The 144,179-nt window shown below is 36.8% G+C and overlaps 2 protein-coding genes and 1 long non-coding RNA gene across 3 annotated transcripts in view; all 3 read right to left on the bottom strand.

Annotated features, from left to right (window-relative positions):
* Positions 1-1,776, bottom strand: part of LOC129533923 (uncharacterized) — a 118,614-nt gene extending 116,838 nt beyond the window's left edge. Inside the window, exon 1 of the mRNA XM_063706665.1 lies at positions 1,627-1,776. Coding sequence (XP_063562735.1) covers positions 1,627-1,734 — 108 coding nt within the window. The 5' untranslated portion in view covers positions 1,735-1,776. The remainder of the gene's footprint in view (positions 1-1,626) is intronic.
* An 82,927-nt stretch (positions 1,777-84,703) lies between these two features.
* Positions 84,704-143,869, bottom strand: LOC134758567 (uncharacterized). The gene is made up of 3 exons (XR_010133907.1): positions 143,819-143,869; positions 117,302-117,538; positions 84,704-84,810 (listed from the first exon to the last, which is right to left on the bottom strand). It is a non-coding gene; the product is annotated as an uncharacterized lncRNA (long non-coding RNA).
* LOC129533550 (ras-related protein Rab-5C-like) lies at positions 137,274-139,357 on the bottom strand. The gene has a single exon (XM_063706666.1). It carries the CDS (start codon positions 137,953-137,955, stop codon positions 137,641-137,643), a length of 315 nt encoding a protein of 104 aa, XP_063562736.1. The 5' UTR covers positions 137,956-139,357; the 3' UTR covers positions 137,274-137,640.
* Positions 143,870-144,179: the final 310 nt, after the last annotated feature.

The following is a 144,179-nucleotide window of genomic DNA, read 5'->3' as shown; positions in this document are numbered from 1 at the left end:
GGCTGCTATACAGGTGTCCTTAGTAATAAAGAAAAAGAAATACATGATACAAAACCAAAGTAGTCTTTTAAAAGAATGTTTTCCATATTTTCCAAGCTTCAGCAGCTTTCACAGAAAGATTTCAGGGGCTACACACCCTGTAGAATGCATCAAATCAAAAGGATTGACCATTAAGTTTAGCAGCATGATTCATTTTATCAACTTCCCTCAGCCTTCTAATATTCCTTTTCAAAAATTGTGCAAACTGTGTGAGACTGTGTGGATGTTACTGTATTAAATTACACCATTATACCTTAGAAGGAAGGTTTTCTGTTATTCAAGCAAGGAATCATCTTTGCTCAACCGTGATGGATTCACAACTAGCTGATCTAGAATTCTAAGATTAAACATAAGTCAGTCAAAACCTTTAGTGATGAAAAAAATTACGAAGAGTTTTACTGATGTAATATCCTGAGCCCAGAATAATATGAAATTTTGGAAAGAAAAGAAAGACCTTGTAGCTATTTATGTAGTTTCTTGCAATAAAATAATTGCAGTAATATAAAGTTAAGCACATAGAAGCCACTGAAATTTAAAACAAAGATGATTTTCTAATTTGTGGCTAAAATTTTAAAATTTAGCTCTTGTTCCATGAATTAAATTAATTTTAATTATCCTCCTGGATAAAGTAGGTCTATAAAGAAGCTGTCAAACTATTGTCAATAGTTTAGGCACATGCAGTAGATCAGAAGATAATCAGCTTAGGACTTCTTATAAAATATTTTAATTTTTATTGTCTTTATGCTCACATGTACTGCTACACTCTCTTCCAAAGCTTTTCCCTTGTATAAAATTGAGAAATTTATTTAGCTGTAATGTTTTTCTTTCCAAAGTAACATAACTCATATATCCAAAGATTGTCTTTTACTGTGATTTCTTCCAATAATGTCGAGTAAAAATTCAACATCGACAAAAAGAATGGTTAAGTCAAAGAATCCTAGAAAAATCAGATATTTTACTACTGCAGACAAAACAATTGCCAAAATAATGATTCATAAACAAGAAATAATATAAAACAAATTGCTTTTTCAAATAGATATTGAAGTCAGGAAACAATTCATGCTTAGAACTGAAATATTAGTAACAACACTGTGACCTCTCACCTTAAGTGATAAAATATACAGGTCAGAATTGACAATATATACTCATGGCTGATCATGGGTGCTAGTTATTGATCAAAGGAGGAAAAAAAAGTACTTTCTAGGAAAAACATTGCTCTGAATTACAAACATCCATTCTCTTGAGACTCAGCAACTCTCTGGGTTTCTCCCTCTGGAACTAGAAGCAAGAAGTGAGTTCAGCCAGTATTTAATATCAAGTGAATGTGTTTAATCAATAGTCTTCTGCTTTGTTCCTCAATGTGGAAAGCAGTGTCTATTCATTCAGCAAAGGTTAATGCCAAGGGTCAAGTGATTTCACACTCTCAGTAGGATCCACAACATTTCAGTAGTTCAGATGCCTTAGACAATGATGACTCAGTTGGACTGATTTATTGCCACTCTAAGGCCCTGCTTAATACTAAAGTGCTCTCTTATGATAATACCTCAGAAAATAGCACTGATAAAAGAGGAGGCAATAATTACCTACATTTTGAGGTAATGTCTTCATTTCTAACATCCTATAAAGATGTAAGGTCCATTTAAAATGATCTGCTTCTTGTATTAGCAAGCCATTTAAACGAGATCTTATCAGCATCTTCTCCTTTATGAAATACACTATGGAAGAAATTTAGTAGCCCTATGAAACAGATGTAAATTATAAGTAATACATAATTTAACATATGTTTTAGATAATACTTTTTAAATATTTCCTTATTGCAGTATTTTTAATATCAGACAAGAAAAAGAAAATAATATTTGAAGATGGGAGGGAAAATATGACTTACTATCGTCATCTCAAACAAGGAAGACACAGTTTACAATTTCATTTCTCCCTCTTTGACCAATTCTAGCACAAGACAGGCAGGCTAAAAAGACATGCCTATATATTCTTTCTAAATGTGGTTCACTTAAAGCAGCATTAGTTGAGGTCATTGTTTTAAACCAGAACATATTTGACTATGTCAGGGGTCCAATCTTTAACATGTTCGCATCCATGATTATTATTCAGCAATGTATCATTCCAGATGTGTTTTATATAATGAAAGAAGTTCAAATGTCACCAGGAAAACAGTGTGAGAAGAATTAATTGGAAAGCTTATCATAGGAAAGTCATTTAGAATCCAGCTTTCACTAATATATCTGTGGATGATGAATATACCAATCAATTAGTCAAATAAAATAAATTCTGTACATTTATCTAAAGACATCCTATCATTACAACTAGAAGGATATTTAAAACAGTTTATTACATTCCATTTTAGATAATATGTAAAACACTCTAATATGAATTTTCTGCCTTTCACTCCCTTTTTTCACAGTAGGTACAGTATTCAGGAATCTTAATTCAAAGTATTTAAAACTGACTAGAATTTTTACTTCACACTATTTTAAACAAACTATTTTAAGCGATCATCAAGGTATATGTAAAATGTTATAGGGGAGTTAACAAGAAACTTTTTTATGTTTATAAAACTTAAAAACTTATTTTTAATTTTCAATGATGAGTTTGCCTTAATAAATAGAATGGGTAACAATCAGTAATTTTGATGTGAACATCAATTTCATTGCTCAGTGATCACCTATATGATGTCCAAAGGCTTACATTTACCTTTTAACTATACTTATCTTCAAAAGATAATGACTTTTCTGCAACTCTTTCCCAATGAGAATGATTTTATAGGCTACATATTTTATGACCTATAATTTAAAAGAAGGAAAAATAATAACGAAGCTTTTGAAAAAAGGAGCAATTAAACAAACCAAATACATTGGCTTATTCTTAACAAAAATGGTATTCGTGACCTAACTAAAGACAAAATTCTATGAGTTTAGAAGACTGAAAGTTTCAAGAATCTTCCGAAAGTGTTTTTCACAATAACTTTCTCATACAGTCTTTGTCAGTCTACAGATATTTACTGGGAAGTGCAGTTTAATTAATTCATATGTGGATAAAACAAGTAGCCTAAAATGAAAGTATGTGCATGTCTAATTTTGCACTTCAAAAACTATTAAATAAATTACAACTAATGTGATTTTGAATAACCCATAAAATATTTGCATACCTTGAGTTTTGCAACTGCGTTTAACATGCATATAATGGCCAGAACAAATGTGTTACATTGTTATTTTGTCTGTAATTATAAGGCATAAAATACAGGCAAATATTCAAACATCACTATGACTGAGAAATAATATATTTGAGTTTATTTCTTCCTTCAACAGTAATTATGTCTGCAAATCATGCCAAAGTATAAATAGACAATGTGCGTGGTCATTTTTTCGACTCTTCTCCTATGTGTTCATATGTATAGAGAAATAAAAAGAAGATATATATAAATTTCTGTTAATGTAGCTCTTATCTTAGAAATTTAAACACTATTCAGAACTTAAAAAAAAATTAATGTCTTCTTTCAGCCTTGCATGCTCATCAGCTGTAATTCAAAATCCTTTAATGCTGATTTCAGTGCCTTATATGGGAATTATCTTGAGTACTGTACTTCTTTCAATAGAAATATCATGTAGGTCAGGATGGCAAGCTTAATGGACTGATTTTTTTTTTATAATTGTTGTGGAACATGTCTAACTCCCTTCAGTATATCTATTTCAAAATATCTAAATAGAAAAAAGGGAAAAGAACCATCTTTTTCTTCATATTTTTCATGAAATCTTTATTCGAGGACCCAAACCATCATTGTAATGACATTGCCACATATTCTGATGAAATGAATTTTCTGTGACAAGGGTGACTAAAGAGTCACAAGATGATAAAAAAAGTTTAAGACTTTTTATTCAATACAAAGACAACACAGGTTCACTTAAAATTTTTTTTTTAATCAGATAAGCAAAAAAGAAAACTAAAAGACATTTCATCTTACTATTTATCCATGCATCCAGTCTTTTATACATGTGTGTAGTCAGCGACAGACATATACATCCTACATATATGTATATGTAGATATATACTAGTATCTAATGTGTTCATAGTGAGGTAAGAGTGGTACATATTATTTTATAACTTAGTTTTTACATAACAATATGCTAGGAATATCTTTACATATTCTTATTTATTATTCTGTATTACATTAATGATTATATCAAATTTCATTTTATTTATCCACCATGGTAATTTAGCCATTTTTCCTCCTAAACACCATTTTTTCTTTTATTACTTTTATAAATTAGCCTTTGGTAAACATGTTTCAACACAATTTATATAGTATATCAAAGAACTCAAAAGTGAAATTTGACAGAATTCACTGTGAAGTAAATTTTATTTATATCCCAACATAATGTTGGTTCATGACTTTTATTTGCTTTGTTTTAAATCAATAATTATCCAAATTATCTAGATATAGCTTAAAAGACTACTGAATTGACCTAACTAAAAGAAAAATAAGATTTATTATGTTTATCTTTAACCTGGTATTACAAATTAGATATTCCATTTACATAGTTGAGTAAATAAAAATGTTTGGGGGGTTTAGGAAGAAGCCTAGGCTTTTTAAAAAATAATTTCAACTTTTATTTTAGATTCAGGGGGTACATGTACAGCTTTCTTACACAGGTCAAATTAATGCAGGAACAGAAAACCAAATACCGTATGTCCTCACGTACAAGCAGGAGCTAACCATTGGGTACACATGGATAAAGATGGCATAGGATTTTTACAGGTAGGATTTTTTTTGGTTCATTAAAAATAAAATGTTGTCACAGCATAGTTTGTCAGGGGCTCTCAGGCCTTTATCTCATAGGCTACGTTTTTTATATATAATCTAAGAATCACAACACAGTGGAATATCCCACCAAAACTGCTTTTAATGCAGCTAAAATGTTTTGACATATACATTTTAAATGATCTTCTTTATCTTATTTTACAGGTATTGCATTCAAAGTAAAACATACCTCATTTTGATGACTATATATTAGCGTGGAAAGAAACCCCAAGACACTAAAGAAAAAATACTAAAACTAATCAGAAAACTTGGAGGAAATATAGACACCAGAAAATATATGTTTAAAAAGATTTTCTGCTTTACTTAAATTTGGGAATGTGGAAAATGATTTATATAATGCAATATAACTATAAAATTGTCAGAAAAAAATTCACGAGAAAGATGCAAAGACCTATTTGAAGAACACTATGATAGTATATATTATATATTTATGTATTTATTTACTGTTAATTGACAAGTAATTGTATATATAAATGGGGTATAAGTTTTAATACATGCATGCATGTGAAATAATTAAATCATGCTGATTAATATATCTATCACCTCACCTATACTTTAGGTTTTTGTGGTAAAAACATTTAAAATCTATTCGCCATTTTGAAATATGCAACACAGTATTATCGGATATGATCACCACTGTGATCACTAAACTTACTCTTCCTAACTAAAATCTTGTGCCCTTGACCAACATCTCCCATTTCCCCATTGAAAACATAAAATTGATAATGATTGTATAAATTAGGATAAGCAAGTGTGATGGTTAATATTGAGTGTCAACTTGATTGGATTGAAGGATGCAAAGTATTGTTCCTGAGTGTGTCTGTAAGAATGTTGCCAAAGGAGATTAACATTTGAGTCAGTGGACTGGGAGAGGCTGACCCACCCTCAGTCTGTGGGGGTACCATCTAATCAGCTGCCAGTGCAGCCTAGAATAAAGCAGGCAGGAGAAGACTGAAAAGCAGACTGGCTGAATCTTCCAGCTTTCATCTTTCTCCCATGCTGATGCTTCCTTGGACTCCAAGTTCTTCAGCTTTTGTACTCTTGGACTTACACCAGTGGTTTGCCAGGGGATCTCAGACCTTCAGCCACAGACTGAAGGCTGCACTGTCGGCTTCCCTACTTTTGAGGTATTGGAACTCGGACTAGATTCCTTGCTCATCAGCTTGCAGACAGCCTATTGTGGGACTTCATCTTGTGATTGTGTGAGTTGATACTCCTTAATAAACTCCCCTTTATATATACATCTATCCTAGAAATTTCATCTCTCTAGAGAAAGTTGACTAATAAAGCAAGATTTTATGTGGGTATATAGAAATAAACAATACCCACATATTAGTGGCTTAATAGAACAAAAATTTATTTCTAGCTTACATTACCTGGTCAACAGTGGATAAGATAAGAATTTCTATCATTGTAGAGACCCAAGAATCAGGCTGATGAAAATGATCTGAACACAGGTTTCCAGGATCAGCAGGGCAGAGAGAACAGAATGACAAATCACACAGTTCTTTTTACAACGCCCTTGCCAAAGCTGTACTCTACATGCCTAATTTTAAGGGGGCATGAAATAACTGGAAATATTGAGTGACTTGCACTAATTCTACTACAAAAAAAAAGCAAGCTTAATAGATGACAAAATACATTTTATCATAATTATCATATCATTATTGGATAAACAATGCCAATAAAAAAGCAATGCATAACAAAAATAGGAAAATCATAAAAATCTCTCAGTATATTTGTATTATTGAGTTATTGGCATATAATAGGCCCTTCTTAAATGGTGAAAAATTAATGAATGAGTGAAAGAATGAGTTTGTTAGCAGGTAAATAATTACAAATCTTTCTCACTGAGAAAAAGACAACGGCATCATGAAAGTAATTCTACTATTGTATGAAAAATTGGCAGGGCAGGAAAATTAATGGAAGATACAAAATTATATATTTACTCACAACAAATTACTTGTTGGCATTATGCGGATTAAGCTTGGGGGAAAAAGTACTTGCCTAACTCTGTCCTTTTAAGATTATCATGCATTCAATTAAACAAGTTTTCCCTTAGTGCCACTAAACGTGTTATACCATTCTTGATTCTGCAGGGAATTTTTTTTTAAGTATAATGCATATTTAGATATGGCCAGCACTAAGGACCTTTCAGTCAGGATAGTAGAAAAGCTTGAAAACATCCGATTGTAATATGGAGCAAAATGAGATAAATGCAATTACACAGATCTGAATTGTCCCCAAAACATAAATATCTTCTGCCACAGGCATTCTATTTCAGCAGTTGTTCACAATAAAACTTTCATGTTGTGTTAGTTGAAATGAACTGCTGTGAGAAAACATCTTAGACTGGGTTATTTATGAAACAACAGAAATTTATTGCTTATAATTCTGGAGGCTAGGAAGTCCAAGATCAAGATGCCAGAAGATTCGGTGAGGGGTAAAGGCTTATTCTCTACTTCAAAGATGACACTTTCTTATTGTGTTCTTATGTGGCAGAAAAGGGTAAAGGCAACTTCCTTCAACCTCTTTTCAAAGTTTCCAAAGCTCCCACCTCTTAATACTATCATATTAAGATTCCAACATGCAAATTTGGAGAGAACACCGGCATTCAGACCATAGCACATATTTTAGTGAAAACACTGCAGGCCAAGTGTGTTGGTTCATGCCTGTAATCCTAGTAATTTGGCCGAGGTGGGATAATTGCTTGAGCCCAGGAGTTCAAGACTAGCCTGGGCAACATAGGGAGACTCTGTTTCCATAGAAAATTTGAAAATTAGCCAGGTAAGATGGCACATGCACATGGTGCCAGCTACTTGCGGGACTGAGGTGGAAGGATTGCTTGAGCCTGGGAGGTCGAGGGTGCAGTGACCTGTAATCATGCCACTGCACTCCGATCTGGGCAACAGAGTGAGATCCTGTCTCAAAAGAAAGAAAAGGAAAAGAAAATAGTGCAGCTGGAATATTTTTTCTGATTATAGAAGGAAAAGTAATCCCAAGTGGTACCCTTTAAAATGCAGCCTTACCATTCCCTATGTAAACCTGAGGAAAATTTTAATTGTTTATAAGAAAAAAATCAGAGATGTTGGCATAGCTTTATGATTATGTTAGTTGGTCTTTCTAAGAGCCTTCAAAGTATATATATATTATATTATATATATAAAAGGTATATATATAATATATATGTGTGTGTGCATTTGTGTGTGTACACACATAATTAACTTCTTGGACATTTGACAATTTATATAGGGACTAATTTCACTAATTTAAATGTGACTGACACAGGAAAATACGATAATTCCTCCATGTGGCAAATGGACGTTATCAGTTGTTCAGTTATCCTATTCTCGAAGCAATTTCACATTCAGGTTTCTAGTTTTCCTATCTGCATAACTAAAAAAGAAAAACCATTTAATGTTCTCATTTGCGCATGTAAACTGTAATGACTTATTCTAAAGAACACATTTGTTAATCACCTCATAACTATAAACAACCAGTTCACAAAACAGTGTGAATCATCCTTAAGCATTTTAAGAAAAAAACATTAGGGTAAGGGCTGCTTCCAACACCCAGCTCTTTGAATGTTCCTTAAACCACTTTAAGGAAGGACTATGTGCCCTTCCAAATATCCTGGCAGGGCAGCTGAAATCTCATTCTGTATATTTCACAGGGCTCCTTTCAACTCTAACATTCCATGGTACTATACCGAATACTGCAGGGATAAAGCTATTCTCTGCCTTAGGCAATTGCAAGCAAGGATTATATAAAAAAGAAAGATAGAATGCTGAAAATACAATATAATATTTAATATTAGGAGAAGGAGACTAGCTGAACTTTAAGTGATATAGAGATCTATATGAAGACTTATTTCTGAGGTCATGCTAAAAACTATCAGCTTAAATTCATATACAGGTTTGAACCGGGTTCAAAATTCAGTAATGAAGCTCTTATTGATTCTGTGGAACATGACTTAAAATCTCAGCAAATACTGAACAAACTATGAGGAGCTCTTAAACTCTGAACATATGTACCTAGACATCTCAATTTAACAACCAGACATACATTAAACAGCATTAATAGCCAGGCACTTAATGGATCAATTCCCACTGTTTGTGTAATGTGGAAATAAAAAAGGCTTATTAAATGACAAGCTTTCCCTGGTTTGTGCTAATTAATTATACACTGCATCTGACTGCTAATTTAGTGGGCAAATGCAGCCCCAAACCATGGTTTCAGCTTGAACTTTGCCTCACCATCACCCAGTTCAGCACAGAGTGCCACTGCAGCCCGCCTCTGAACGACACCAGTATTAAATTAGAGCACAAGGCCATCAATTTAATAAGCGCTGTAGCAGGTAATTTGAATAAGGACATATTAGTATTCTACCAGTGCACAACTAAAAGCAGCTGACCTTTCAGACCAAAGAAGATCCTTGAACACATCCAGCTGAATCTGAGAACACAGTAATAATCTGACAGTGTTAAGAGTGCCAAGAGAGACGTTTACAATCCTGGAGCCATTACTATACATCGGGCTCTCTATAGTATTATACGAACAGTTTATATACCTCTGCCTCTCATTTCGCTCTTGCTCCCTGCCATGAAAGAAAATAGGAATAAAGCTTTTTGAAAAGTATGTTTTCGATGACAGGTTTTGAAACTCTTTTTGTTACTCTGATTTATGGTACAAAGAACACAAAACTAATCAATGCACATGTAAATTAGATGATAAAATCCACATAAGAAATCACCAACTTCCTAAAATAAGGCAAATTTAACATTAAAAAAAAAAACCTCGCATGTATCAGAGCAAAAACCCCTGTGAAACAATTAAGAAACACAGCACATTATTGTGGATAAGAGTTTGGACGCAGGACTGAGAACAAAACTGGGTTTGAATTCAGGCTCTGTCATGTGCTCACCGTGGAATCTGCAAGAACCAAATTCACTGAGTTCAGTTCAACAGACATTTATCAGTTCTATCATGTATTATCAGTGTGGTAAGCCCTAAGGTGATAAAGATGAAAAAGATTTGATCCCTGTTTTCAAGGCAATCAAAATCTCACAGTGGTGACAGAAACACACACTATTAATCACAATACAGAGTGAAAAGTGCTTTCAAGTACAGAGAATAGTGATCAATTCTGCCTGGTGGTTTCCAGGAAAGGTTCTCAGACATGGCAATAGCTGTACTGGATGTTGTGAACAGTTCACCAGCAGAGAAGATGGAATGCTATCTGATCGGAAGCATTAATCAAATGCAAAACCTATTGCATTGAAAGAGGAAGATACACTGGGTAAGTTAATAAATACATCAGATGTATTTCCTTGAAGGGTCTGCAAAGTTATAATTATGTGTTCTGCATGCCTGAAAATGTTTTCTATTTTAATAAAAGTAGAATTTATTAGTGGATATAAGAGAAAGATGTCTTGATCAGTAAAATTAGGAGCCTAAATTAGGAAGAACAGGCTAGAGTGTGTTTTCCCAGTCTTAGAAGAATGAGGTGGGCTAAAAGCCCACCTGGGTTTTACCAAATGGAAGGAAATGTGCAACTAAGTCTAGACTGTGCAATCACCATGCTTGCACACTCCCCAGGCTCTCCCTTGAACCCACTTACGTTTTTAATTTGTAAGTTTTGACACATTACTTACCTTTACTTATAAAATATTTGTTCCACATTCCGTAGCCAGCACTAATATTTACACAGTATGCACTGGTGCTGCCTTACTGGTTGTTTACAGCTACAACCTTTCCAATTAGTTGTTGCCCATGCCTTACAGGTTATTCAATATTTTGAGTATCCCCTACACTAGTCATAGTCCCAACAGAAAACAGAGGACATACACAGATGAAGGAGTTGGGGAGAGGAACTATTTAGAAAACGCAGGTAGGAGTAAAAGAAACGGGCAACATATAGTGTAGTGCTTGGGGCTAGTAATTGTGTGTCTGCAACCATGCTTCACAATGAAGAGGCAAAAAGAGAAGCCATAGGAGAGGAACGGAGCCAATGCTTTGGCAATCTGCCAGGACAAAGCCTGGTGAATAAATACCCTGATCTCACTGTACTGTTACCTGTTCATCCTTTGCCTGTGTCTCTCATTGGCCATGCCCAATCAGAAGCTAAAGAAGAGGAACCCATTGATGTGGAACTAAAGGTTATTTGTGCCTACAGTGCACAGAGCATGGAGACAAGAAATGGAGAGTAGCTCTGAAAGAACAAAGGAAAAATATCCAGCACATTACTTCTGCTTATACTGACTGAGTTATGCCAGCATGTTGCAGTTCACAATGGGGAACTTCTTCCCAAGTCCGAATCAGTTTCTTAGGTGTCTAGGGTCCCATACAGTTAATGTTCTAGAAATCCCATTTCTAATCTGACTTCTCCTGGAAATAGTACATTCTCAACAGCTTTCTGAAAACCTGAGGTACCTATTAAAACCTTCTATCCCTCTAGGGTACCCTCTCTGTAAATGACAGCTAAAACTAAAAGTGTCCTTTTAAATCAATATCTGTTGATAAATTTATCTGTGCTCTTTTCAATTAACTTTTGAAAACTGCCTTCTTTGTGATGCAAAGCTGAACCAAAAGAAATGTCAGTAATGAGAGCCTTTTTCAAACCTACAGAATCATGTAGCAGCTTTCTACTGTAACAAATAAAAGTAAAATGAGCAGCAATGGGAAGTTTGGACTAGGGAAGTGGACTTGGGAGATGATTTGGAGGAAATAACAGATTCACAGATAGGACATCATGACAGTTGAGTTTAGAGGATGTGATAGGGTGATGAGTAACTGGTTTGAGTGACTGACTTGTTGCATGAAAACTCAGTTAACCAAAACCAAGATTAAGGGGAGATGTGTAGCCTTCGTACATTTTATGAAGCTTTCAAGAGAAATTCTGGCTCTTACCAAGATTATTCTTTACTTATCCACTAAAAGTCAACAATCAGAAAACAATTAAGTTTTCAGTGATTTTTTTAGTAGTGTATTTTAGCAGAATTGCAAGAGCTAAGCAAAGGACACTTGGGTATCTCTCAAGGAAATGGTATCTTTTGAGTAATGTAAGAACTAAAGACTCTTCAAGATTATTTTCCATATGAGGTATCAGAGTACAAATATCAGGAATCTTAACTGCTATTATCATCCTTAGTTATAAGTTACAAGGTGAGGAAGAAAAGTAAACTCAACTAAGTATTAATTTTCAGTAAGATGAAGAGAAATTAAGGACAAAACAAAAACATTGCTGCAGTAGCATAGATAACAAATATATTCAATGTTATATTTATTTATTTTTAAGCATATCTTGTAACACTTAATATATCATTAAAGTACTTAATTATAGGCAGGAGAAACCAATTGGTTACCTAGAGCAGAGAATAAAATTATTGAAATGATATCAGAGTATAGGGCTGTATTAGTTCGTTTTCACACTGCTATAAAGAACTACCCAAAACTGGGTAATTTATAAAGGAAAGAGGTTAAATTGACTACAGTTCAGCATGGCTGGGAAGCCTCAGGAAACTTACAATCACGGCAGAACATGAAGGGGAAGAAAGGCACCTTCCTCACAAGGCAGCAGGGAGAAGAATGAATGCAGGAGGAACTACCAAACACTTATAAAACCATCAGCTCTCATGAGAATTCACTATCACAAGAATGGGATGGGAGAAACCTGCCCCCATGATTCAATTACCTCCACCTGGTCTCTCTCTAGACACGTGGGGATTATGGGGATTATGAGGATTACAATTCAAGATGAGATTTTGGGTGGGGACACAGCCAAACCATATCAATGGCATAGAACAGAGAGCTCTGCAAGAGCCTCCAGATTGTAACAACAGCAACCACTCCTGAGGGAATGGGGAGTAAAAACAGGTGAGTCTGAGTGTTGCAGCTTGTCATGAGAAGCAGCCCCTAAGGCAGAAGACACCAGAACCATTCCATCATTCCTGCTCTTCTTTGTTCTCTGTGACAGCATTGGTCTCTGTTAGCAGAGAGCTCCAACGTGGGCTATAAAACAAAAAAAGTAGAGACTTGAAAGGGAATGTCATTTATATCCTAACAATAAAAACAAGTGAGATTACCTACAAGATCATAGATCTTTAATGGCCATAAGTGTGCTGAAGATGAAAAGAAGCCAAATGAGTTAAAGTCTAGAAAGCAATGACTCCTCTTTAGTGGCTTGAGTCTTTGGTGGAGAAGTGGGAATAGGAGAAAGTCACTTTAGACATAGGTAAGAAGAAAATAGCTAAAATTTTAACTAAGTTTTAAGCACCAACTTGGGGATGGCATGAGACTTTAGAATCCCCAGTGGGACTTAAAAAAAGGTGAGTCTGCACATCTGTTACCTCTTCCACAGGCCTTTATCAAGTGTTAGGGAAGAATATAAAGGAAGAGCAGAAGAAGTGAGAAAGACCCACCTCACTCTGAAGCACAGGTGTGCTGGGCCTGCAGAAGGTTGGGGGAGGGCAGGGAAAAGAACTAGAGAAATGCTCTAGGCCCTCTGGGCCCTACATTCATTAACATTGGAATTGAAGCTGAGATATTATAGATCGTAGTGACAGTAAAAGGATAATAATGAGATATGAACAATTTTATGCAAATAAATGTGATAACTTACATAAAATGAATAAATTCTTTGAAAGAAAACTTACATAACGACACAAGAAATAGAAAATCTGAATAGCATTATATCTATTTTAAAAAATGAATTCATCATTCTAAAGTGTTCTATAAGATTTCCATTTCAAACCATCGTAGAATAACAAGGACTATTCCCCACCCCATCCCCAGAAGAGTAGGTGGAATAATTCTCACAGATTGCACAAGGCTGTGAATTGTTCATGTTCCAACCAGTCAAAGTGGAAAGACCTCATAATTCATGGTGTATTGAGTAGCTGCTCAGAATCCTCCTAGAAATAGAACTAAATCAGCCCTAGACTGAAAGGTACTCTGGATCCTCACTAACTATACATAAAAGCAACCCTCAGAAAGAATAAACTGATCCCAAAGAACATGGCTGCATTCCAGAAATTAAAAAAAAAAAAGCTATTTAAAGGAATGTAACAAAATTCCACACCCTGCAACATAAAATTCATAATGTCTAGCATTCACAACTGCATTCCAGAAATTTTTGAAAAACACTATTTAAAGGAATGTAACTAAATTTCACACCCTACAACATTGAATTCATAATGTCTGGCATTCAGTCAAAAATTATCAGTTATATATAAAGAAGATGGAAAATATAACCCAGAACCAAGAGAAGCAGATCAATAGAAACAGATCACAAAATACCAGAGATAATAGAATTGGCAAACAAAGACCTTAAAATAGCTGTTGTAAATATCCTCAACCTGTTAAAAAAATGTAGAGAAAAATCTGAGCATGATGAGGAGGGACACAAAAGATACTATCTAACCAAAAAGAAAACAAAACAAACAAAAAACAAATGGAACTCCTGGAGATTAAAACTATAATGTCTGAAATTTTAAAAAATATACAAGATGGGGCTAATAACAGATTGTACACTTCAGAATAAAAAAAATTAGTGAACTTGAAAACATAGCAATAGAAACTATCTCATATACAGCACACTATAAAAGCAAACTAAATATGGCCTGGAAAGGGCTTCATACTTCTATACTTGAGTCCTTGTGGATGAACTGTAACCTAACTTAATAGGTGGACAATATTGAAAACCTAACTTAAGAGTATGCACCTATAACAATAGCTGAGTCTTGGCCAATTCCAGCAGCCATACTTCAACCACCATTACAGTGCTGAATGCTTGAACTGTGTTCAAATAGGGCAAAGGCCAAGCTGTAAACAATCCAATTGTTTCTGTACCTCACTTCCGATTTATGTAGGTCATTTCCCTTTTGTTGTCTATAAATCATCTTCCACCACGTGGCTGTGGGGGAATCTCTCTGAATCTGTTGTGATTCTGGGGGCTGTCTGATTTGTAAATCATTCATTGCTCAATTAAACTTTAAATTTAATTCAGCTGGAGTTTTTCTTTAACATATGGTGTCAGAAGTGGGACCCAAACTAGAGCTTCTAATGAGCCCCAGGAGCACTGAGTGAACAATCAAGGCACCTGCCAGAACCACTTGTGTCCTTTGATTTCTCAGAGTAACTGGGGATTGTGGATAAGTTCTTTCTCGGATTTCAGAGCTCCACGGATTTGTGTTGTGAGCTCTCTGAGTTTCTTCAAGCAAATTTCTGATCCAAACTGGGTTTGGAAGTCATGACAGAAACTGGACTAGATCCAGGATCAGGTTTGATCTGGTAATTAACTGGCCTGGATCCAGTTAGAGGCCTCATATCTGACTGGGTCAGAAAGAAACTGGTAGTAAATGGTAATATTGCAGGGGTTGTAAAATTTGGCTTTTAAAAATTCACAGGGATTTTCTGTGTTCTGCTCCTTTGTTTCGTTTTTCTTGCATGCTTAGGTAGGAAAAATCATTGGCTAAGTTCAAGGGAACCTAAGAGCAAAGCCAATATTTCAGGTAAAAATGGGATCCTTAATTTCTGGAAAACTGAGTTCCTTTGGCTTATACATTAGGCCCAGGAAGTAGTAAAGTCTTAAAGAAATGAAAAAATCTTACTAAAGATAAATTACAGTGGAACATTCTGAATGAACAATGCATGGAAGTGCATTTAGACTCATCCAGGGATGCCTATTAATAAGCAGAAACTTCTAAAAAAAGGTTTCAATATTTTTACTTAAAGACTTTATGAAATGCAAATAAAAACCTTAAGTGACTAATTGATTAAAAAAATTAAATCTGCTATTTTTAGCTTAGTTACTATCCCAATCCAAAGGACGTAGACTGCAGCACCAATTGGCTGACTTTGGATAAATAATGGGGTACATTTTGCCTCAGTAAAGGATAGGATTGGGTTAGAGGCCCTTTCCTCAGTAAAGTCCCTTTTGGTTAGAAATGGATTAAAGATGATGAGGCCCAACGGGGGCAAGTTTAAGCCTTGCTGGTTTGATATCAGGTGCCAGGCAGAGTGGCTAATGTCTATGTTTTGTCACACATATTTTGCTCTGGCCAGAATGGAAAATGTTAATTTGGTTACCCCATGCAAACCCTTATTCAGCATCTTGCAAAATTGAGAGGATTTTGCCTGCGGTTCCATGATTTTCCTTACTGATGTAGCTTGGGCCCTGGAGCTATGGTGTGGTGCGCAGGATCACTAGTGCCACTCAGGGAAAGGGAACCCAGAAATCTGACATGCCAGCAAAAGGATAAAACATTCTTACAAGTCAGATTTCTGGCCTCTCTCTCTCTCTGTGCCCACTGTTCAAGATGGCCCAGCAAACTGGTCAGTAACAAACTTTGCTGCAGGTCTCTGAAACAACAACAAAAACTGCATAAAGTTTCCTTCTCATCTTGTTTCATGTCCTTGGGAGCTTGATCTTGTAACTATGTGGCAGTACTTTCTCTTGGTCTCTATCATCACAATGGCAGCCCTGGTTCAGGGTTCAATTCCTGGCTTAGGGAATGAGTCCTTCCTGGTTTGACATCTGTGTGACCTTTACCATTTGTTGATTCTCTTCCCCTCCACGAAGCATCTTACATTTTCCTTTCTCTGAGCACAGAAACATGGGCTGTTTGGCCTGGCTTAAGTCAGATAATAAAAGATTTAAAAGAACTTTTCTTTCTTTAAAGAGCACTGTGGTTAAAAGTCAGCTTAATTAAAAGTGGGTATTCAAGCTCTAAAAGATTGGGACTCCTTGGGAAAAACAGAGGAGGTGCCACAAACCCTGTTTTGGGAAAAACCTTTGTTTCCTTCATGAAACCCCAGGAATTGAAAGTGAATACATCCCCTCTCAAAATCTAAGGTTCTGTTCCATTTTCCATTGTATTATCTGATGTTTTTTACTTTGGGGTATCAGAGATTACTTCACATTATAAGAGAGCTTTAGTGTGTAATAACTAGGGAGAAAATATACTTTTAGGGATGGGTTAATTGCAAAATGGGTTCATTGGCTTTGGGTTGCCATGCAATAAAATGCACAGTAAAAGCATGGCACTATCTTCTCTTGTAGCACTTCTCTTTTTTTGGAGATCTAAGAGCTGATATAAAAATGGGATCCTTTCTTTTTTTTTTTTTTTTCCGAGATGGGGTCTCGCTCTGTCACCCAGCACCCAGGCTGGAATGCAGTGGCGCAATCTTGGCTCACTGCAATCTCCACCTCCTGGGCTCAAGCAATTCTTGTGCCTCAGCCTCCCAAGTAGCTGGGATTACAGGTGTGTACCACCACACCCAGCTAATTTTTGTATTTTTAGTAGAGACAGGGTTTTGCCATGTTAACCAGGAAAAATGAGACGCTCAATTTTGGGGATCTGTTTCTGTCTTCCAACTGTACTTGCTTATTAGGCCCTAGAAACTGTATGTTTTCCTAGCCCTGTTCCTTGAAGGCATCCATGCTGAGGCCAGTAATCCAATTAAGAAACTAGCAAATAAAAAAATATTACAACTACTGGATCTTCTTCTGTCTGTGTATTTATCTATGTGTTGTGTATCTGATGTTTATATAAAAGAGCTCTAATTAATGGGCTTAAAGAAAAATAAGCACTAATCAAATATTTTGAAAGAAAAATAAAAACTGTAACACCTTTTAGTCCATGTAATTTTAGTAATCTTTGGGAATTAAAAAGTTTTAAAGAGTATTGGTAAAATAAAGACACTTGGTCTAAATTAGGAAGGTCAGGTATAAGGCTTACTAAATACTTTAAGGTCATAAACTGCTTTGACTTTTGAAAATTGTTCAATTTACCTACCTTGGAGATATTAGACTCTCAATAAGGCCTGGGGACACGTGGAATTAGTCATCCCCCTAGCTATGCAAAGGTTATAGAGAAAAAAGATTTTATATAAGAAAGGATCTTCTATGGTAAATTCTTGTCCTAAAGTAAAATAACTATTGTTTAAAAAGAAGGGTGTTTAGGAGAAGTCAGAAAGACCAAGCATGTCATAGATGGTCTGTGTAAGTCATGAAAGGATTTGTGAAAGGAAATTTATGCACCAAAAGTAGAAGTTGCTCAGAGTTACTATTATAACATGTAATTGAGACTACTGAAAAAAACAGTTTTATATGCAAGGTGTGTAAGGAGAATGGAATGTGTTTTTGGTAAGAGATTATAAGAAGGCATAGGAATGTAAATTTTTGCCTTGTTTAGAGGGTTAAAGGATTGTTTTAAATTAGGTAAGATAAAGCTAAAGGCTTGAATAAGTTGTGGAAGGGTTGTAAAAATTAATCTTGTAAAAGAAATTATGTGTGTGAACATTTTGACTAAATTTGAAGGGGCATTATTTGGTTTTCCCACAAGCTGAACATCAAAATGAAAGCATAACAAGGTTTGGTTAAAGCACTGACCTGCTTTTAACAAAAATTGTAAAGGGTTATAAAAGGTTTATGAGAATCTCACCATATGGTCAAACTGATTAAAATTGAATAAATTTGTCTATATGGTTTTATTATAAATTTGGGTTGACATTAATAGTATTTTAATGCAAGGGTGAAATTTGGTTTTCTCTTTTGAACAAGATTTTCATGTAATATTAAAAGATAATGAAAGATTTTTTTTTTTTGCCTTTTGAATAAACTACCCCAAAAAGGAAGGGAAAGATAAGAGACAGTTTGTTTGGAAAGCTGACTTTCCTCTATCAATGAGTAAATGTTTCTGCCTTTTTAAAAAAATTTTGAGTCTTTATTTTGGCTAAATGAATGACTTATGGTAACCTGGAATTCTATTTCATAATATGAAGTTAAATATCAATATGTTAAACCTTTAACATATTCGATAGGCTTACCAAAATCAAATTTCAGCTTCAAAACTGTCTTTTCTGACCTCTTAACTTTGAGATGATACAGAGGGCCGCTGAAGCATCCAAAAAAGAAGTAAACAGGATTATTTGACATGTTAGGTTACATGGGAAGCATTGTCAAAATAAAATATGTTTAATCTTCTTCAGGTTTTATTTTAGTGAATGATAATATATATTCCAAAATTGTATGGGATTTCTAAAATTTTAATATGTCTGAGTATATGCTATCAATCATAATTATGGTTACTATGTTAGGTTATTGTAGACCACAGAAATAACTGATTTCCTTTTCAGTTATTTCTTTAACTATGGCTATTTAAAGTCATTTCCACAGTTAATTGCTTAATGCTGATGCAGTTTCTGAAAACTTCACATGCATGCAAAATCCTAGAATATAGTTTATTTTAGGAGATTCATGAAAGGATGGAAAGGACCCTGAAAAGCACTCTTGAATACAGGTTTCTAATAACTTTAAAATCATATTATGGAAAAGAATTCCCCATGGACTCCCCAATTCCCCAAAAATTGGACTGGATAGGAATTCCTGAAACTTTAATGAAAAGACTGACTGATTTATAAAACTTCTAACCCAAGTAGAACAAAAATTAACTGAATACCAAAGAAATACTTTGCTAGATTTTCATGCTAAATCAGCCTATACATAATAGTTTAGATATACAATTTGAATGAACTCCATGGTCTACATCAAATTACCTATGATAACCCATCAGTTATCAGTGCTATCACCTAATTTGGAGAAACAACTGTTATTTAAGAGGATATAAGTCTAATGTTAATTAAGCATGGACTCATGGAGAACCAGGACAGCCACCTTGTCCTTTCTGAGTTCTTAAAACTTTTGTTATTAAAAGTTCTGCATTCCGTGACTCATCATGGAAAATATAAAATTATCCAAATTAAATATATTGGTATGGTGATTTATAAATTGCTAAAATAGTTTATAACCAATGTTTGGCTTATCAAATCCATATCCCTGGGAAGATAATCAAAGCTTCAGGTACATATGGCTACCTGATGGGCCATTTAAACTTTTATAAAGGGATTTCATTCAATTGTCATTTTCAATGCATGTTATCTGGTTGTAAAAAACTCTCCCATGCAAGACGGCTGATGTTATAACAGTAGATTATTATGCCACATTATATTTTCACCAGGTAAAGAAAGCTTTTTATAATTCATGGAGGACAATCAACCCCTTCACAATCTAGAACCCAAAGATTGGATCTTCTGAGAACATCAGAGAAAGACTACCCTTGCCATTCACACTGCAACAAAACTTTGAAACCTTGAACTTTGAGTTCATTATCTCACAACTGAAAAGAGTCCCTCCACACTCTTGGAACTGTACGTCCATTGAAACCCCTAAGGTAAAGTTAACCAGGAAAGTTTCTCCCCAGGGAAGGTGGCATCCTTGATATGAACAGCATTCCCAAGATCAAGACTTCTCTACTATGATGAGACTTTTATCTTTGAATATTTTTTCCTTGTTTATGCCTCTTTGAAAAATAGAAATGAAAATGTTGTGTACACTTATGGGTATATTTTATTTGTGAAGGATTTTGCAGCCAGCCTTATACATGGATAACCTTATACTTTGATATATAAAAATGAAGGCCCAATGTAAGTGAGAAACTTTAATGGTGCATATGTTGCCTCATAACCAGTCAGAAACAGAACATTGGTTCACTCCTCTTAACCCACATCACGGGTTAAAGGGAACATTGCCAGGAGGCGTTCATTCTTCTAGAAGAGCATCATTTGTTAGGTTCTTTTTCTATGGTTTGGAGTAAAAGAGGTAATAATTAGATATGTATCCCTCATGAAAAGCTTTATAGCAGATTCTACTGTAAAGACTATAGTTACACAACAGACTTTAAATTCCTTTGTAAAAGTTATGCTAAATAGTAGAATTGGCTAAACAGAGAATTTTCTATGCATCTGCTGGCACCTGTGGCCTATGGAGAAATACATCAAATGTAGATTATAGAGATTTAGTTGTAGAGGATTAATGAAGAGACTGCTTAATTAAGTGAGTAGACTTTTTATCTAGCTCATTTTTTATCTAATTTTAGGTGGTTTGGTTTATGGCGACCCTGGGTAAGGGGCATACTCCAAACTCTTGGTATTATCCTCCCAATAGTCATAATAGTAGTCTCCCTGGTGCACCATGAGGACACCATAACCTACGAATGACATTCTGAGACTGGATACCCAAAATTATGGTAACTGAGAGTGGCACTAAGGTCTTAAGTTTTGGTCATACTCTCACCTAAGTGAGAACCTGACCAAAAAGGGGGAATATTTTTTAAACAAAAGTATGAGATGCTATTGTTTTGGACTGAGCTCATGCACTAGGCCCCAACAAACCAAACCAAACAAAAATGGAGTCACTCATGCTAAATGTGACATAATTAAACTAAGACTTTAAGGAAACACATAGGTCCTAGAACAGACCAGGATTTGTTTTTCTCCTGTAAATAGGATGTTCCAGAATAACAAGTTACCCTCTACTCAGTCCTTGTTCCTACCTTTGGAAAACTCACTGTTCTACTGTTTCCCAGCAGGTTTCAAAACCAAATAAGTACATTTATGATGGCAAAAGTGACATCAATGACTAACATTTTGTTCAATCTCTCAAAATTGAAAAAAATGACCAAAAGGGGCAAATTGTTAAAGCAAACTATATATGGCCTGAGGACTTCGTACATCTGTATTTGAGTCCCTGTGGACAAACTGCAACCTAATTTAATAGGTAGAAAAGATTGAAAACCTAACTTAGGAGTATGTGCCTGTAACAATAGCTGAGTCTTGGTGAATCCCAGCGGCCACACTTCAACCACTCATAGACTGCCAAGTGTTAAACTGTGATCAAATAAGGCAAACACTGAGCTGTAACCAATCAAGTTGTTTCTGTACCTAACTTCTGATTTCTGTACATCATTTCCCTTTGTTGTCCACCACGTAGCTGGGCTGGAATTTCTCTGAATCTGCTGACTCTGGGGGCTGCCAAATTCATGAATTGTTCATTTCTCAATTAAACTCCTTTAAATTTAATTCAGCTGAAGTTTTCCTTTTACCAACACAAAGGAAAAAGAGCAAAGAAATAAACAGAGACCAGTGACTTATGCAACAATATCAAATGGCCAGATATACTTGTAACTGAAGTCTTACAAGGAAAAGGGAGAAAAGAGAGAAATATATTTAAAGAAAGAATGGCTACTCCTTTTCCAAATTTGAGGAAAATTATTAGATAACAGGTCCAAAAATGTAAATCAACCCTAAAATAATAAGCATAAAGAAATACATAATTAGGCATGTCATAATTGAATCGGTAAAAACCATTGATAAAGAGATGATCTTAAAAGCACTCAGAAAAGGGAAATATTATATTCAGAGCAACAAAAATAATCAAGATATACTTCTCAGTAGTAACTATTGAAGCCATAAGAAAGTATTATAACAGGCTCAGCGTGGTGGCTCATGCCTGCAATCCCAGTGCTTTGGAAAGCCGAGGTAGGAGGATCACTGGAGGCCAGGAATTCAAGACTGACCTGGGCAACATAGAGAGACCCCATATCTATAAAAAAAAAAAATTAGCTGGTTGTGATGTGTGCACCTGCAGTTCTAGCTACTCAGGAGGCTGAGGTGGGAGGATTACTTGAGACCGGGAGTTCAAGGCTGTAGTGAACTATGATCACACCACTATACTCCAGCCTGGATGACATAGTGAGACCCTGCCTCTAAAAAAAATTAAATAAATAATAATAAAATAAAAATCTTTTAAAGAAAAGAATGTAACATCTTTAAAACAGTGAAAGAAAACTGTAAAGCTAGAATTCTATACATGGTAACACTATCTTTCAAAAATGAGGGTAAAATAAAGATTTTTTTGAACAAACAAGTTGAGACAATTCATTGCCATTAGACTTGCTCTACAAGCATTCTTAAAGGAAGTTCTTCAGGCACAAGAAAAATGATAACATGAAAATTTCAAAACACTAAAAAATGAAGAGCACTATAATAGGAAATACATGGGCAAACATAAAAGCCATTTTTCTCATTTAATCTTGTTTATTTCTTGTCTTTAAAAATTAATTTATTCCTTATAGAAGAAAAGAATAACAACATATGGTAAGGTTTGTAAATTATGTTACAATAAAATATATGACCAAGATTACGTAAAGGACAGAAGAAATGAAAGCATACATCTATAAAGTTCTTGTACTGTATATGAAAAGGTATAATATTATTCAAAGATATACTGTCATACATTAAAGATTTATGTTATAAACTATAGAGCAGCCATTAAAATAAGGCAAAACAGAGTTGTATAGCTTATAATTCAATAGCTACATAAAAATAATAAATAATTAATCCAAAAGAAGTTAGAAAACAATAGAATGAAGGAAAAATAAAATAAATAATAAACAAATGGCCTTTAGATCCTTCACAAAAAAAACTCAAAATGGATCATAAACTTAAATATGAATCATAAAACTACTGGAGGACAACAGGTGAAAATCAAGATGAACTTGGCTATAGTGATGACTTTTTAGATACAACACTGAAGGCATGATTTATGAAAGGAATAAGCTAGAATTCATTAAAAGTAAAGACTTCCACTCTGCAAAAGACACTGTCAAGAGAATGAGTTGACAATCCACATACTAGGAGGAAATATTTTTAAAAGACATTTCTGACAAAGCACTGTTATGCAAAATATTCAAAGAACTCTTAAAATGCAACCATAAGAAAATTAGTAACCTGGCCAGGCTCAGTGGCTCACGCTTGTAATCGCAGCACTGTGGGAGGCCGAGGCAGGTGGATCACCTAAGGGCAGGAGTTCAAGACCAGTCTGGCCAACATGGTGAAACCCTGTCTCTACTAAAAATACAAAAATGACCCGGGCATGGTGGTGCACATCTGTAGTCCCAGCTACTCGGGAGGCTGAGGCAGGAGAATCTCTTGAACCCAGGAGGCAGAGATTGCAGTGAGCAAAGCCACGCCACTGCACTCCAGCCTGGGCAACAGAGCTAGACTCCATCTCAAGAAAAAAACACACACACACACACACACACAAAGAAAATTAGTAACATGACTAAAAACTGGACAAAAGACCTGAACAGACACCTCACCAAAGAAGATACACAGATGACAGATAAACACGTGAAAAGATACATCACATCATATGTTATCAGAGAAATTTAATTAAAAGAATAATAGCCAGGTGCAGTGCCTCACTCCTGCAATCCCAGCACTTTGGGAGGTTGAGGTGGGAGGACCTCTTGAGCCCAGGAGTTCAAGACCATTCTAGGCAACATGGCAAAACCCTGTCTCTACAAAAAATACAAAAATTAGCTGGGCACAGTGGCACGTGTTTATAGTCCTAGCTACTCAGGAGGCTGAGGTAGGAGGATCATCTAAGCCTGGGAGGCAGAGGTTGCAGTAAGCCTAGATAGCACCACTGCACTCCAACATGGGTGACAGAGTGAGAACCTATGTCAAAAAAAAAGGAAAAAAGGATAGCACAACATACCCATTCGAATGGTCAAAATTCAGAATACTGAGAACACCAAATGCTGACAAGGATGTGGAGCAACTAGAACTCATTCACAGAGGATTTTTAGGACAGTGAAAGTATTCTATATAGTACTGTAATGGTGGATACATGTCAATGAATATAGAATGTACATGTCAAAACCTATAGAATATAGAGCATCAGGAATGAGCCCTGGTGTAAACTACAGCTTTGGGTGATAATGATGTGTCAACAGAAGTTCATCAGTTGTAATAGATGTACCATTTCAGTACGGGGTGTTGATGGTTGGGGAGGATGAGGTGGGGAATGGGTGGGGAGATATGTGAGAACTCTCTGTACTTTCTCCTCAATTGTGTGGTGAATCTAAAACTGCTCTAAAAATAAAGTTTATTTAACAAAATAGAAAGATAGTAAACTTAAACCTGATCATATAGGTAATTCTATTAAGTGCAAATTGTCTAAAATTCTAAATTAAAAGTCAGAGTTGTCAGATTAAAAAGCAAGACCCAACTGTATACTCTATACAGGGTACCCACTTTAAATATAATGGCAAAGATAGGATAAAGGAATGAAAACAAATCATAAGAAAACTAGAGTGGCTACATTCATGTTAGACAAAGTAGTCTCCAGAACAAGAGATGTTGTCAGGTATAAAGAAGCATATTTTGTAATGACAAAAGTTCTAGCACTTTGTAATTCCAGCACTTTGGAAGGTTGAGGCAGGTGGATCACTTGAGCCCAGGAGTTGAAGACAAGCCTGGACAACATGACAAAGTCTGTCATTACAAAACAAAAACAAAAACAAAAACAAAAACAAAATTATCCGGGTATGATAGCACACACCTGCAGTCCAAGCTTCTCAGGAGGCTGAGGTGGGATGATCATCTGAGCCTGGGGATGTTAAGGCTATAGTGAGCTATGATCACACCACTACACTCCAGCCTGGGCTACAGAATGAGACCTTATCTCAAAAAAAAAAAAAAAAAAGTTGGGGGGGACATGAAGTCAGGAAACTAAATGCATATGGAACTAATAATACAGCTTCAAAATATATGAAGGAAAAATGTATAGAATTGAAAAGAGAAATAAAAAACTCTCAATTATAGTTGGAAATTTCAATACTTCTCTCTCAGCAATCAATAAAACAAATAGAACAATCAACAAGGATATAACCTACTTGACCTAATTTACACTTAAACATTCCACCTCAAGACAGAAGAAAACATTATTTCCTAGTGCACATATAGCACCCAACAAGATTGACTATATTCCTGGCTGTAGAACAATTCTCAGACATTTAAAAAGATTGAATCATACAAAGTATGTATGTTCTCTGAGTGTGTATGTGGAATGATAAACACCCAAAAATGCCCACGCTCTAATCCCTGGAGCCTGTGCATTAGGTTACATGGGAAATAGGAATTAATGTTGCAGACAAAATCAAGGTTGCTAATCATTTTACCTTAAAATATAGAGATCATCCTGGATTTTCCAGGTAGACCCAATGTGATCCACAAGGTCCTTAAAAGTGGAAGGACTTAAAAGGTCTTCAGGGGCCAAGGGTAGGTAGTTACCAGGTGTATAAAATTCTCAAAAATGAACAAATTAAATACATAAGATGTGTGCAATTTAATGTATATAAAGTATATCTCAATTTTAGAAACACACAGAACATTTGCAAGGGCTAAACTCTACAGTTAAAACAAATGTTCACCACTGCTACTTCCACTGAGTACAAGATGCCACAAGTTAGGCCATACAGTTATCAGTGGGCTGTAGAGGCTGTCACTGGATCCACATGTAGCCTTCTTCTATAAACTAGATACAATAACACAGAAGTAATCATCATCTCCTGAGTGGATTCTACAAGGTCCATCCTTCCTCCTTTCACCAGACTTTTGCCAAGGACTCTGGTGGGGGAATTTGATTGGCAGCACCTAGGTCATGTGTCCATAGAAGGGATGCTCAGGACAGGAATATCTGACATTTTCAGGAAGCAAGCTCTACTTCTTACCAGGCATTTTTCACACGTAAGTCAAAGCTTCAGACATTGAGAGGTCAAGAAGTCTAACAAATATCCCCAAACTTACTTGTAACTTAGTCATGGTGAAAACACTGACCACTTAAAATTTTAAATTGAGTTTCCAAATAAGAGCTTTTTTAGAAATACAATGGTACATGTAAACACTGTTACTGAGAATTTTTGTATATCAGACTTACCCATTACCCTGACTCCTGCCTGTGGTGCACTTTGAGCTATTCAGGAGCTGAGGATATGGTTAAACCACTTTTTCTTTGTTTACTTTTCTTTGTTTACTTTCATTTTACCCCACTCAAATCTACCTCAGGCTACCAAACCACCTCAGTCAGAGGGAGCAAATTGCTCAGTCTGTCTTTTCATCCTCATTGTTTACAGGTTTTACCTTATTTCTAGCCTCTCGAATATACTGTCCTGCCCAGTCCCTATAACCAATCCTCACCTGAGACGGTGTAAAATTTTACCACACCCACTCTCTGGTGCACAACAGTGGATCACACTCTCTGCTAGACATTGTTTTGACTTCATATCCCATATCCAACAGCTGTGCTAAAGACTTTAAAGGAAACTAAGGACACTCTACCTTGAACATGGTTCTGGTAAGTCCATCCATTTTATATCCTTAGGCTAATTTTTCTAGGAACTGGAGTTTTGCTTTGGGTTTGGGACTATACGCAAAAACTCTTCTGCTTTTAACTACAACCATGAAACACCCATAGCTGCCGATACTACGTTGAGGACACCATGTAGCTTTTTATAAAGGCAGTTGGGCCTTTCAAATATAAAGCCATTTCCACCTTTTGTTTCCCTTTATGCCTCTTCTACAAGGAGGCCTCAGCCAAACCTAGTTAGGTTCACAGTCATGATGATTATATGAACTAATCTTGCAATGGCTTTCCCTTAAACTTTTCATTCTTTGAGCATGTTATGGTTCAAATGTGTCTCCCAAAAGGCATGTGTTCGAAACTTAATCCCCAAGGCACAGGTGTTAGAAGGCGGAGCATAATGTGAGGTGTTTAGGTAATGAAGGCTCCAATTACATGAAGGGAATCATGCTGATTATAAAAGGGCTTGAGGCTCTGAGTTCAACCTCTTGTTCGCTCTTGCTCTCTCTTGCCCTTCCACCTTCTGCCATGGGATGATGCAGCAAGAAGGCTCTTGCCACAGATGTGGACTTCTTAACCTTGGATTTCCCAGGCTCCAGAACTGTAAGAAATAAGTCTTTATAAATTACCTAGTCTCTGGTATTCTTTATAGAAGACAAAGTGGACTAACACAGACCACTTCATGATTTTCATTGTTTCATCACAGCAATGATTTTCCACCAGAGTTGTACTGGGACCACCTTCCCCAAAGGATGTTTGAAAATGGGTGGAGGTATTTATTGATAACACATTGATGGAAGGTGTTCCTATCACTTAGAGAGTAGAACCAGAGATACTAACTGTCCTGCAGTGCTCAGCAAAGAGTTACACAATAAAGAATTGTCTTACCACAGATGCCAAGAATCACAATTTTTAGTCAGAAAAATCCCAAGTCAAGTCTAGCTTCCATCAGATTGAGTCTTGGGAAGGATACTAAATCTCTCTCTGAGTCTTAGTTGTTTTTATAAAACTCTCCTTAAGAATAAAATAATAGTATTTATCTCAGATTTTGGAAGGAAAATTGAACAATTATATATCCACAATATGGTAAACAGTAAGCATTGGTATATTAATTGTAATATTAGGAACATCAGTAGAAGAGAGAGTATTAATTTTAGAGAGTAGATATGAAAAGTATCAAAAGAATATTGCACCTAATATTCAGTTTGGAAATACAGAGGGATTCTGGATGACAAGCATCATATGTATGCTATTCCCATTTGAGAAAAATACAATATAGAGTTTTTTCTTAATCCAGAGTAAACAATAATGTAATCTGAATATTTTCCTTTAGGCTTCAAAAATATTCTTTTTTATATTACTTGTTATAATTACAAAAGAGGGTTACTTTTGTCTTTCACAAAACATCCAATATTCATTATAGCATCTCTGGAAAAAAAGAGCTGTAGCTTCTATCGTACTCACCACCTTGTCTATCCAGATTAAGAAAGCAATCAAAATGGTTCAAAACTAGATGAACATCAATCACTGTCATATGCACATACAGAGCTAAGAAAATGCTATACATACTTATTTTTTTAAGTTGACAGTGAATGGGGAATAGCAATAATGAGAGAGGCTGTGCGTGTGGAAAATAGGAAATCTCTATTGTTTCCTGTCAATTTCTCTGTGAACCTAAAACTGTTCTAAATAATAAAATATTTTTAAATAAATCTGTTATGTAAAAATATAAAGCTCAATAAAGTTGCTATATCTAAAAATTGAATGCTGCCTTGATGGCATGGGAAACAACTGGAATAAAAAGTGTCTTTTACTAATATAGATACTAATTAATGGTGGAGCATGCTCTTTTCATGTCCTTAAAAGAAAGAAGCACATTACTTGATCTTTCTTTAAAACTTGCATACACTACATTAAAAAGAAACTTGAACCGGGCATGACTTACTTATTATGAATGGCACACTGAGCCTGATTTAGAGTAATAAGCATACTGTCATAGGCATAACTCATTGCCAGAAATATATAAAATTTCCTTTCCTGCAATTATTAAAATATATTCTCCAAGCAAATATGGTTTCAAGCATCAAGAATCTTCCCAAATTTCACCATCAAATATTTCACAATTAAAACATTAAATACATTTACTAAAAGAGGTCAAGTAATAGTATAATCCATCCTAATTTTTTTTTTTTTTTGAGACAGAGTCTTGCTCTGCCACCCAGGCTGGAGTGCAGTGGTGTGGCCTCAGTTCACTGCAACCTCTGCCTCCCATGTTCAAGCGATTCTCCTGCCTCAGCCTCCCCAGTAGCTAGGATGACAGGCATGCACCACCTTACCCAGCTAATTTTTGCATTTTTAGTGGAGACAAGATCACCATGTTGGCCATGCTGATCTTGAATTCCTGACCTCAAGTGATCCTCCCGCCTCGGCCTCCTAAAGTGCTGGGATTATAAGCATGAGCCACCTGGCCTAGTCCATTCTAATTTATTTTTTATTTTATATTTTATTTTATTTTATTTTATTATTTTATTTATTTTATTTTATTTATTTTATTTTGAGACAGAGTTTCACTCTTGTTGCCCAGGCTGGAGTGCAGTGGCACGATCTCTGCTCACTGCAACCTCTGCCTCCCAGGCTCAAGCCATTCTCCTGCCTCAGTGTCCCAAGTAGCTGAGACAACAGGCACCCACCCCCATGTCTGCTTGAACTCCTGGGCTCAAGCAATCAGGTGCCTTGTCCTCCCAAAACACTGTGTTTATAGGCATGAGACACTTGCACCCGACCCCCTTTCTATTTTTAGAAGGCAGTGTGAAACAGGCTCACCGTACACCAGTATCAGTCCCAGGGGAGGACTCTGCACACCTTGCCAATGCCATGCACTACTATCAGTCCACTTGCGTGAGACTGGTGAGATAGAGCTCACACAACAAATTAAGCAAAGCAACTTTATTACCCACAGGTAGGCTGCAAGGGACAATAGAAGTCTAGGATTCATGGCAAGCTGGTCCTTTAAGGCTCAGGAAAGCTGTCCAGGGCTGATGGAGTCTCATCTGCACATACCACATGTGACACTGCAGCTGAAGTGCCCCCTAAAGGCACTTCATTCTGGGTTTTATACTGGGGATCAACTTAACACACTGGGTAAAAAGTGTTGCTGGACATTCCACTCTAGGAAGGACAAGAACAGAGCCCCGCCTGCTCAGTTCCTCTTTATCTCTGGATGTTACATTCCTTGCACATTCTACAGTTATTCTTGAGAATTAAAAGCAAGAAAGGTGGGGAAGAACAGGGTCACCAAGGCCAACTGGGGTCTTGTCCTGCAGGCATATAATTTCAGAAAGTACTACTATTAATATACGCACCCAGGTTAAAATGTAGTACTGCATAATGCTATACCTGCCAATCCTAAATGAACAGACACAGAGGCAGCAGGGACAGAGGGCATAGTATAATTTAAGGCAAAAAATACATATATATCAAACTTCAACATGTGAAATATCTATCTGCATTTATAGAATAAAAAATAGATTAATATTTTTCATGTCAAACATGATGTCTATTTAAAACGAAATAAACTTAGCATCCAGAATATTTAAACATTATTATGATATGAAACACATTTAAATTATCTGCTTTTTTTCTTATTTTCAGTAAGATTTTCATTATGAAAGACAAGGGTTTCATGATACACACTGATATTCATAAATCAGTAATTTACTAGCATCTTGTCCCTTTACTATGTACTTTCCATCTGACACAAATTTTTCAACACCATTGGCTTGTTCTTAATAAGTTTGTAAAATAATATTATTAATAGGGAATAAGTTGATTTTTCATTATATAGTATAAAACACGTATATAAAATATGCACATCCTTGTATATTTTTATCATGTGCTTTATAGAAATATGCAGCTTTAAAATTTCTTTTACAGGAATTTCATTCCCTTTGAGATATTCTTATTCTGGCAATTTGACACTAATCCTGTACCTTAGAAAGTACAACATAGGCCTGACAAGATTTAATATGATCTAAAGGAATCAAAGCTAAACTCCAAACTCCAAAAACTAGTGGTAAAATAGAAAGGTAATAACATATCATGAACTAGAATTGTAAGATAGCTGATGGACCCCATGCAAAAACACAAGCAATAGAATTTTTTCCTACAGAACATCTGAATAGCAGGCTCAAAAAAAGAAGTTTTGTTTCTTCTCTACTTCTTTTTGTATTCAATCTATTAAATTAAATTACTATTTTTTAATAATTATTATACATTTCCCTGCACACACTGCTATGGTTGCTACAGAGGCTTTTCAAGAGAGAAACTGATTATAACAACATATACAACAACATGAAAAAACTGATGCTCAGAAATGATGCCAATCTAGTAGATAAACCTGAGAACTGAGCACACTGAGTGACTACAAAATCAACCACACTGCTATGCATTTATTTTAGTACTGCTAAAAGATATATAGACTAGTGTGAAAAATTATTGCTAGTTTCATTATTATCTCTGTTATTTGTATGGAAATATAACAATGCATTATAGTTGAATTTAACACATAGTATTTGGAAGAAAAGAGGAAAAGAAATCAAAGGGCAAGGAAGGAAAGGGGAGGAAAGAAGGCAAGAAGAGAAGAAAGGCTGGAAGAAACTGAGCATTCTGCAGACATAACTTCCATCCATTCTTATAGGATAAGGATTCTATAATTGAGAGATATTATTGTCCATATTTTATATATAAGAAAACTAGTTAGGACATATTATCTTTCCCAAAGTAAATATATTACAAAACTGGCATTTAAATCTAGTTTAAATGGAATCCAAAGTCCATACTCTTTTCTCATCCCCTGGATACCTCCTCCAGCCACCTACTTTTTGACTTAGGAATAATGTCAATGCATGCGAAAAACCAAGTTCTATCCAGTGGGGAAGATTGAGCTCCCTCTGATAAATTCTGCATTAGGCAGTCAGTTGACTATTGGATGAGTGTCTAACCATTCCACAATGATTTTTTCTCTCTCTGACCACAGCAAGTGACAGAGAGATTTCTCACCTTCTAGTTAGTATCCATTAGCAAGCAACACTTTGGAAGTCTAGTCCTCAGGAAACCACAATGCAACAAATGTGTTCAAGATAATGCACAGCCAAGCTTAGAATGCTTCACCTCCTGCCATTTTCTCCCTCTGGGTTCATCACCCATTGTTATCTATTATTTATATTGCATCATAAAGTGTAACTTTATTGATGAGGTAAATCCTGTGTCAGAAACGTCACAGACTTAGTTCACTTCCTGTGCCTTCAGCAATTCTTTAATTCATTCGCTTTTTAAAAAATTAATATGTTTTTTGAGTGCCTAATTGAGTGGAAAACCCATCAACATTTAATGAAATTGTTGAACCATTTTCATATACATAAGAAGTATATAAACCTAATTAATATTTGGCTAGAGTAATAAACTTTAACTTCTAAAGAACTTTGCCCATTTTAGAAGTAGTCTCCACATTGAAAGATGAGCCAAAGTGTCACCAAGGTGTCACAGACCTCAATAGCAGAAGCAAAAGTCAATTATCGTTCAACATTTTGAGTTCAGTTCAGGTGAAACAACACACATTACTAAAAAATAATGTCATTCCCTAATCCTAATATTGACCCCATAAATCAGGGTGGAACTGTCTCCCTAGAAGGCATCCTAAAATGTAGAGGGAATGTGCTATACACAACTAGTGACTGGGGCATAAGTGAGGGTTGGGAGTGAGGAAAAATGAAAATTATTTGGCAATGTGCAGGACAGTCCTTTACAAGAAAGAATTGCCCACCCAATGTCAATAGCACCCAGTGAAAAATACCACATCGGCCTATTTAAAAAAACAAATAGAACATCATTAGCCCAATCTACATTATATTTGGCTTTCATGATGCCTTAAAATAAATTTAAATAGAGTATGTGCATTTCAGGATGACAGATACTTGTCACTCCATTTTCTTAAACCTATCTTTGTGGCTCAATTAAGTTATTTGTCAGTCCCCTAAAAGCATTTAAAGATGAAAACTCCTAAATCCTGATTATTATACCAGTATGTAAATGGATGACTCCATCCAGATTGGGCAAATGATACATTCTTTAAAACTCTCTTAGTTCTGTACATGTAGACCAATCACAGGTCCCAAAATCTTGAGCAGTTCATTTTTCCTCATTAGAACTCAGGAAAGAGAATATAAAATCAACAAAATTATTGAATTATATGCAGATTTAAGAAAGTTTTAAAAATTGAGTTTTTCCAAAGCCTCCAAAAAGTATTCTACAACTGTTCTACAGCCCCTGAAAGCTCCCTTATAGAGAGAGCTAAAATGTATTAATTTTCTTCTTTGTCAAGTCAGACTTTATATCTACAAATAAAAAAGTATTTTTTATGTGAACTTCAAATACGAGAATTGTTTTGTTAGTGTCAAGTTTTATTGCAAGTTCTCAATTATGTGCTGTAATTTATTGATCTGGATTATAAAATGATTTCTCAAATCTGTGATAATTGCTAAATTCTTTGGTTTAACCTTATTTTATTTTTTTAATTTTAAATTTCAATTGTAAAAGAGGTTCTTTGAGGCAAATGAAATGATAAAATACTAACATTTAAGATGTTTGCATTATAAAATCCCTTGACAAAGCTAAACCATATCCTTTTTCTGTGACCTTTATAATCACAGTTCCTTACCAATGGTAATCTCTGACTTTTGACAGAATGCAGATCAACTCTGTTCATTTTTTTTAACTTAGAAAGGCATTATATACTATATACTCTTTGGGGTCTGGATTCTTTTGGTCAAGATTATGATAATAAGATTTATCCAAATTGCCAGGAAATTAACTTTTAATACATACTAGAGCTGTCCCGTGACCACCTGCATCATAATTATCTGGGAATGCTTCACTTTTGAAAAGGCAGGGACCCAGGTCCCAGCCTAGGCCTAGAGAATCTAAAACTCTGGGAGGAGGAAGGAGATTAAGTCCAAATCTCTACCTTGTATAAGCTCCTCTACTAATAATTTTGCCTATCAAAGCTTTAGATTCTACACTAAAAACTTAATGTTTCTATTCACTTTCTTAATTCTAAGATAATTTTTACCAAAGACTTTTTTTTAGAGAGGCTGTTCTTTTTATGGCGTCATAACAATTATAGAGATACTTCAGACCCAAAACTGATTAGTTGTACTTTTAATAGTTTTAACAACCTGCAAAATCCCTTAATAATTTTTTTCCAAATTCAGTATCTTAGCACATGTATTTCTTAAGAGAATCATTCCATAGTCTTAAAAATTTTAGTATCACAAAAAATTAGATTTATTAATTCCACAACATATATATACTTCAAAACTTCATGTATATGATAAATACCTACAATTTTATGTGTCAAATTAAAAAAACAAAAACAAAATTTTACAATATCTGTTTGTGGTGTGTTTTTAATTTTTTCTAAAATGTCTTCTGCCTTTCATTATGCAGTCATTAAGTGCTTGAAATTGAATAGAACCAAGTTAATTGTGATGGTTGTCTTAAACCTACATGTAATATAATGACAGTTTTACTATTTAAGGACCACGCTTTCTAGTAAAATTAGGATGAAAAAACAGTAGAGAAACATACAATGAACCTAACAGTGATGAAACTTATCTGGGGCTCATTGCTATACGATGTATTGTCTTTCTCCTAAAAAGAAGAATGGCAAGAGAAATTGTATTTCAAATACCCCTTGATAATTCAAAAGATGTAAGAACTTGCTGAAATGTCATGGTCATTTGCTTGTGGCTAACATTAGAAGTGTTAAATCACAATTAGATTTAACACATATAATCAGGCTGGAGGAGTCTCTAGTAGTCTCCAGTAAAGACTCTCTCTCAGCAAGATCTTGTACAAATATCTCTCTGATGACACCATCGTCATATTAAGTATGAGTGAATTTCAGAAGCTTATTGCTGCCTCTTCAAACAAACTAGTACTTGCTGAATGGTATGAGCTTTTTAAAGATGTCCTTAATCTGTTTCTTTTTCAAGACATGTCAATTTGTTTCTGAGGGAGACTCTTCAATATGACAGAACCCACATATGGTTCTTTTTATTCCCAGATACTTCATTTATTTATTTGTCTATTTATCTATTTACTTATTTTTATTTCAATAGCTTTAGGGGTACAAATGACTTTTGGTTGAATGGATGTATTATACAGTGGTGAAGTCTGAGCTTTTAGTGTACCCATCACCACCTGAATAGTGTACCTTGTACCCAATAGGTAATTTTTCATCCTTCATCCTCCTCCCTCTCTCTCCCTGTCTGAGTTTTCAATGTCTATTATACTGTACTTCCCTGTGTACTCATAGCTTAGCTCCCACTTATAAGTGAGAACAGCAGTATTTGTTTTTTTGTTCCTAAGTTGTTTCACTTCGGATAATGGCCTCCAGTTCCATTCCAGTTGCTGTGAAAGACATTCTTTCATTATTTTTTATGACTGAGTAGTATATCATAATATTTATATACCACATTTTATTTATCCACTCATCAGTTGATGGGCATCTAGGTTGATTCCATATATTTGCAATTATGAATTGTGCTGTGATAAATGTATGAGTGCAGCTATATTTTTGATATAATTACTTCTTTTTCTTTGGTTAGATACCCAGTAGTATGATTGCTGAAGACCCCAAAAGCAATTGCAACAAAAACAAAAATAAATAAATGGGACTTAATTAAACTAAAAAAACTTCTGCACAAAAGAAATAATCAATAGAGTACATCAACAACCCTATAGAATGGGAGAAAATATTCACAAACTCTATATACAATAAAGGACTAATACTCAGAGTCTACAAGGAATTCAAACAAATCAGCAATAAAAAAATGAATAACCCCATTAAAAAGTGGGCAAAAGACATGAAGAGATATTTTTCAAAAGAAACTATACAAATGGCCATCAAAGATATGAAAAAAATGCTTAATATCACTAATCATCAGGAAAATGCATATTAAGGTCACAATGAGATACTACCTTACCCCAGCGAAATGGCCATTTTTTTTTACTTTTATTTTAACTTCAGGGAAACATGTGCAGGTTTGTTATATAGGTGAACTTGTGTCTGGGGAGTTGTTGTGCAGACTATCTCATCACCCAGGTATTAAGCCTAGTACCCATTTCTGATCCTCTTCCTCCTCCCAACCTCCACCATTTGATAGGCCCCAGCGTGTGTTGTTCCCCTCTATGCGTCCAGGTGTTCTCATCATTTAGCTCCCACTTATAAGTGAAAATATGCAGTATTTGCTTTTCTGTTCCTGTGTTAGTTTGCTGAGGATAACGGCCTACAGCTCCATCCACTTTCCTGCAAAGGACATGTTCTCACTCTTTTTTATGGTGACATAGTATTTCATGGTGTATATGTACCATGCTTTCTTTATTCAGTTTATCACTGATGGGCATTTAGGTCAATTCCATGTCTTTGCTATTGTGAATAGTGCTGCAAAGAACATACACATGCAAGTGTCTTCATAATAGAAGGATTTATATCCCTTGAGGTATATGCCCAGTAAGGGATTGCTGGGTGGTCAAATGGTATTTCTGTTTTTAGGTCTCTGAGGAATCACCACACTGTCTTCCACAATGGTTGAACTAATTTACACTTCCACCAACAGTGGATAAGCATTCCTTTCTCTCTGCAACTTCACCTGCATCTATTATTTTTTGACTTTTTAATAATAGCCATTCTAACTGGCATGAGATGTTATCTCACTGTGGTTTTTATTTACATTTTTCTAATGATCAGTGATACTAAGCTTTTTTTTAAATGATTGGCCACATGTATGTCTTCTTTTCAATAGTGTTCATATCCTTTGCCCATTTTTAATGAAGTTGGAAAACAGCCATTATTAAAATGTCAAAAAACAATAGATGGCACAGATGTGGTGAAAAGGGAACACTTACACACTGTTGGTAGAAATGTAAATTAGTACAACCTCTATGGAACACAGTATGATTCTTTAAGACTGTAAAGCTCAGTGCTAGTATTATGCAAAATGGATCCTAGTTTACACTCTTAGGTCAATGATACTTCTTTTTTTTTTTTTTTGAGATGGAGCCTCACTCTACTGCACAGGCTGGAGTGCAGTGGCGCGATCTCAGCTCACTGCAAACTCCACCACCCGAGTTGAAGTGATTCTGCTGCCTCAGCCTCCTGAGTAGCTGGAATTACAGGCATGTGCCACCACACCCGGATGATTGTTGTATTTTTGGTAGAGACAGGGTTTCACCATGTTGGCCAGGCTTGTCTCAGACTCCTGGCCTCAAGTGATCTGCCTGCCTCAGCCTCCCAAAGTGCTGGGATTACAGGCATGAGCCACCACATCCAGCCAGGCCAGTGATTCTTGACTGGATAAGCTCATGAGTTTTAGTTTTAAATACTGAAATAGGGTTGCTAAAGTTCAAAGAAAATTTAAAAATATTTTAGAAATGCCAGATTATTCAGACAGAACAAAAAAAATATTTTTTGCATGGAAAGCCACTTAAAATAGCTTAAGATAATAAGTTTAAGTAAGCAAATACAGTGTTTACATTTGTGAATCTCAAAAAAACGTTGTGCAGTTTTGGCATCACACTGGGCAGAAACAATTTTCAAGGGATTCCCTAACTCATTTTCTTGCTTTCATGAAGCAGGATGATTTTCCTAGTTTTCAAGGTATTCAGAAAGAAAGAACCCACATAATAATTTTTTAAAGAGTTATTTCTTTCCCTCTAATGTTTATATCTAAGACATACCATTCATGAACCCGGGAGGTGGAGGTTGCCGTGAGCCAAGATTGCACCACTGCACTCCAGGCTGGGCGACAGAGCAAGACTCTGTCTTAAAAAAATTAATTCATTTTTTAAAAAATAAAGACATACCATTCATTAGTCCATTTTTTAAGCCTTTAATTCTATAACTTAGAGTTATTGTTATATAGACAAAATTCTTCTCTCCCATTATGTCTTCATCTTGGACCACAGAGAAGATAATGCCATTCTCTTGGAGGAGGAATCTTCTGTACTTCTCTCCAGCTCTTACTCTAGTTATCAATGGAAAAGTAGCTATGAGGGCTAGACTCCCTGTGAGGCATGTCCCACGAATTGGGGGTGAGGTTACTTTGTTTCAAAAGCAGGTTAACAAGTCTCATCATTTTGTCCTTGTTTTACTCAGGAATTTTATTCAGTCTTCATGACAAGCAGGCCACAAAGGAAATGACTCTTCAGGATCAAACAATTCTTTGTCCCTGTTCTTGCAGTGTCTTTATCTGTCACTAAAAGGATAAGTCACTTTACGCCTTTTTTTTTTGTCTTTTTTTTTCCTTTTTGTGGAGAAGGGGGTCTCACTATATTGCCCAGGCAGGTGTCAAACTCCTGGGCTCAAGCTATCCTCCCACCTCTTGCCTCCCTGAGAGCTGGGATTACAGGTGTGAGCCACCATGCCCGGCCGGTAAGTCACTTTAATCTTTTGCAGAAGGGCTCATTATCTTCAAGAGAGGGGGAAGCCTCAAAAATGTGGACCTCAAGTCTTAGTCATCTCAATTATAAATATGGAGATAACAATTCCTTATATGATGAACTGTAGAAAATAAATGAAACCATATAAAGTGTGGTGCAAACAATGAAGCACTATACAAATGCATGTTCCTTGGGAATAATTTCTATCATCTAGAAAATAATGGAGTTAGATTAAATTATTTTTAAGGAACCATTACTTTCTAACATTATCTCTAGTCCAGACCTATCTACTGAGACTCAGACCCTTAATCCAATTGCCTAATTATATTTTTACCTAATGAATACACATTAGGTAACCATATAAATACTTAAACAAGCCACCTGGCTATTTCACAGGTCCAAATTCAACATGTCCAAAAATAAACTCACATCTTTCTTCCTGGTTTTCAGTCAGTGTTCCCTATTTTCACAAAATGTCATGTCATCTACCTGATGACCCAAGTCAGAAACCAGAAAATTATTCTTGACTCTTTTCTCACACTCAAATCCAATTAATCACCAACTGTTGTGAATTCTTCCTCCTAAACATCTTTCAAATTGGTCCTCAGGTCTCCATGTACACTGCCAGCACCCTAGTTCAAGTCACCATTGTCTCTCACCTGGACTATCGCCATCACTTCTGAAAGAGACTCCACAAGTCCTTAATTTTCCCCTCTCTCTAAACTTCATCTCACTGGAGACAGAGTGAGGTGAAGTTTAGAATACAAATCTGGCCATGCCATTCTTCTTAAAACACACACAGTATCCTGTTGTTGTTAAGATAAAGTCCAAGTCCTTAACATATCTAAAAATGTCCCGGCCTGATCCAATACCTGTTTCTTTCTGCAGCCTCTCCTTATACCTTGCCAATGCATGATTGCCATTCTCCAATCATTCTGCCTTTCTAATCCCTTGAGAGTCCTATGTCCCTCTCCCTCACTTATGTGCCTTCACAGCTCATAGTCATTCTTTAGTTGTTCACTTCAGTGTTACTCTCTCATAGAAGACTTCCCTAATTCCCTCTCACCGCATTTTCAAGTGAAATTTCTTATTATATGCTCACTTAATATGATGTAGTTCTCCTGTGTGGCATATGTCAGATGTAGTGAGTTATGGGGTTTAATGATAAACTGATTATTAATAATAATTAATATGAATATATATTATTATTAGGTTTACTGATAAACTCAGACTTTGTAGGGAGAAAATGTGTTTATCTCAAAATGGCTGTATCTCAGCCATCCTGTGCTTGCCTGGCACACTTATAGATAGAAAGAATTAAAGGATGGAGTGAGGGATGGAGGGATAGAGGAAGAGAAATCTCATACATCACATTGAATATAAATTAAACATATATAATCCAAACATAGTACCATCATGTTTCTCATGGTGTTTGCTTTTTTTAGAAATAAGTGTGTACAATACAAATAAAGATCTATGACTTCTGTTTCTACCAAATTTTAAAGTCCCCTTATATGTAAACTCAAGGGTTTCCTGATTTTTATTGTTGCCTAGTAATAATAGATCTTTAATAACAATAATTGTGTGTCAGTAAAATAAAGCCCTTCAAGAATAAATTTTAAAGCCATAATGGTATTTTTAAGGCCATGTACAGTTTTGATGGATTAGGAATAGCATACTAAAAATTAAGAAGGTCTTATCAATAAGTTGTTTGTATTAGTTAGGGTAATACTAGCTGCAGTAACAAACCCAAAAATATATGATGCCTCAAACACAATAGAAATTTATTTCGTTTGTCTAAAGTCCAACTTTTTTTCTGAACACCAAAAGACCCTCATCTAAGTAGCAATTCAGAGAGTAAGGGTCTTTTTTTCTGTGACTCCATATTTCCAATATGTGCCTTCCAAGGCCACTGGGCCCAGCTGTGCCAAGCTGGTGAAAGAAGAAAAAGGTTCAAAGGTTGCCTCAGAGTTCTATAAGCCAAACCTGGAAATGGAGCCTGTCACTTCTGCTCACATTGCAATGGATAAATCTCCAGTACATGGCTGCAACTGAGTGCAAGGGAGGCTGGAAAGTACAGGTTAACTCTATGACTAAGGAGAGGAATTGGTTTGAACAGCTGGCCAGTCTCCACCATACCACTGCTTCTCCACTAAGATTTCTCACTGGTCTACTCTCAATACACTCACCTCAATTTATTTTTCCTCAAAGTTTATTCTTCAAAGTTGACAATTATGACCAATAACAGAATATTTAAAGTATAATAATATAATTATGTACAGCATACAATCTCAACCTTATAATACTTGTATAATAATTTTCTCTTGAATAATAATTTCATGCAAATGAACTCATATCCTTCCCATTGTTAACTTTCTACTTATAATTCTCCCTTTCTAAAAAATAGGAAAAGGAAATAATCTTCATAGGTATATTTATAAAGAAGTATAAAAACAAAGTTAGTAAGAGAATGACTTTAGCTTAGAAACTATTCATTTTATAACAATTGTATAAAGAAACTTGAATGACACAACTTAATTTATGCACATGCTAAATATGAATAATAAAATTAGCACTTAGTGAATGTCAGCTACACTTATCTGTATAGTAATATTCATTTGCATGAATTGAGAATTCTCCATTATTGATACAAGAAAAAAGTGAAACAAAAAGAAGCTACAGAGACTCATAAGTCTTTCAGAGTAACTATAATGGAGGAAACACAGATATTCAACAAAGGCTCGATGTATCCATCTCACTCTTAAGCCAAATTTGATTGCACCATAACATTGAAACTTGCTTCAGTGAAACTGCCAAACAAATGTTTTTGACACTTCTCAATCTCCTTGGATTTTTTCACATGCCCTACCCAAATTCCAAAAACCTTTTAAGAACCTGAAGTATCTGGAGGCACTCTGGGATGTGATGTCTTATGATAGTACATGAAAGCAATAGTGAAATGTCTACCCATCTAAAACTTAGGTCATGATCTAAAAAATAAACAATTAAAATATTAAATATGTAAATAAATTCAAAGCTTTAAATCTACACAGTCACACAGAGCAGAAGGGTTTATCTAAGTGCAACGGTGAATCAAGGTAATGTCTGTGATATGACTGCAAAGTTTAGATACACAAAAACACCAATTAACAGAGGCATACAATGCCAACTGAGTCAATTTGAAACATAAACAATTACTCAGTATCCTAAGAAAGAATGAGAAAACAGATTGTTTATAGGTGGTCAACTTTGGAGCACAGATAACACCAGAAGTTAGTTTTTGAGCAAGTACAACATGGAGAGAGGGTGCCCTGAACCATTCATTGACTTATGCATTCTGTTTTCTTGTTTATCACACAATTACTTGTGATAATTCTATCCCCATCAAATTGTCTTCTGATTATAATTTAGTTTCCCACATAGCTCTGCCTAAAATGAGATAATGTGTTAGTCATGCTAACATGAATAGGTCAGTCCATTTAACAGTCACATTTCTCATTGTTCATAGATGATTTGTTTCTATGCGCTTGATTACCATAACTCTGCTCCTGAGAAATGGATCTACTCTCAGTTTCCAAGAAAAGCAAATTTCTGATCCTAAAAAATCAAGTCAAAAGACCCTAGACTGTGATTATTGCAACATAGTACATTCCATTTTGAAATCCCCTGGACAGCCTGCCAGGCATATAATCAATATCACTTCATTCCAGTTACAATAATGTGGTGGTACTTGCCAGCCAACAAACAAGTACATGAAAATTAGGGCACTCCCAAACACAACAAATTAAAAATATATAATTGCTGATGTATACCTCTACTTTGAAAAGGTGGCTCCAAATAAAACTTCTAATATGATATCTTTTTTATGTTGCCCTTAACTCCTTTTTAAAAATTTTGTATTTCCATAGGTTTTGGGGGAACAGGAGGTATTTGGTTACATAAGTAAGTTCTTTTGTGGTGATTTGTGAGATTTTGGTGCACCCATCACCCAAGCAGTATACACGGAACCCAATTTGCAGTTTTTATCCCTCACCCCCTCCCACCCTTTCCCCTGATCCCCAAAATCCATTGTATCATTCTTATGCCTTTGCATCCTCATAGCTTAACTCCCACTTAGGAGTGAGAACATATGATTTTTGGTTTTTCATTCCTGAGTTACTTCACTTAGAATAATAGTCTCCAGTTCCAACCAAGTTGCTGCGAATGCCATTAATTTATTCCTTTTTATGGCTGAATAGTATACCATCATATATATGTACCAAAATTTCTTTATCCACTCATTAACTGATGAGCATTTGGCTGGTTCCATATTTTTGCAATTGCAAATTGTGCTGCTATAAACATGTGTGTGCAAGTATCCTTTTTGTATATTCACTTCTTTTCCTGTAGGTAGATACCCAGTAGTGGGATCACTGGAACAAATGGTATTTCTACTTTTAGTTCTTTAAGGAATCTCCAAACTGTTTTTCACGAAGGTTGTACTAGTTTACATTCCCACCAGCGTGTAGAAGTGTTCCCTTTTCACCCCATCCACACCAACATCTATTTTTTTTTATATTTTGATTATGGTCATTCTTGCAGGACTAAGGTGGTATCACATGGTGGTTTTGATTTGCATTTTCCTTGTAATGAGTGATGTTGAGCATTTTTTCATATGTTTGTTGGCCATTTGTTTATCTTCGTTTGAGAATTGTCTATTCATGTTATTAGTGCACTTTTAGATGCAATCATTTGTTTGTTCGTTTTCTGGTTAATTTGTTTGAGTTCCTTGTAGATTCTGGATATTAGTCCTATGTCAGATGTATAGATTGTGAAGATTTTCTCCCACTCTGTGGATTGTCTGTTTACTCTGCTAACTGTTCCTTTTTACTGTGCAGAAGCTCTTTAATTAAGTCCCACTTATTTATCTTTGTTTTTGTTATTTGCTTTTGGGTTCTTGGTCATGAAGTCTTTGCCTAAGTCAATGTCTAGAAGGGTTTTTTCAATGTTATCTTCTAGAATTTTTATAGTTTCAGGTCTTAAATTTAAGGCCTTCATCCATCTTGAGTTGATTTTTGTATAAGGTGAGAGATGAGGATCCAGTTCATTCTCGTACAAGTGGCTTGCCAATTATCCTAGCACCATTTGTTGAATAGGGTTTCCTTTCCCCACTTTATGCTTTTGTTTGCTTTGTCGAAGATCAGTTGGCTGTAAGCACTTGGGTTTTATTTCTGGGTTCTCCATTCTGGTCCATTGGTCTAGGTGCCTATTTTTTATGCCAGTGGCATGCTGTTTTGGTGACTATGGCCTTATAGTATAGTTTGAAATCAGGTAACGTGATGCCTCCAGATTTGTTCTTTTTGCTTAGTCTTGCTTTGGCTATGCAGGCTCTTTTTGGGGTCCATATGAATTTTAGGATTGTTTTTTTCTAGTTCTGTGAAGAATGATGGTGGTATTTTGATGGGATGGGAATTTCACTGAATTTGTAGATTGCTTTTGGCAGTGTGATTATTTTCACACTATTGATTCTACCCATCCATGAGCATGGGATGTGTTTCCATTTTTTGTGTCATCTATGATTTCTTTCAGCAGTGTTTTGTAGTTTTCCTTGTAGAGGTCTTTTACCCCCTTGGTCAGGTATATTCCTAAGTATTTTTTTTGCAGCTATTGTAAAAGGGGTTGAGTAGTTGATTTTATTCTCAGCTTGGTCACTGTTGGTGTAAAGAAGAGCTACCAATTTTCATACGTTAATCTTGTATCCAGAAACTTTGCTGAATTCTTTTATTAGTTCTAGGAACTCTCTGGAATAATCTTTAGAGTTTTTGAGGTAAACTATCATATCATCAGCAAAAGTGACAATTTGACTTCCTCTTTACTGATTTGGATGCCCTTTATTTATTTCTCATCTGATTGCTCTGGCTAGGACTTCCAGTACTATATTGAAGAGGAATGGCAAGAGTGGACATCCTTGTCTTGTTCCAGTTCTCACAGGGAATGCTTTCAACTTTTCCCCATTCAGTATTATGTTGGTTATGGGTTTGTCATAGATGGCTTTTATTACCTTGAGGTATGTCCTTTGTATGCTGATTTTGCTGAGGGTTTTAATCGTAAAGTAATGCTGGATTTTGTCAAATGCTTTTTCTGCATCTATTGAGATGATTATGTGAATTTTTTAAAATTCTGTTTATGTGGTGCATCACATTTCTTGACTTGCATATGTTAAACCATCCCTGCATCCCTGGTATGAAACTTGCTTGATCATGGTGTATTATCTTTTTGATATGCTATTAGATTTGTTTAGCTAGTATTTTGTTAAGGATATTTGCATCTATGTTCATCAGAGATATTGGTCTGTAGTTTTCTTTTTTTGTTATGTCCTTTCCTGGTTTTGGTATTAGGGTGATACTGGTTTCATAGAATGATTTAGTGAGAATTCCTTCTTTCTCTATCTTGTAGAATAATGTCAGTAGGATTGGTACCAATTCTTCTTTGAATGTCTGATTGAATTCAGCTGTGAATCCATCTGGTCCTAGAGGGTTTTTTCTTGGTAACTTTTTTATTACCATTTCAATCTTGCAGGTTGTTATTGGTCTATTCAGGGTTTCTAATTCTTCCTGATTTAAGCTAGGAGGGTTGTATATTTCCAGAAATTTATCCATCTCCTCTAGGTTTTCTGGTTTATGTGCATAAAGGTATTCATAGTAGCCTGGAATAATCTTTTGTATTTCTGCAGTGTAGGTTGTAGTATCTCCCATTTCATTTCTAACTGAGCTCATTCGAATCTTCTCTTTTCTTTTCTTGGTTAATCTTGCTAATGGTTTATCAATTTCATTTATCTTTTCAAAGAACCAGCTTTTTTCAATTTCTCTTTTGTGTTTTTTTGTTTCAACTTCATTTAGTTCTACTCTAATTTTGGTTATTTCTTTTCTTCTACTGGGTTTGGGTTTGGTTTGTTCTTGTTTCTCTAGTTCCTTGAGGTGAGACCTTAGATTGTCTATTTGTGCTCTTTCAGACTTTTCGATGTAGGCATTTATGACAATAAACTTTCCTCTTAGCACTGCCTTTGCAGTATCCCAGAGGTTTTTATAGATTGTGTCCCTATTGTCATTCAGTTCAAAGAATTTTTTAATTTCCATCTTGATTTCATTGTTGACCCAATGATTATTCAGGAGCAGGTTATTTAATTTCCATGTATTTGCATGGTTTTGAAGGTTCCTTTTGGAGTTGATTTCCAATTTTATTCTACTGTGGTCTGAGAGAATACTTGATATGATTTCAAATTTCTTAAATTTATTGAGATTTGTTTTGTGGCATATCATATGGTCTATCTTATAGAAAGTTCCATGCACTGATGAATAGAATGTATATTCTGTGGTTGTTGGGTAGAATGTTCTTTAAATATTGGCTAAGTCCATTTGTCCTAGGGTATAGTTTAAATCTATTGTTTCTTTGCTGACTTTCTGTCTTAATCACCTGTCTACTGCTATCAGTGGAGTATTGAAGTCCTCCACTATGTTGTGTTGCTGTCTATCTCATTTCTTAGATCTAGTAGTAATTGTTTTATAAATTTGGAAGTTCTAGTGTTAGGTGCGTATATATTTAGAATCATGATATTTTCCTGTTGGACAAGGCCTTTTATCATTATACAATGTCCCTTTTGTCTTTTTTAACTGCTGTTGCTCTAAAGTTTATTTTGTCTGATATAAGAATGACTGATCCTGCTCGCTTTTGGTGTCCATTAGCATGGAACATCTTTTTTCACCCCTTTACCTTCAGTTCATGTGAGTCCTTATGTGTTAGATGAGTCTCTTAAAGGCAGCAGATATTTGACTGATGAATTCTTATCCATTCTTCAATTCTGCATGCTTTACATGGAGCATTTAGGCCACTTACATTCAACATTGTATTGAGATGTGTACTATTCAGTTCATTGTGCTATTTGTTACCTGAATACCTTGTTTTTTTAAATTTATTGTATTTTTGTTTTATAGGTTGATATGGTTTGCTGTGTCACCACCCAAATCTTACCTTGAATTGTAATAATCTCCACATGCCAAGGGCAGGGCCAGGTGGAGATAATTGAATCATGGGGATGGTTTCCCCCATACTGTTCTCATCGTAGTGAATAACTCTCATGAGTTCTGATGTTTTTATAAAGAGCAGTTCCCTGGCACAAGATTTCTCTTGCCTGCTGCCATGTAAGACGTGACTTTGCTCCTCTTTGGCTTCCACCATGATTGTGAGGCCTCCCCAGCCATGTGGAACTGTGAGTCAATTAAACATCTTTCCTTTATAAATTACCTAGTCTTGGGTATGTCTTTATTAGCAGCATGAGAATAGACTAATACAGTAAATTGGTACCAGGAGTGGGGTGCAGATATAAAGATACCCAAAAATGTGGAAGCGACTTTGGAATTGGATAACAGACAGAGACTGGAAGTTTGGAGGGCTCAGAAGAAGACAGGAAAATGTGGAGAAGTTTGGAAATTCCTAGAGACTTAGAGGGCTCCAAAGAAGACAGAAATATATGGGAAAGTTTGGAGCTTCTTAGAGACTTGTTGAATGGCTTTGACCAAAATGCTGATGGTGATATGGACAATAAGGTCCAGCCTGAGGTGGTCTCAGATGGAGATGAGAAACTTGTTGGGAACTGGAGTAAAGGTCACTCTTGCTATGCAAAGAGACTGGCATTTTGCCCCTGCCCTAGAGATTTGTGGAACTTTGAACTTGAGAGAGATGATTTAGGGTATCTGGTAGAAGAACTTTCTAAGCAGCAAAGTGTTCAAGAGGAAGCAGAGCACAAAAGTTTGGAAAATTTGTGCCTGACAATGCGATAGAAAAGAAAAACCCATTTTTCTGGAGAGAAATTCAATCTGGCTGCAGAAATTTACATAAGTAATGAGTAGTTGAATGTTAATCCCCAAAACAACAGGGAAGATGTCTCCAGGGCATGTTACAGACCTTCACAGAAGCCCCTCCTATCACAGAGATGGAGGCTTAGTGGGGAAGAATGGTTTTGTGGGCCAGGCACAGGGCTCTCCTGCTCTATGCAGCCTTGGGACGTGGTGCCCTGTGTCCCACTTGCTTTAGCTCCAGCTGTGACTAAAAGGGGCCAACATACAGCTCAGGTCATTGCTTCAGAGGGTGAAAGCCCCAAGTCTTGGCAGCTTCCACATGTGTTGGTCCTGTGGGTGCACAGAAGTCAAGAATTAATGTTTGGGAACCTCAGCCTAGATTTCAGAGGATGTATGGAAACGCCTGGATGTCCAGGCAGAAATTGGCTGCATGGGCGGAGCTGTTATGAAGAACCTCTGCTAGGGCAGTGCAGAAAGGAAATGTGGGGTCAGAGATCCCACACAGAGTCTCCATGGGGGCACTGCCTCTTGGAGCTGTGAGAGGAGGGCCACCATCCTCCAGATCCCAGAATGGTAGATCCAGCAACAGCTTGCACTGTGTGCCTGGAAAAGCTGCAGATGCTCAACACTAGTCCATGAAAGCAGCCAGAAGAGGCTATATCCTGCAAAGTCACAGGGTTGGAGCTTCCCAAGGCCATTGGAGCCCACCTCTTGCATCAGTGTGACCTGGATGTGAGATATGGAGTCAAAGGAGATCATTTTGGAGCTTTAAGATTTGACTGCCCCATTGGACTTTGGAATTGCATGGGGCCTGTAGCTCTTTCATTTTGGCCAATTTCTCCCATTTAGAATAGGTTTATTTACCCAGTGCTTGTACCCTCGTTTTATGTAGGAAGTAAATGACTTGCTTTTGATTTTACAGGCTCAGAGGCAGAAGTGACTTGCCTTGTCTCAGATGAGACTTTAGACTGTGGACTTTGGAGTAAATGCTGAAATAAGACTTTGGGGGACTGTTGGGAAGGCGTGATTGGTTTTGAAATATGAGGACATGAGATTTGGGAGCGGTCAGGGATGGAATGATATGGTCTGGCTGTGTCCCCACCCAACTCTCACCTTGAATTGTAATAATGCCCACACATCAAGGGCAGGGCCAGGTGGAGATAACTGAATCATGGGGACGGTTTTCCCCATACTGTTCTCATGGTAGTGAATGAGTCTCATGAGATCTGATGGTTTTATAAAGGGAAGTTCCAATGCACAAACTCTCTCTTGCCTGCAGCCATGTAACATGTGACTTTGCTCCTCCTTGCCTTCCACCATGATTGTGAGCCCTCCCCAGCCATGTGGAACTGAGTTAATTAAACCTCTTTCCTTTATAAATTACCCAGTCTTGAGTATGTCTGTAATAGCAGCATGAGAACAGATGAATACGTAGGTCCTGTGAGATATATGCTTTAAAGTGGTTCTGTTTTGACATGTTTCCAGAATTTGTTCCAAGATTTAGAGCTCCTTTTAGCAGTTCTTGTAGTGCTGGCTTGGTAATGGCAAATTCTCTCAGCAATTTCTTTGTCTGAAAAAAGACTGTATCTTTCCTTCATTTATGAAGCTTAGTTTCATTGGATACAAAATTCTTGGCTAATTGTTTTGTTTAAGGAGGGTGAAGATAGGGCCCCAATCCCTTTTAGCTTGTAGGGTATCTGCTGTTAATCTGAAAGGTTTTCCTTTATAGGTTACCTGGTGCTTTTGCCCCACATTTCTCAAAGTGTGTCCTTTATTTCCTGAAATTGTGATTTTTTTTTTATTTATGCTATCTATTTCACTGAAGATTTCTCTTCTCATGTTTTACATCTTTTTTTATTTCCTTAAGTTTGACTTCACCTTTCTCTGGTGCCTCCTTGATTAGCATAATAATTGACCTTCTGAATTCTTTTTCTGGCAATTCAGGGATTTCTTCTTGTTTTGGATCCATTGATGGTGAGCTAGTGTGATTTTGGTGGGCTACTAAAGAACCTTGTTTTGTCATATTATCAGAATTGTTTTTCTGGTTCCTTCTTATCTGGGTAGGTTATCTCAGAGGGAGGATCTGGCACTCAAGGCTACTGTTCAGATTCTTTTGTCCCACGGGGTGCTCCCTTGATGTAGTACTCTCCCCCTTTTTCTAGGGATGGGGCTTCCTGAGAGCCAAACTGTAGTGATTGTTATTTCTCTTGTGGATGTAGCCACCCAGCAGGGCTACCAGGCTATGGGCTGGCAATGGGGGGTGTCTGTACAGAGTACTTGATGTAAACCATCTTCAGGTCTCCCAGCCATGGATACCAGTACCTGCTCTGTTGGAGGTGGCAGGGGAGTGAAATGGAATCTTTGAAAGTCCTTAGTTGTATTATTATTGTTTATCGCACTATTTTTGTGCTGGTTGGCCTCCTGCCAGGAGGTGATCTTTTCAAGAGAGTATCAGCTGTGGTAGTATAGGGAGGATCAGGCAGTTGGAGGGACCCTGGAACTCCCAAGAGAATATAACCTTTTCTTCAGCTACCAGGGTGGGTAGGGAAGGGCCATCAGGTGGTGGCAAGCTTAGACGTGTCTGAGCTCAGACTCTCCTTGGGCAGGGTTTGCTGCTGCTTCTGTAGGGGATGGGGGTGTCATTTCAGGTCAATGGAGTTATGTTTCCAGGAGGATTTTGGCTGCCTCTGCTATGTCATACAGGCTATTAGGAAAGTGGGGGAAAGCCGGCAGTTACAGGCCTCACCCAGCTCCCATACAACCCAAAAGGCCAATCTCACTCCCACTGTGCCCCACTCCCAAACAGCACCAAGTTTGTTTCCAGGCAGTGGATGAGCAGGGGCGAGAACTTGCCCCAGACTACCAGCCCCATGGCTGAGAAAGCAGCAGGACTCTCACACTTCCCCTGCCTGTCGAGTCTGCAAACCAGATCACACCCTCTCCCAAGTTCTGGCTAGGAAACTTCATATTCAGCTGGAATTGTTACAGTTCAACTGCAGGGTTCCTTCTCCCTGTGGTCTTTTCCAAGTTTTCTGGCAGTCCTTCCCAAGGACCCCTGTGAGACAAGGCAGAAATGGCTTTCCTGGGGAAAAAGAGAGCCCACAGAACTTTTCCCACTGTTTTCTCTATCCATGTATTTTGCCTGACTCTCTAAATTGACTCAGTTCCAGGTAAGGTCAGAATCTTCTCCAGCAATTTGGACCTTCAGGTTCCCCAGTGAGGGTGTGTGTTCCGAGGCAGATGATCCCCCTTTGCCACTTTCACAGTTTGGGCACTCACTTTTTGGACTGGTCTCCCGGGTCCTGAAAGAGGAATCCACTTCCTTCAAAGGGTCTGCGGATTCTTTCAGCTTTCTTGGTGTATTCCTGAAGTAGTTCTTGGAGCAAAAGTTCACAATGTGAGCCTCCACAGGCTGCTCTGTCCATCAGATGGGGAGCTGCAATTTATTCCTGCATCCTATCCACTATTTTTTCCCTCCCCTTAACTCCGTTTGACTAGTCATTTATTCTGGTCCCACTTACTTTGTCTATTTTTGGTGGGGCCCTGAAATATGTCCTTCTTTAAAAATATAATGACGTAGAATATTTTAATTTCTTTTTGGAGAGAGGAACATGTCATAGGCATATCAAGTAATGTTAGCATCAAGTGGTTCCATTATTTTCCTGTGTTCTTCTAACTGACTAGCAACAACTCCCAGGAAACTGGCCAAGAATACCGGATCAAGCATAGCTGAGGAGGGAACTAAAAACTTACAGAAAATATGGACATTCTGTCTCTGATCTCTTAACTTCAGAGAAGTACACGTTATAGAATATAAGATAAAAATTGATATTGACTCACTATTACTTTATATACTAATGAAAAGAAAAATACTGACCAAACTATGACACACTATTAATTATAAGATGTATCTTCATTTCAGAGAGTTAAAAGGTATACAAAAAATGTGCAACTCAGAATTAGTAAGCTACAGTATTGGCTTTTACTCCTTCTTACTGAGCTCCACATTCACTAAAGTTGACATAACACCCAAGGCACCATTTCTTAAATAGATGTGCTACAGGAAGAGGATTTCAACAGCCCACAATGAGTCTTAGCCAGCTAGCTCAATGTCCCAACAAGTACTTCTAATCTAGCTGCTTCAAATTATTTAAATGTCCACTCATCCACTGACATTTTTGTCCAGAATTCTTTAAGTTTTTTTTTAATGTACTTTAAGTTCTAGGGTACATGTGTACAATGTGCAGGTTTGTTACATATGTATACATGTGCCATGTTGGTGTGCTGCACCCATTAACTCATCATTTACATTAGGTATATCTCCTAATGCTATCCCTCCCGCCTCCCTGCACCCCACGACAGGCCCCAGCGTGTCATGTTCCCCACCCTGTGTGCAAGTGTCTCATTGTTCAATTCCCACCTATAAGTGAGAACATGCTGTGTTTGGTTTTCTGTCCTTGTGATAGTTTGCTCAGAATGATGGTTTCCAGCTTCATCCATGTCCCTACAAAGGACATGAACTCATCCTTTTTTATGGCTGCATAGTGTTCCATAGTGTATATGTGCCAGATTTTCTTAATCCAGTCTATCACTGATGGACATTTGGGTTGGTTCCAAGTCTTTGCTATTGTGAATAGTGCTGCAATAAACATACGTATGCATGTGTCTTTATAGCAGCATGATTTACAATCCTTTGGATATATACCCAGTAATTGGATGGCTGGGTCAAATGGTATTTCTAGTTCTAAATCCTTGAGGAATCACCACACTGTCTTCCACAATGGTTGAACTACTTTACAGTCCAACCAGCAGTGTAGAAGTGTTCCTATTTCTCCACATCCTCTCCAGCACCTGTTGTTTCCTGACTTTTTAATGATCGCCATTCTAACTGGTGTGAGATGGTATCTCATTGTGGATTTGACTTGCTTTTCTCTGATGGCCAGTGATGATGACCATTTTTTCATGTGTCTGTTGGCTGCATAAATGTCTTCTTTTGAGAAGTGTCTGTTCATAACCTTTCCCCACTTTTTGAGGGGTTGTTTGATTTCTTCTTGTAAATTTGTTTAAGTTTTTTATAGATTCTGGATATTAGCCCTTGTCAGATGGGTAGATTGCAAAAATTTTCTCCCATTCTGTAGGTTGCCTGTTCACTCTGATGGTAGTTTCTTTTGCTGTGCAGAAGCTCTTTAGTTTAATTAGATCCCATTTGTCTATTTTGGCTTTTGTTGCCATTGCTTTTGGTGTTTTAGTCATGAAGTCCTTGCCCATGCCTATGTCCTGAATGGTATTGCCTAGGTTTTCTTCTAGGGTTTTTATGGTTTTAGGTCTAACATTCGAGTCTTTAATGCATCTTGAATTAATTTTTATATAAGGTGTAAGGAAGGGATCCAGTTTCAGCTTTCCACATAAGGCTAGCCAGTTTTCCGAGCACCATTTTTTAAATAGGGAATCCTTTCCCCATTTCTTGTTTTTGTCAGGTTTGCCAAAGATCAGATGGTTGTAGATGTGTGGTATTATTTCTGAGGGCTCTGTTCTGTTCCACTGGTCTTTATCTCTATTTTGGTACCAGTACCATGCTGTGGCCTTGTAGTATACTTTGAAGTCAGGTAGCATGATGCCTCCAGCTTTGTTCTTATGGCTTAAGATTGTCTTGGCAATGTGGGCTCTTTTTTGGTTCCATATGAACTTTAAAGTAGTTTTTTCAATTCTGTGAAGAAAGTCATTGGTAGCTTGACGGGGATGGCATTGAATCCAAAAATTACCTTGGGCAGTATGGCCATTTTCACAATATTGATTCTTCCTATCCATGAGCATGGAATGTTCTTCCATTTCTTTGTGTCCTCTTTTATTTCATTGAGCAGTGGTTTGTAGTTCTCCAGTTCTCCTTGAAGAGGTCCTTCACATCCTTTGTAAGTTAGATTCCTAAGTATTTTATTCTCTTTGAAGCAATTGTGAATGGCAGTTCACTCATGATTTGGCTCTCTGTTTTTGCTGTATAGGAATGCTTGTGATTTTTGCACATTGATTTTCATCCTGAGGCTTTGCTGAAGTTGCTTATTAGCTTAAGGAGACTTTGGGCTGAGATGATGGGGTTTTCTGAATATGCAATCATGTCATCTGCAAACAGGGACAATTTGACTTCCTCTTTTCCTAGTTGAATATCCTTTCTTTCTTTCTGCTGCCTGATTGCCCTGGCCAGAACTTCCAACACTATGTTGAATAGGAGTGGTGAGAGAGGACAACCCTGTCTTGTGCCAGTTTTCAAAGGGAATCCTTCCAGTTTTTGCCTATTCAGTATGATATTGGCCGTGGATTTGTCATAAATAGCTCTTATTATTTTGAGATATGCCCCATCAATACCTAGTTTATTGAGAGTTTTTAGTATGAATGGCTGTTGAATTTTGTCAAAGGCCTTTTCTGCATCTATTGAGATAATCATGTGGTTTTTGTCTTTGGTTCTGTTTGTGTGATGGATTACATTTATTGATTTGTGTATGTTGAACCAGCCTTGCATCCCAGGGATGAAGCCAACTTGATCATGGTGGATAAGCTTTTTGATGTGCTGCTGGATTTGATTTGCCAGTATTTTATTGAGGATTTTTGCATTGATGTTCATCAGGGATATTGGTCTAAAATTCTCTTTTTTTATGGTGTCTCTGCCAGGCTTTGGTAAAACAGGATGATGCTGGCCTCATAAAATGAGTTAGGGAGGATTCCCTCTTTTTCTGTTGATTTGAATAGTCTCAGAAGGAATTGTGCTAGCTTCTTCTCGTACCTCTGGTAGAATTCGGCTGTGAATCCATCTGGTCCTGGACTTTTTTTGGTTGGTAGGCTCTTAATTATTGCCTCAATTTCAGAGCCTGTTATTGGTCTATTCAGGGATTCAACTTCTTCCTGGTTTAGTCTTGGGAGGGTGTATGTGTCCAGGAATTTATCCATTTCTTCTAGATTTTGTAGTTTATTTGCATACAGGTGTTTATAGTATTCTCTGATGATAGTTTGTATTTCTGTGGGATCGGTGGTGATATCCCCTTTATCATTTTTTATTGCATCTATTTGATTCTTCTCTCTTTTCTTCTTTATTAGTCTTGCTAGTTGTCTATCAATTTTGTTGATCTTTTCAAATAACCAGCTCCTGGATTCATTGATTTTTTGAAGGGTTTTTTGTGTCTTTATCTCCTTCAGTTCTACTCTGATCTTAGTTATTTCTTGCCTTCTGCTAGCTTTTGAATGTGTTTGCTCTTGCTTTTCTAGTTCTTTTAATTGTGATGTTAGGATGTCAATTTTAGATCTTTCCTGCTTTCTCTTGTGGGCATTTAGTGCTATAAATTTCCCTCCACACACTGCTTTAAATGTGTCCCATAAATTCTGGTATGTTGTGTCTTGGTTCTCATTGGTTTCAAAGAACATCTTTATTTCTGTCTTCATTTCATTATGTACCCAGTAGTCATTCAGGAGCAGGTTGTTCAGTTTCCATGTAGTTGAGCACTTTTGAGTGAGTTTCTTAATCCTGAGTTCTAATTTGATTTCACTGTGGTCTGAGAGACAGTTTCTTGTAATTTCTGTTCTTTTACATTTGGCGAGGAGTGCTTTACTTCCAACTATGTGGTCAATTTAGGAATAAGTGTGATGTGGTGCTAAGAAGAATGTATAATCTTTTGATCTGGGGTGGAGAGTTCTGTAGATGTCTATTAGGTCTGCTTGGTGCAAAGCTGAGTTCAATTCCTGGATATCCTTGTTAACTTTCTGTCTCATTGATCTGTCTAATGTTGACAGTGGGGTGTTAAAATCTCCCATTATTATTGTGTGGGAGTCTAAGTCTCTTTGTAGGTCTCTAAGGGCTTGCTTTATGAATCTGGGTGCTCCTATATTGGGTGCATTTATATTTAGGACAGTTAGCTCTTCTTGTTGAATTGATCCCTTTACCATTATATAATGGCCGTCTTTGTCTCTTTTGATCTTTGTTGGTTTAAAGTCTGTTTTATCACAGACTAGGATTGCAACCCCTGCTGTTTTTTGTTTTCCCTTTGCTTGATAGATCTTCCTCTATCCCTTTATTTTGAGCCTATATGTGTCTCTGCACCTGAGATGGGTCTCCTGAATACAGCACATTGATGGGTCTTGACTCTTTATCCAATTTCCAGTCTGTGTCTTTTAATTGGAGCATTTAGCCCATTTACATTTAAGGTTAATATTGTTATGTGAGAATTTGATCCTGTCATTATGATGTTAGCTGGTTATTTTGCTCACTAGTTGATGCAGTTCTTCCTAGCATCGACGGTCTTTATAATTTGGCATGTTTTTGCAGTGGCTGGTACCGGTTGTTCCTTTCCATGTTTAGTGCTTCTTTCAGGAGCTCTTGTAGGGCAGGCCTGGTGGTGACAAAATCTCTCAGCATTTGTTTGTCTGTAAAGTATTTTATTCCTCCTTCACTTATGAAGCTTAGTTTGGCTGGATATGAAATTCTGACTTGAAAATTCTTTCTTTAAGAATGTTGAATATTGGCCCCCACTCTCTTCTGGCTTATAGGGTTTCTGCTGAGAGATCTGCTGTTAGTCTGATGGGCTTCCCTTTGTGGATAACCCAACCTTTCTCTCTCGCTGCCCTTAACATTTCTTCCTTCATTTCAACTTTGGTGAATCTGACAATTATGTGTCTCGGAGTTGCTCTTCTTGAGGAGTATCTTTGTGGCATTCTGTGTATTTCCTGAATTTGAATGTTGGGCTGCCTTGCTAGGTTGGGGAAGTTCTCCTGGATAATATCCTGAAGAGTGTTTTCCAACTTGGTTCCATTCTCCCCATCACTTTCAGTTACACGAGTCAGACATAGATTTGATCTTTTCACATCGTCCCATACTTCTTGGAGGCTTCATTTGTTTCTTTTTACTCCTTTTTCTCTAAACTTCTCTTCTCATTTCATTTCATTCATTTGATCTTCAATCACTGATACCCTTTCTTCCATGTGATCAAATTGGCTACTGAAGCTTGTGCATGTGTCACGTAGTTCTCATGCCATGGTTTTCAGCTCCACCAGGTCATTTAAGGTCTTCTCTACAGTGCTTTTTCTGGTTAGCCATTTGTCTAATCTTTTTCCAAGGTTTTTAGCTTCTTTGCAATGGGTTCGAACATCCTCCTTTAGCTCAGAGAAGTTTGTTAATACTGATCATCTGAAGCCTTCTTCTCTCAACTCGTCAAAGTCATTCTCCATCCAGCTTTGCTCCGTTGCTAGCAAGGAGCTGCATTCCTTTGGAGAAGAAGAGGTGCTCTGATTTTTAGAATTTTCCGCTTTTCTGCTCTGGTTTCTCCCCATCTTTGTGGTTTTATCTACCTTTGGTCTTTGATGATGGTAACATACAGATGGGGTTTTGGTGTGGATATCCTTTCTGTTTGTTACTTTTCCTTCTAACAGTCAGGACCCACAGCTGCAGGTCTGCTGGAGTTTGCTGGAGATCCACTCCAGACCCTGTTTGCCTGGGTATCACCAGCGGAGGCTGCAGAACAGCAAATATTGCAGAACGGCAAATGTTACTGCCTGATCCTTCCTCTGGAAGCTTTGTCTCAGAGGGGCACCCAGCTGTATGAGGTGTCAGTCAACCCCTACTGGGAGGTGTCACCCAGTTAGTCTACTCGGGGGTCAGGGACCAACTTGAGGAGGCAGTCTGTCCATTCTCAGATCTCAAACTCCGTGCTGGGAGAACCATTACTCTCTTCAAAGCTGTCAGACAGGGATGTTTAAGTCTGCAGAAGTTTCTGCTGCCTTTTGTTCAGCTATGCCCTGCCCCCAGAGGTGGAGTCTGCAGAGGCAGGCAGGCCTCCTTGAGCTGCGGTGGGCTCCACCCAGTTCCAGCTTTCCAGCTGCTTTGTTTACCTACTCAAGCCTCAACAATGGCAGACACCCCCCCCCCCCCCCAGCCTCGCTGCTGCCTTGCAGTTCAATCTCAGACTGCTTTGCTGGCAGTGAGTGAGGGTCCATGGGCATGGGACCCTCCGAGCCAAGCACGGGATATAATCTCCTGGTGTGCCATTTGCTAAGACCATTGGAAAAGTGTAGTATTAGTGTGGGAGTGTCCCGATTTTCCAGGTACTGTCTGTCACAGCTTTCTTTGGCTAGGAAAGGGAATTCCTTGACCCCTTGCACTTCCCAGGTGAGGCGATGCCCTGCCCTCCTTCAGCTCACACTCTGTGGGCTGCACCCACTGTCCGACAAGTCCCAGTGAGATGAACCCAGTACCTCAGTTGGAAATGCAGAAATCACCTGTCTTCTGTGTCGCTCATGCTGGGAGCTGTAGACTGGAGCTGTTCCTATTTAGCCATCTTGGAACCTCCCCCCAAGGACTCCAGAATTCTTTAAGTTCTAAAGAATCAACCTCTTTGCTAAAACTTCACTTAAATGCAGCCCATCTACATAAGAAAAGTTTTGGGAATGTTGATGGATATATTAAATCTCCTGCTGTGGTGATGGTCCATACCAATGGGTGTAGATATACATCAAAGCTCATCAATTTGTACACTTAAAATATATGCAATTTATTTTACGTCAGCTATATTGTTAAAGCTGTTTTTAAAAATAAATAATGTTCAACACTGGAAGGAAAAAGCAGCCCATATATTCCAATGAACTTCTTTAAGGGATGATAGTCAAGTGTAGAAGACAATCATATAAACAAATATGCACACTGCAATGGAAAGTTTGAAAGAGCACTGGGGAACCAGCCACTACCTGGAAGATAATTATCTGCATGTGGAATTTGAGGAAGTCATCCTGGAAGAAATGATGTCTCTGATACGACTTGAAGTTAGATGGCAATAGAGGTAAATCACCAAGCAGAAAAGAGGAAGGATGAGCCTCTAAAAATTAGTTTTTGTCAGTTGGCTAGTTCATTGCATTGTTAAAAAGAAATTTTTAATCATGCCTACACCATGTAGTTTCTGCTTTTATAAGAAATGGTAAATGATGTATGTCCTTTTCATATGTGTATATGTGTGTATGCATGTATATGTATGTGTGTGTGTATTTATATACATTCATATGATACATATAAATGCATATCATAGTAAATATATATGGTATATATATGGTATGATACATAAATATATATATTATATATATATTATATATATATATATATATGGTATATATCCCCTTTTCTTTTTCCAGGTTTTATTAAGTATTTTTTGCTTTATAGATAAGGTGTATATGAGGATGAACTACATAAATGCATGAAAGCTAGATGACAACATAACAGAAATTTATTAGTATCTTGTGAGTTTTGCAGTGGAAAATTGAGTAGGTACATTTGGGCATGCTTCAAGGAGATACCACATGTTAATTTTAAAGGTTACTTTATGACTGTGTACTTAGAAGACAACCTTGGCAAAAATTTTTTGAACTGGGTCCAGGGTCCCTTAAAAAGTACTATGTCATAATAACACAATTTCTTAAATACTTGCAAGCATATAGTATTTATATGTAAACCTAGCAACTTGCTAGCAATACTACAGTGTGGATTTAGTCACCAATGCTGTATTTAACATATAAATGTATGATTTCGCTGTAGCTATTCCCTTCACATTCTCAAAGTACTTCTGAGCTCCAACTTCTGTTTACCTCGTTACTGCTGACAGGTCTGAGCATAAATACTGCCTTAGATTCCAAGGGCTGCAGTCACAAAGTATCACAAAGTGGGTGGCTTAAAATAATAGAAATGTATTCTCTCACAGTTATGAAGGCTAAAAGTCTGAAATTAAGGTTTGAGAGGGTTATGTTTCCTCTGAAGGCTCTAGGGAAGAATTCTTCATTGTCTTTTCCAGCTTCTGGTGGTTGTCAGTGATCCCTGACATTCCTTGGCTTGTAAATGCATCCCTGTAGTCTCTCCTTCCAGCTTCACATGGACTTGTCCCCTGTGTGTATGTCTCTGCTTCTTCACGTGGACTTCAAATAAGGACATGAGTCAGGGAATTTAGGGTCTACCCTAATTCAGTATGACCTCATCTTAACTAATTACATCTGCCATGACCCCATTTCCAAGAAAGATCATTCCAAAGTTCCAGGTGGACATGAATTTTGGAGGAACACTATTTAATTCAGTTAAGTCTGCCTCTGCCCCCCAACATTGACATTCATCCCACAAATAAAATACATTCACCGCTTCTCAAAAGTCTTCAGCCATTCTAGCATTAACCCTAAATCCAAAATTCTGTCTAAATACAAGCATAAAAAGTCCCAAATTAGGTCATCTAAATAATTTAAATCAGGTATGGGTGAGACTTTGGATATGGCTCCTCCTGGGCAAAATTCCTCTTCCTCTGTGAACATGTGAAACTAGAAAATAAATTACCCACTTCCAAAATACAATGGTGGGACAGGCAGAGGATAGATTTTCCATTCCAAAAGAGAGAAATTGGAAGGAATACAGGGGTCACAGATCTCAAGCAAGCCCAAAATCCAGCATTCCACTAGGTTTCAAGGCCCAAGAGTAACACCATGGTTTGATATTTTGTCCTCTGGGCCCTACAGGGCAGTCCCACCCTCTTGATCATTTATTTGGAAGTCATTTTCTCAATCACAGTTTAAAATTACCAATTTGGCCAGGCACTGTGTCTCACACCTGTAATCCCAGCACTTTGAGAGGCTGAGGTGGGTGAATCACTTGAGCTCAGAAGTTCAAGACCAGCCTGGGTAACATAATTAAACTCTGTCTCTACCAAAAAAAACAAAAATTAGCTGGGCATGGTGGCACGCACCTGTGGTCCCAGCTTCTCATGGGGCAGAAGTGGGAGGATCACTTGAGTCTGGGAGGTAGAGGTTGCAGTGAGCCAAGATTGCGCCACTTAACTCTAGCCTGGGTGACAGAGTGATACTCTGTCTCAAAAAAAATAAATAAATAAAAACACAAATACCAATTAGACAAATAATAATTTAATATTCTTTAAAAAGTACTTCATTTGTGTAGTTTTAAATATGATTCACTTGATAGAATCTACATCAATGTAATATAGCCTATATCTTCATAAATATAATTTTAAAAAGACAGAAAATTATAGAAATACTTAGAAAGTTTAATATTCTATACTAATATATTTCTATTATTTTCCAGCACTATAAGGAAACTTGTAAAAGCCCAAATCTTCCTAATTTAAGCATCTGGTATCTCTTTTTTTAAAAAAAATCTAATTAATTTCAAAACTTACTGTCACCTTCTAATATTCTGAAAATATATGTCTAATTATGTCACTTAAGTCTAAAATAAAAGTAACAATTGTTAAAGGCAAATTTAATGAACTTCAGTATTAACATAAAATAGCACTTAAAGTTGTGATGTCCATTGAAATTGAAAATAACTTACTCATAGCTCTGCTTAGAGGAACTTGGGTCACAAACTAATAAACATTGGTACACTATATACATTCCCTATAAAGCACACCTTAAAAATAAATTACAGTATATACAGTTGAGTTTATGTAGACATTAGATATAGTATATATGTTATTCATAATCCAATATTTTATATTACTTTTCTTAGAATTTATTTATTTCTTAGTCTATCTTTACATCTACAAATGAGGTGTCTTAATCAAAACAGAATAATTTCGTGTTTTGTTCTCTTCCAATGTGTTATATAACTTTTTAAATGTCATTTAATTTAGCTGAGTACTTTAGTTCTTTTCCTATCTATGGAAGTTGATTAGCTAATGCCTGAAATTTCTTAACAATATGCTACATTGTTATGTAAAGCAATCATTAACTAGTTTGTGTCAAATTGTCATTATTGATTGACCAGAATACTAGTTGATTAAATGTCATAGTGTGATGGTTGATTTTGTATGTCAACTTGACTAGGCCAAGGGGAACCCAGATGTTGGTTCAAACATTATTCTAGGTGTTTCTCTAAGGTTGTTTTGGATGAGATTAACACTGATAGACTGAGTGAAGAAATCCAAAAGTGGGTAGCACTCAACCAATCATTTGAAGGCCTGAATAGAACAAAAAGGTATACCCTCCCCCGAGTATGGGAGAATTCTTCCTAGCCTGACAAACTTCAAACTGGGACAAGAAAACTTTTTTTATATAAATCTATGAGGTACAAGTGCAATTTTGTTGCATGCATAGAACATTAGGGTCAAATCAAGGGTTTTAGAGTATCCATCACTCAAAAAAAATGCACATTGTACCGATTAAGTAATTTTTCACCATTCATCCCCTCCCACCCCCACACCCTTCCAAGTCTCCACTGTTCATTGCTCCACTCTCTACATCCATGTATGCACATTGTTTAGCACTCCTTTATCAGTGAGAACAAGCAATATTTGACTTCCTATGTCTGCCTTGATTCACTTAAGATAATGATCTCCAATTCCATCCATGTTGCTGCAAAATACATGATTTTATTCTTTTTTATGGCTGAATTGTATTCCATTCTGTATACATACCACATTTTCTTTATCCGGTCATCCACTGATGGACACCAAGGTGTATTCCATATCTTTGCTATTGAGTATAGTGTTGGTAAACATACAAGTGCAGTTATCTTTTTGATATATTGATTTCTTTACCTTTGGGTAGATACTGGGTTTGCTAGATCAAATGGTAGTTCTATTTTTAATTCTTTAAGAAATATCTATACTTTTTTCCATAGAGGCTGTACTAATTTACATTCCCCCCAACAGTGTATAAGAGTTCTCTTTTCTCTGTATCCTCACTGATATGTTTGTTTTGTTTTGTTTTTGTCTTTTTAATAATAGCCATTCTTACTAGGGTAAGATAAGCTCTCATTGTAATTTTAATTTGCATTTTTCTGATGATTACTGATGTTGAGCATTTTTTCATATACCTTATGGCCACTTCTATGTCTTTTTTTAAAAAATGTCTGTTCATGTCTGATATGGTTTGAATGTTTGTCCCCTCCAAATTTCATGTTGAAATGTGATTCCCAGTGTTGGAAGTGGGCCCTAGTGGTAAGTAATTGAATCATGGGGGTGGATGTCTCATGAATGGTTTAACACCATACCCTTAGTGATAAGCTGAGTTCTCACTCTGAATCCACACAAGATCTGATTGTTTAAAAGTACCTGGCACCTCCCCACCACCTTGCTTCTACTCTCACCATATGAGATACCTGCTCCTCCTTTGCCTTCTGCCTTGATTGTAAGTTTCCTGAGGTCCTTAACAGAAGCCAAGCAGATGTTGATGCCATATTTGTGCAGCCTGCAGAAGCATGAGCTAATTAAACCTCCTTTATTTATAAATTACCGAGCCAGGTGCTGGTATCCACAGCTGGGAGACCTGAAGACAGATCACATCACAGGACTCTTTGTAGATGTTCCCCAGCACCATCCCAGAGCCTGGTAGCCCCACTGGATGGCTGGATCCAGAAGGGCAATAACAATCACTGCAGTCTGCCTCTCAAGAAGTCCCATACATAGGAGAAGAGGAGAGAGCACCACACCAAGCGATTGCCCCATAGGACAAAAGTATCTGAATAGGAGCCCTTCAGTTCCAGACCTTTGCACTGAAATGGGCTACCCAAATAAGAAGGAACTAAAAAAGTAATTCTGGTAATATGACAAAACAAGATTCTATAACAACCCCAGAAGATAACACTGGTTCTCCAGCAATGAATCCAAATGAAGAAGATCTCTGAACTGCCAGATAAAGAAATCAGAAAGTTGATTACTAGGCCACTCAAATGCTTTTCCTGTGTTTATTGAGATGCTCATATAATTATGTCCTTAATTCTGTTTATGTGATGTATCACATTTATTGATTTGCATAACATTTATTGATTTGCATATGTTGAACCATCCTTGCATTCTGGGTGTAGCACTCAACTCGATCACAGTGTATTATCTTTCTGATGTGCTGTTGGATATGGTTGCTAGTATCTGCTGAGGAATTTTGCATCTATGTTCATAAGGAATACTGGTTTACAGTTTTCTTTTTTTGTTGTGCCTTTGCCAGGTTTTGACATCAGGGTAATACTGGCTTCAAAGAATGAGTTAGAGAGAATTTCTTCTCCTCAATGTTTTGGAACAGTTTTAGGAGGATTTTTGTAAATTGTGACAGATAAGAATCCACCTTCAATTTTCCCAGCACCATTTATTGACAAGTATGTCCTTACCTCAGGGTATGTTCTCATCGGCTCTGTCAAAGATCAGTTCACTTTAAATATGTGGCCATGTTACAGGCACTCTATTCTGTTCCACTAACCTATGTGTAAATTTTTATAACAGTACCATGCTATTTTGATTACTATAACCTTATAGTATAATTTAAACTCAGAATATGTAATGGCTCCAGCTATGTTCTTTTTGCTTAGGATTGCTTTGGCTACTCAGGTTCCTTTTGGCTTCATATGAATTTAAAAATTGTTTTGCTAATTCTGTGAAAAAATGACATTTCTTGAAGTATCTGAAGTATTTTGATAGTAATTGCATTGAATCTGTAGATTGCTTTGGGCAGTAGGGTCATTTTAATGGTATTAATACACTGGTTCATGAGCGTGGGATGTTTTTAAATTTGTTTGTGTCATCTATGATATTTTTCATCATGTCTTATAGTTTTCTTTATAGAGACCATTCATCTCCTTGGTTAAATATATCTGTAGAAATTTTAAATTTACTTGTAGCTATTGTACATGAGATTGCATTCTTGATTTGATTTTCAGCTTGATCATCATTGCTGTACAGAAATCGAACTGATTTTTGAATGTTGATTTTGTAGCCTACAACTTTATTAAATTCATTTATCAAATAAGAGTTTTTTAGTGGAGTCTTTAAGTTTTTCTAGGTATAAGATTATATCATCAGCAAACAGGGATAATTTGACTTCCTATTTTCCAATTTGGATGCCTTTTATTTATCTTTACAGAATTCACTAAGAAAAGTCATTAAACAAATAAGCAACAAAACCAACAATAAATCCTGGAGAGAATCTGATTTTTGAGTCACTATATTATATTATTTTAGATGTCTAGTTTTCAACAGAAAATTATAAGGCATGCAAAGAAGCAAGAGAGCATAGTACATATACCATGGGGGATGTGCAGGGAGAAGTGGCTAATTGAAACTATCCCTGAGAAAGCCAAAATGCTGGACTAACTTGAAAAATATATTATATCAGCTATTTTAAATACTACTCAGCACTAGCTCTGAACAGACAGAAGAAAGAATCTGTGAACTTAAAGACAGGTCAATTAATATTATTCAATACAATGGCCAGAATTTTTTTAAATGAATAAAAATGAACAGAGCCTCAGAGATCTGTGGGACATGATCAAGCATACTAACATACACTTAATGGGAATCTTTGAAGGAAAGGAGAAAGAACAGGCAGAAAAATGTTCAAAAAATTCACAAACATTCCCAAATTTGATGAAAAACATAAATCTTAACATTTATCCAAGAACCTCCACAAAACCCAAGCAGGATAAATTCAAAGAGATTCACATCTTAGACACATATTGAAAGTCAAAGACAAAAAAAACAACAAAAAAAATTGAAATCACCAACAGAGAAGTGAATCTTCACATACAGGGATCTTCAAAAAGTTAACAGTCAATTTCTCATCAGAAACCATGGAGGCAAAAAAGCAGTAGGATGATATATTTGAAGTGCAGAAAGAAAGACTATCAACCAAAAATTCTACATCCACTAAAACTAATTGAAAAATTAAGGAGAAATTAAGATGTTCGCAGATAGACAATATCTGAGAGAATCTGTTTCTAGCAGACCTGACCTATAAGAAATACAAAAGGGTGTTCTTCAGGCTGAAATTAAAGGACACTGTTGAAACTGTAAGAAACACAAAAGAGAATTCAGGCTGAAATGAAAGGACACTCTATAGTTAACAAATTTGCATAAAGAAATAAAAAGCACTGGTAAAGGTAACAACATAAGTAAATATAAAAGTATAATTGTATTTCTGTCTGTAACTATTTTTACCTCATATGAATTAAAAGTTTACAGCATAAAACAAGGATTATTAATCTGAATCTGTGGGCATACAATTTATTAAGATGAAATTTGTTTGACAATAACAGCACAAAGGAAGGAGAGAGAAAGTAGCCACATAGAAAGAAATTTTTTTATATACTTTGATTAAATTGGTATTAATATGGACTAGATTACAGTAAATTAAGATTTTAATTGTAATTCCCAGTTATTGCTGAGAAAATAAAAAGTACAGTAAAAGAAACGAAAATCAAAATGGTTCAGTAAAGAACAACTTTTAACACAAAAAAAGGCAGAAATGGAGGAATAGAGGAACAAAGATATAAGACATATTCTTAAAAAGTAGCAAAATGGCAAATGTAAATCCTACCTTATCAGTAACTATATTAAAAATGAATGGATTAAATTATCCAATTAAAAGAAAGAAACTAGCAGAATAAATTGCTTTTAAAAAAACATGATCCACCCAGATATTTACTACAAGAAATGTCTATAATTTATAGATTCAATGCTATCCCCATCAAGCTAACACTGACTTCCTTCAAAGAATTGGAAAACAAAAAAACTTTAAATTTCATATAGAACCAAAAAAGAGGTCATATAGCCAAGACAATCTTAAGCAAAAAAAAAAAAAACAAAGCTGGAGGCATCACTCTGCCTGACTTCAAACTATACTATAAGGCTACAGTAACTGAAACAGTATGGTACTGGTGCCAAAACAGAGATATAGACCAATGGAACAGAACAGAGCCCTCAGAAATAACACCACACATCTACAACCATCTGATCTTTGGCAAGCCTAACAAAAACAAGAAATAGGGAAATGATTCCCTATTTAAAAAATGGTGTTGGGAAAACTGGCTAGCCATATGTAGAAAGCTGAAACTGGATCCCTTCCTTACACCTTATACAAAAATTAACTCAAGATGGATTAAAGACTTAAACCTTAGATCTAAAACCATAAAAACCCTAGAAGAAAACCTAGGCAATACCATTCAGGACATAGGCATGGGCAAAGACTTCATGACTAAAACACCAAAAGCAACGGCAACAAACCCAAGATAGACAAATGGGATCTAATTAAACTAAAGAGCTTCTGCACAGCAAAAGAAACTATCAGCAGAGTGAACAGCAACCTACAGAATGGGAGAAAATTTTTGCAATCTATCCATCTGACAAAGGGTTAATATCCAGAATCTACGAATAACTTAAACAAATTTACAAGAAAAAAACAACCCCATCAAAAAGTGGGTGAAGGATATGAACAGATACTTCTCAAAAGAAGACATTTATGCAGCCAAAAAACTTATGAAAAAATGCTCATCATCACTGGTCATCAGAGAAATGCAAATCAAAACCACAAGGAGATACCATCTGACGCCAGTTAGAAAGGTGATCATTAAAAAGTCAGGAAACAACAGATGCTGGAGAGGATGTGGAGAAATAGGAATGCTTTTACACTGTTGATGGGAGTGTAAATTAGTTCAACCATCGTGGAAGACAGTGTGGTGACTCCTCAAGGATCTAGAACTAGAAATACCATTCGACCCAGCAATCCCATTACTGGGTATATACCTAAAGGATTATAAATCATGCTACTACAAAGACACATGCACACATATGTTTCTTGCAGCACTGTTCACAATAGTAAAGACTTGGAACCAGCCCAAATGCCCATCAGTGATAGACTGGATAAAGAAAATGTGGCACATATACACCATGGAACACTATGCAGCCATAAAAAAGGGTGAGTTCATGTCCTTTGCAGGGACATGGATGAAACTGGAAACCATCATTCTCAGCAAAGTAACACAAGAAGAGAAAAACCAAACACTGCATGTTCTCACTCATAAGTGGGAATTGAACAATGAGAACACATGGACACAGGGAGGGGAACATTACACACCAGGGTCTTTCAGGGGGTGGAGAATGGGGGAGGGATAGCATTAGGAGAAATACCTAATATAAATGATGAATTGATAAGTGCAGCAAACCAACATGGCACATGTATACCTATGCAACAAACCTGCACATTGTGCCCATGTACCCCAGAACTTAAAGTATAATAATAATAAAAAAAAGAGATACACTTTAGATTCATAGACACAAATATATTGAAAGTAAGGAGATAGAAGAAAATATACCATGCAAACAATAATTGAAGAAGGTTAGAGAGCTATAGTGGCTATATTAATATCATACAAAATACATTTTTAACACAAAATTGTTGCCTGAGACAAAAAGAGACATGTTATAATGATAAATGCATCAATAAATCAAGAAGATATAGCAATTATAAACATATATGCATGCTATTGTTTGAATGTTTCTTCTATCCGAATCTCATATTGAAATTTGATCCCCAGTGTTGAAGGTGGTGCCAAATGGGAGGTGTTTGGATTGTAGGGGCAGATCCCTCATGAATAGATAAATTTCCTCCCTCAGAAGTGAGCAGGTTCTCACTCTACCATTCCTCCCAGATCTGGTTGTTAAAAAAAGCCTGGCATCTTCCAGCTCTCTCCTGCTTCCTCTCTCACCATGTGATCCCTGCACACACCAACTCATCTTTGTCTTTGTTTTCTTCCATTTGTGGAAGCAGTCTGAGGTTTTCACCAGATGCCCAGTCTTCTAGCCAGCAGAATCATGAACCAAATAAACTTTTTTTTTTTTTTGGTGAATTACCCAGTCTCAGGCCTTCCATTATAGCAACACAAAATGGACTCAGACAATGCACTTAACAACAGAGCTCCAAATACATGAAGAAAAAAATGACAGAGTTGAAGCAAGAAATAGATAATTCAACAATGACAGTGGGAGACTTCCATTTACTACTTTCAACAATGGATAGAACAACTAGACATAAGATCAATCAAAATATAAAAGATCTGAACAGAACTTATACTAACTAGACTTAACAGAAGTTATAGAACATTCCACACAAAAATAGAAGAATCAAGTGCCCACAAGACATTCTCCAGAATACACAATATAGCAGGTCATAGACAAGCTTCAATAAATTTAAAATGATTAAAGTTATACAACGTATGTTCTCTGACAGCATAAAATGAGACATCAATAACTGAAGGAAATTTAGGAAATCCACAAATTTGAGGAAATTAAACAATACACTCCTAAATAACCAATGAGTCAAAGAGGTCACAAGAGAAATTAAAAATGAAATGTTGAAAATGAAAACACCACATAACATACTGTATGGTTTGCAGATAAAGCAGTGAATATAGGGAAATGTATAGCTCCAAACACCTATATTAATAAAAAAAGTCTCTAATCAATAGCCAAATCTTCTACTGTAAGAAACTATAAAAAGAAAGGCAAACTAAGCCCAAATAAAGAACAAGTAATAAAGATTAAAGAGGAAATAAGTAGAGAATAGAGAAACAATAAGAAAGGCAAGATTTGGTTTTTGGAAAAGATTTTTTAAAATTTACAACCCTCTAGAATGATTGACCAAGAAATAAGAAAAGTTTCAAATTACTAAAGTCAGGAACAAAAAAAAGGGATCATCATAACTGACCTTAAAGAAATAAATAGATTTATTAAGGTATAATTTGAATAATTGCCTACCAACAAATTAGATAACCTAGATGAAATGGATAAATATCTAAAATGATATAAACTACCAAAACTTACTCAAGAAGCAATGGAAGGCTGGGCAGCATAGTGAGATCCTGTCTCAAAAAAAAAAAATAGGTAAAAAAATCACCAGGTATGGTGACATGTGCCTGTAGTACTAGCTATTCGGAGGCAGAAGGCTGAGTTGAGAAGATTGTATGAGGATGGTTGAGCCTACAGTGAGCTATGGTTTTGCCACTGCATTCCAGCCTGGTGACAGAGTGATAGAGCGAGACTCTATCCAAAAAAAAAAAAAAAGAAGAAGGAGGAGGAGGAAGAAGAAGAGGAGGAGGAGGAGGAGAAGGAAAGAAGAAAGAACAAGAAGAAAATGAATTAGTAATCAGAAAACTTTCCACAAAGAAAATCCTAGGACCAGATGTCATTAGTGGTATTTCTTCCAAATGCTTAAAAAACAATTAACCAATAACCAATCCTTTACAAATTCTTTCCCCTCCCCCAAAAAATACAGAAAAGGAGTTAACACATTGCAATTCACTCTACAAGGCCAAAATTACACTGATATGAAAAGCAGACAAAGTTATTATAAGAAAACTACTCAACATACTTCATGAATATAGGCACAAAAATCTTCAACAAAATACAAGCAAACCAAATCCAGTGGCTCATGAAAATAATTATTCACTATGACCAAGTAGTATTTATTCAAGGAAAGCAAAGATGTGTTCAACATATGAAAATCAATCAATGTTATATACCACGTTGACAAGTAAAGGGCAAAAAAAGATAATCTCTGAAAAGGCACTTGACAAAATCCAACACTCTTTCATGATAAAAACACTCAGCAACCTGGGAGCAGAAGAGAAATTCCTCAACTGTAAGTGATAAAGGGCAGGGTCCTCCTCCTTATTTTCACTCAGCACCTAGAAGTGTGCCTACCATATAAAAGCTTTTAAAGAAGTATTTGCTGAATGAATGACTTAAAACCTGTCTCAACACAATCTTGAAAATTATTCTTATCACCAACCCATTAGTATATTAGGAATTCTTTAGATGGACTTTCTCATGCCTCTGAAAAGACATAAAACTAATTAGTTTTAGTCCTCACATCTTTTAACTCCACTTCTTCCTTCCTTTAAATGAAGTATTTGGGGGTTTTGCTTCTCTAACAAAAACATTCCTAATCAAATGGTTAAGTGGAAAAAACTTACAATAAAATAACCCCTGGATTTCCAGTTTTGTAATTTCCCTTAAGTATGTTTGTTGAAAAAGCACCAAACATACACACAAAGCTTGATAACACAGAATATTTCCTTGGAGATATATTATTTTCAATAGTGTTTTTAAACATGTGTGTAAAAGATTAATAAAGCAAACCACTTCACCAGCCATATGACATTATTCCTAAAGTGCATCTCCAGAAAAAGAGAGATGATCATTTCTAATAGAAGCATGAGCATTTTATACTGGTATTTTGAACATGACATCTCTCTCTGTAAAATGATTTTCCAGTTTATTAGGGAATTGGATGCAAACACATACATTAAGTGAAGCAGAGTAAAATGCACCACTGTATATATAGATTTCCAATCAAAACGAGCAGTCTCTTATCTCTCAGTAGGAAATGTGTGAGATGAATTTCTCACTTACCCAATTAATTTATACTTTAGTCACCAGTGCTGGAAGGTAGCTTGGCCTACTTAGTGGTCTAAGGCTAGAATGAATAATAATAATTCACATTTATGAAGGGCTTCAGAATATTAATTATTTAATCCACACTATATCACTGCATGATAATTCAGAATTATTGTATGTGCTTTTTAGGCTAGAGAAACTGATCTAAATCAATTAAAATCCATGCTAAAAGCAGAGTTCCTGGCCTTCAAGTTGGTACTCAGTCTATTTTTGCATTGCCACTTCAGCCCTTTGGACTCTACGATGGGTTAATTAACCTCTCTTGCTTTGAATTTGTCCATAAAGTGGTAATAATAAGACTAACCTTATAGTAGTATATTGTGCAAATTAATTGATTTTTGGAAAGCACTTTCAGATCTATGGAAGAAAAGAATTAATTGTAAATATCTCAATTGATTTCGATCATAAATGATCATTTTTCATATCATTTATCCACAGAAATAGTGACAGAGATATTGAATAATATATAAAATGATGAAAAATTATTTCCATCACTCAAAGAAAGAGCACTTGAAACTCCCACCTCCAGTCAGCCAACCATGACTCATTCATTGGAAGAGAAGCTATGATTCATTCCTTTCCACAACTACCCAGGCTAACATACATTTCCCAGTACAATGAGAATACTGGCTATTCCTAACAATATAGTCTGTCATTATGGGTTGTATTTTAGATGATATTCCAAATTCTTTGCAGTTTGGAATGTAAGTTAAGACAACATTTATTTTATTTATATTTTGCAGTGCCCTGAATAGCGGTGCAAAACTTCTTTCTGGAAATAATATCTTATTAACGCATTTACTTTTAACTAAACATTGTATGGCTTCTATGAAGATGCTATCAACATTGTAGATCTTAAAGAAGAATTATTTCATTTTTATATATACTTTTAAAGAGAGTTTTTCTACATAATAGTTCTATAAACATGCTGAACTTGATTCTGAAAAAAATACAACTAAGTTATTTCATCTTAAAACTGCAGATAAATAATTTAAGGACTTTTATTTCAGACATGAACCCAAAGTGGAAGCTCCAAAGCCATATAAACCTAGAATTATATGGTGATAAAATGTTGGTGCTTAGTGCAAAAAATGAAATACTGAACCTTAAAATGTGTCTAAAGGATGGTTTGTAGCCATCTTCAATCAAAACTCAATACTCATTGATTTTTTTCCCAAAATGGGAGGCCCCATTCTCCTCTGAGTGGAGCTCTCCCCTCAATACTGTCTCCACATTTCCACCAACCAGAAGTATACACTTAACACAGAACGATCTTTTAAAAGACACAAACTCTAATCAAATCAAGAGGCACATTTAGGTCCTGGTTTGGAAAGGAAATAACCATAATTAGAATGTGCAAGTAGACCTACTCCTATCTGTTAACCCAGTCCAGAATGTCAGTGAATCCTTAGTAAAAACAAATCCTGAAATCCAGAGTCAACCAGGGTATCCCAGATCTTGATACCGATCAGGATCTCATTTAATCTGTCCATATTAAATGCAATAGCCTCCTCAGTATAAAGATGTGTGTGTATATGAAATGCATATGTCGTGTGTGTGTGTGTACATATATATAGGATAAAGGTTCCGACAGCTATATAAAATCCTATTGCAACCTACTTAACAGACACACAACATCGTAAACAAGAAACAACAGAAATGCCCTGAATTAAAACCTTATTTCACCTTTCCTCATGTAGTTATGAATTTATTGCTACCTTTATTTCATGTATTAAGACAACACTGCTTTTCCATGTAAGCTGTCACAAAGGGTTAAACATCGTTTATATGTGCCTTTGGCATCATTTTTAAGTAAAGAAACTTTCCTATTCAGAGTCAAGGAAGTTATCCAAACAAATAAAAATAATGGGACAATTCAAATTAAGATCATTCAAAATTGCAACTTTGTGACAATTTACATAAAATTAGTAAATAAAAAATTTGCATGTGATTACTTAAAGTATCTATTTGGTTTAACAAAAGCTCAAGATTAACATCCACTAGGAGGGTTATTATCAAAAAATAGGAAATATCAAGTGTTGGCAAAGATATTGAGAAATTGGAGCCCTCACGCACTGCTGGTAAAAATGTAAAATGGAGTAGCTACCATGAAACACAGTTTGTCAGTGCTCAAAACGTTAAAATTAGAATTACTATATGATCCAGAAATTCCACATTTCTGTATATACCCATAAGCAGGGACTAAAACAAATACATGTATATCAATGTTCATATCAAAATTATTAACAGTATCTATAAGGTACTGTATTAGTCTGTTCTTATGCCGCTAATAAAGACACACCTGAGACTGGGTAATTTAAAAAGGAAAGATGTTTAATTGACTCACAGTTCCACAGGGCTGGGGAGACCTCAGGAAACTTACAATCATGGCAAAAGAGGAAGCGAACATGTCCTTCTTCACATGGTGGCAGCAAGAAGAATGAGAGCTGAGCTAAGGGGAAAGCCCCTTATAAAACCATTGGATCTTGTGAGAACTTATTCACTATCACAAGAATAGCATGAGGGAAACTGCCCCCATGATTCAGTTACTTCCTGCTGGGTCACTCCTACAACACATGGGGATCATGGGAACTACAATTCAAGATGAGACTTGGGTGGGGACACAGCCAAACCATATCAGGTACCAATGCCTATCCCAATGTCGATTCCAGTATCCATCAATAGAAGAATGAAGAAACAATATGTGGTATTTGCCTACAGTGGAATATTAGTCAGCCATAAAAAGGAATGAAATTTTAATACATGGATAAACCCTGAAAACATTTTGCTAAGTGCAATAATTACACTAAATGAAATAAGCCAGACACAAAGGGACAAATATTGTATGATTCCACTTACATGAGTGTCTTAGTTTGTTCCTTCTGCTGTAATGAAATACTTTAGGCTGGATTATTGATAGATAATGTAAATTTATTCCTCACCCTTACAGAGGCTGAAAAGTCAAAGATGAAGGGACTAGGAAATCTGGTGTCTGGTGAGGGCTTGGTCTCTGCTTCAAAGAAGGCAACTTCTTACTGCACCCCCACATGGAGAAAAGGCAAAAAGAGATGAAATTCTTCTCTCAAGCCCTTTTATAAGGCCACTAATCCGCTTTATGAGAGAAGAGCTTTTTTGATCTAAACAAAGTTTCCAATTCTTAATACTGTTGCATTGAGGATTAAATTTCAACATGAACTTTGGAGGGACACAAACAGACAAACTATAGCAATAAGATACCGAGAAGAGGCAAATTCATAGAGACAGAAAATGGATGTTACCAGGGGATGAGATGGAGAGGAAAATGGGAGTTACTGTTTAATGGGTACAGGGTTTCTGTTTGAGAAAATGAAAGTGTCCTGGAGGAAGACTCTCAGACCACAACTTCAGGACTACACTAAACTCCTGTCAGCCTAAATGAGTTACAAAAGTATCTGCCCTGCCTGCATTCCCTTCAAAGCAAGGAAAAATAGTCATGATGGCTGCACAAGACTATGAAATTAATGCCACTGCACTGTATACTTAAAAGAGTTAAAATGATAAATATTATGTAATGTCATATATATTTTATCACAAGAAAGAGCTCAAGACTAACAGGAATTATTTTAGTATATTTGTTCAGAATTATTTGGTATCACTTGACCCATTATATTTTCATAGTAACTAGGGGTCTTTAATTTGTTCCCAATAGTAGTGTGTGTGTGTGTGTGTGTGTGTGTGTGTGTGTGTGTGTGTGCATGCACGGGCGCATATGCTAGCGTATATACCTGTCTACAAGTTACAGTTTCTATGGAAAAAGGTATACTCAGAGTTCTAATTTATTAGATGAGGAAACAAACATAAAATTTCCCTTTGCAATTTTGCTGACGTTTACAGCAAAATATCCTTCTTGAGGTTTATTAAACTCTAATCGTTTTCCTGAAAGATTAACAACAATTACCATTAAAGTTTAAACATTTAACTGTGACTACTGCAATAAATCTTATTAAAATAACTGAAACATACTTTTTTCGCATGTGGCAACCTGTCTCTGAATCACAACCATCTGTAAGTGGTGATTGCCTGGTGCACACAGATGGGAGTAAAACAACTATAAAGCTATACCATTCTTTAATCATCAGTTGGTACCAAACAAACTGAAATCTGAGTCAGATTATTTGCATTTGAAAGATTATATGATCGCTATAATTAACAAATGCTCATCAGATTTCTGATATAAAATGTGTTATAGCTACCTGATTGAAAATAACACTTGAACTATGCAGCCCCTCTTTCTAATCTCTGACAGCCTATAAAAAAATCATATATTAACAATAGAAGAGCAAGTTTCAAGTTTTTATAGCACACAATCCTTTACAGATTTAAAATGACAGAAAAGGGGAACAGAATAATTTATTCTTTCTGGCTTGCAACACAGAATCAGGAAGACTCTCGGTCTGTAACTTCACGGCTACACTAAACTCCTGTCAGCCTAAATCAGCTACAAAGGTGAGTATCTGCCCTGCCTGCATTTCCTTCAAAGCAAGGAAAAAACAGACCCAAGTTACTCACAAAGCCCAAATCATTAAATAAGAATAAAGCAAGCCAAAAATCAAGGAGATTAATATCTTTCCACGTGTCACCACATGTTAGCTATTAAGATTGACCTCTATTGTGTTAGTAATCAGAAAATAGAGAAAGGTTTTATCACTGTATCATGACAAAAAGCACTGAGTATGGAGTTGGACAAGCTTTACTATCAATTGTGCATGCTAATCACTGGGCCAAATTACTTAACTTTTTTTTTTTTTTTTTTTGAGATGGAGTCTCGCTCTGTCACCCAGGCTGGAGTGCAGTGGTGTGATTTTGGCTTACTGCAACCTCTGCCTCCTGAGTTCAAGCCATTCTCCTGCCTCAGCCTCCCGAGTAGCTGGGACTACAGGCATGTGCCACCATGCCCGACTAACTTTTGTATTTTTAGTAGAAACGAGGTTTCACCATGTTGGCCAGGCTGGTCTCGAACTTCTGACCTCAAGTGATCCACCCACCGCAGCCTCCCAAAGTGCTGGGATTACAGGCATGAGCCACTGTGCCCAGCCTACTTAACCTTTTGAAGGCTCAGTTTCCTCATCTGTAAAACAGAGAGAATAAGATTCACACACATACACACACACACACACACACACACACACACACACAGAGGATTCCTGTAAGGTAATCTAAGAAGGTACTTAGCACAATTGCACATAAGATGCATTCAATGCATTTTTGTTAAATGAATAAGTACTACGACAAGAGGTAATGGCTACCTTAACATCTAAGTGAGTAATTTTCTCTATAGGTCTTTTTCAATCTTGATTGATTTCAGAGAATTTATTACTTTGACAAGAGTTAATTTAGTAATTAAAAACGTCTATTGAGATAGAGTCAGACTGCCTAGGTTTAAATCCTGCTTCTGCTATCTACTAGCTGTGTGACTTTGGCAAGTTACCTAACTTTTCTGTGCTTCTTTTTACTCATGTATAAAGTGGGGATAATAGTAATCCACTCATAATACTGTTGGGAGTATTAAATGAGTCAATATATCTAAGTTGTTTAGAACAGTGCCAGGCATCTCTTAACTGTTTAATAAATATCAATTCGCTGCTATTCATATATGTGCTGATCACACGGTATATAACAGAGGACAGGCATAGTCTTTGACCTCATGGAGCTTACAGACTGCTGGGGACACAGACATTAAAAAACAATTGCAAATTGAAAGAAAAGGGAATAAAAGAGAAACCTGAATACAATCAGGGCTGACCTAATTTAAACTTATTATTTCATGCCAGGTTTTTCATCCATAAAATCTCAAAATGTTATCTACATGACAGTTATCTATATGAGAATTGTAGGAAATATATAAGTATCATCATGTGATGCCCCCTAGTAAAAGAAAAACCTCCATACGTTAGTTTCTTTCTTCCCGTCTTTCCATGCCTTTTTCACTGTTTGTCTGAAGATCATTATTATTATTATTATTTCTAGGGAAAAGTTTCTTAACCTCAAATGACCCCATTCTTTGAGACGCCAGATGCTGAAGAATATTAAAATTATATTTAAAGCAGTGTTACATTCAAATTAAGATGTATTTTCTGCTAGATTACATTTTTAAAAGACAGTCATCACATATTATATACACTTAGATATGAAATGACTGCATTTACATTTGAACCAAAATAAAAGATGAAAGTGGTTAATGAAGTTCTAATTCATTGCCTTGAATGTTTTTAGCCTACTACATCCAAATTATTTTTTTAAAATAACTATCACTAGAAAGGCTAATGCAGAGCAGATGACACCCCAAATATTTGCAATAGGTCACATGAACACCGCTGCGACATCTCAACAATTGACTATAATAGATTTAAGGAGGAATGATAGGCTGTCTTGACATTTAAATAGACAATATTTTCTATTAAATCTTTTTTTAAAAAACCTTGATTAACACCAGAAATATTTCTCACTTTACCAAAAGAAACCCTCATTAAGGAAATTTTCACTGAGTTACATACAATATGCTCATCTGTGCACCATGAACTTGTTTTTACTCTATATTCAAAGCTGTATGTTTATTTCTCTGTTCTAGTTCAGTTCTAAAAGCCAAAAATACGAAACAGATGTGGTGACTTTCTGTGTACTGTGAAGCACAATTATGCTTCTTTGAATTGCTTAGGCTAAACAGTTGCCCTCCCTAGAGCATATCGAAACTGCTTGAGATTCTTTACAGCCAAGAATCCAGCTTGCTACCTGTCAGGAACTAGAATTGGCAGGCCACAGCTGGTTGATTGCAGTGGAGGCTCTGTACTGTCCTCCTAACTGAAGCCTATGAAACATAAAAAACATATATGTGTGTGTATATATATACATATATATATATGAAAAAGTTCAGCTACATGTTGTCTTATCCTTAAGTAGTTGAGCTTTTTAATAGTGCATTTCAAGATTCCCCTTGTGCATCAATTTATCTTCACAAAAAAAAAAAAAAGTTCAATTTGTCCTGCTTCTGAGTTCACAGACAACATGGGCTAAGAGCATACAATGAAAATCTTCCAAGTCACTTGTTTCAGCCATGACTCTTTCAAACTGATGTCTACCAGATTAGCCTATGTTTCAAAAGCACATAATGTTGATTTTTCTTTTGCTGAGAATAGTTTTAAAACATGTGGAAATTGCTATAATTGAAGAGAAAGCTTTAAACAAATGGTAATTTTGCTCTCAAAAAGGAAACTTTCTTCAGGCTGTGGGAGGTGAGGAAAGGAAGTTTCCTTTTCTTCTAAAATGAGTGAATGCTGAAAATAATGGCATTCATAGACTCCATTGATTTGTCAGTTTACAACTTCAAAAGGGTTTTGAACAAAAGTTAAAGGTGGACACATTCATGTAGGAACATTTCCAGAGTGCCATGCTCATGGAGGTTATAAATTTAATACAAATAAGCAGACCAGCAGTCCCATAAGACGCATGTTTTTCATCAAAGGAAACAATGCAACACCATTCATTCATTCGCATGCATTTATTTAATGCAGACCTAGGCATTATGTTCTAAGGGACGCTGAAGATACCGAAATGAAAATACTAAGTATGGGCATCAAAATGTTCATATGGAAAGGGGAAAAAGACATTTAAAAGACATGTAACACACAAATACAATATTCTTACCACTAATGAGGACTCATTTCCCTCCGTAGTCAGGCCTCTGGGTCTTGGGATAAAAGAAATGAAGATCGAGAAGGCAGAGACATGTGGCCTACATAACCTAAGGAGATTTTATTATCATTTATATCTAAGAGTCAGGCCACGTTTTCAGACCAATTTCCAAATTGCAATGACTTCTCTAGTCTCCTCCCACCAATTTCATCATTCTCTCAACATACTACTCATGCAAAACTGAGAGAGTGAGAGGAAATATACTCAGGAGGGCTTGCTACTTTTGCTCTTTATCCCATGAGGTGTCTGATCCTATCTGGTCATTTCCAGTTTTATTGACATATTATGATACTTTTTAACCACTTAGCAACATTGAAGGGATAATCTGGTGTTCTTCCCCCTCAACATCACTGCTGGATATTGTACAGGCTATTGTTCCTGTATCCCAGACCCACCCTCTATTCTGGAGGCTTTCCAGTGTTCTGGGCCCTTAAAGAGAGGTCTCTTGTTCATGTGGTTTGACTCAGATTTGGTTGTGCATGCTCAGAGCATAGGAGACACCAATACACAATGTGGTGGCTGTATCCTGTGGCCAGTCACGGCCTACATCAAGGAAAAGGACAGCTGCCATAATTCAGGTTTTAGATTGTTGCATCCCAAGCAGAAAATGGAATCATTTCAGTACTGACTCTGCACGAACTCAGCTCTTATCTTCAGCAGGGGCAGATACTTTGCAGCAGGATACAGAAAGACTGATTCCAGCCTCCCTCCAATCACATCACCTCAAATTTTTCTGTCTTACACCTACACCAAGTCCTTGAACTTAGATACAAATAATTAATGCATCTGTCCTGTGGTTGCATATTATGGGTTAAAGTAGAATATTATTTGATAGAAAGTCCTTGAAGTACAAGTGAGTGAATCACAAAGGAGTCAATGGATGCCAATCAATAAAACTGTAAAACTCTGCTTGTTTAAAGTAAGCTCTGTAAAAGACTTCTGAATTTGGAAGCATATTCATTGCACAATGTATTCTACTTCCACCAGTTGAGGAAAAAAATAATGACTCCTTAATCAAAGCCATCCTGCCTTAAGATTCAGCAAAGTAAGAATGGAGAAAATTTGCTTCTGTTCATAGTCTACCATATTAATATTACTTTCAACAAATATGAATACTGTACTATAATTACTATGCAATCATACACTAAAAGTATGCCAGAAACAAAGAGGAAAAGAGCACCTAAGAAAAATTTATTTAAAGACTTACACTGTTTCTAACAAGAAATAGATTCTACTTAGGGCAGTTGATAAAGGCTCTAGCTAAGATTATGCTACACTTCATCTGAGACAAGTTTGCCAGGGACAAAAGCAGGCAGAGAGAACACTGTTGGCTGAGACAACAGCCTGTGCAAAAGCCCAGCAACCTGAAACTACCTGAGAGCCTGGGATATGTTACCGGGATTTGAATCAAGGAATACAAGAGATAAGGCGTATTAGCATGTATGGGGTTTGAACTTATTCAGACAACGCAGTGTTATTCATGGTTTTAAGCAGTGGTGTAATGTGATCAGATAGGAAGCAGATAGGAAGCAGATGATAGGAAGAATCATTTTCATACACAAGTGCCACTACAAATAATTCTCTATGTGTATAAATATATAATCCTGTATATGCATAATTTGCATCACAAGCTGTTAGGTGCATTTCTCTTGGAGAAGTTTGGAAACAGTAACTTACCAATTGAATAGACAAGGTAGGGAGACTATGGAAATATGCTGAATAGCTTCTACAGAAATCTCCAATTACAATGAACTTTAATTATTCAAGAATAAAAAATGTTATTTGAATTGCAGGATTCTGAACTGTAGAACTTTCAATGTCACTGCTACATAAGCTGAAAAGGGTAGTGTTTTTAAAATAGAAAAGGAAAAACATTCTTTCAAATAGTAAAAATGATAATTATTTAGCATAATGTTTCCCACCCCCATAATAGTTTCTCCTAAAATGTGCAATTGCATAGAATAATTTATATACAAATATGTAGATGTATACAAACTGAAATGCCAAACATTGAAAAGAAACTCAAATGAGTGGGCATTTACATATGGAATAGAACTTATAAGAAACTGTATTTTTGTGATAATGAGATGTTTTCCAAGCTCTCCTTCATTCTGGAAATTTACTCAGAGACAAGTCCATATTTCCATAAGACAACAGAGAAATGCAAAAAGCAGACTTACAAATCTGAAAAGACAAGAGCTCACTTAAGAAATGGCCTTTGTGCAACCTCAAGTTCAGTGATGGGTCAAAGAGTGGGATGAAAATTCTCACGACACAGAAAGCAGAAAATCCTTCAGTAAAGATTTGGCTGATTTAGATTATATATTATATCAAGCCCCATGAAACTTTAAATGGATTTAGACAAGTTTCCTGTTTGGGAACATTCTAAGAAAATCATTAACTATCTACTGCAATCACAGAAAATAAGGAGAAAGAAAAGTTATTTCTCCATAATATTTAAGAAATAAGTGCTTATGATCTACAGAGCCTGAGTAACAACAAGGTAATTAATGTATTTTCCAATTTTTCTAGGTACTACCATATTTTTAAAAATCAAGATGTAGCCAGCTGCATTGTTAGAAAGACGATGTCTTCGTTTATGTATTTTTTTTTAGATGGAGTCTCGCTCTGTCACCAGGCTAGAGTGCAGTGGCACAATCTTGGCACACTGCAACCTCTGCCTCCTGGGTTCAAACGACTCTCCTGCCTCACCCATCCAAGTAGCTGGGACTACAGGTGCACACTACCATGCCCAGCTAATTTTTGTATTTTTAGTGGAGACAAGGTTTCACCATGTTGGCCAGGATGGCCTCAATCTCTTGACCTCATGATCCACCTGCCTCAGCCTCCCAAAGTGCTGCGATTACAGGTGTGAGCCACCACGCCTGAGTCTCCCTCTGTCGCCCAGGAGTGCAATGACGCCATCTCAGCTCACTGCAACCTCCGCCTCCCAGGCTCAAGCAATTCTCCTTCCTCAGCCCCCCGAGTAGCTGGGATTACAGATGCCCACCACCACGCCTGGCTAATTTTTGTATTTTTAGTAGAGACGGAGTTTTGCCATGTTGGCCAGGCTCGTCTCAAACTCCTGACCTTAAGCAATCCTCCCATCTTGGCCTCCCAAAGTGCTGGGATTACAGGAGTGAGCCACCACGCCCAGTGAAAGATGATGTCTTCTCAGGAGGATGTCACATTATATAAGGAAAACAAGAAAAATTGATGTAAAGCCTTACACTATTTCCAACAAGAAAAGTAAGCATATCAATTACAAAACTATTTAATTTATATCTAAAAGCTATATGCAAATTCCTGACTTAATTAGCCAAGCTCCTTTCAGTTACAGGGGACAAAAACCTAACTCAAACCAGCATAAAACAAAAAAGAACTCATTTCCTCACATGACTAAATTGGGTGTTGAATCAAGTTGCTCTAATAAATTCATCAGAACACTGTTTCTCCACATCTTAAATCTGTTTTCTTCTGTATCAGCTTTATTGTCAAATATGCCTTCCCGATGCAGAGGGTAGGAACGGCCATTAATAACTCAAAGAGTTTATCAGTTACTTTCTATCAGTTCAGTAACTCAGATGGAAAGGAAATGCCTCTTTCCCAGTAATTTTTGCTAAATTCTCAAAACTGACTTAGATTTGGCAAGCTTCAGTAATATGCTCACCTCTGAATCAAGTGATCCCTCCAAGGATGTCTAATAATAATTAGCAAAATTTGGATCACATGCCCACCCCTGGAGCCATGGTTAGTTTAGTGCTTTTGGGCATACTGACCAAGAATGAAGGATGGGTAGTTCCCCCAAAGAAGTAATCAGCAGACAAATAAATGTTTGTACTCCATAGACAAAATATGATCATGTATTTCTGAGTTATTTTGTATATTCACTTTTAATAAAATAATGTTTCATAGTTTAAATAAATTGCCTTATCTCTAGGGGCAAGTACTCTGTGTTCTAGCCAATGCCCTAAAGCCAAGGGAACTATGGCAACTCTTACTTTACTGGCAAAAACTATCAAGTATTTCCTGGCCCCAGACAATTCCATGTATTTCCGCCTTTCTTTATATTTGGATCTTATCAGCTTAAAATATCCTTTTGAGACACTCTATTTTAGTGGAGTGAAGAGCAGAGTTACATACAGGTAACTACAGATAGGTTACTACAGGTATTTTGAAAATCTGCATAATAGCAGGAAATAAGAGTCCTGGGATAAAGCCCAGTAAGCAAAAAACTAGATAGATAATATAAGTCTAAAAATCCTGGAAGTCAATAAAGTCAGGAAAGTAAAACTAGAAATTCAGGGCCCGGGATCCAGGAATTCAGAGGTTTAACAAGGACCAGTATAGGAAGCAGAAAACTGTGGCTCTTAGGAAGAGGATATTCTTCGCAGTCTTTTAAAATTGCTGTTGAATAGTGAATATTCAAAGACAAGGTCTCACCAACTAGAAGTATGTTTCCATTCAGAAGTATGAATAGAGTCCCCATGTGCCTTTTGATCCTATTTGAAGAAAAAGAACTAGGGCTTTGCAAGCTTCAAATAGCTGAGACAAGGTGGCCTAAACAAGTCAATCCTAATCATCATGCCTCAAATTTTTAAAAAATTCCCCTTTTAACGCATTTCTATTTCCAGTACATAGAAAGATATGGCTGGAGGCCACATTGATTGTTACTGCCCTAAATCACAGGAATGTGTAGCATGGCCAAGGTTACTGGCAGACCCCCAGTTGGTTCAATCACAGGTCTTCTCAGTAATCACCCTTTCTAGGAGGTCATGTGACTTGGGAGTGGGTCACAGTTAAACTCTAGCACTAAATATTGTTGCCTCTTATATCAGAAATTGAGTGTAGGGGAAATAAGTAAAGAAATAGAATTAAAAAGTAAGAATTCTATTTAAACCTCTAACTGTCTTAAATAAAGGCCTAGGATAGCTGTACAAGTACTACTAATGATGACGAGTTAATGGCAATACCAACTGATATGGTTTGGCTGTGCCCCCACCCAAATCTCATCTTGAATTATGGCTCCCATAATTTCCATATGTTGTGGGAGGGATGCAGTGGGAGATAACTGAATCATGGGGGCAGTTTCCCCCATGCTGTTCTGATGGCAATGAATAAGTCTCATGAGATCTGACGGTTTTATAAGGGCTTTCCACTTTCACTTGGTTTTCATTCTTTCTTGCCTGCCACCATGTAAGATGTGCCTTTCACCTTCCGCCATGATTGTGAGGCCTCCTCAGGAACGTGGAACTGTGTGAGTCCATTAAACCTCTTTTTCTTTATAAATTACCCAGTCTTGGGTATGTCTTTATCAGCAGTGTGAGAAAAGACTAATACACCAATTTAAGGTCATTTATTAATTTTATAAACTTTTGCTGAGCATCTATAATGTTCCAGGTACTGTGCTAAGTGCTAACATAATGTACATACATACAAACTGGCAAATGATATCATCAGTGTTATTCATAAAAGCATGAAAAATATAATAACTACAAAGGAACATAGGAGAATCCTTGCCAACATTTGAGCCAAGTATAAGGACAAGTAGGTATTTGTCCACTTGGAAGAAATAAGAGATAAGCACTGCTGGCGGAAGAAACAGCACTCATAAAGGCACACAAGGCATAACATATTTGGTAAATAAATAGAGTTCAGTGTTACTGGAGCACAAGTGGGAGGTGACAGGTGAGCTGTAGAAGCTGATAAATCCAGATTGCAAGGAGCAGTGCATATCAAATTATGGTTGTTTGAATTTTGCACTTGCAGTGAGCCAGGAGGTTTTCTTCTTAACACAAGTGAAGTAAGATTATGTTTTTGAGTAATATAACAGTTTCAACAGTGTGGAGAAAGCCCAGGGTGGATAGAGGGTAGGAATGAGGCAATCAATCACACAAGAAATAATGAAATGGTGGAACAGAGAGAAACTCAATTAGAAAGATAGAATCGGTGGGATTTGGTAACCAATTGAGAATAATGGTAGAAAGAACAGAAATAACTGATAATTTATCCAAGACTTCTGACTTTGAAAAGTAAGAAAACAAAGGGAAATAAGTAACCAGGCTTAAGGTCATAGAAGGTAGATCTCTGTGTCTAAGGCAGGTCCCCATCCACCGAATCCATGCGCCCCTTCTGCCTCAGCATGCCGGTAGACTGCATTTCCCAAATCCCTCTAGTTAGCTCAGTCCTAAAACAAGCAGAATTTTGAACTATCTCTCAGATTTTAAGACAGTTGAATAGGCATTTTGACTTAGAAATTTGAAGCTCAAGAGAAATGTCAGGTTTGCAGATGGGATTGAGGACTAAACGTATGATTGGAACTATGAGAATGAGTGGAGAACTCCTGCTAGCCCACCACACCAGACCAATCCATTGTAAGGCACCAAATGTTTATTTGATGATATTATTCCCATAAGATTTATACATAAGATTAAGGAACATTGAAAATATAACTGGATACATGACACTGAAAAAACAACAGGCCAGGTGTGGTGGCATATGCCTGTGATCCAAGAATTTTGGGAGGTGAAGGCGGGCGGATTGCTTGACCACAGGAGTTCAAGATCAGCTGGGCAACATGAGGAGACCCCATCTCTACAAAATAATAATAATAATTCAAAAATTAGCCTGGTGTGGTCATGTGCACCTGTACTCCCAGTTACTCGGGAAGCTGAGGTGGAAGGATAGATTGAGCCCAGGAGGTCAAGGCTGCAGTGAGCTGTGACAGTGAAATGCTGTCTCAAAAAAAAAAAAAAGGAAAAAAAAACAGCAAGAAAAATGAAACACTGTCATTTCTCTATCATCTGTGATCAGATGCAGGCAATGTAAAACGCAAGATGGAAGTAGCTAATGTTGCTTTATTCCAATCTATGATCACATAGCACATATGTACAGCTTATTTTCTTTATTATAATGACCTACTAAATAAAAGCTCAAATACTATCATAGTTATTTCTTTATACTCTACAACTCTGCAAAAAGAGTTTGAAGCAACCTAAACACTACATTCTGCAACTTATGAAAATCTTACCCAACTGTTGAAGAACTATATTTGTACCTATATAAAAACATGTAAGTAAACAGTGCATACAAATAGTACTTTTATATTTTAAATGTTTGGAATATGCATTAATCTACTTTCTTATTCCTCTGAGACTTGTGAACAGAATAAGAGAAAATGAAAAATATATATGCTGAAATGGAACTTCTGGGAAAAAAATGTGACATTCTACTAACATTTAAAAATGTTTCCTTTAATTCCTAGCAGGTTATTTTAGTCAAACTTTAAAGGTTAAATAAGTTTGTGCCCAAACAGCTTTATTTTGCATTATTACTTTATGAACTAAAAATGCCCCTACCTAAAAAAGTCCTCTTAACAGCAGAATAATACTAACCCCACACCAGAAATCATTCCATGAACATCATAAAAATATAGGGAGAAAAGAAATTACTGATACGTTAGTCATCCTTTGCTTCATTCTTTATTTGACTATTTCCCATTTAAGTACTGACCAAAGTTGCCTTCACTTAGTTTCAGAGAGCCTGCAGGCAAAAAATTATAGAGGTGTCTGAATTATTTATTTTAAAACTTTGAAGGTGTGTGAGGCATCTCCTATATTTTATAGACTTTGAATGGATCAGTGTCAACTACTAGAAATGTAGACTCAATGATCCTATAAGCCCAAATGGCCATTCTGTACCCAAATGAAAAATGTCACGTGAGCTCTTTGGCCTTGAAGAATCTAACCCAGAACTGGCTAATTTATGGAGATTACATGCTTTAGTCACCAATAAATCTTACAGCCATAATCTGTGAAGAAACTGATTTTATTTATATTAAGTTATGGAAGTCAGTGATGACTGTGAGGTGAGCTGCTTAGAAAGTAGTCTGTAAATCCAAATCTATTAGATAAGCCTTTTAAGAACATTTTTCTCTTAGCAACAGAAGGAATGGTACTTCAGTTTAGATTTTATTTCCTTATGGAACATATTCTAGTGGTAAAAATCACTTTGAATATTTTGTGACTCTGAAATGCAATAATTAAAACATAATCTGTTCCTTAGGAACTCTAAATTTTTCTAAATTTGAGATACACAACTGGGATGTCTCAAACTAAATTTAGATTACCTAAAGAGTAAATCCAAATCTTTTTGGAAAATTGATGCATGCACCCACTATATCTGTACGACATGAGAGCATAACCTAAATATAATACCTAGATGCAGATTCAACAAACCACTTATATCACAAAATTTAAGGCACATCTAAATCATACATTTAAAAAGTCTTAACTTCTTTGAAAGTACAATTTGATTCATCTTTTTCAATTTTGGAGTTTTCTAGTTCAAGATGGCAGACTGTGTACATATTCACTGTCCCTTTTTCATAAAATCACATTAAAAGAACAGAAATATGAACAGGAGGGACTAGATGTTAAATAGCACTGAGACTGGAAAGGGGAGCCATCAGTAGACCAGAGGATTTTAGCAATTTTGCAGCAAAAACTGGATGAGATAGAACATGCTGAAAAGCCATAGGAAAAGACTGCAGGAGAGGCAAAAGCTATTTTAATGGCAGAGTACCAGGGAGGTACCAAATTTGGAGTGAAAAAGAATAGGGAACAGCATAACACTGTGGGGCTGTAATTAGGGAAATAAATTTAAAGGACTTTGCATGGACCAGCCAATCAGTGACCTCTTCCCTCAAGCCCTTCTCCTTCTTCTCAGATGGAGTACCAGGCAGTAGCATTTACCACTGGATAAGGCCATGAAAATCCTATTTTTTTTTAATTCCTAGGGTTTCAGTAACTTTTAAACCCAAAAGGATAAAAATACCAATTTATTCAAGCCAAAGTTGTAGACCTAGGTTTTCAACAGTTAACACTTGGGGGGAACATAATACTTGATTCCACAATCTAAGCATTCATACTGAAGTTATTGATCACTTAGTTGAACTCCTTTTCCTCACAATGTTGGATGTTTTCCATCTCAAAACCTTTACACATAGTCATTCATATTAATTTTAGTTATGAGATATTTTTCCTTTCTCAGAAATAAGGTGTTCTTTATGAATCAAATAGCCAGCTATATCTGACCAATTTTCCTATAATTATGATCTATTGATTTGGCCTATTGGTGCAATTAAAAATAACTATTTCTCTTCAGTATTTTATTATAAATAGTAGAGGTTATAAAAATTAGGAGTTTTGTCTTTCAGAGACAAAAAATAAATTCTACTTATATCATCATTTCTAAGACACTCCATTTTATTTTTCACAGTAACATGCTTGAAATCCAGGTACATCTTAATGATGAATGGTATCGTGTAGTCTCAGTCAGTCAGGAGCTGGTGGGACACAGTGTTTGCCACTGCTTGCTCATGAACTGACTTGGTTGTTATCCAAGGGGCATGTTATCCAAGGGGCAAGCTCTCAACATTTCAGACGGCAAACTATTCAAGAATAGTTCCAGGAAGGATTATGAGACCCTGTGGTTGACTGAAAACTTCCTATTGATACCTGCTGTCAAGAACACGAAAACAAGGTGTCATTATCAAAACCTGCTGAAGAGATATCAGTGGCTTAGAAGCAAATCTCTGAGATAATTAGTGCAGCACACTCCTAGAAAGGCTGCATCACCAATGTTCTTAATAGTAAAAAGGGCCAAATTGTATAGAAAATCATAGATGCTGATGACTTTGAGTCAAGTGGTTCAGAAGACTTAGACTCAGAATGGGAAGAAGTTTTAATTATATCTTAATTTATTTTGCTTACATTTTCCTTTTTATGCATGCACAAAAATAATGTTTTGTGTCTAACCAAATCTAAATATTCTGAGCTATAAAAAATGTGCTAGGGTATAACTGGCAGTGAATTTTTTTCTTGGTGGTATGAAAAATAATAATACATCTTTTTTTTTTCTTTTTTGAGATGGAGTCTCGCACTGTCACCCAGGCTGGAGTGCAGTGGTGCAATCTTGGCTCACTGCAACCTCCGCCTCCCGGGTTCAAGCAATTCTTTTGCCTCAGCCTCCCCAGTAGCTGGGACTACAGGCATGCACCACCATGCCCGCCTATTTTTTTTTTTTTTTTTTTTTGTATTTTTAGTAGAGACGGGGTTTCACCATATTGGCCAGGCTACTCTCAAACTCTTGACCTCATGATCCCCCTGCCTTGGCCTCCCAAAGTGCTGGGATTACAGGCCTGAGCCACCATGCCCGGCCGAAAAATAACAGTACATCTTATACCCAAATGTATCCTAGATTTCATGAGGTACAGTTGCTTTGTTTTCAAAAAAAATTTAGTGGATTTATCATTCTTGGAATGAAATGTTGGACACTCTTTTAATTGTGTTAATGTTTGTTGGACATCTGTAGCTACTGAACTGAGTTCCTTGTCTACCTACTTAGTTATTCTAATCTCCCCTAAATTCTTCATTATATTCCTGCTGTAGTTCCATTTTTTTCCCCAGAATTGTATGGTTCACTCACTAGTTTTTATTCCCTCTTTCCTGATTACAGATCAAAACAAGTACCTATAATGTTGTATAAACAGGCATGTACTTAACAGAAGAAACAAAACATTCATAATTTCCTGCCTATTAAAATCAGTAAAATTAAGCATAATCTTACTAGGTTTACCCTTCTGTTATATTACAACTGATTTTACATTAATTTACCTAATCTTTCATTCCTAAATATGAATGAACAAGCTAAAACTCTGCTATTTCAGGAAAACCAATACCAAAAAAGAGAAGGATAAAGTTGAACAGGGAAAAATGACCCCAGGAGAACAGCAGTAACTTAGAAAAGAGGATACATAACAAAAATGGTAAATTGATATTATCAGAGGATTTCAGGGGCTATTGTATCCATAAAGGAAGAATAAGCTACTGTGGGGGAAAGAAGCAATCCAAGAACAAATTTTTTAAAAAAATCCTTGTAAATTAAAAAATAAAATTAATTTGTATTTTGAAAAGAACAAAAATATTAATCAAAAAAGAAATTGAATAAAAGAGTTAAGTAATCAATAACATTGATAAATGAATGAAGGAGTTAAGTAATAGATTACACTGATACATAAAGGAATGATATGGAAGAAAAACTCAGAGAAAGTTCTTGAATATAGAACAAAAAAGCAAAGATTAAAAATGTGAGCAAAAAGTTGAGATACAGAGAAGAAAAGCATAAATTCCTATGTCTATCATATAAGAACCCAAAAGAAAAAAGCAGAAACTCATAAGATAAAGGAACTCAAAAGAGAGAACACCAATCAAACAAACGGACAAAATAAGATAAAGATAATCTCAAGAAAATATATGAGCTGAAGAAAGAAAACAATCTTCAGTCCGATAAAACCTGGCAGGCTGAAATTTTAAATGTTTAAATAAATAAAATGTAAAAACCTTATTCAAGAATATGTTAAACAAATTACAAAACTTTAGGAAAAATATTTATAGTGTTTCAGAGAAAAAGACAAAAAAAATACCTAAAATAAAACCAATATTGGAGCTTCATTGTATTACTTTTTGATTCTGAATGCTTTTAAGATTCTGAGGGGGAAAAAAATGAAATAATTATTTTAAGATTCTGAGGGGAAAAATGTTTTGAACTTAAAATTCTTTTTTTATCTTTTATTTTAAGTTCAGGGGTACATGTGCAGGTTTGTAATATAGGTAAGCTTGTGTCATGGGGGTTTGTCGTACAGGTAATTTCATCACCCAGGTATTAAGCCTAGTACCCATTAGTTGTTTTTCCTGATCTTTGCCCTCCTCCCGTCCTCCACCCTCCAATAGGCCCCATTGTGTGTTGTTCCCCTATATGTGTCCATGTATTCTCATCATTTAGCTCCCACTTATAAGTGAGAACATGCCGTATTTGCTTTTCCATTCCTGCGTTAGTTTGCTAAGGATAATGGCCTCCAGCTCCATCCATGTTCCTGCAGAGGACATGATCTCTGAACCTAAAGTTCTTTACATCACTAATTAAGCAACTATAAAAATAAAGTGAAGGAATTTTCAGACATGCAAAGAGTCAAAAAGTTAACTTCACTTGAACCTCTTTAAAGAAACTACTTAAAAGATTGTGGCAAACACCACAAGATACTGATCCACTATCCATTCTCTCCTCTTCTTTCTTAATGGGAATCTTATTGTATTGAAGATGTCAATGTTGTAGCTAAAATGATTCACACTCATGTATATTTGGAGGGACAATGACATGTAAACAGAAGCCATTAGGTGAGGCTTAAAAGGAAGCTTTTTAAAAGCAGCTAGCTAAATTGTAAAGAACATTTTTGTCCTTCTCCTTTTCTTTCTTCTCTCTGCTTAGAAGGTAGAGTTTGCAGATTCGGCAGACATCTTGGAGAGAAGGAGACCTTGGCAGCAAAAGCCATGCCCTAAGAATGATGAAGTATAAAGATAGAAGTTACTTATGTTCTGGAGTGTAATCGAGCCACCCTATCATCACTGAATTGCCTACATCCAATATTCCTGGTGTAACTATAAAATACATAGATAAAAGGAATGTATGCAATGTATATGTATCGTTTAGTGACTAAGAATAAAATGAAAATTCATTCACCTACCACCCAACTTAAGAATTCAAATATTACCATCATCTGCACATACCACTGCATCTATGATATGCCCTGATCACACCCTTCTTTCTCAGAACTGTTCACTATCCTCTATTTATGTCAAGTGTTTCCTGGCTTTGTATCTATAGTTTTATCACATATCCATGTATCTTTAAAATATATTATTTCAGGTTTGCCCATTTTTTTATATCACATAGTAAATGTTCTCCTGTGACTTCCTTTCTTTAATCAACATATTTTTGAGATTCATTCATGCTGATACATGCAGGCTACAGATAATTTGTTTTTCACTGCATTAGAGTATTCCATTACAGGAATAGACTCCAATTTATGTATGCATTCTACTCTAATAGAGGGTGGGTTGTGTCTTGTTGTTTTGTTGTTGTCATCATTGTTGTTGCTACTGTGGCTGTTTGACTATTACAGATGACAGTGTTCTGAATATTCCTGTACATTTCTCCTCATGCTTATGTGTAAACTCTGCTCCATGACTGCATGGTGTATACCTACAGGTGGAATTTCTGAGTCATAAGATATGCACATACTCACTTTTATTAGTAATGCTCTTTTCTAAAGTGATTTGCTAATTTATATGCACTTCAGCACTGTATGAAAGTTCTTAGAACTACACATGCGCTTCAAAACAATATTTTTCAACTTTAATGTTTTGCTTATATAGAGTTGTAAAATGGCATCTCATCCTGATTTTACTTTGACTTTCTTTGATTTTAATGAGATTGTAATGTATCCCATAGTTTTGCCATTTAATTATCTTTTTGTCCCTGTGAAATACCTATATGTCTTGTCAATGTTTCTATTTGATTATCTTTTTCTTTTTGATTCTCATATATTCTAAAAACTAACTTTGTCCGTTACTGATGTTTCAAATACCTTCTTACAATTTGTGGCTTATCTTCTGGCTGTCTATCAAGTGTTTTGATGAGGAAAGAATTTCATTTAATATAGTTGATTAGCTATAGCAATTATTTTACTTATAGGTTGTTCATGTCTTGATTTCAAAAACTATTTTCTGTGCTGACTTTGCTTCAATGTTTTGATTTTTATTTTTTCTTTTTTTTTTTTTTTTTTGGAAACAGAGTCTCGCTCTGTTTCCCAGGCTGGAGTGCAGTGGCGCGATTTTGGCTCACTGCAAACTCCGCCTCCTGCGTTCAAGTGATTGTCCCGCCTCAGCCTCCCAAGAAGCTGGGATTAGAGGCACGCACCATTATGCGCAGCTAATTTTTGTATTTTTAGTAGAGACGGGGTTTCACCATGTTGGCCAGGCTGATCTCAAACCTATGTGTCTTGTCAGTGTTTCTATTTGATAATCTTTTTCTTTTTGATTCTCATATATTCTGAAAACTAGTGATCCACCCGCCTCAGCCTCCCAAAGTGCTGGGATTACAGGCATGAGCCACCGCACCTGGCCTTATTCCTTTCTAGCTAAAAACTGGTTTTTGTCTGTGAGGTGATGTGGGAATAAAAGGTTTTTGGTTTTTTTTTTTCTGTATTGATAACCAATCATAGAGGCACCATTTATTAAAGAGTCTATCTTTTCCAACTAATAGGCAATGCCTATCCTGTTATTAATCAAATTTCCATTTAAGCATGCATCTTTCTGTCATTGTTATTCTGTTCCTGTTGATCTGCCTATAACTCTGCCTTTACTACATTTTAATTACTATGCATTTATAATAAGTTTTGGAATGTGGCAAAAACAAAAAGTCTCCCTTTTACTACCTCACTGTGGCTATTCTTCTGGCATGCTTTGGCTGATTTTATCCTCTTGCTCCTTTGTAAACATATTACAATAGATTGTTTTAAGTTCCTAAGAGAAAAGAAATTTGGAATTTTATTGGAACTGATTGAATCTGAAAATTATTTTGAGGAGAATTGACAATTTCACAACTGTTTTCTACGTATAACTATAAGATCACTCTGCATTTATTTATTCTCATATCTGTCAATAAAATGTATAATTTTCTTCCCAAAGAGCTTATAAATTGTTGGCAATATTTTTCTAGATACTTTATATTTTTACTGCTATTGTAAATGGTCTTTTTAAAATTATATATTCCAAATGGTTATTGTGCAAAATCAATACATCTACCAACTTAATTTAAATAATGCATAGCATCTTACAGCAAAGTTCTAGTTATTCTGTTTCAAGGGTAAGAAGTCAGTATATACTAAAGGGACTTGCTGAACTGAATAATATTCAGATAAAGAACCTTTAACAGCCAGGCAATGGTGGTTCATGCCTGTAATCCCAGCAGTTTGAGAGGCCGAGGCAGGTGGATCACCTGAGATCAAGAGTTCGAGACTAGCCTGGCCAACATGGCGAAACCTTGTCTACTAAAAATACAAAAATAAATTAGCTGGGCATGGTGGTGCGCACCGGTAGTCCCAGCTACTCGGGGAGGCTGAGGCAGGAGAATCGCCTGAACCCAGGAGGTGGAGGTTGCAATGAGCCAAGACCATGCCACTGCACTCCAGCCTGGGCGATAGAAGGAGACTCCATCTCAAAAAAACAAAACAAAACAAAACAAACAAAAACCTTTAACTGGATGAAGTAACTTTAAAATTTTTTTTCACATTTAATTTAACCAAAAAAAAAAAAAAACCTCTTTGCTATTTAGAAGACAAACATAACAAAATATACCTCACAATTGTTCTAAAACACTGTACCTGCCCATTCATCATATAATATTTCCCAGAATGGGGGCCTTGTGGTAGTCACAGAGAAACACCATGTTATCTCTTAACTGGTTTCCATAGCACATAGTACAGCACATTTACAAACTCTGGCCCCTCAGTCAAGTTTTGAGGTCTTTGGAGGTGGGGCTAGTTTATCTGATCAAGAGCTTTTACTGTTCGTCTTTATCCTCTGTCAGTTCAGAACTGGTTCATTATGACTTTTACTACTCTTCCCTTAACTGCAATTAGAGAGACTTAGCCTGGATCTAACCTGACAACTCTCAGTCAGAGTTGTCTCATGCTGGGCTCAAATGTCTGGCCTTTTGAAGACCTTCCTCCAAAAGTCCTTATATATGCATTGTCTGTAAGGGTATGACTTAAGCAAGTCAGCTCTCTGAAGCTAAAGTATCTCCAAAAGGGATGATCTGAAGGTCGTATGCCAACAACACTCCTAGCACTGAGACCACAGTCCTTGAAAGACTACCTGAGTAGTGCACTCTCGTGAACACCACACCGTGCCTGCCATGTGCATACCCTTGCCTGAGTGGTCACCAAGGAGCAGGTGTCTGTAGAGGGTAGGGATGGAGTTTGAACATAGAGAAAGATTGTTCACACATATGCATTTCAGGCATTCGGCCATTGGTAGTAAAAGAAAAGAGGCCTTGGGCCAGGGACAGGGTAAGAGCTGGCTCTTCCTATACAGCTATGTTTGTTCACAGAACTTCAACAAGTTTGAGAATCCTAAATTTACACTTTATCTTCCAAGTGTAATTGTCAAGGCATAAGTACAGAATGCATTTTTAACTTGATTAATAACTTTTAAATATTTAGAAATGTTGTATATGGTCCTTTGTTTAAACTCTTGCCTCTGGTCCTGTAAATGTTAGGAGTGTGCTTGCGTTCTAGGGTGTGCTTTTGCTATTCTCCCAGCCTGCCCTTTGTGTCCCCTTCTCCTCCTCCTCCTCCTTGATGAACTTTAGAAATAGCTGAAAAAAAAAAGCGTCTTATGCCTGAAGAAACTTACAAAGAAGGGTTTCACATAGAATAGCTCCAGCATGAGAGTGATATTTGTCTACATTTCTAGAGTCTGTATTTACCCTCTGTAGTGTGCATCCTATGCTAAAATATCCAACCACAGTCCATAAACAGACACACTGCAGCTAGACCAATTGCTTTTACATTTTTAAATGTAAAATACACAATGCCAATATCCTGCCCAAAACCCTCCAATGGCTCCCGATTATACAGAATAAATCAAAAGTCCTTCTTCCCATGATCTCTAAACCCTACTTGATGTATTCCCTGGCCACATTTCTAGTCTCTTACTTGAAGTCCTATTACTCTCCCCTATAGTCTGTGCATTCTAGGAGGCTTGCCTTTTTGCAGTTCTCCAAAATCACTGCTTCTGCCACAGGACCTTTGCACCCGTCATTCCCTCTGCCTGGAGTGCTTTTCCTTCTGATGCCTCACTTCGTGGTTTCATTCTAGTTTCTATTGAAATGTGTATTTCTCTTAAAGGCCTTCCCTGACATCCTATCCAAAATACATCCTTTTATGCATTATATATTTATAGAACTTATCACTACTTCACCTTATATTACATATTTGTTCTTGTTGATTGCCAGTATGCCCTATTAAAATGTAAGCTCTATGAGGACAAGTACTTTGTTTAGCTCATGTTTGCATCTCCAAAACCTAGAACGTGCCTTCATATAGTAAATGCTCAGTAAATATTTATTGAATGTACATTTCGCCTCTCTTTCTTAATCACAGACATTGCCAGAGGGACATAGGAACAGTAAGATGTGGATAACCCTTTCTTGTCTGCATAAATTATCATGGGAATATCCCCAGCTTTGGGAATCAGAACCCCAGAGGCATTCAGACAATCCCAACCTATGACTGAGGGCTCAAATATCTTGATATCACAAGTTCCTCTTGTTGGAGAATAAAAAAAATCTATTTCTGTTGGTTTTCATAAAATTCCATTTGTATAAGATAAAAATAATTAGCTTCTGGACTCTTGGGGTTGAGAGGATAAAGAAACACTTTAAAAAGTACTGCTTGGAGTGGAATTGAAAATGGGCCTAGGACCAGGGTCAGAAAATTACTTGATATTTGGTAGCATTCTATATTTTCTTAATTATTTTATCTATGTGCATAAATCATTTTTAAATTTTAAAAGGAGAGATGGTTTACAATAAGATGAAATATTTTAAATATATTCTGAAAAATAATACATATTAAATTTGTTAAAATCTACTTTTTCCCCTCTGTTTCCCCTTACAAGTAAGGTAGCATCTTCATATTTTTAACAAAAGGACACTAACTCTTTTAAAACACCAAGATTCATTTTTGTTCACTAAGTTTCCCAAGGAAGTCAGAGACTCCTTGTTATATATCCTTCTTTCTTCTCATTCCAAGATCAAATAGTACATATTTACGTAGTTATTCTACTTTTATACTCTGCCTTTGCAGATTATCTAATCAGAAAATGCAAACATAATCTTCAGGATTAATTAGAAAAAAAAAATTTAAACCAGTAATGTATTCCAAGCACTTTGCATTTGATACCATGGAACAAAAGACTACAATATTTACCATTGATGAAAGACACGAGGTAATTGAACCCAAAAGAAAACAGTGAGTTAATAATTATAAAAATAATTATTTCTTCATGTGTGAGATTACTTATCCTAATATGTCTAATAAATTTAATTCTTAAAAACACATCCCATTTTTGCAAAAAATAGGAAATATATATGTATATATGTGTATATATATGTGTACGTGTGTATATATGTGTTCATGTGTATGTATGCATGTATTTGTATGTAAATGAAGAGAAAAGGGATAGAAGACATATTCATAAAATTGCTATGTTACCTCTCAAGAGGGAAATGGAGGTGGTAGGAAGAAATAATAAAAGGAGATTTCCATAATTTGCTGACCATAGTTCTCTGTGGTTTGAATTTTTAACAATGAGATATATTTATGCTTTGTGTAACATATATATGTATTATGTACATATGTATATGTTATACATAATACGTATAAAATCAATGACTATGTTTTAGAGTAGTTAAAACTAAATTTGTCCACAAAAAATAAAATAAAATAAATTAAAAAATTAAAATGAAATCATTTTAGGGCATTGAGAACTTAGTATTTAAACAAATACCATGGAAAACAATCCGAAACATTTAAAAAAATGAAGCATTTTCAAATGAATTAACAAATTTTTAATTCTTCTGCCTTTATGTCTAGGTCTCTACATTCATATAGCTATACGTAAAGTGTCACATACCTTTATCCCGTTAAAGCAGTAAAAATAGTGAAACCAAATCTAATTTCTATAATCTTATGATATTGCAATTCTTAGTCTATACTAAGGAAATGTGGGGGGGAGGGTTAATTAAGTTACAACTTTACGCACTTCTGACATATTTGTAACATATTGACTTCTCAGGGGAAAAAAGTATCTTTTCTAATTATCTTATTTTATCTTTCTAAATGGTAGAAAACTTTAAGGGAAATGATAAAAGTACCGATTTGTTCCTACCTTCCAAATCCATGAACTATTTCCTGAAACCTTGCTGATGGGCTCTCATGCGGAACATTTCCCATCAGTAGCTAGAAATTACCTTTCGGAACCTCCAACGTACTTCAGAATCTCAGGATGAATAATTAATGTAACTGCACTAACAGACCTTTGTAATGAGCACATATTTTATAAGTAAATAACTAATGTCCAATACCAAATGAATATCAATGGAATAGAGATTTCTGGGAAGCAGGCTTGGTGTTTTGTGTGAAGCCTGAAACTGACACCGATAGTCTAATATCCACAAACTTCCACTTTTATTAGTTGGTTTTTAGACCCATTTACTGAGTGGGTCAGCTTAGTTCTCATATTGGCAAATGCATGTTGTTTGTGGCTCATGAAAGAGAATGGAATTAGCTATATCATGTAACCACAGAAAGCCACAAATAATGTTAACTGATCAGCTGGCCATAAATTTATTCTTTTTAACTGTTGAATTATGCATTCAATACTCTGCACCTGAAAGCAGTTTTCTTCTCCTTTCCGGTATTTGTGTATTTGTGTCAGTCTTCTCTACTTTGTGGATCATTCATAGAGGATTCATTTTTACATTTTTACATTCATTTTTACATTCATAGAGGATACTACATGAATCACAAGCTTACAAATATATATACACATATCTATATAAAAAAAATTGTACAGCCTCACATGCCTGCATGACTGAGACATTTTTTCATTTAATTTAATATTTTTTAAAAGCCAGATTTCGTAGATTCTAATTTAAAGATCTTATGTTGCATAAAAGTAAATAGCTAAAGAAGTACTTATAGAATTGACCACTTTCTCTGGTAACCACCAAGGCAACAATACTTTCTGCATTACTGTTTTTACAAGATTAGTTTTACTGACCATCTCTAGATTGTTTTCAAGTGAAACTATTTCAAGTATTCATGGGTGTTAATTTTTTCCCTTAGGAAATCCAAATTATGTCTCATTTTCTATTTGCTTTGAGAGTCTCAAGTGAAGAGAAGGAACTCTGACTTTGTTACGATATTCTGTAACAGTTTTACAGAAAATATCCGTGAAGTGTGTTGGCCTAAGGCAAAGGAAGGCTATTAGTGAATGTAAAGAATCTAGCAGAAGGGCTAAAGAAACTGGAAGTAGTGAGGTCAGAGGGGTCTGAGCTCAGCTCTGCACAGCTGCTGAGAGAGCAGGGAGAGCTAACCTGACTTCCCTGCACCACAGTTTATTCGTGTGTAAATGGTAATAAGGATGTCTCTCTCTTGAAGCTGTTATTCAAATTAAATTAGAGTATTTAAAGTACATGACACATAGTAAAGAATCAATAAACATTAGTTCCCTTCACATCCTCTCTCCTTCCCTTGTCCAGTTAAAAATATCACATCTGAAACTTCGGAATACTGAAAAAAAATAGACAAATGAAATCGCATCAAATTAAAAAGCTTCTGCATGGCAAAAGAAGTGGCCAACAGAAGAAGAGACAATCTACAGAATTTGACAAAATATTTGCAAATCATGCATCTGATAAGGAGCTAATATACAAAAAATATAACGAACTCAAATAACTCAATAGCAAGAAAACAAATAACCTGATTTTTAGAATGGGAAAAAAAAAAAACCTGAGCAGCCCTTTCTCTAAAGACATCCAAACAGTCAACAAGTATATGAAAACATTCAACACATCACTAATCATCAGGGAAATGTGAATAAAAACTACAATGAGCTATCACCTTACACCAGGATGGATATTATAAAAAAGACAAAAGATAAGTGTTGACAAGTATGTAGAGAAAAGGGAATATTTGTACACTTTGTGGGAGTGTAAATTAGTATATCCATTATGGAAAACAGTATGGGGTTTCCATAAAAATTTTAAAAAAATAGCATGTGATCAAAGAGTTCTACCTCTGGGTATTTATCCAAAAGAATTGAAATCAGGATCTGGAATAGATATTTGCACTCCTGAGCTCGTTGCAGCATTATTCACAATAATCAAGATATAGAATCAACTTAATCAACAGATGAATGGATAACAAAAATGTGGTACATGTATACAACGGACTACTATTCAGCCTTAAAAAAGAAAAACCTGTCATTTGCAACAACATGGATGAACCTGGAAGCCATTAAGCTAAGTGAAATACAACAGACACAGAAAGAAAAATATCACATGATCTCACTTATATGTGGAATCTAAAAGAGTTGAACTCATAGCAGCAAATAGTAGAATGATGATTGCTAGGGGATGGGGGCTGTAGCAGGGAGTCATTGGTCAAAGGACACAAAACTTCAGTTAGAAAGGAGGAATAAGTTCAAGACATCTACTGTAAAATGTGGTGATACGTTAATAATAGTGAATTCTATTGCGTGAGATCTGAATATTAAGGCAACCATGTAGTTGTCTCCCTGATTCTCCTCTGTCTATACTTTCCCCTCATGGCATTTACCACAACTGTAATTTATTACTCTTATAACTATCTGTTTAACACATGGTGCCTCCACTAAGCTGTGACTTCACAAGGACCATGACCATTTCTGTCTTCCATCATTGCATCCCCAGAACCTAGCACAGGAACTATTGCACAGGAAGTGCTTAAAGAATGCTCATTGAATGGATGAAGATGCAAGCCTTTTTGTCTAAAAGCCCTAAGATCGACTACCTTTTACTTGAATCACGGATAGTCATTACTGGTACATTTCACCATGAAATACACAATTAAACACAATAATTAAACTTCAAGAAAAAAACAACATGAGTTTTTACCAATACATAATCAAAATAAAGTTCAATATTTCCATGTGTTCCAGATAGAATGCCTTCAAATGGTTTATTGCATCAAATAACATTGTTGGTCACTTTCAAAAGGTATACTGATTCTACTGCAATTATTCTACAGCTACTCGTGTGTGTAGGTTTTGCTGAAAAGATCAATTGGTAACGATCTTTCTATGGAAGAACATAAACATCATTCTTTGATTTGTTGCTAGAGCTGTTATTTGCAGAGCCTAAGGCTGCTTAAGTCTTTACTTTAAACTCAAGGTTTACCTGAAACCTTTACGAAAGGAGAGGGAAAACATTTACGATTGTTCCATTCAGTGAGTTGTCTGTTACTGACATTACTTTTATTAAACCAATTTTAATCTATTAAAAATAGTTTCAAAAACTATGATTGGGATTCTCTCAAAAAAATCGAATAAGTAAAATATTGATTACCACAGAGACCATAGCAAATGTGCATTTTATATTTAATGCAATTTAAGTGAAAACTCTAAAATTGTAAGGGAAACCTGTCCATTTTGCAGAGTTGGAAAAAGAATAAACTGCTTGAAAAACTTTGATACATGTAAAGAAATTACGTGGAGAGATGTTTGTTAGAATAGCAATGGTGAAAACTGCTAAGTAAAGGGAAATCACAGTAGTTAGACTTACCAGAACCAGAAAATTAATTTAATATTAATGTTCACTTACAGGTTTAATTTTAAACATGCTTTTAAAGCTCTTATATAGTAGGTCTTTACAATGCATCAGACATTCTGCTAAGCATCTTAGATAACTTCTTAAAATTTAACTCCCAATTTCAAAAATGATCCTACAATGTAAGAATAATGATGTTTATTCTATAAAGAAATTAGGCCCTGTTAACAAGCAAAATCACTAGGATCTTAAATTTCTTTCTTTTCAAAATTCTAATTATTAATTGCTACACTATATTGGCTGTACAACTTTATTAGTTAGACAATTCCAAAGTGAGAAGCATTTCATCAACAATTTTGAAAGCCCAAATTCAAAAACTTCTCCTTATAAGTCAAGTAAATCTGTAATTTAAAATCTGAACACAGAAAATCTAAGTAGCGTCAGCAAATATCTTTGTCACACTTGCCTTCTACAGTCCCTCTGGAGTAATTCAACAACCACTGCAAGCATACTGGCAGAGACTAGGGGATGTCTCTGAGATCCCTACTTCTATCCACATCTCCAAGGAGACCATGATCGAAACTCCTTTCTAAAAGGCAGATGACAGTCAAGGGAAAAATTACAAAGAAAAGGAACAGCTTCTCCTCCAAGGCAGAGATCTCAAATTTGTTGGCTTTTCTACAGAGTACAGTTAGCAAAAGTCAACAGAATCCATTCATCCACTGAACAGTGAGAGAAAATTCCTCCTAGGCACATGCTATGTGGAGTCCTTGGGCCAGCAGCACAGTCCCACTGGCCCCAGTTGTCCTAGAAGACAGCTAGCTGCTTGACAAAACTAAATTGCTCCCAGTCTCTGTGATGAGAGGACTAACTTTGGACCCTAAAAAATCTCAGACCAGAGAATCTTCTTCCCAACAAGTGAGAGAAGAGTGAGAGTTGGCCAAGTCTTTTTTTTTCCTGAGTTTATACATATATGTGTATATATATATATGTGTGTGTATATATATATGTGTGTGTATATATATATGTGTGTGTGTGTGTGTATATATATATAATTATACTTTAAGTTCTAGGTACATGTGCACAACTTATTACTAGCCTGAGAGAGTAGAAAGCGGTCATACAAATTGATAAATGAAAAAGAGCCAATACAAAAGTGGGCAATTTTAGGAAGCACATATTCCAACTATAAACAAACAAATGAAATGGTGTATAATCTCACTAATAGTCAGGGAAATTAAAATTTAAAAAACATGCGATGCAACCTGTCAAAATGGCAAAGTTAAAAATATTAATGCATGCTGCCAAGAATGTAGAAAAACTAGTACTTTCTATGCAATGGAGGCCATATAAAATGCTAAAAAGTTCTTAGAAAATAATCTAGTAATACCTATTAAAAGTGAAATTTCAAATATTCTTAAAAGCAGAAATTCCACTTTAGGAAACATATTGGACAACAATACGAGCATCAGAACATAGGAATATAGGTACAAGGATACTTTTGTGTTAAAAGAACACTGAAATCAGCTTGAATATCATCTATAGGAATACGATTAAACATGCTGTAGTACGTCCATTCCATGCAATATAAGCCAGCCACTAAAAGGAATGTTTTAACTTTATTAATCTGGAAGTCTATGAAAAAAGCAAAGTGATGACAATATGTAAAGTAAGATTTTCTTATTTAAAAACCTAAGTAAGTGTATACATGTTTGATACATTGGCATAGACATGAAGAAAGACGCAGAATATCACACATTGTACTATTAATGTAGTTGATTTCAGGGGAGATAGAAATAGACACATATGTGGAAATCATTATCTTTTCCTTTATATATCTCTAGATTTTTTATCTGGCACCAATGGGATATTATTTTGGAATTTTTTTAATTCAAAGAAAAAAGTATTAGATGAAATAACTATCAATATAACAACGATCTGACTTTATATGAATTTAAGTAATATTTAATTTCCAATGTTTCATATCCAAAATAACTAGATTAAAATGTATTAAATGGATTGCTATATTTCTATGATAAAAATGAAATATATCAATCATGTCCATATATGTATAATTTCTAGCCACACACTTTTTTGAATAAATGCTAAGGTTTATGCTATATTCTTTCAGAGTCATTTTTATCATCTCCACTTTTTAAAAAAGTTAAATAGTTAAATGGCAATAAAACAAAATAAATCAATTCTGAATCTAGAACTTGTGTTTGTACTCTCTAAAATCTATTGCTTTAACTTAATTTTCATGACCTGTAAGAGAAATAGCATTAAACATTAAAATGAAGTATTACTTTCACTTTCTTTTGTCCCAAAGGGTTTATTTTTCTCCTGAACACTATAAGAAAAAGTAGAGGGTTTCAATTGTTAGAAAGAATTGTTGGATCATTGTTAAGCTTTTAGAGATAATACTGTTTCTAGTTATTTTTAAGAAGGCTGAAATAGGAGAGCAGTCCTGGAGTATCAGGCCAGACACCAATTTGAACACCCTAATTAGAGAGAAACAATAAGCCCTGGATGAAATGCTTCCTCTGTGCTTTGAAGTGTTCAGGTTTCCTGGGTTAAGGAAACTTGCCATATCTGCAAACAAATGTATGGGAATCATATCCAGACACCTGTTGTACGTCTAGAAAAAAAAGAAAGAAATATTCAACATATCAGGGTCTTCATTCATTCTACCCTTCAACCATCTTCAATTTACTTGAAACCATTTTAAATGAAACCTGTCCATCTCATTCCCAGGAAATTAGTTTCAAAAAAATTGGTAGATGCTCTATAGAACAAATTATTTAATGTTTCATTTGTTTCTACTCCTGATTGTTTCTGATTACATATTAACTAAATGGCTGCTTCTTAAATTTTTGTTTTCTGATGATAACTTTCCCCATTCGATTGCCTCAGCACCTGTTTGGTCTGCTCTAACATTCTGATTCAAAAGCTGTACTCCTAAGTTAAAATACTCTCTACCCTATGCTCTCTATTTTAATTACCAGAATTTCCACATACTCTATGAGCTAGAAACCTTTGGATCATCATTGTCTTTCTTTCTTCCCCATCACCCACATTAAAACCCATTTATGCCTAGTATTCCATTATTGGAATGCTGAGCATGTGGGAGTTACTGCTCAAGGTCATCACCAAGGCCTGATCTCAAAATTCAAAAAATTGCAACCTCAGGCATAAATGGGTTAATGGATTACCATGTCCTGCATATCATTTGAATTGGTCTCTTTTATTTCTGTGTCCACTAATATTGCCTTGGTTTAGGTTATTATCACCTCTCACCCAAGTTAATGATGACTTTACTATTCTCCCTATTCGAGTTGCTTTTTATTATTGTTTATTTTCACTTCTGCCAAGTTTTCCATCTAAAATATTAATCTGATTCCATCTAAATGATATTTCAACACGTTTAAGACTCAATGGTCAGCCGGGCATAGTGGCTTACGCCTGTAATCCCAGCACTTTGGGAAGCCGAGGTGGGCAGATCACCTGAGGTCAGGAGTTCGAGACCAGCCTGACCAACATGGTAAAACCCCGTCTCTACTAAAAATACAAAAATTAGCCAGGTGTGCTGGTGGGCACCTGTAATCCCAGCTACTCGGGAGGCTGAGGCAGGAGAATTGCTTGAACCTGGTAGGTAGAGGTTGCAGTGGGTGGAGATCACACTATTCCACTCCAGCCTGGGCAACAAGAGCAAAACCCCATCTCAGGAAAAAAAAAAAAAACCTTCAGTTTTCATGTATATTCATTAGTTGATTCATTCATCAGTATTTTTAAGCATCCACTATTTGCCAACTACCTAAGTACATAAAGGTAAGAAACCATCTCTTTGCTAATTCACATGGCTCCCTGGGTTTTTTCATTAGCATCTCAGGCATACAAAGCAATAATATTCTTCTTTCCCAAGGCTGAAACTTAAAAACATAATAATATTCTTCTTTCCCAAGGCTGAAACTTAAAAACATTAAATTCAGTTATCTGCTTTTCTATTTTAAACCGAATTTTACTATGCTCTTTCTTATCCCTGCAAAATCATTTTAATATAGGACCTTCAGGTTAATGCCTAAGGAGCATACATTCTGTTTTAACTTAACTAACAATTATTACTAGAGATTGAAATGTGTGTTTCTGTGTGTGAGTTTTATATATTAGTATACAGACATATATATACACACATCTACATTATAATGTGTGAGATAGGGATACATATTTACATGTATGTTTGATATAAAATACTCCATTTGGCTGGGCGCAGTGGCTCATGCCTGTAACCCCAGCACTTTGGGAGGCCAAAGCAGGTGGATCACCCGAGCTCAGGAGTTCGAGACCAACCTAGGCAACATGGCAAAACCCCACCTCCACCAAAAATACAAAAAATTAGCCAGGTGTGGTGGCATGCACCTGTGGTCCCAGCTACTTGGGAGGTTAAGATGGGAGTATCGCTTCAGCCTGGGAGGTGGAGGTTGCAGTGAGCTGAGATCTTCCCACTGCACTTCAGTATGGGTGACAAAGTGACACTCCGTCTCAAAATAAACAAAAAAGTAATAGAAATACTCCATTTGAATAGGAGAAAGGGACAGAGTTCATATTGTTTCTGAAATTAATGAGCCTGACTGGTGTTCTCAGCTGGGCAGAAGGGCATAAAGATTTTTATAAAGGTGGGACTAAAGAATAACTATAGGTGGGGGCGGTGGCTCACGCCTGTAATCCCAGCACTTTGGGAGGCCCAGGCAGGCGGATCACAAGGTCAGGAGATCGAGACCATCCTGGCTAACACAGTGAAACCCTGTCTCTACTAAAACTACAAAAATTAGCCGGGCATGGTGGCAGGTGCCTGTAGTCCCAACTACTCAGGAGGCTGAGGCAGGAGAATGGCGTGAACCCGGGAGGTGGAGTGTGCAGTGAGCCAAGACCACACCACTGCACTCCAGCCTGGGTGACAGAGTGAGACTCCATCTCAAAAAAAAAAAAAAAGAATAACTATAAGAGTCAAATAAGCATCAAAGAAAATCTCCAAATGTCTTTAAATGCCACACTCTAAAGCACAAAAGAAAAAAAAATTGATCCAGAAAAAATACCTGTAAATAGAATGACCTTCTTCCTTTGGTTCTACCAGAATAAGTGCATTGACTTGCTGGATTGAGTTGTTTTATTGGATATGTAAGCACTGTAGAACATCTAGAACATAATGTTTGTTGCCTTAGTTTAATAGGTAGGTTACAATTTCTTAAGTAAGATGCCTTTGTCCACATCCGAGCCCCACCATTGTCCAGCAGTAAGACCTTGGCCAGTGAAACAGACCTCTTCATCCGGTGCTCTCTCATCGCAAAACAGGAATATTGATAGTACCTACTGCATAGAACCATATTAGAATGTGTGGTAGGCAAAATAACAACCCCTCTGCCAAAGATGTCCACATCTTAATCTCTGGAACATGTGACTCTGTTACCCCATATGGCAAAGGGACTTTGCAGATGTGATTAAGTTAAGGACCTTGAGATGGAGAGGGTATTCTGAATGAGAAAGTAAATGCAAAATGCATAGTGCAATATCCCTGATACACTGAAGTACTCACTAACTGTTCACATGGTAATGATGGATGATGATGATGCATGTCTATTTTGGTTCTGATAATTTCCAAAAATTTTGACTGTTGAAATTAAATTGAACAAAAAATCCAATATTTAATCATTTTACCTATAAAAATGATCGTTTCATACAGCTCAACCTAATATTTCTAAGCCTACTACTGGTTCATAGGAATAAAAACATCAGAGGAAGATGTCTGTGCCCTCAAAGTTCATCTCTGCAGTCCCTCTTCAATTCTAACACCTCATGAAATTGTTGTAAGGATTAAATGAAATAACATATGTAAAGTAGTAACAGGAGTATTTATAGCAGGCCTGAATACAAGTTAGCCATTATTATCCTCTTCAACCTGAGTTCCAGGAGAGCAGGAACTTCCTGTTTAATTCACTGCTGAAATTTTGCTCCCTCAACAGCACCTGGCACATTTTCAAATAAATTACTTACAAAAAGAATTTGGACCAAAAAAAAAGTCTTCAATGTTTCTTGTAGTACCTATCCAATATGCCTTTTTCTTAGAATTGTCATGTATTAAAAACAAAAATTTTTGTTGGATTAAAAACTATCACTTGGGTCTTCTTTTGTCAAATATTCTGTTTCTCTTTTGTTGCATGATTTTTCTCCGTCTGTAGCTTACTCGTTATTGGTATTTTTTGTAGCACCTAACTTGCGGGCTTAAGAGAAACTTGTTTTCAGACTACCTGATACAAGCAGCAATATCTTTTAACAAAGGTGTCTTCTTTCTGCCTCCCTCCTGGGTGAATGAAATACAGTAATCCACATCTGCTTTGTTCATAGCAAGCAGCGTGAGACTGAAGTAAAAATTCGAAGTTACCAAAAATACAGCAAGTGTTAACGGCCTACCAAATATACGTGTGCTTCCCCACATTTTCCTGCCTCCTTTTTATTAGGTAAAGACCCATGACCAATTAGTATGGTCTAAGAGAAAAAATGGTATGTGCTTCTTCCTGCCCAAAACATTTAAAAACCTATGTGTGAGGCTCCATCCCTGCCCTAGTCAAAGAGGCCATGTGCTTCAGACAGTGCATTCATAGGAAGCAGAGTCTCCTATAGCCTATATTCCTTCAAGGCTATTTAAAACAAAGCCCCACACACCCATGTTAGACTTGTAGCACAAAGGAAAAATAAACTCTGTGTCTATGTTAAGCCACTGAGATATTGGAATTGTTTGTTACTGAAGTTCAGCTTCTCACCTTGACCAATAAAAAGAAAAAAATATGTATCTAATAATTTAGTGATCCTGGCCTGATCATAGACAAAACATATTTACTTATCCTTACCCTTCTAAAAAACAATTATTTTCAAAAGAAGTTTTAAAAATTAGTTTGGAGAGAAGATCAGGGACATAATAAAATAGCAGGAAGCAAAGGAACTAAAGCATTGAATATGATAAATGGAAGAACAGCCATCAGAAATACAGTAAGACAAAAATTGAGATTTATGCTACTAGTTCATAACACACATAGAAAGAAAAGCAATATTCTAGGTTTCATAATGCCAGGGAACAGACACCCTGTTCAACATTAATGGATATTGTATGTTATTATGCGCTATTATTGCTTGTATTAGAATTCTAGACAGATGTTCACCAGCTGACAACATAACTCTTCAAGAATTTCAAATAGAGACCATCTGAGATATGAGACTGTGAAATAACATTCTACATCCGTGGGTCTCAAACGTTAGTGTGATTAAGAATCACCTAGGGATTTGGTGGGAAATGCAGATTCTTGAGACTTGCCTCTGGTCATTCTGGTACACTGTGCTTAGGGAGATGCCTCCAAACTGGCAGTTTTAGCAAGCATCCCTGCTGATTCTGACGCAAATGGTGCATGTATCCATACTTAAAAGTATCCTTTACTAGGAACAAGTTAGTAACTGGCTCTAACATAAATGTAAAACACCCTCCCACACATACTCCAACGATTGCTTTTCCCTACACATTTGTTTTATCAGGGTTAATTTCAATATCATATTAGACGTTTTTCTCCCTCTTACTTAAATATGTGTGTGTGTGTGTTTGTGTGTGTGTGTGTGTGATAGAAAGGTGTTCTTACACTTATGCTGATACCTAAATAACTCAGTAGTTTAAATGTGTATTTGGTTGAAGATAATCAAAAATATTTTTGTATGTGTTCTGTAAGAATGTGTTATTTTCATTTTTACCATCAGTGATGTCATATCTGAAACACAGGTTTCTTATTACTGTTTTAATTAGAACAATCTACAAGGATTGTTATAAGAATTAAATGAGATATTATATGTAGTTAGAAGAGTGCTTAGAATATAGTGAGCCTCAATAATGTCAGATATTATTAACCACTAGAACATAAGTTTCATGAGAAAAGAAACTTCCTATGTTTTACTCTTGCTGTAACTTTTGCTCCAACACATATATATATGATAAATATTTGCTGAATAATGGATGGATGGATGCACAGATGAGCAGAAAATGGTTTTATCACTGTCATCTTCTAAGGTTGACACCATTCAACAGCCCAAGTGTTTAACCTCACACCTGCTCAGATTAAGTTTCACTGTCTGTCTTCCCTTCCTTGCCCTCAACCCCATATCCTCAACACCCTTAGCTCAGGCATTTAGTCCTGCTCATCCGTAATTCTAAAAGGTCAGTGTTTCAGAGTGGCCTCCATTCAGAGTTCCCTGAAGTGAACTCTGTTATTGCTTGACCCCAAGATGTTGCTCAGTGGTACAGGATCTGTGCACACGAGGCTGAGAACTAGTGAGTCCATCTCTATGCCAGGAATCCAGGAGGTCATATGATCATTGTATTCCAGCTACTGAGTGGAATTCAACAGTCTCCAGTGGAAAACATACAATTTGTAAACTTGTATTTGGGCAGCATACAAGATGCTCCTTAGATCATGAGAGAACAGCAACCTGGCCGAGTAAGAGGCTGCCACATCCCCATCTGACATCAGAGTGTATCAACAAATATCTCTGTGCTGATAAGGGAATAATAACGTTGCAAGGAAAAGAAAATATTAGCCTAAATCTCTTTCAATCTCCTAAGATGCCAGGCAGATGGATTTTTAAAAATGGTAAAAAAAAAAATGTAAAGCCTTCAAAAATCATATCAACTGCATACTATCAAATATTACACCACATTGTTCTGACAAAGAAACTTTGACTTGCAATACAAGTTACAACACATCTGCTAGTAATTATTACGATGATTTTATTCCTTAATTTTGAATAATGGTTGTGTTCCTACCTCTTAAACCACACAGACATACATTGTACATGACATTAATGTTACATTTGTTTCTCATTATACACGTTTCTCATTAACAACTAATTAGTCTTGATTTTTCTCCTTAAATTATGTACTATTAAAAGAAATAGACCTTAAAAAATGTCAACAGCAGTCAAAGTCAATATTAAAGAAACAAACAGTTCTGGCCTATAGTTAACCTTACAAGCAGGAGGAAAAATTGACCACTCAAATTCCATGTTTAAATTAACCAAAAAAAGAGCATGAAAAAAAGTATGCTTTATACGGCATATATTTTTGTGGAGGAATAAAAAGAGATTAGGTGCACGGCAACTGGAATAAAACTGGATTATATTAGATTTGTGCCACCAATATGTTTTATCCCTGCTTCCTCTCTTCATAGTTAGAGACCTGAATGATGTATGTTTCTTGAACAAAACGACAAAAACATGGTTTCAATAAATCACCCTGCATTTAAACGAAAAAAAATGCTTAAAATGTTATTTTTAAAATCTGAAAAATCAACTGCCAAACTAAAACATCCTAATGTTGTCAAACAACATGCTAGTATAATAAAACTGGAGGAAAATGTTTCATTTTCTTTTCTTTGTTATAAACTCAAAAATGTTTGACACCTGTTAGAAATAAAGGATATAAAATGTATCCAGTCTTTAACACCTATATTTGGCTGCACTGAATTTTAAAATATAAAAGAAATCTAATGATGCCATGTCTACTTCACTAATAATTTTAAATAAGTCTTAAAACTCCCCCCTCATTATTTGACTAGAAGCAGAATACTTCTAATTGCTTACATGGCCTGCAGCAATACTGCATCATGGGAAGAGATGCCTACAGTTGTAAGGCTTCCTGCAGTGTGAGAAGGTAGAAGTTCGACACGTCCCCAGCTTTACCCTGCCCATCAAGGGTTCAAAGTAAAACAGTCCTGACACTGACCTCTGAAAGACCCAACAGCTAAAATAGCCTTAACAAGGTATTAACACTGCAACATGCTTCATAAACTGTTGCCAGCTGGAACATGGGCCAGGGAGGTGAGGCATGGGAGACAGAGACTGATGAAAAGAAAAAAAGAAGTCATTTCATGGCTGAAAGAGACAGGGCGACAACAGAAAATTAAAGAATACAAAGTTAGTGGAGTTTTTCTGTATAATTGTTTCACTGGGGACGAAGTGTAATATAGAACAGAGATCAAGTAATATATTACTACTCAAACCATTGGAACTATTTTATACCTTCTCTTTCATTGCATTCACTGTGTTTCCATTTGGATTTGGAAAAATGTAAAGCAGGGTTCTTACTGTTTTCTGTTGGCTAAAAAAAATTGAGACTTCTTGCTTTGAGAATATTTCCCAAATGTTTTAAGAGAGGGGGGAAGAGGAGAAGAAAAAAACCACCATTTGAACCCCTAAGAAAATAAAGTAGTCCTAATTCTAACAATGACCTAAATCTGTGTTTCTCAAGCTGTAATGTGCATAAAAATCACCTGGAGATCTTGCTAAACTGCAGTTCTGATTCAGTGGGTCTGAGATGGCACCTGAGATTCTATATTTCTAAAAAGGCCCCTGGTGATACTGACACTGCTGGTCCACAAAACCACACTTTGAGTAGCAATGACCTAAATTCCACTGCAAATCAGCAGAAGTTCCTAGCAGATGGAGCCTTTCAAAGAGAAATTGATAATTGGTCTGTTTTACTCTTAGGTGTTTAAGGTAGATCTAATACTTGGCTTAACTTTGTAATTTCTCAATTTCTCTTTTGCAAACTCTGGGCCTTATTTTCTTCATGTTTCTTAGCCACATTCCATGGGAACCATGGAGTATTTCATAATTGGTATTTGATTATTGTTTCCCTTCTGTCCTATATATCATATATAGGTTATTTGATTATTGATGAAACATTAGAAACTTATCTCCTCCTAACAAACTGGAAGAAGACAATTTCAGGCTGACTGATCAGATCACTCCCCTACGGGTCCCAGAAAATAATTGCATGAAATTGGGTAGTTACAGTAAAAAATTGAGGAACTGTAAGAAATGGGATGAGACAAAGGCTATGTCCATATGAATCCAAACATCCAGTCTTTTCACCAGGAATAAACACCAACCCAAATAAGTATTTGATAGGAAGTAGTAAAAACTAGTAACTGGTCAACCAAGCTGGTTTCTCAACCAGTTACTTGGTGCCATGTGGTCACAAACATTATGAGAAAGAGAGGTTGGGGGAAATAAGCCATTATTATTTTCATGTTCTTATTGTTATCAAAGATAAAGAGCTTTATTGTCATCAAAGATAAAGAGCTAATAGAGGCCATTCTGGAAAAAAAGCTGGTAAGAAAAGTATAGGACTTCATTAGAAACTAAATTTAGAAGAGCTAAAAAAGTAAGGAAAAGCAAAAAGCAAGGCATGCAAGCAATAGATAAAATGGAAAGGCTCCTTGCAATGGAAAGACTTTATCAGGGAGTCAGGGCTGTGGAGAGCGGAGAGGATCCGGGAAAAGGAAGGAGGCGAAGAAGTCACAGGTCAGGACAGAGACACAACATGACAGAACCATTGGAATGAAGGAAATAGTTGTAAAGTTACATTAACATTCTAAAATATCAAAAAGTGAAAACAGAATTCCAAAATTCAGAATATTTTATCCACAGTAAAATCTACATAATAATGTAAGGACTATAACAGGAAGGAAAAAGATTTTTTTCCTTTTGAGAAATCTTCATCACATAATTTAGGCAATAAAATTCTGTGGATTTTAACAAAGCAAGATATCTTTGAATAAAATGGCATTCATAAAGATAGCTGAGCTTCCTTCTATTACACTCAGTGAGACCATAAAATCAGAAGAATATCTCACCAACACCTTATCACCATGAAGATATACTGTTCTCATAAATGTAGACGGCAGTAGTCAGAGGACACTGTCTTATGTCTGCTTTCTTTTTATTAAAACTACAATTTAAAATACTATCAAAAATGGACAACTAAAGTCTAGATCTAAAGCTGTGGCTACTTTTGAGTGAATTAGTACATTCTTAATCCAAAACTAAAAATATTAACTCTAAATAGATTTACTGGAAGTTACCTTATTTTTCTATGTTCTGCAAAAGGAAACACAGTAGAATAAGAGATCTATTTAGGATAAAAGCACTCCATTTTTTAACTCCCCCCAACCACCACTATCATCATGTATCTCTTCATCTCTTCTTCTTAATCCACTTTTTCACTGAAAAAAAAAAAAAAATCTGAAAAGAGAGGGCTGGGAAGAAGGTGCAGCAATTTAACTTTAGTCTTACAGTGACATCTAGTGGTGATAAACGGTTATACTAGCGAATGTGTTCCTATTTAGTATAAAAGTAGAAATTGCTCCATTAAAAATGATAAGTTATTTCAATGAGGATCTTCCATCTCTATGTAAGTGTGGGAAGACCTTTACTGATTGCTTCTACCACTCTGTGTGTCCCTTAGGTGATTTGCTTTTATACTGTTTAACACCCATTTGCTGGCTTTTCTGTCTTGCCTGCGTAAGGTGAAAAGATACAAGATCAAGTCTTGTATTTGCTGTACTCAGGTTCTTTACCCATTCCTTATGCTATAAGTTAATAACATAGGTGATTCAAAATAATCGTTCACGCTGGGTGCGGTGGCTTATGCCTGTAATCCCAACACTTTAGGAAGCTGAGGCGGGCAGATCACCCGGGGTCACGAGTTGGAGATCAGCCTGGCCAACATGGCAAAACCCCATCTCTACAAAAAACACAAAAATTAGCTGGGTGTGGTGGGGTGCGCCTGTAGTCCCAGCTACTTGGGAGGCCGAGGCAAGAGAATCGCTTGTACCCGGGAGGCAGAGTTTGCTGTGAGCCGAGGTCGTGCCACTGCTCTCCAGCCTGGGTGACGGAGCCAGACTCTGTCTCAAAAAACTAAAAAATGTTTTTTTAAAAAATGTTGTTCAGCATGTGAGCAAATATTTTACCACACACAAAACCAGCTTAATAGCAACCTCATTTTACTTTCTTCTTCCTCCAGAGCAACTGAACAAACCCGGGGACAGATCCCTAAGCCTCTTCATGCCCAGCCTTTCTTTCCTTGGCTTCACAATATTACAGATGCTAAGATCATGAAATTTGAATTTAAATAGACCTAGATTTTATTCTTATCTCCTAAATGTGATCTATGTGACCAGGAAACATTGTTTAACCTCTATAAATTTTAGCTATCTTACTGATGAAATGGAGCTAATCCTTACCTCATAGAGTTTTCGGGGGATTAAATTGGATGATGCATAAGAAGCACCACAGAGCTTGGTCCGAGGAGATTGTTTAATGTGTTTGGTAGTTTGCTTTGGTGACTTTCTTCCACTGAATTCACAAGCAGACAAATATCCTGCCAGTTCCCAAATATTCAACGTATATGCCAAGCTGTGTAACTTTACTCAGTTTGTAACTTTACACAGCCAAGCTGCTCCCTTTGGTTAGAATACCCTTTCTTCTGGGCCCAGCTGAAGTATATCCTCTCCCAGAAAGAAAGGCTGCCTTAATAATAATGTCTCTTACATTTCTCCTTTCTCCAGTTCCTAAAGCAGCTATTTGGTTCTTGACATGACCTGCCTTGTTTCACTAATACCCCTTCCAACTAGATTTTACACTGCTTTAGAGCAGGACCGAGGGTCCAGCACTGAGCAGTTTCATATAATAGGTACTCAGCAGACACCAGCTGTTTATAATTTTGAAGTTTGGAAGTTGCAAAGTTCAGGTGTATGGCATTCCCTTAGGCAAGGGTATAAAATGGCAGCTTCTCAGTCCACCTTCAATCCACAGATCAATTTTCTTTGATGAAACCATGGTTTTCAAATATCTGACGGTAAATGAATAGACATTTTCCAGTCATTATTAGTGGAAAATCTTCTCCTTGACCCCTCGTTTCCATATAAAGATGCCTTCAGGTAGCATCCCTAGCCTCTTGCCTCATTTTATTTACATGAATTAGGAGTGATTAATTTGATTAGTGGGTGGTGTTCACTTATTAAAAACTATAAGGAATGAACATCAAGGGTTTTTCTTTCCTGTCTGCCCTGAACCAGTGCCAACCAGGGATCTGGGTAAACGGAACTCATGGGATCACCTGAGGCACTATCCCAAGTGATAGCTAGCGGCAGGGGAGATGTAGCAGGTATAGAGGAGGAAGGACAATGGACTATTACCAAACCACCTTCTCCAAAAACTTTCTCACGAAAAAAGTTTTTATCTGCCTAACCCTTGCATCTATCTCTCAACTCAGGCAGAAGAAGCGCATCCAGTTAGCCTTTCTAAATCCTGACAAGTCACATCAGCACCACCACTCTTCCATCTTATACTTTCTGCTTGCCTAAAGACTCTTGAACCAAATATCAAATTTTAAACAAAGACAGGATCTGACCCTACCTTGTATGACCCTGACTTACTCACCTCGGCCTCATCTCAGCTCTCATTTCACTAAAAACTATTTACCAAAACAGGCAGTCAATCCATAAGGCATAGGAGACCAACCTGACTTTTTAAAATATTGTGTTAAAATTTATCTTGATTTCTGAATTGTTCAATGTCTCCTTATATTTTGCATCTGAACACCTCACTCTCCTCCCCTAGTCCCAGCTCCTCTGAATTGTAACCTTCTTCTCAGGGACCTTTCCAGCAAGAGGTTAAGTAACAAGCTCGAGGAAAATGAAGCCAGCACTTTTAACTCGTAGTACCTCCATGGCAAGAGAAATTTTTTTCTCCAAGCATTTGGGCATAGGGTACAAGGAAGGCCAGAGTTCTTCCTTAGAACGGGACTGGTAGAAAGGAGTTCCCACTCCTCAGGGACTGCTGAGTCTGGAGCTAGGTCTCTGGCGCTACCAGCAGGCATCTTCTGCATCATTTGAAAAAAGCTTGTGTGCAGAACAAAGCCAATCAGAGACCAGCATGATAAAAGCTAGATAGAAAGAGAGAGTCCAGAGGTACTGAGACCCTTTCAGCATCCTAGTTTCCCCAACAATTCCTTCAGGCATGTGAACTAGTGGAGCTGCAAGAGCCACCATGTTTCCTTTCTGCTCAAGGTAATTTGAATTAGGTTTCTGTTACATGTTTCCAAAAGAGTGTTGATCAATTTCAGGATCCCATCTCTAAAAGTTCTTTGATGTCTATTATTATCATCCAAAAAAAAAAAAAACTTTTTCCTGAATTCTGTTGGCTGGTCTAACCTGAAGACCTTAACCTTCAGGATGGTAAATATTCCTATATGGAGAGCTAAGTATTGTCCCATGACAAACGGAGGAATGTTTAATAACATGACACATTTCGTATGACCCGAGATGCCTGTGGAATTAGAGCCATGCGCGGCACAACGACACTTCAGTCAATGACAGACAAGATATGACAGTGGTCTCATAAGATTATAATACTGTATTTTTACTGTTCCTTTTCTATGTTTAGATCCACAAATATTTACCATTGTGTTACAATTGCCTACAGCATTCAGTACAACATGCTGTACAGGTTTGTAGCCTAGAAGCAATAGGCTATCCCACATAGCCTAGGTGTGTAGTAGGCTATACCATCTGGGTTTGTGTAAGTACATTGTATAAAGTGCATGTGATGAAATCATCTAATGACACATATCTCAAAACATATTCCCATCACTAAGCAGTGCATGACTGCACTAGAAATCCATCACAACTTTTCATTCAAAAACAGCCCCAAAAAAGTTAGGAACTAGTTGAAGTTTGTAATTCGTGTCCTAAAACTTCTTTCTAAATTCCTCTATGTATTTTCAAAACTCCCTCTTAGACATACTGTGCTTCCAACTGTTCCTTGATATGCTGGATTTCAGCAGAGCTTCCAGAATGAGAAAATGACGGCAAGACATCTAGAATTCCTTCCCCAAATACCTAGGAAACTTAATAAACCTAAGAGCAGGGAAGTTCTACTTGGAGTGAACCCTATTCCAGAAAATTTATCTCAATAAAATGTCAGACACCTCACCCTACTTTTTCCAGGGAAACTGGGACTCGAAGCTAATGGGGTCACAGAGAGACTGTTCTTCCAAGGGATCCTGGCCATTTCTGGGTTCTCTGAGTAGCTGATTCCTTGAGCCTACACAGATGACAGGACATTCAGATTCTAACTGTGAGCAGAAATGTATAGAAGATGAATCCTGATTTTTTTAACTTATCATAAATAAGATTGCTTTTAATCACTCAATAAATCATCTTACATAGCTAGAAATCTATAAACTATTATTTTTAAATGCCTAAATTTTGTCTAAAAAGAGGGTGTGGTTTTGTATTGTCACTTGTAGATCACAGCAGGACAGGGTCCAGAGGGTTTACCCCGTCCTCAGCACTAAGATAAGCCGTAAAGGGACTTTATAAGACACAGGTTACTCTTTAGAAGCTTAGAGCAAATAAATGTTTAAGGCAGAGGCTGAAAGCACGGGGCATAGTCTATAGAAACTCTAAGTGAGGTGGGAGGGCTGCTGTGTGTAGGTTGTACCCTGCTGGGGTGGTGCTGAAATCTATCCTTTATCTTCTGACCAAACCATGAGTCCTGGAACCACTTTCTAATTGCTCCACCCAGTGGGGGCTCCCTTTTGCAACTCCTCCAGGAAGAAGCAGAATGAATTACAGGACTCCCTAGAGGACAACAGATCCTGGATTTGAAGTTTCTGCTCTCAATAGTACAACCAAAGCAAGTGGGTAGAACCATGGGGCTTTATGTCCAAATGAGCACTACTCAGGATTCCAGTTTTGAATGAAGTAGCAAAGAATAGCAAATAACTTTGATAACAAAATGAGTTGATTTATGATAATAAAATGAAACTGATAACTAAGTCATTTGCGATTGGTGCAAAAATACCTTTCCACCACATCCTAATTCCTAGAACCTATGTTAAATTACATAGCAAAAAGTTTGTTAATCAACTGACCTTAAAATAGGGAGATGAGTCTGGGTTATCCAGGTGAATCCAATGCAATTACAAGGGTCCTTACAAGTGGAAAAGGTACACAAAAGAAGAGGGTGGAGTGAGAAGGACTCAGCCCACTCTTGCAGGCTTTGAAGATAGGAGGAAGGAGGCCAGGGCATCCCCTAGCTGAAGATAGGACTCAGTATATCTTCCCTATCGTTTGAAAGGGGAGAAAGGCACACAGACATCCTCTAGAATCTGAAAAACAGAAAGTAAATGGATTATCCCATAAAATATTCTTCAGAAAATAATGCAGATTTACTAACATTTTTATTTTAGCCCAGATTTCTGACCTACAGAACTATAAAGTAATAATCTTGTACTGTTTTAAGCAACTAAGTTTGTGGTTATTTGTTACAGCAGCAATATAAAACTAACGCATTATTTTTAACAAGTCTGCACCACTAATATAATGCTAAATATAATTAAAATCACAAAAAAATGATAAATGATTTACTTAGGATCTTAGGAAGTGATACTGGAGGAATAATTTCAGGTATGGAGAAAGCCACAGAATACGAAATCCCTTTGAAATTCTCCGTGAATAGAGATTGACTATCCTACCTAAGGTGAGATGCCACCCCTGCTGAGACAGCTCACAAACACAAACTGGCTTGTTGAGTCTCTAAGACTAAGTAAATCTGTAATATCAAGACTGGCTAAAATCTCAGAAAGAGAGTCTCCTGTTTCCTGAAAATAAATCATAATGTTTAAGATTAGTGAAGCTGAAACTTTTTTTTAGCTGTGAAACCATTTTGTCAAGTGAATTGCTCCTCAGATGATTAGGCAAAAAAGCAGATTAAAGTACGCCAATGCTGATTGAGTGGTGTTGGAGTCAAGCTTCCCCTCATGGTCTCCCTGACTTCCATCCTCACCAGCGGTCCCATGAAAACTTCACTGTATATAAACTGTAGCTCAAAAAATCAAATACTGAATTCTAGTGATCATTATGTTGAAGTGCTTTCAGGTGAAGGGTACTGATTGGCATCTGCAAGTTATTTTGAAATATATAAAAAGATATAGGGTGGGATGATGGATGGATAGAAAGAATTGATATGTGATAACACATATATAACAAATTAGGCTTCAAAGCAATCTCAATTTCAAAAAGCAATAATTAATGGATATCAAGCATTCACAATTAAGTAGGCAATTGCAAGACCAGTTTTAGTTAAAATTTCAATATTCACCAATCTTATTTGTCCTTGCCCTGTAGTTTAATGGACCTGTAGCATATCTACAATGTTATCCCACACCTTGTGTGGATACCAACACCCACTCAAGGAGCTTTATTTATTTGTTTATTTATTTATTTTTGAAATAGGTCTTGATCTGTTGCCCAAGCTGGAGTACAGTGATGTGATCATAGCCTTGAACTCCTGGGCTCAAGCAATCATCCCACCTCAGCCTCTCAAGTAGCTAGGACTACAGGTGTGCACCACCATACCCTGCTAATTAAAAAAAAAAAAAAAAAAACTGTAGAGACAGGGTCTCACTATGCTACCCAGGCTGGTCTCGAAATCCTAACCTCAAGCTATCCTCCTACCTTGACCTTATAGGCATGAGCCACCGCACCATCAAGGAGCTTTATATAGCATTTTATTTGTTCTAAAGATTACCTTAGACTTCCTCTTCCAAGGTTCATGAGCAACCGTAGGTGAAACAGAGTGAAAACTTACTTAACTAATGCAGAATGAAAATCTATCAAGCTAGAAAGAACCATTTTTTAAATTTCAACTTCTATACAATTAAGATAGTCAAAGTCCCCCGAGTTCTTTAGAACTACTTTTAAAACAAAAGTGTGGCTCATAAACAATTATGAAGATGTTAAGATGATCTTATTTATCTTCTCAGCAGTGCGTAAACTTTCCTTACAAATGCTAGCAATCCTGAGCTGTTGGGAGTACAATTTTGAAAATCTCTTTAGCACAGAAATCTTGACAATTTGAAATGATTTTTTGCATTCAGCACATGATATAAAGTTTACCTGTTTATAAGGTTGACATCAAACCTTTATTAATTTTTCTTTCATTTCACATGAATAAGGACACCAAACTTTTCTGGACTGTCCCTTTTTTAAGACTTTTTTTCCCATAATTTATGGGAAAAAAAACTGTGTCATACAGAATGCAAACCACCCCATCTGACACAATGAGTAATTTTGTGAATGGTCAGAATTCACGTTGGCATGTGCCCCAACCTTAAATACTACTTCCACTTTTCCAAGGGAGAACAATAAGGAAGTTGCTAGCTTTTCTCTCTTTCCTAAGCCCTATCCCTTAGTAATGTCTAATAAATCATCACACTTCTCAGAAGACCTTTTTTAGGAAATTTATACTAGGAAACTTTCTTAGCAAAAGGAAGCCAGGCCTCCAATATAGTTCATAATTCAGAATTAGTCCAAACTAAAGATTTGTCTTTATACCTCCTAAGACAAAATCTAGGGGAAGATTAGAACTAGCATTCTGTATTTGCTGTGTACTATCTAGGAGAATTATTTATTCTGGCTTTGAAGGATTTATCTCAAGGGAAAATAAAGCTGAAAGTTAAAATAAAATTGAATGGCAGATGTGACTTTGATAGTTCTTACTGTTTGTTCTTTTGCAGAGGTGGCTAAAATTGAAGAAATATCCCTAAATTCAACTAATTGTTCTCTTCTACGAAACAGTCTGCTGAACAGCATATATTATTTCTCAGAGACTTCTTTTAAGTTTTGACTTATTCAAAAAAACTCTGTAGCCTTTGATATTCAAGGAAATGAGATTGATGCTGAAAGCTTCATGTAAATTATTAGAGGGTCAGAGAACTTAGCTCCATACTAACCTTCCCTACACTTGAATCAGAAAATGTTGCAGAACACAACACTCTTTTCATTTCTAATCCATGAATCTAGGTAAGTCTGGAGACCTAACTGTAACTTAGTTGGATATTGTCATTGCCCCACTGCCCATGCAATTTGTGAACCCTAAATGCCAGCCTTGTGCAATGAATTTTCCAAGACCAATTTTGATGGACATAAAACCTCTTTAATCAGTTTATATTCCTAAGAGATTAATAACTCCTTTATTTGAGTATGTATATGAGTATGTGTATGTATTATGTGCAGAAGAGGAAGTGTTAATAAAACAGACTGGGGTGGGGGGGATAAATAAGAGTCATTTCGGCCCGGTGTGGTGGTTGGCACCTGTAATACCAGCACTTTGGGAGGCTGAGGCAGGTGGATTGCTCAAGCCCAGGCGTTTGAGAACAGCCCTGGCAAACATAGTGAGACCTCATCTCTACAAATTAAAAAAAAAAAAAAACTTAGCTAGCCATGGTGGCACACACCTGTAGTCCCAGCTGTTCAGGAGGCTGAGGTGGGAAGATCACTTGAGCCTGAGAGGTCAAGGCTGTGGTCATGCCCCTGCACTCCAGCCTGAGCCACAGAGTGTGACCCAATCTCAAAAAAAAAAAAAAAAGTCACTTCATTTTTTACCGTATATCTGCTTTTAACTATTTAGAACTAACCAGACCTGCAAACAAATCTAAACTGTCTAATGCCATAAGATTTTACTATGACTCACTATTCAAAAAGCATTTATTGAGCTCCTACTTTATACTGGGGTAGAAGAAACAGATACTGAAAACATGTTTGTAACCTTAAGAAGTTTATGATCACAGTACACGCTTAGCTAGTAGAGCAAAGTAAGGGCTTGACTCCGTTGTTTTTCCTCCCTGGCACTGAAATTCCCCATAATAAAAATAAGTAGGAAATGTTTTGGCAAGATGTCGCTAAGCGCTCTTGTAGAGTTGAAATTCTGTGATCTTATGAATTCATTATATTTTCCTAGATGTGTTAGACTTCTTGAAGTTGGAGGAAGAGTAAGAAGCCCAGTTTAAAGTAGTTAAAGCTAGTTTGCAGTAAGGATACCCAGGGAATTGAGGAATAACAAAAAATAACCTCAACAGCTTTATGATTGCAATCTAGCCCACTTTTAGAGTGATGTTTCAGTTTTCTGATGGTTCAGCTACTTTCTATTTTAGTTTTTTTAATATCTACTTCTCCTGCTGTTTCTTAGTGACTCTGACTTTCTACCTGCAACTTTTGGCTTTTGTATTTGGTGGCTTTGGCAACGTTATGGAGTCCACTAATTGCTTTCTTTCTGTGATTCTCTGTGCTTTGGAGTTGCTATACCATTTATATGTCTCACATTTGAATGCCTTAATAAAAAGATGTAGCTAGCTCCAGTCTCCTGTCTCCTATATAAAAAACACTGCTATGTCCCAGGGTTCTCACGCCGTAACCTGCCACCCCAGGATTAGTGGCCAGCACATAGTTGCCTTTCTTTACCTCACAGGCTGATCCCTGGTCCAATTGGCTACGCTACCAAGCAAAGACTGCATGCACCCATGGATAAAGAACTATTCCAAAAGTTTCACACTTCAAGTCAGAAGTTACAAGCCGTCAAATTTTAAAACTCATATATTATCCTTTCAAATTATGAATTCAGTGTTATTAACACAATAAAAATACAGATTTTGTTTCTGATGAAAAATCTAAATGTAAAAAAAAAATTAGCCACAAAGATCCAAAACATTTATCAGAGGGGCTTATGTTTCTGATAAATATTTAAGTGTGTAAGGCAGAACCACCAAGAACAATAAATACTTTATAACTGGCACTTTGTCAAATCTATAAGTGGCTCTGCCTTAGAATTTTACATCATCACTGAATTTACAGTCATTTGATAAGTGGAACAGGACAAGAATTACTTCTTTCTAAATCTAAACCCGGTAATAAATCTAACATCAGGATTCTTCTTATTGTCTGTTATCATCTGATGACAATGCCTTTTACCTTCATTGTCTTGGCAGAAATATGATATGTAAAATTATAATGTCATATTACTCACAGTGATTTAACACTATCCAGCCCATACCATTTTAATCAATCAAAATTGTCGCTTTTTAGTGTAATGATTTTGTGGTGACTTCCCCGTGTTTAATATGATATATGGTCCTATCCACCGGTTGATTTACTATTCTCTTCCAAAGCCTAACAGCTCAGGAGGCTGTTCTTGCTTTTGGACATATTTGGAATTAGCAAACAAGAATAATTTGTGGTAATAAAAATGCTAATTTCTATGACAAAAATGAAAGCTGAGAAATATCTTAAGTGCTAGTAGCTGAAGCTAATTTAAGAAAAAATAAAAGATGATTTTGTGAATTAAAACCACAGAAGTCCTAGAGCTTTTCCCTCTGTGTCCACATATTCTTCAATGCTATCAAGAAAAATCAGGAACACACAAACTATTCTCCTTCATTAAATTCGGATACACATTGTAGAAATTTCTTCTTTAAGAAAGTAATTTGAAAGGCAATTTAAAGTGATTATCAAATATTTATAAATCTTTTCTACTAGAAAAAAGCTAGTAAAAATCAACCTCAGATCTCATTCCTGAACTATGTTATACATTTAGAATTGACTATGGTGCAATAACAACCAACCACCAAATCTCAATGGCCAATGCCATAATTTCTCACTTATACTATGTACCCCAAAGAGGTCCACAATCACTTAGGGATGCAGTGCCTGAGGGACCCATGCTACAGACTCCACATAGGCCACCAGGGAGTCACTTAGGGAACCCGGTTTGTGAAGACTCTGCTCTCCTATGTCTGCACATCTGGAATCTGCAGCCTCCTGAGACATCATAGAGAGCTGGGTAGTAATAATTTCCACATCACAGAAGGAGGAAAGAGGAGGCAGGGTCTCATGCTAGTGATTAAATGATGAAATTACACACCTGAGCACATGTCTCTTGTGCTCAGAGCCCATTGGCCAGAACTAGTTTTAAGGTTCCTCTCCAACTGGAAGTTGGGGAAGAAACATAATCCCCCCATTTGCCTGGAAGGAAAAAACAGGATCTGGATGAACGCTAAACATCTTAAACTTGCAGGTTTTCAAAGAAAAAAAAATGTACATGTTTATTCCAGGCAACTCTCTTTGTAGAATCTTGAAAACCATATATTAGCTCTGGAATCTGTCATCTTACACAGTGAGAGAGAAAATTACCTATATGACTCTAGATGAGATGACCAACTGATTCCATTATTTAAGTGACTGTGTATATTTAAGTGAGAAGAAGGCAAATATTCTGCCCATAGTTTAATAAAAGCACTGATCTTTAAAATTGAAACCTTTTACCAATTGGCAGAGTCATAAAAATAATTTAAAATAAAAATTGTTGTTTTGGCACAGTCATCCCAGTTCTGGCTTGTTGAAGCATAAAGACAGATTTTTCAGAACAAAAATATTAATAAGAAATTTAAGAATCTAATATTTCTTATCTAACCTTAACAGAATGGGTTGAGGTTCTTTCAAACTTATTAAAACCCACTGTTACTGGTGCCCCTGGCCCAAACCATTGAGAAGATGTCATTGTAGTTCCCAGAGTGCAGAATCAACTGCTCCTACCTTCAGCTGGTTTCCTAAGGCCCACCCTATGCTGGTGGCAAGAGGAATATGGGAGTCTGATCATTCATCTAATGAATATTTGCTGAATACCTACAATATGCCTAATAGTATGGCACTCTGCCATTCTTTTGAGAATGTGACAATAACTGAAATAAACAACAACAAAAGTTGTTGTTTTTTTTTTTTCTTGAACTTCACATACTAGTGAGAGGACAAACAAGAGTAAGGGGAGCCAGGGAGTAAACAACCACAAAATCCCAGTGGCCAAACACCAAAATTTCTCACTCATGCTATGTACCCCAAACAGGCCTATAGTCAACAACAACAAAAAAAAACATAATTACGTAGATCATTCCATGTAACTATGAATGTTATGAAAAAAATAAAGTCAAATAATAGGAGAGACAAGCATGGAATTTGGAGCTACTGTGGAGTAGATGGCCAGAAAAGGGCTTGAAGGATGTGACATTTCAGTTGAGAGCAGGAGGATATGAGAGAGCCTGGGCAAAGAATTTGGGGTTGAAGGAACCCAAAGGCAAAGGCTTAAAGCCAGAAATAATTTGGGCACCCTGGAAAAAACTACCAGGGCCACAGGGCTGAGGTATAATAGGCCAAGTCAAGGCAGCAACACGGAAAAATAAGAAAACAGGTCAATAGCAACTCAAGATAACTAAACAGCCCACAGACTTTCAAACCATTAATGTGTTATAGAACAGAAAGTTTCATGTGGTGATCAATAGTTCATGTTAAACAAGTTCAGTATGGTGGCTAGACCATCAAAGAGTGTAAAACTTATCCTTCAAGTCCAAGAAGCACTCTAGAAGAGGTTTAGTTGGTTAAAATTTTGAAGTGATGAGTATGAACTTGGAGCTGTGGTTGGGGGTGGAGGGAATATAAGAAATTTAATCTGTGTTAAAAATGTTACAACTATATGAAAAAAAGCAGAGCATATACCCTAGAGAATGAATCAAAAACTTTTGAAACACAGTGTCACTAAGTAAAAATTATCATGAGACAAATTAAATCCCACGTGTTGAGGGAAGAGTTGAAAACAAGGAAAGTTACTCAAGAGAGGGTGAATTCTATTTGGAATTTTGAAATAGAGGCCAGATGAAAGATTTGCTAGTGGAATGCTAGAAAAGTATCAAAGCAAGTTATTCCATGTGGAGAGAAAGAAGTGTGCAAAGTGGGAATAAATGGTTATTGTTTTGGTTATCTATGCATTACAAAACGTCGCAAATTCTAGTAGCTTAAAGCAATGTATAGTCTCTCATGGCTCTATGGATTGACTGGGCTCGCTGAGTAGCTCTTATTTGAAGTGTCTCATACAACGGAAGACAATGGCTGAGGCTTAACTGAGCCACTCATCCAAGATGGCAATTAATGCTGGCTCCTGGTGGGGAGCCCAGTTGCAGCATTCAACTGGAATACCTACAAGTGGCCTCTCTTTGTGGCTGGAGCTTCTCACAGCAACAGCAACTTTCTGAATGGAAATGTCTCGTAAGTAAGCATTGCAACAAACAAGACAGGATCTGTGTAGCTTCTTATCACCTATCCTCAGACATCCCATAACATAATTTTCACCACATTTTATTGGTCAAGAAAGTCACTGAGGTCAGCCCAGATTCAAGAAGAGGGAAATTAAAAATCCTCTTCTTGACATAAGTAGAAGCATGTCTATATAAAAAGGAACAGAATTCATAGGGACATTCTTTTACTATCAGTTTGCCTTTTGGCCACCAAAATTTGTGCCTGTACCACTCACTCTTTCAAGAGTCTCAATATTCTCATCCCACTATGGCATCAGGCTCAGGTTTGAGGTTCAAGATCTTGTTATTTAAACTGGGTCCAAGTGCAGATGTGCCATGTTTCTTCAGGTTCAAATCTTGCAAGTACAGTTTCTATAAATCTGAAGACTTGTTAACTTAAGAGACAAATTATCTGCCACATACACATATCACACAATAGTGAAAAGGCATAGGATGACTGAAATAGATTCTCTCTTTCACAAAGAGACAAAATGGTAGGTACATAGCAGGTCCACAGACGTTCTGAAATCTATTTGGGCATGTGTCACTGGTTCCCTAATTATGGCACAGTCCTATTTCCTGGGAGTGATTCTCTGTAGCTTTTGACTGCTCCTCCTGGGATCTTGATTCTGCCCTCTGAGTCATCCCTCTTTCTTCATGAGAATAGTCATCTTTGCAAATAAGCAGGGTTTTTTTTTTAACTTGTCTCCTGCGAGTTAGGAATACAAAGAATTTCCTTTTCATTTTGTATCATCTCATCCCTTTAAGTCAAACCTTGTGTAACTCCTTTAGAAGCTTTGTGGGCCTCCTGTGTGTCAAATTATAATCCACTCCACTCAACAAAATTCACACCCCAATTTCTTTCTAAAAATACTTGGCCCAAGCATCAAAGTCCATGGACTTTAGGGTACTTAGAAGCCTTTTTTCTAGTTTAAAATATCTAAGAGTCACACTCTTAAGATCTTTAGGGGACCTATTTTCTTTTTTTTTTTTGTTGTTGTTGTTGTTGTTGTTGTTGTTTTTTTTTTAATGATCGTTCTTGGGTGTTTCTCGCAGAGGGGGATTTGGCAGGGTCATAGGACAATAGTGGAGGGAAGGTCAGCAGATAAACAAGTGAACAAAGTTCTCTGGTTTTCCTAGGCAGAGGACCCTGCGGCCTTCCGCAGTGTTTGTGTCCCTGGGTACTTGAGATTAGGGAGTGGTGATGACTCTTAACAAGCATGCTGCCTTCAAGCATCTGTTTAACAAAGCACATCTTGCACTGCCCTTAATCCATTCAACCCTGAGTGGATACAGCACATGTTTCAGAGAGCACAGGGTTGGGGGTAAGGTCACAGATCAACAGGATCCCAAGGCAGAAGAATTTTTCTTAGTACAGAACACAATGAAAAGTCTCCCATGTCTACCTCTTTCTACACAGACACAGCAACCATCTGATTTCTCAATCTTTTCCCCACCTTTCCCCCCTTTCTATTCCACAAAACCGCCATTGTCTTCATGGCCCGTTCTCAATGAGCTGTTGGGTACACCTCCCAGATGGGGTGGTGGCCGGGCAGAGGGGCTCCTCACTTCCCAGTAGGGGCAGCCGGGCAGAGGCGCCCCTCGCCTCCCGGACAGGGCGGCCGGCCGGGCGGGGGGCTGATCCCCCCACCTCCCTCCCGGACAGGGCGGCTGGCCGGGCGGGGGGCTGACCCCCCCACCTCCCTCCCGGACGGGGCGGCTGGCCGGGCGGGGGGCTGACCCCCCCCACCTCCCTCCCGGACGGAGCGGTTGGCCGGGCAGAGGAGCTCCTCACTTCCCAGTAGGGGCGGCCGGGCAGAGGCGCCCCTCACCTCCCGGACGGGGCGGCTGGCCAGGCGGGGGGCTAACCCCCCCACCTCCCTCCCGGACGGGGCGGCTGGCCGGGCGGGGGGCTGACCCCCCCACCTCCCTCCCGGACGGAGCGGTTGGCCGGGCAGAGGAGCTCCTCACTTCCCAGTAGGGGCGGCTGGGCAGAGGCGCCCCTCACCTCCCGGACAGGGCGGCCGGCCGGGCAGGGGGCTGATCCCCCCACCTCCCTCCCAGACGGGGCGGCTGGCCGGGTGGGGGGCTGACCCCCCCACCTCCCTCCCGGACGGGGAGGCTGGCCGGGCGGGGGGCTGACCCCCCTACCTCCCTCCCGGACGAGGTGGCTGCCGGGAGGAGACGCTCCTCACTTCTCAGACGGGGCGGTTGCCAGGCAGAGGGTCTCCTCACTTCTCAGACGGGGCGGCCGGGCAGAGATGCTCCTCACATCCCGGACGGGGCGGCAGGGCAGAGGTGCTCCCCACATCTCAGACGATGGGCGGCCGGGCAGAGACGCTCCTCACTTTCCAGACTGGGCAGCCAGGCAGAGGGGCTCCTCACATCCCAGACGATGGGCGGCCAGGCGGAGACGCTCCTCACTTCCCAGATGGGGTGGCGGCCGGGCAGAGGCTGCAATCTCGGCACTTTGGAAGGCCAAGGCAGGCAGCTGGGAGGTGGTTGTAGCGAGCCCAGATCACGCCACTGCACTCCAGCCTGGGCGCCATTGAGCACTGAGTTAACGAGACTCCGTCTGCAATCCTGGCACCTCGGGAGGCCGAGGCTGGCAGATCACTCGCGGTTAGGAGCTGGAGACCAGCCCGGCCGACACAGCGAAACCCCGTCTCCACCAAAAAAATACGAAAACCAGTCAGGCGTGGCGGCGCGTGCCTGCAATCGCAGGCACTAGGCAGGCTGAGGCAGGAGAATCAGGCAGGGAGGTTGCAGTGAGCTGAGATGGCAGCAGTACCGTCCAGCTTCGGCTCGTCGGCATGTGGGGAGAGGGAGAGGGAGAGGGAGAGGGAGAGGGAGGGGGACCTATTTTCTATCAGAAAGGGCATGCATTAATATTTTTAGAAGCCCTAAGCACACCCTTAAACTTTTCTTAGGTCACAACAAACATCTTACAGGCAAACCTTTGAGGTTTTAATCTGAGACTATGCCTTATTGATACCATGCTGGATCTGCTTGATCATTGTTCATTGTTCTGGTGTCATCACTGATTTTGAAAATCTTTTGTTGGGAGAGGCTAAAGATGAGAAACATTTTTTTTAACACAGAAAGTCCCAGCTTCTTCATGTTTCCTCTAATTCTGCTTAATAACTATTCCTTAAATTTATCTAAAGTCTTTTTAAACACAGTTTTTAAATTTCATTCTGAAAGGTCAAAATGCAAACATTTTCATTTGGAAAATTCTATAATCAAGAACTAATGCTAATCTTTTGGAAGACAGTACAAACAAGTAGGAGAACAGTGTATGAATTTCACTGCCTATTCTTTCTGGTAATTGGTCTGTAGCTACAACAATTGTGTCCTAATTTCAAGACACACCAAGGACACTGGCTAATAAATACTTTTCTCAAAAAAAACATTAATCTATCTATGTCTTTATCTCTCTAGAAGAAACAACCCCATGACTTTCAGATCTGGCTGCACTGTCATGGTTGTAAAGCTTCTCCCACTGCTGGTTATTCTCCCCTCTCACAAGGCCACATCCCTCGCTGATGAAGACAATATGCCACATTTGCCCCTACCAATATGAAGTACAGCAGCACTCTCACCTCTCTGTGATGTATTTTTAAATCAGTTAAAAATTATACCAGCATTTTTTGCAGCTGCCTCATTACCTAATTTCTGTGAGGAAGGCTGCTCCGATTGTACTCTCCTAGTATGCCTCATCATGTTGACTTATTAGTTATCTTTCCTTAAACAATCTTTTAATATTACCTTATTACATTCAAAGTTTATGTCAAAATACTTAATTAGAAGAACAGACAGCTATTTGATGACTCTAAGAGGGAACCTGCCGAAGTCATTTTTCCTCAATCCCAAAATATATGAATCAGAACATCCTGATGTGTAACATATTTATTCTAACTGCTTAAATTAAAAGTTGCTCAAAAGAAGTGTTTTTATACTTACCAATTTAATTAACATTTACATGACTGTGAGAAGCATCTTTTATACCAACGTTTAATTCACACATCAGTAAGCACTAATGACAAGTGTATTACCATATCATCTTCTAGCAGTTAGGTATATCAGTGACATGCATCATAAAATTAAATAGTTAACTAATATTCAAAAGTGCTGCAATAAGAAATTATTGTTGTAATTACCAATGTTGAAAGTAAAGAATTTTAATCAAATCACTTTCTTGGGTTCCCATATTTTCAATTAAAAATTACTTTGAGAAATCACAGAGAAGCCTGCTGTTTTCAATGTCGAATGCTTGTCTAATTAATGTATTTTTACTAACATTAATAACTATTACACTCAGCACTTAAAAAATCAGTATAAATATATTATCTCTTGCTTTCTTACCTTCACCTCACTCTTTGCCAGCTATGTTTCTTACTGATGTTTGGCAACAGGGAAGAGTGTTTACTTTGCTTGGATAAAATAATTGTCATTCCTAGTGTCCAGGAAATAGCCTCATGACTAGACACAGTAGATATTTGAAGAGACTTCCAATTCCCTCTCCTTCTTATGTTTGTGGCTTTTAACCAATTCTGAAAGATGCCATCAGTTTTTTATGATGGTATCTCATAGTACAAGCTCATACAAATTCTGCTTTCTTTCAGTCCCTTATTTATTTGATAATATAAATTTCCTCTTGACCTCCTGTTGAAATTGGATTTTCAGAAGAAATTGTTTTCTTTCAATGGTACTTTATAATTTTCGGGCTGCATTTATATTCTCTGGTATTTGCTAAAGGTGATTATTCAATTACTACATGAATGTTAAATCAATATGCACTAAACTAACCAAGATGATAAAGAACGCTTACTCACTCAGTGTTACCTCAAAATAGTATAATGGTAAAATAGAAAGAGAAAAAATAGAAAGAGAACTGGACTAGAAATCAGAAGAACTGAGATGAATTCTGATGCTCCCACTTATTTTATTAGCTGCAGAATCTTGTACACATTACTTAAACTCTCAGCCTCAGCTTTTTTTTTTTTTTTTTTTTTTTGAGACGGAGTCTTGCTCTGTCACCCAGGCTGGAGTGCAATGGCGCCATCTTGGCTCACTGCAACTACTGCCTCCCAGCTCAAGCGATTCTCCTGCCTCAGCCTCCCGAGTAGCTAGGATTTTAGGCGCATGCCACTACACCCAGCTAATTTTTATATTTTTAGTAGAGATGGGGTTTCACTATGTTGGCCAGGATTGTCTTGAACTCCTGACCTCAGGTGATTCACCCGCCTTGGTCTCCCAAAGTGCTGGGATTACAGGCATGAGCCACTGCACCCAGTCCAGCCTCAGTTTCTTTATTTACAAAATGGTGGTGAGTATTTATAATAGAGTGATTTGAGGATTTGAAGAAATAATATATTTAAGTGAACCTTTAAAATAGCTCACTCTAAGATCTTAATAATGTTATCTTGATGGTAAATGGTATAATTACTATGAAATCAAAAAATAACACATAGAGAATTCCACAGTAAATACCTCTTTTAAAGTGTGCGATTAATTTTTTGCTTATATGCCTAAGTCTTTGCAAATATAATTGGTTTTTAAAAAGTCATATTATTTCTGAGGTTTTCTTTTATGAAAACTTATCTCCTTCTGATATATTTCAAACAAATGTATGCTATACTTACAAATTCTCTCATAATCTTTCTTACACAAATTTTTGGAATAAGGGAAAGAGTGGGAAGAGCTGAAGGCCCTAGTATTATAAGGAGAGAAAAATGGATCGTTACAAGCTCTTTGCTTTATGGTACAAGAAGCTTCCTGCATGCAGAGGCAAGGTCTGACCTATATACAGACAAAATTTTAGTGATGTTGAATTTTTGCAATGTTCTCTGGTGATTGCAAAAACTCATAGTATCTAGCCCGCCAAAAAAGTATGACTAGGGAAAGGATTTTACAATATAAGGAAGGTATCCAACCAGTAAGAGAGCTCAGGAAAAGCAACAGACTGTAGGAACTGATATACGCTCTATGACTTGTTACATCGGCCAAGTAAACTCCACAATATAGTATTAAATGGTGTGTTAATGGTGTGTTATTAGTTGGAACTTGCCATCAAAGTAGACCATAAGTAGCCCAGGACTATGGTATTTCAAGACCTCTTTTGTAAAGTGGAAATCCCATGAAAATCCTGGCCTGGAACTATCTGGTCAGCCTAGCACAAAGGACTCTTTCTCTGACTTGTTTCAAAATGGACATATAGAAGTCCTTCAGAAAAGTTCTCCAACTTTGGGCTGCAAAGTGAGGGTGAATGAAGCTGCCACAGTTACCTCTAAGATGTTAAGACAGACCATTAAATCATTTATACAACAAACATATACTATGTGTCTGGTGCATTCTAGATCCTATAGTTGAATCAATGAACATAACAAAACCTGTTACCTAATACAGTGGCAGTTCTACTAGAAAGGACAGGTAGTAAGCAAGTAAAAATATAAATGCAAATTGCATTATCAGGTAATGAGAAGTGCCATCACAAAAATTTAAGCAAGTGGGGTAAAGTAACAGTTTTGGAAAAGCAAGAGGGGTGACTCCCTTGAGGTAACATTTGCATAGCCAAGAAATGAAATGAAAAGATAAACAAAAATCTGGGGGAAAAGGGCTCAGGGCAAAAGGAATAAGCAGAGAAACTCTTAGGCCAAATAAGCTTGGCATGTTCTTGAACACAGCAAAGTCAGGGTATCTAAAGCAACATGAACAAAGGGTAAGGTTAGAGAAGACAAGCTCAATGAGAGACCTCATGGGCCACTGTGAGAGCTCTGGCTCTTACCATGAGTGAAGGAGGAACCATTGGGTTGTGTTGGGGTAGGAGTGGCATGGTTGACTCTGCCTGTCACTCAGGAAAGAGATAAAAGCAGCAGCTCAACTTTTTAATCTCACAGGCACTTTACACCTAAAACTTACTGAGGACTCCAAAGAGATTTTCTTTAACAGGGTTATATGTATAAATATTTACTGTATCTCAGTCTATTTAGTAAGAATGTTTTTAAATGTCTGTTAATTCATTTTAAAGTAATAATGACCCATTACAAAATAAGATAAATAACATATTTTTTAAATAAGCATATTTTCAAGCCAAAAAAATACTTGATAGAAGAGTAGCACTGCTTTACACCTTTGCAAATTTCATTAATATCTGGCCTCATAGAAGACAGTTGGAGTTTCAAATCTTCTGCATTAAATTTATGGCTATATGATGTTTTGGTTAAAGTATATTAAGAAAATCCAACCTTACACAACAATGTAATCGAAAAAGGAATGAGTGTTTCAATTAATTTTTCAGATAATTTTGTATATTCTTCTTTGATATTATACCAAAACTTAACAAGTACTAGTTTCTTAAAGGTTATTTTCAAACCATGTTAATAAACCTCGCCTACTCTGTTTCAGAAAGATCCATTGGTCTATTCTGTACTGTTTGTTTGTTTGTTTTGAGATGGGTTCTCGCTGTGTTGCCCAGGTTGGTCTCAAACTCCTGGGCTCAAGCCTCCCAAGTAGCTGGGACTATCCAGCTATTCTGCACTTTGAATGGATATTTTATCCATACATGATCTCTTAACATCATGCATTGGTCATTTGAAAAAATTCTTGATTCATTGAGTTATGCAGATTCTCCAAACTTGCAAACATTTCATTACATAATATCAAAAATCATATTCATTAATAGCACTTCTAATATCAATTAAAAAGTTCTTAGGTATTGAAAATTTCTCAAGCACATACAAGTTTTCCAAAATTTGAATTTTCACTTAAAAACTTTATCATCAGCAACAGATACTGTAAATTGCTTTCCATGAACTGTTAGGCTTATTTTATTTATTTTTAAGAAAATGTCTGCCAAATGTTCAAATCTGAATAACTATTGTTTTCTGTCAGTTTTTCATTCAAGTTAATAGATGTTTCATGAAAAAAAAGTAGATAGTTTAGTTTTTGTCTAAAGCAACTGCACAATGTGTTCCTTCCAGACAGGCACCATATGTCAGTATGCAACAGAAATGCTTTCTGCATACTTCCCACATCATCATATAGAATATTAAAAAGTTGTATTCTCAAGAGAGAGCAAATCTTAGTTTTTGCTACTTTATCAAGGACATCCTTAAGAGAAATTGCGTTTTTTTTGGTGGATTGTTAACGAAGTACAGTTTGACTGCTAGTAGACTTTGGTGCCACTGGCTCGATTTGTGATAATGCACTAGCAATTTACTCACCATTGCCTTTGCACCAACAACACAAATGTCAGTAAGAGTGAAAAATAGCAGTAGATCCTCATATAATTAAGAAATTAGATTTGACCTCATGTACCCCAAGAAAGGGTCTTGGGGACCCCCAGGGATCTATGGGACACATTATGAGGGCCTGAACTATAAGGAACTTAGGTGGACTGTAGAGAGATAGAGAGACAAGTTGGAAGTCCATTGCCATAATCCAGGCAAAGAATGTGGGTGGACACAGCCTGGGTGATAGCAGTGAAGTGAGTAAGAAGTGGTCAGGTTCTGGAACCAACAGGAATTTCAGCTACATTAGATATAGCCTGTGACAGAAAACAAGGGTCGAGAATGATTAAGAGATTTAAGGCCTAAGCAAATTAAAGCATGATTCTGCTATTTACTGAGATAAGGGAAATATTTAAAGAAAAAATTGAAGATTTGTTTTTCAGACATGTTAAATTTGAAACATCTATAATATATCCAAGCTGAGATTTTTAAAAATGGGCAGTTAGATATGCAAGTCTAGAGTTAAAAAAAAAAAGTCTGAACGAAGATAGGAAGATATTAGTTGCATAAGTTGACCACACAAAACATTCTAACCCAAAAATAACTACATAAACTGACCATAGAAAATCTTCTCTAGGCCTTTATGAAGATTGGTTCTGCAGCCTTAGTAGGCACTATAGTCATCAAACAGACTTCAAAAACTGTTATCCTGCCTGATGTGGCAAGGTAATCTATTGAGATGATTCATGCATTCTTGCTTTTTTATTTTATTTTATTTTATTTTTGAGACAGAGTCTCACTCTGTCACCCAGGCTAGAGTGCAGTGGCACGATCTCGGCTCACTGCAAGCTCCGCCTCCCAGGTTCACAGCATTCTCCTGCCTCAGCCTCCTGAGTAGCTGGGATTACAGGCGCCCGACACCACGACCGGCTAATTTTTTTGTATTTTTAGTAGAGATGGGGTTTCACCATGTTAGCCAGGATGGTCTCAATCTCCTGACCTCGTGATCCACCCGCCTTGGCCTCCCAAAGTGCTGGGATTACAGGTGTGAGCCACCACGCCCGGCATTTTGCTTCTTTAAAGACGCAAAAGAATGAACAATGTTGCCCTCTTCCTCCAACAAGAGAGCAAACTAACCTGAAAATCTTGGAGGCCTGAAGGCTGTCTTGCCAAAGTTAACAGGCCTTGATTTGGAAAAGCCTCTGCTTACAAAAGCAATAAAGTCTGGAGAGAGGTGTGGAGTTGATGGATGGGAAGTGGCCCTAACTGGGAGAAAGAGGATGGCTTCCCTGAGACTAAATGAAAGAGATGGTTTTGGAGTGAGCTTTGGGAGATGAGCTGGCAGGCTCTTCACTCGCCAGAATGCTCTTTTCCCAAATATTTACATGGCTGGCTCCACTCTTCATCTAATCCTCTGTTCATGCTCCTGGAGGCTTTTCCTGATCTCTGTCTAAAATGGCCACCTTTAACACCCCATCATCACCTTATATTCCCTGTGGTTTTTATTATTTTTTGTTTTTGTTTTTGTTTTTTTTTTTTGGTTTTTTGTTTGTTTGTTTGAGACAGAGTCTTGCTCTGTCACCAGGCTGGAGTTGCAGTGGTATGATCACAGGTCACTGCAACTTCCACCTCGCAGGTTCAAGTGATTCTCCTACCTTAGCCTCCCGAGTAGCTGGGACTACAGGTGTGTGCCACCACGCCCAGCTAATTTTTGTATTTTTGGTAGAGATGGGATTTTGCCATGTTGGCCAGGCTAGTCTCAAACTCCTGACCTCAAGTTATCTGCCCACTTCAGTCTCCCAAAGTGCTGTGATTACAGGCATAAGCCACAGTGCCAGGGCTGGTTTTTATTATTTTCTAATGATAATCTCAAACTGAATTTTACCACAGATATATTGTACCCATTTACTTACATATTTATTTATATAGAGACTTATTGTTATTCTCCCTCACTAGAATTTATGCCTTTCAAGGGAGGAATTTTGTTTTTCATTTCTTTTTCAATCTTTCTGTACCTCATGCACAGTAATGAATCAATAAATATTCGTTAAATGGTTCGTTTTCCATTTCCTTTTGAAGGATATGAAAGATACAAACATTGACAGTGTCCCCCAAAAATTTAACTTTTGAGATTTAAAATTTTTTATTAAATATTGCAAACATATTAAACAATTTATAAAGCATGCATTAGGTGAAAAGAATAAAAAGAACAACCACATATCACTAGTTAGCTTAAAAATGGAACATTGCAAGAACTTAGAAGGCTTTTGTGAGCCCCTTCCTTTATCCCACAGGGAATCACCACCACAAATTTTTGTATTTATTATCTACTTGCTATTCTTCATAATTTTATATGTTTGTATCTCCTTAAAATATTACTTACTTTTGCCTGATTCTAACTTTACCCTCTGTATTTTTCAACTTGTTTATTTGGCTCAATATCATTTGTGAGATGAGTTCATGCTGGTCCCTTCAATGCTACTGCTTCATAGTATTCCATTGTATGAAAAGCACAGTACAGTCATCTAATGTCTTGTTGCAGGACAAGTTTCCAACTTTTCCAACTTTTTTTGTTATTACGTACAATGCCGCCATGACATTCTTGTACACATTTCCTAACACACATGCTCAAGAGTTGTTCTAATCTATATGCCACTGAGAGGAACTTGAGAGTCACAGAGCATATGTATATTGAAGTTCACAGAACACCAAATGCCAAAATGTCTTCCAAAGGGCATGTATCCAGCTGCTACGCACCAGCATGACTTGACCTGTTTGTAAAATATTGAAATAGTTCCACACTTGATAAACAGCTGCTGCCCTAAGTCCCTGGAGGATCCCCTTGCAACTGCTATGTCCAAGGGTAACCTAAACTATCCCAGGTTTCCTGGGACTGAGAGGGTTTCTAGGACAGGACATTTCAGTTTTAAGCCAGACAAGTTAAAACAGGACAAGTTTGTCATTGTACCTAGCCAGCCTCTTAGCCAACAGAGACTTTCCCACAATTCAGTAACTAAAGCATTAATGCCTGACACCGTGGTTAAGTGTTGTGAGCATTGCCTGTGGTTGCACCTGCTTATATTCCCACTGACAGCTTATGTGTTTCATTACTCCCTTTCTTTATCATCACTTGTTATAGTGCTAATTTTTATTTTTTGCTATGTAGTGAGTATAAACTATTATCTCATTATCATATTAATTTTTTTATCTGACTATACTGAAATTTTTGAATAGTCTGGAATCACTTTCCTTACCTGGTCATATCACCCCCTTTTGAGTATGGCAAAGAACTTTCATGAAGCCACATGAGTAGCCAATTATCCTATGAAAATATGATCAACCACATTTTGACTATATTGACGATACTGATTGGTTACATTTTGAAGAAAACATACAATACAAAATACAAGAAAAAGTTGGTTCTGTCTCCTCCCACTATCCCCTTTACCCAGCCACCCCCAAATACTCATGATGATTTGGTCAGAACTGGGCTCAGAGCAAGAGGTCAGGGTGACCGAGGGTGGAGGGGTTGTAGGCTACGGGTTTGTGGTTGTCACAATAATGCTGTGATAATGCTGTGGTTTCCCAGAGGGGAGTAGGGAGCAGGGAGAGGGCTGCAGCCTGATGACAGCCAGATGAAGAAAGAGCTGCCTCTTCCTTCCCTAGCCCCAAGGCCTGCCCTACCGCCCAAACCCAAGACCACTTCAAACAAGGTAAAAATATGGATGCTCTTGCTGGGTCCGCTATTCCACAAGAGGGAAAGAAGGTAGCTGCTTGGACCCCACTGTCCCCATATACAAGGTTCAGGAGACAGGAGCACGTGGCTACTACCAGCAAAAGAAAAGTGGGAAAGCAGTAGGAAGAGGAGGAAGTGGGAAGAGCGGAAGATCATATATATTTAAAAAGTGACTTAAGACTTAAAATCCAATTAGTGTTTGTACAGAAATGTACAGGTGAAATAACTCACTATGGCCTATGACCAAAATTATATGGAGAAATCACGGTGGACTCCTACTCCTACCCCCCTACCCAAGAGGTGGCCCGAGTCGTTAAGTACGATTGGTTAGAGTGGATTCCAGGTCATTAAGGTGGAAGACGTGGGGGCAGTGGGCAGGCAAGGGGGGCTCCATTGCTGCAACACTGGTTGGGGCTGGCCGGGTGGTTCTCCTGGAGGTCCACAGCTTGGTTTCTGTCTGGAGCACCAGCTGCATTCTGGGGCTTGCTCTTGGGAAGTTTCTCAGCTATTGCCATGAAAATTTCATTCACATTCATTGCACCCTTTGCTGATGTCTCCATGAACAGCCAACTGTCGTCGTCTGCATAGGCTTGTGCTTCCTGGAATTCCAGGGGTCTCTTGCTGGCCAGGTCTGCCTTGTTACTCATGAGCGCAAGGACCATGTTGGGGCTGGCCTGCTTGGTAGCTCCTTCACTCAGTCCCTGGCTCCGGCAAATGTATCTGTATTGGTGATGTCATAGACCATGATGGCAGCCTGGGCCCCCCCAAGAGTACATGGGGGCCAGGCTGTGATACCACTGCTGTCCAACCGTGTCCCAGATCTCAAACCTAACTGTTGTGTTGTCCAAGCAGACATTCTGTGTGAGGAAGGCTGCTCCGAGTGTGCTCTCCTAGTACGCATGAAATTGTCCCTTCACAAGGCAGAGGACAGGTTAGATTTGCCCACTGCAGACCCAGCAGAACACGCTTAAACAGACAGATCTTATTGAGTCATGCTGTGCCTCCCCAACTCGCCACTACCCATCCAGCTGCAGTGGTCCAGAGAGGTGGGAGCAGGGACCAGTGCTGTGCGAAGAGGCATTTAGTGGGGAGGGGGACCTCCAAGGTGGCTCCAGGGCAGTGGCTTTACTTGGGGCCAGGGCTTGGACCAGCTCTGCTTCTCTCCCCAAAGGCAGTGTCCCCGACTTCAGCCTCCTATCATGTTAATTTTCATTTTTATGATGTGGCTGATCATATTTTCATAGAATAATTGGCTCCTCAGGTGGCTTCATGAAAATTCTTCATCACACCCTAGAAGAGGTGATATGACCAGGTAGGGAAAGTGATTCCAGGCTATTCAAAAATTTAATTTCCTAGAAGCCTTTAAGCTTTGGCAAAGTTTCCTATCCTGTCCTAGCTTGGCTTGGAGTTAAGTGGAGCACCTAAAATTGGACCATCAAAACTTAAAACCATGAGCATCTATCACAATGCAAAAAAAAGTAAACTGAGGTCCAAAAGTCCTTCCTTGCCTTTTTCCTAGTGTGTAGGCCACATAAGCTTCCTGTATCATACCAAAAAAGAGGGGAGCAACAAACCAATTACAGCCACTACTGAATATCTAGCCAAACTAAGTTGGATAATGAATATATCAATTTTATTCGATTTAGAAATATAACAGTATGCTACCCTTGCACCTTCACATAGTGAGCCATATTTATATTCCCTACACTAGACTCATCTGACCACCAAACCAAACATGGTATAATCTGCTCTAAATATGTAATCCATGCAAATCGTCATATTATCCAAAACCTGGATGCTAGTACAGACTTGAGAGGTAAAGCAAATCCAGAGGCAGTTAGAGACTGAAAAATGAAGTGCCATAGCTGGCCGTCTCCTCTTGTGAAGTTGTTTTAATGACATCTTGGAAAAAGGGTTGGGCTCAGTGAAGGTAACTGAGAAAGGCTCCATGAAATTGCCTCATCAGAAAACAAAGCTTTTACCTAATTTCTGTGGCTGACAAGAATAAGGCATAATTTTAACCTTGATTAACATTTCTTTGGCTTTTACATTCTATAAAATTGTTCATTCATGATCTTTCTATGGTGCTTTGTTTATAAGAAGAAGAATTTCTGTAGAAATGTTTACAGTGCATTATTCATAAATATTTTGGTCAATAAGTAGTGATGGTGGAGGCAGTAGAGGGGATGGAGAATAAGAGGAACTTGGCAATTAGATTTGTTATTTTTTAATCATAGAATCTCTCCATTCAATATTATTTAGAAAATGTGAATAATGATATTTAAGCTATTGGCAGAAACATAAAAACAGTTTTGTAGCTATCTTTTTTTAGATTTGTTGAGCAACTAAATATAATAACTATAAATATGTTAAATATGCTGGGTCTAAATAGCTTCGTAACTAAGAGCACAGTAGCTAAGAGCAGTTCCTGAAACTAGAAACTTTGAAATGCAAGCCTGTCACAAGCTTATGTTTTACATGAACCTTTACAGTCGGAGGTTCTGGAGACATTTATGTCAAGATTTTCCAAGAGGCTCTCAGCATTGACTACCATAACTAGGCTTCCGCAACACCACTCAGAAATAGCTTCCTCTTGGGTAATATAATTTAAGAGATTTGGGGAAGAACCGTCCAATTCCAAAATATCTTCTCACTCATTGTTACATTGTGGAGAATTCTATCATTACACCCTACATAGAACTTGAAAGTATTTGACAAGAGGACCCTACATATTTATTTTTCAAAAGCAACTATTTTCAGAATACATGACTCAAAAATAATGTAACAGATGAGAAGGGAGTATGGGGTGAAAGCTGCATCATCTAACATAGGAGTAAGTTCTTTTAAGTGTTCCTTTATACCCCTATGAAATTGACTGAAGAATTATTAATGAATCAAAAGTAAAACTTACCTTCTTAGTAGCACATTCTGCTTATTCCTACTAATGAATCACTACTCCACCAGCCCTTCTTCCACTTGCCATAGCCAAGTGATTTCCTCCCTTTACTGCTGCATCTTAAGACTCCCAGTGGAGCCCAGCCAACATCTGACCATTCGTTCCCCAGACCACAGAGATGGACTATTCGGCCTGTGTGTTCTGTGCAGGAAATCTTAGGCTGCTTCATTTACTAAAGGCAACAAAATTTTTTTGCCCAGTATTATTGCTGTTTTTAAAATGTAGATAATATATCAACAGTAAATGAAATCTGAACAACTAATTAAGAATTAGAAAACCACTTTTGTGATTAAAACCTGAATTACTATTAATGCTGAAAATCTTGGGAATTTTCATGAATAATGTGTAGATCATGTATTATTTTGTCATTTTTTATATAGCAGGAAACTTTTAATTTGAAGGCCAAATCCAAAGTCACATTGAGTGGCAGGAGAAAATCAGGAAAGCAGCAAATCTCTGTGAATATAGAATCATAAAAACCTAGGCTTGGCAAGGAAACTCCTTTTCTCTTTAGATGTGCTTTATACAAATCAGTTCTCAATAATATTGTGGGGAAGAAATATTTGTGCTATACAAGGCAGGAGGATTGTGAAGCTATTGTTATCTGTGGTTATACACACAGAGAGATGTGTACACACAGACACATAGAAAAATAAATGTCCCCCTATGAAGGGAAGAAATAAATCACAAAATTCGTATTTTAAAAAACGGAACGAATCAACAAAATAACATACATAGAATGAACACTGAGGAAAATAAAATATTTGGCAAGAATCTAATTAGCCATATCAACCGAAAGAGGTTTGGGTTAGTTTTAGTAAACACAGAGTGGTTTCTGAGTAGAAAGTAAATAACTGCACAGAGGTACTGTTCTAATCACATGTGTTCTAACATTGACCTTATAATAATTAAAAATTGATGCTTGCAACATAATACAGCTGTGCAATCATATTTAAACCTAATCATTTCATAGACAGAGGAAAGTTGTACAAAAAGGTCAAAAACACTTTAATTTCATGACAGTAAATTTACTCTTTATTCCCAAAGTGAAAATGTCTAATTTCTAAAAGAGCAAACCAATAATTACTTATTATAAAGCTATTTTAGTCAATACTTAATTTTGCTATATTGATTAGTGTTTAGACATTTAAAATGTACCCTACAGCAAGAATATGTGTTTACAATATGATTCTCTCTACTGATGTTTGTAAGTATTACAGATATTGATTTAAGACATGTCTCAAAAATGCCAAACTTAATAGTAATCATATAAAAAACTGACACTTAAAATTGGAATTTAACTTTAAAAATTTGAATACCAGTGTCCTTAAAGATCTCTTTGTATCATGATCACCAATTCTGCCATTAAATACTTTAACCTTGAGTGCTCAATTAAACTACATTATAAACTCTACCTCATCCCCAAAGTAACAGAGAGAAAAAAATAAATGATCAATTTTACCATTCGCAACTGGAACAAAATGTTTTCTCTCTATTTTATGTACTTCTGATTGTAAAATAAAGACTGGGATATTATTTCCCCCTTAACTTGTATTCTGTGTAACTTAGAGCTCCTTGCAATAAAACAAAATGATGCTTCATCAGGATGTTACTGGGAGTACCAAGGCAATTTACAAACATTAAGTCTGAGAACATCACTGTGAGGCAGGTATTAATATAACACTTCTCTCTTGAGGAGTTCAATGCACTTTACATAACGTAATTTTATTAACTCTTCCTTGAGCTGGGCAAAAAGACTAAGAATATGTCTAACCACTTACCTCACTCACATGCATGTATAAAAAGAATAAAAGAGATGGTTCTACACAACCACATCTTTTAAATTCGCTTTCACTTCCAATCTGAAATTATGACTAAAGATAAGGCCAACTAAGTCACTCAATATATTTGGCTTCTACTAATATTGATTTTGAACAGGTATCAATTTTATAAATATGAATTCAGAATTAAACATTTAAAAGATAATTAATCCCAGTAATTCTTAAGCAATAATTGTTTTTGAAGGTGGAAAAAATTGACAGTAATAACTTTTCCCTCTATTATAATATACTAAAGACTCCAAAACCACATTATAATTCTGTGGACAAGCTTCACAACATCCTTAAGTAAATCCATGCATTTCTTAGCAAGAGTACAACTATGGACACATGAAGACAGCCAGAAGAGATATATAAAGTGAAAGATATAGAAATGCTAATGATATCTAATGACACTTACCAAGTGTCAGCCACTATTCTAAGGAATCTACATGTATTCACTCATTTAATCCTCATAACTCTATGAGATGGGCAGCATTTTCATCATTTTATAGACAAGAAAATTGAGACTCAGGAAGTTGAGTTAGTCCTAGGTCACAGAGCTACAAAGTGGCAGAGCTGAGATGCAAACACAGAAAATATGAGTCCAGAGTCCATGTTCCCAACCCATGTTCTAGAAAAGAAGTTGTCCCCAGCCATCCCTGATCATGGAATTCTGAATCCATAATTATAATCTTTTCCACTCCAAATGTAACATTTCCCAACTCACAGTCTACCTCACAGTAATCACAGAACAACTGCTCAATTTTATGTATCTTACTTTCAAAATATGATACTTGTATTTAGAAAATGGTCACAGGAAGGCAGTATAATATAGTTTGGAGTACACACCTCAGGATCAGACAGACCTAACAGGCTATCCCTAAGCAAGTTATTTCTATCCAAGCTAAACAATATAGACGGTGGAACCTACCTCCTGATGCTGTAGTGAGAATTAAATAAGTTAATACAACACATTTAACATACGCCTTACTATGCCTTCTACATAGTAAGCATTCAACAATTGTTGCTACTGTAAGTTAGTATAAACTTATTCAAGCCATTCTCAGAACTCTGAAACTCAGAATTACCATTGAATTTAGCATATCTCAATGCTGGTGTCAATAGAACTGAACTGATTTTTTCATCAAATATATGTTCTAGACACTGGCCATGATCTCATTTAATCCTCAGAACAAACCTATAATTTGTGTTTTTATGCCCACTTGCAGGAAAATAAGCCTTGAGATTGTAAGTAACATCCATAACCATGCCAGTAATAATTAGATGATTAATCAATTAACTGCATGGATCCCACAAAGCAGGTTAAAAAGTAACCAATAAGCAAGGAAATTATTTGAAAAAGTCTTCTCTCTCATAAAATTATAGAACTAAAAATTCCTAGACTGAAGTTCACCTTGTTTAGCCTTTGCTATAATTAGAGCAAAGCTGTGCCCAGAGAAAACAGTTAGAATAGAGATGATAAAAAGGAAAAATACTCCCCGAAAATATACACGCCACCCCCCTCCCCACCCACCCTATTTCCAGTATACACCAGGCACTTCTGATTCTTCCATCATCAGAACCACTGAAGAAAATAGCAAGGGCCAAGGTCAGGGTAGGAGCCTTCAGAGTTGGACAGTGTTACACGGGAAACAGGCAAGAAGTCTGCACTTGGGGACTGGTGCTTCAGCCAGAGTGAGGTACAAGATTGTAGATCTGTAAAGCACATTTGCCTCAAATCAGCCTCACCTGCACCCAAACACACTGTAAAGGTCGGCTTCTGGTCTATTCACAGAAATCTGCAGAAAAAGAGAAAATGCATTACATTAGTCTTTTGCTGACCTCTTCCTTGACCCTTGACCTACCAGCATTCCCTAAATTGGAAATGTCTTAGTTACGCAGAACAAAAATAGTTCCGCCTGAATTAGGACATTATTTCCTCATTCCCTCTATTTAATGTAAAAGAAATATTTTTGTCATTTGCATAATGACCTGCTGCATATACAAAGACAATTATTTATGATTTTCACTTTAAAAACATGATTCTGAATTGATTATGATACATAATAATCATGTGAAAACATGATTGCAAATAAGATTTAAGTGAAAG

The sequence above is a fragment of the Gorilla gorilla genome, chromosome 4 (assembly GCF_029281585.2).
Source record: "Gorilla gorilla gorilla isolate KB3781 chromosome 4, NHGRI_mGorGor1-v2.1_pri, whole genome shotgun sequence".
NCBI classification, from domain to species: domain Eukaryota; kingdom Metazoa; phylum Chordata; class Mammalia; order Primates; family Hominidae; genus Gorilla; species Gorilla gorilla.
Note: the sequence above shows the minus strand (reverse complement) of the source record. Positions and strands in the feature narration are given on the sequence as shown.

Excerpts from the sequence above, each read along its gene's own strand:
- LOC129533550 (XM_063706666.1), bottom strand. The coding sequence starts at position 137,955 with ATGGTCCTTGCGCTCATGAGTAACAAGGCAGACCTGGCCAGCAAGAGA.